Raw genomic sequence first — 121,896 nt, 5'->3', positions numbered from 1 at the left:
GGGCTTTCAGGATGTAATTTTTTTCCTCCTTCACTTCTGGCCCAAACTTTCCTAGGATACATTATTGCAATAAATTTTACTGCCCGTTTCCATTCGGATGCACTTCAATACTAGCGATACCGCAGATAACATGGAGAATACACCTCAGCTTCCAGATTTTAAAAGTTACTCTCGTACTTTACCACTTGGTAGGTTAACCCCCAAGGTTTCGCTAAGAGAACTGCTAACACTGCCCGCCAGAGCTTCCCTCACGTGACCTCCTTAGACCTCCGCGCGGAGGCACGCTGACGTCAAGACGTCATGCGACGTCCGGACGTCAGCGAGTCGCCAAGCGTCTTGGGCGTCCTGCCGGGGCCTTTAGTTGGGCCGTGGTTCGCAGCTTAAGTCTTCCTCCCTGCTTCCGAAAGTGTGTTTGAATCCTGTCTTTCAGCTCCTAGCGGGGGCGTCTTGGAGGAAACGGAGCCGGGGGTGATGGCGCCGTCGCGTCTCGGGACCCTCTCCTGACGATTCTGTTGCGCGGGGGGATGTGGACGCTTGCGGGTCAGGGCTGCTGGCGCAGACGCGCGCTGGCGGCTTGGGCCACCCGGGCGGCGCGTCGCGCGCTGCCCGGGCCTCGCCCCGCGCCGACCCGGGGAGCTGCAGCCGAGTCCAAGACTCCGGACAGGAGCTACAGCTCTGCGGACCGCAAGGTGACCGCCTCTGAGTTTCTCGTCAGCCAAGTTTTAAAACTTGGGAGGGGGCTTATTTTGCTACTGTTGTACTTGTTGGGTTTGGATACTTTTTCAGTTTAAACACTTCTAATCCTAATGCCTTCGCCCATTTTATGAAGATAAAAATTATACACCAACATCCATATTAAATTACTTATAAGTAATTTGGGAATTTGGGAATGTGTCGGCCTTCCTAGGACTACCTGTGAACGCAGGCTGCGCTTCTGAGAAGGGCGCGGGCTCCGCTCGGGTTTCTGACTCCATTGCTCACCAGTGTGACCTTGGGCAAGTCATGCCTTAACTTTCCTCATTGGTGATATCAGAACTCTTTTATTGTTTATGCGAGGTGCTGGTCTCAGCATGTATTTAATTTAAAAAACCTGCTGGGGAAGCTGCTCGTTCCATTTTCGTGCAACTTTTTAGCCATGGGACTTGGGCAAGTTACCTGACCTTCCTGTGACTGTTTCTAACGTTGTTGAATGAGATGCTCATAAAACTCCGAATGGCTGTTTGTGAGGCTTGCGCGGTGTAAGGCACAGACCTTTTAGCCCAGTACCTAGACTGTAAGGAGTGCTGGGTATGCCTTAGCTTCTGTTTGTTTTATTATTTCGTTTAGCCTCAGCCGGAGCAGGCTTGTGCAGTTCTGACTATTCCTGTGGTTGGAGGAGGTGGGGCTCCAGCGACTCTTAAAAACTGTACTGTCTGATAACTGTGAAGAGATAACAGTTTAGGCAGTAAAGTAACTGAATGCAAGTTGTGAGTAACTGCGGATAAAAAAGACTATAATTATTCGGTTTTACCCTTTCCTAAAATGCCTGTGGAATGTAAAATGGATTTATGTTGCAATTCCCAGATCTTAAAAATGGTGCAGGACTGTATATCTTTTGAATTGAATGGTGGGGGCGGGGGGAATCCACGGGGCAAACAAATCAGGTTTAGTTTTTTTTGCAGAATTCCTTTCAGGTGTAGTTGCAGTCTTATTGTGCGCCTTGTATTGGAGCACTTACAAAAAAAAGGAAACTTAAGCTCACGAGAGTTGTGTATTTCATTGTAATTTCACTTTTTTTTGCTGGTTAGGAGATAAAAATTTGATTGGAAAAATGAAATGTTTTGAGTACAAAAAACTGACATATCTGCTTAAATACCAGTTTTTAGCAATTTGCAGTGAGTCTTAGTAAAACAGTAAAGGTGTATGCAACTAAAAATCAGAAGTTAACTTTTCAAAATATTTTAAGAATTAAAGTGATAAAAAAAGAGGCTTTTTTCCCTGATGTGGTCATATTTTTTCCTTCTCTCTCTCCAAAGAAGTTGTCAAATAACAAAATCATCTAAATTAAACTTCTGAAGGCTCTACTAGGAGCACAGATTTTTAAGTAGACTGTTGATTAAATGTGTGATCGGGGCGAAAACTTTTCCTTTTATTCTTTCAGCTTCTCTGTAGCTTTTTTGTTTCAAGAGATTTTGTTAGACCAGGTGCTCCAAGGCAGTGGTAGCATTGGTCTGAGGCCTGTTAGGAACCGGGCCGCACAGCAGGAGGTGAGGTCCAGCAGGGGGGAAGCTTCATCTGCCGCCGCGCATCGCTCCCCATCACTCGCATGGCTGCCTGAACCTCCCCCTGCCCCCCATCCATGGAACAATTGTCTTCCATGAAACCGGTCCCTGGTGCGAAAAAGGTTGGGGACCGCTGCTCTAAGGCTGTAGAGGAGTTCTACGTATCTTGTGTTCTCCATTCATGAAAGTACATTCAGTTCCTCATTGGCCCTCGAGTGATGGAAATATTATGAGACTTTTATTTAGCTATATGGTCACCTTTGACAGTGAAACCAATGTTTTTGATGGTCCTGTTGTAATCCATTGCTTGTAATACGACTTTAGCCATATGTCTCTTTACTGTTAGAGGAATAATATAAACAATATAAATGCTATAAATGAAATTGTTCTAAGAAGACTAAAAGAACATTCTTTAATTTAGTATACTTGTTTCATATTGTGCACAATTTATACTCATAAATGTAATATGTCTCTCCCCTTTCTAGGAAAAAATTGATATGTCTAGATTCTCTGTTGAAAACACTAGAAATTTCAGTATCATTGCACATGTGGATCATGGCAAAAGTACTTTAGCAGACAGGCTCCTGGAACTAACAGGTATTTTCATTTTATATTCTATACCTAATTAATGGCAATGAATAATTGATAATTTTACCATGCTTTTTAAAAGTTTGGTTTTAATTGTATATGCAGTATTGTCTCTTTTTAAAAGCTCAGAAATATCAATAAACATTTGTATTTATAGGGGCAATTGATAAAACAAAAAATAATAAACAAGTTCTTGATAAATTGCAAGTGGAACGAGAAAGAGGAATCACTGTTAAAGCACAGACAGCGTCTCTCTTCTATGATTATGAAGGAAAGCAGTACCTTTTAAATCTCATCGATACACCGGTAAATTTAATATCAATTTTTTCTCTATTGTTAAAGTCAGCCTTGTATTAATACTGCAAACAAATCCTTTTTTCAGGTTTTGAACTGAACATTAAACACCTCACTTTGCTTTTTGTTTTCTCAGTGTTCTTATGTTAGTGTCAGTTGTTTCACAAGCACAGGCTAAAAAAGAAACCTATTAACTTTTTATCCAGTGGAGTCAATATATTTACCATAGTGCCCCTCCCTAAGAAACATTTAAACTCCAACACTTAGAGGCATTAATATTTTTTGTTTCTCAGGGCCATGTTGATTTTAGTTATGAAGTATCCAGGTCACTCTCAGCTTGCCAGGGTGTTTTACTTGTGGTGGATGCAAATGAGGTAGGTACTTTAATTTTATATGATGTGATATGCTACTTGGTTGTTCCAGGGTTTTCCTTAAAATGCTTTGGGAAATAGAATTTTTGTGTTTGAAGAAAATAAGATTTATTTTATTACTTAAAGTTATGTTTTGGTCCTGTTAATTTGAAGTTTTATTACACTAAAGTTGTCTGTGAAGTTGACTAGTTCATTCTTTTAAAAATGTTAAGAGAAATTGTTCAAGAGATTTTTGAAGTATGTCATGTTATATATACATCCTACCAAAAAAATCTCAATTTTAAGCAGTTCTTAATCTGAGGTTTCAATTTTTTAGCAGAACTTGAAAATAAATCTTTATTTTTGAGGTCATTTGGGGTGTTTTTAAGGTAATAATTTGGGAAGTGTTAGGTTTAAAGAAACATGTCAATAACATTACCAAGTTCTCTGGTATAAATATAACCATAATAACATATTGAGATGAGAATATAATAGCTATGATATACTATTTAAAGTAAGCTTTTGATATGTTTCAGTTTCTCACAGACTCTTCATTCAAAACCCAAAGATTTTTTTGTTGTTGTGTTAAATCTTCCCTGAGCCTGTCAGGGAGAGTCAGTCTCTACCTTACATACATATACTGGGCTTTACAAAATGTGTCACAAGAGTCCTTTGGGAGGCTTAGAGGTCTTTAAGGATCTGTGTTTTACTACTTTGTCTCCAAAGCCTAATACAGTGCCCTCTAAAAAACATTTCATGAACTGAAAGAAATTTTCACAGGGAATGATCCAGATGCATGGAAGTATAGATACCATAGTTTGCCTTGTACCTTTGCTTTTGATGAGGATGTGTGGAATGGTCTTGAATTACAACTTTTGCCATAAATGGTGGAATGATCATCTTAGTGTCTTGTGTCTTGTTATTTCCAGGGTGTTCAAGCCCAAACTGTAGCAAACTTCTTTCTTGCTTTTGAAGGGCAGCTATCGGTAATTCCAGTCATAAACAAGGTAATTTGTTAGCACAACAGTGCTATTTATTATTTTACTTTGTAAACTATATAAAGGAAAAGTCAAAAATCTGCGTGTAAGTTTTGACTCCCCACAAACTTAACTACTAATGGCCTACTGTTGACCAAAGCCTTACCAGTAGCTTAAACAGTCTCTTAATGCATACTTTGTATGTTATATGTAGTTATATGTATTGTATACTATATTCTTACAATAAAGTAAGCTAAAGAAAATAAAATGCTAAGAAAATCATAAGGAGGAGAAAATATATTTACAGTACTCTATTTATCAATACCCTAAGTTTATGTCATCTGTTTATAAGGTGAATCATCTCTCAGTACTTACATCAATATTGTCTTAGGTGATACAAAACACCGTAGATGTTATATGTATTACTGACACCAGACATCAAAAAATTAAAACATAATGTGAAAAAGAACTTCATATTCATTTGCAGGTATAATGATTCACACATTGATAATGAAGCAGAAATATGATTGCTTTATGGTATGATACTGTATGTGATTGCTTCATGGAAACCTAGCATATACACTAATGAATGAATCCTTATAAAGTTTTTATGGCATACAGTATTACAGTCACATTTATAACAGTATTGGAAACATTGCTACATTTTAAAAAAATATGCTTATATATAATTATAGGCTGATATGCAGTTTCTCCAGTTATGAGAGGCATACTGTATGGTAATGTAATTCTTTGAAAGCAAAGTTATAAAACAGTAAGAAAAGCAACACATTATTAATTTTATGTTAAATATCACTCATCTTATGCCTTTGCTAGGGATAGGCTATCCACTCAATACAAGTCTTGCACATGATGTTCTACAAGTGTATTTTTACATATTTATTGAAAAAAAATCTGCACACAAGTGGACCTGTGCTGTTGAAACTCTTGTTATTCAAGGGTCAGTTGTATATTGGTGGGATTTATTTCTTTGAATTGCATATGATAAAATTGCAGCTCAAGCTCCTATACCCTGGCATGTAGTTGAGAAGATGGTCTCCCTGACTTACATGGAGTGATGGGGGGCTGTTTCTGTAGTAAAGGGCAGGGCAGGCACAATAGTGTTGGACTAAACCATATAAAGGAAAAGAAAAGGACCTTATGAACTAGGATGAAATAGTGTAACACAGGACACTTAACAGTTAAGTGCTAAATTGAGCAGTGTTGATAAAGCTTACTTTTATATTTTAAAATTAATAAATTAAGAGTCTTAATTAAAAATCTGCATGGCATTCAGTTTTATTTTTTGATATTGAAGTTAGGTTTAAAAGAAGCAAGGTTGCTTATAGGTAAGACAGTTTGTTTTTATAAGTTATATCTAACTTATAAAATCGGTTTACATGGTGTTACTGAACTCTTCTGCCTTGAATAGCTAACTGCCTCAGTTTCATGCTTGCTCTGCTGTCTGCCTATTTTCAGTGGCCATGCTTGTTAAAATTATATTGCCTTTTTCTAGATTATTCTTATTTTAATACTTTTGAAAATAAAATCATAAAGGGGTCAGTTAGCTTAAAAGCAGGTATGCTTTTATCTATCTCCAAATACCACTAATAAATAATACATTTTAATTTAATTATATTAAGACATAATGAATTTTTCTTTTTAAGATAGATCTGAAGAATGCTGATCCTGAAAGCGTTGAAAAACAAATTGAAAAGGTGTTTGATATTCCAAGTGATGAATGTATTAAGGTAAAATACTCTTTTTTTTTAGAAGACTTGGTTTTACTTTCAAAAATCTCAGGTAATTGGCCTAAGTATATTATTATCTTACAGTTCTACAAAGTTCTTTTTACTGATATTTCATTTGATCTTTGCCAAAAATCCCTATTATATGGTTAGGACAGATAGAAATTACTCTTATGATACAGTTGAAAAGACTAAGAGTCAAAGATTTTATCACTTTCTTAAGGTTATAGACCTAGTTAGCTAATGTGCCAGGACTAAAATGTAGGCCTCCTGCAACTCTTTATAGTATTATTTCTTGTATGCCATTTTGCCTCTATGGAAATATTCTCTTTGAAGAGCAGGGTCAGACTAATTTTAAGGCATATGTACATATCATTCTTGGAAATAGATTTTATTTATATCAAAGTTGATACTATTTTAAATTTGAATTTTTAAATTTACCTTTTAAATGGTGCTTTGGGTGTTAAATAGCCATCACTGAACTGTGCTGTGCTACATGCTTGTGTAGTAAGTCTGTCAGTGCAGTAATAGAATGTTTAGCTTCCACTTTCAATCTTGTTTGAGTTTTGAAAAAGCAAGTTTCAGCTGATGAAGTGGGTTTTTTTGTTTTTTTTTTAATTTTAACACATTGGATGATTATATAAACTTGGTAATAACGAGAAAAAGCAATAATTTTTTTTCTTGGATATATACGTAGAATTTAATGGTTTTTATTATGAAGAGGGACCTCATTGTAAGGCAGTTCTGAAATTATGGTATCATGACTTGGATTATGTTATATTGAAGTATAATTAACTGTTCAGATTTTAATAAATATTTACAAAATTCATTCATATACTTAATTTGGTGTGTGCCAGCTAGGGATAATAGCAGTGAACAGTACAGGCAAGACCTCTGTCTCGTGTTTATATTCTGCTTGGGGAGGCACTCACTGAATAAGTAAAAAGAGAAGTAAGTATAGTAATTATTGAATGAGACATATGTTATCAAGGAAATACATTAACGGAGTGTATTGTTCCAGGTGGAATTACCATACTTAACAATGAAAAAAGTCTTTTTCTCAGAGAGGAGCTGTGATGCAGAGTAACTTAGGGAATTCTTCTCTGATGAACTGAGACTTGAAGAAATGAAGAGTTGGGAGAAATGCATTTCTGGAAGAGGAAGGAGCAAGTGTAAAGGCTTGGCATGTTTGGCAAGGTTTGGCATGTTTAAGGAACAGAAAGAAGGCAAGTTAGATGAAACGGCTTTGTAGGTTAGGTGGGAATCAAGTCATTCTGGGACTCTTGCTGTGCTAAAGGGTTTAAAATTTTTAAGATAATGAAAGAATTTTAAAGCAAGAGAGGAAAATAAGCTGATCATTCAGGTTGCCTTATAGAGAATGGATTAAAAAAGGGTAAGAGGAGATATGGGGAAACCAGCTTGTAGTAGTAGCCCAGGTGCAAAATGGTGGTGGCTAAGTATGTGCTGCTGATGTTGAAGAAGTGGGCAAATTTGATGTGTATTTTGTGGATACTGTAGATTTTGCTGGTGTGTTACGTGTAAGGAAGTGAAATAAAGAATCGAGGGTTTGGATTTGAGCAACTGGTTGAGTACTGGTATTTGTTAATATGGAGAGGACTCGGGGAGGAACAGACATAGTGGGAAAATGAAAAGCTCTGTTTTGGACATAGTGGGTTTGAAATGTCTGTTAGACATCCAAGTAGAGATATTGCATAAATCTACAATTCTGGCATTTGTGGAGAGGGCTGAGTCGAAGATATTTAAAAGTCTCTAGCATGTATGTAGTATTGAGGCCACAGAAATGGATGCCGTTTCCTAGGGAGGAAGTGTAGGTAGAAAAAGAGGTCCTAGAAGCCAGACTACACTACATTATTATCAATTTGTAGGGGGTTTTGAGTAAGAATTTGAGAAGTATTAGAGAGTAGGATTCAGAAGAGGAGGATGCAAGGATTGAGTTTTCAGAGAGGTGAGAATATAGATTGTAACAAGAGAGAAGGCAAAGAGGTTGTGTACACAGGTGCAGATGGATTTGTATGTTTGGGTAAAGGAGTTTTTGATGTTTTCTGTTTCCTTAAATGAAGTAAGAGGCAACCGTATCTGAGAGTGAATTGGCCATAGGGAAAATGTGTAGATTGAAAAGGAAGGTGGTGTGAATTATCTTAATGAGCGACAATGTGAATTTAGTAAGGGATGTGTCCTGGGACTACCAGGAAATGTTAACTGCACATTGAGATCTGTGGTCATGAACTTACAGAAACCAACCAGACCAGTTACTTGACTTTTCTCCAGCAATGTTAAGCTGTTCTGATTATAGGCATAGAAAAGGCACATAGTTGGATGCAGTCACAGTTGAGGTTTTACCAACTGCTTAGGATAGAGAATAAAAAGTAGTTAAACAGAGTGATCACAAACAGTTGACCCTTGGAGTCTCAGCTGTGAAAAGAGGCAGGGGGGTGAATGGATAATGAAAAAAAAAAGTAGCCTATTCAGTGGATTAGAGGTTGTGATCTTAAAGGATTGTTGCAAAGAATGTACTAGAGTCTAAAGCAGTGGTTCTCATTAGGGGGTAGTTTTGCCCCTAGGAAACATTTGGCAATGTCTGAAGTCCTTTTTTGTTGTCACACTGGGGGATGGATGCTACTGGCATCTTGTGGGTAGATGAGAATCCATGGATACTGTTAAGCATCTTACAGTTCATAGAACAGCCCCCCAAACAAAGAATTATCCAGCCCAAAATGTCCTTAGTGTCGAGTTGAGAAACTCTGATCTAGAGGGACTTTAAAGGGTAAGAGGAAGTATTCATGGAATTGGGTTTGAAATAAAGATTTCAGAGATAAGTTCAATTACTGGTAATGACAAAGGTGAGTCAAATGCACATGTGTTTTGAGTCTTTTGACCTGTATTTTCAGTGTGAGAACAATAGTAATAATATGCCCTACAGTATGCCCTACCTGTATGATATCCACAAATACTGCTTATTCACACAGCAACCTTGAGGTTTAGGTAAAATATGAAAAATCAGTTCATTTATCAGATGAAGAATTTGAAGCTTAAAGAAATGTGTATTGTTTGAAGTCATTTATTACATGTGGAGTGATGATTATAACCCAGATTTTTTTGAACTCTTAGTCCACTGTTCTTTCAATACCATAATCAGAATGCTTTTGTAATTTAATACCAGAGAATCACCTAACTGTAATGGAAGGGCAGTTGTTGATATGTTATATGCTTTGTGCTTCCTTTTACCAAGTTCTTCAAGCAAATTGATAAATTTTAGAGTTCTTTTTCCCTTCTAATTATAAAGCTCAGTCACAAGGATAGAAAAGTGAAGTCTTAACTTTTTCAGTGTTTGTTTCACATACATATTTTTAGATTTCTGCTAAACTTGGAACGAATGTTGAAAGTGTTCTTCAGGCAGTCATCAAAAGAATACCCCCGTATGTATTTTGCTCTTTTTATACTATTTGTTTAACAGTACAAGGTCCATCAGTTTGATCTGCTATTTTAGCTTAGTAGCTATGGCAAATGTACTCTTTGCAGTCAGTGAGAATAAATTTTTAATTTATTTTTAGTAACATATAGAAGGCAAATACAGTATAGAAAAATAAAAGAAAAAAGGATGATAGAGATCTCTTAACAATTATTGCAATAGACTTGAATACATTGGTAATTATTGTTTTTTCTTAATCCTGAACAAATATATTTAATCAGTTTCATAAGTAATTTAAAAACAGTCATTTAAAATGTATTTAAAACTTGAGGTCGAATTAAAACTAATATAGGCATTATACCTTATAGAAACGTCCTTTTATTTTAGCTGTCAGTTAATCAACTGTACTAGAATAAATTAAGCATAATATTTGAGTTAAAAAGGTGTTATATTAAGATTTTAATTTATTTATTATTTAAATTTAATTTATTAGTGTTCTTTACTTATTTTTAATAGTCCTAAAGTGCATCGCAAAAATCCCTTGAGAGCTTTGGTATTTGACTCCACCTTTGACCAGTATAGGGGTGTGATTGCCAATGTAGCATTATTTGATGGAGTGATTTCCAAAGGAGATAAAATTGTATCTGCGCATACTCAAAAGACATATGAAGTTAACGAAGTAGGAGTTCTGAATCCTAATGAGCAGCCAACTCACAAACTGTAAGTAATCTGCATTAGTAATTAAAAGACACTTGTATGTGTTTCTGTCACAGCCTTTCTTAACTTGGTGCGCTTAGAATGATCCCAATTTGATAACTTAGAAAAAAAACAAAACCTGATTATTGAATGCAACTACATAGTGAATCCTCTTTGAAAAAGAATCTCATGTGTGAGGGACAGTAGGGATTTGATGTATTTTTTTATTCCTTTTGACTAGCCACAACTAATTTTATATTCTGGTTGCAGACTGGGTCCAACATTGATGTACTTGATGAGACAGTGGAAGAGATAATTCTCTCATCCATATCCATGTCCATACTGGGTATCAATTTTTGACTTTTAATTTTTTTGTAATTAGATTTTTCAACATAAAATAGTGAAGAAAATTCGATAATTGTTTTCTTTAGTGTGGAATTCATGGTAAAACTTTGATTAACAAGAATTTATGGTGTTTGAGGTTAGCAAGGTAGTGTACATTATAAAACTGAGTTCTGAGTTCACTTATAAAACAAATATTTATTGAGTGCCTATTCCATTAGTACCCCAGATACTAAGATAGATTACCTTGGGCACATAGTTTTCTAAGGTCTTTGTTTCATCATTTGTCAAATTCAGGATATGAACCAGGTGACTATATAGGCCACAATTGATAGTTTAATGTTGTATGTCTAAAACTGCACTATTTTGTCATTTTTTTAGGTAATTGAAAGTCATAAAGTCTATTGTAATTTTCTCAAATATTTCTAAAATCTGTCTATATTCTTATTTAAGTATAGTTGATTTACAGTATTATATTAGTTTCAGGCATACAGCATTATGGTTCAGTATTTTTATAGATTATACATTAAGAGTTATTGCAAGATAATGGCTATAATTCCCTGTGCTATGCAAAGTCTGTCTATATTGTGTCGCATATATATTGACAATTACTGCATCTTTAGTAAAGATTTTTGTACCTCATCCTAAATGGAAATTATCATTTAGGAAGTTTGCTTTAAAAAAAAAAAAAAGCTACAACTCTGAAATCTTGGATTTGCTCTTCCTGCAAGAGGCACATGAAACAGATAATCAGATTTGTTGAGAGTTCACATTTTTTTGCTTGGTTAAAATTTTTCTTTTCTTTTTTAAAGGACATTTGTAATATAATTCACTAATAAAACAGATATTACAAGGAGCGTTTTATGTTTCTGCATTTATCAGTTTCACTGTTGTTTAATATGCAGGGGTGGGCAGAGTCATTAAGAAGGTCCCTAGGCTTATTGTATTGCAGAGGTCCTTGGTAATGGATTGTAAGGCATGGGATGTTCTTTTGCTGACGATTCTTAGAGTTGAGAATTGATATGTAGCACTTAGTTTCAGTTTGATGAGGTTTTGTTTGGAAAGTGTGATCATTTCCTAGAAGAGTAGAGCTGATTGTGAGTGTGCACATGAAACATGAAAACAGTAAATATTTCCATATAATAATTTTATTTAGATATGCAGGACAGGTGGGCTATCTGATTGCTGGGATGAAAGATGTCACTGAAGCACAAATAGGAGATACATTATATTTACATAAACAACCAGTGGAACCCTTGCCTGGGTTTAAATCAGCGAAGCCAATGGTATTTGCAGGTGAGGAGCGCACATATTCAAAGGATAAGGGCCAGTTTACTCTAAATTGAAATAAAATTTATTAGAAATACTCATTTTAAAGAGCAGCTAATTCCTGTTAAAATAACAGTTACTCTGTTTTTCTTAATTTTTTTTTTTGTGGGCGTGCTATTTACATAGCAGTTAATTGCATATGTATGGTGAAACTTTATGTGGGAGATAATTTCCTAAATTTTTTTAGGACTTCTTAAAAATTAACCTTTTAAACAAGCCCTCTGATATATTGGAAGAGCACAGTAATATGAACTTCCTTCTTGTTTCACTAGAGAGTAGGTCATTGTGTTTGAAATACTTTCCTAATTAGGATGTTTTTATTCCTGATTATCAGTGGACATTTACTGACTGCCTTCCCCTTAGCTGGCCTTTCTTTAATACTGTATTATACTAGTGTAGGCATGGCAGAGAAGAGTGTCACCTCATGTGTGCATAACTTCAGAACCTCTTATTTCTGCATTATATTACATACATTTGAAAAAGGAAGACCTGATTGAAGGTCATCTGGTTACTCTGTACCGGGTATCCATTCCTTGTTTTCTCGCTTTTGTATTTCTCATTGGGAATTATAAATGTTGTTTAACTCTCCCTGCCCCTGTTAAGACAAAGTCAGTCATCTGGATTTTGAAGAACTTAAGAGGTGAGGACTTGGGTTTGAGGTGAAAGAGAATCTGACGAATCAGTAGTTCTTGTTTTCATTTCTACCTCTGCTTTTTATCTGCTCATGGAATTTCATTTGTGGTTGTGGATGTCTTGCACTTTTGTTTCTTAAAATAAACACAATGTATTTTCCTGATAGGCTTAATTCCCATGGTTCTTTTTTGTTTTCTCTGTATTTTTTGCAAAAGCAAAAACATCACTTTGAGTGTGAATCTAGTGGTAAATTCAACGTTTATGAAACTTGCAAAATACTTTGAAGCCGATTTAACTTAATATTTATAGTTTTCTTAGCAAACCAGTATTTTGGTCAGTGAAATACAGAAAGTAATTTAAAAGCTAAGCGATTAATTTTGAACTTGGCAGCAGTGCATATTAGCTTTTCTAGGCAGCGTTTCACACGTGATAATTAGAAATCATTGTGTCCCCAGGAATGTACCCTATAGACCAATCTGAATATAATAACCTGAAGAGTGCTATAGAAAAACTGACTCTAAATGATTCCAGTGTGACAGTTCATCGGGATAGTAGCCTTGCCCTAGGTGCTGGCTGGAGGTAAGATTCAGTTATGTTGTAGTGTTCCATTTTTATTGAAAAGTAAAGTTTAAATGGTGTATTGCTCTTTAACATTTCTGAAGATAAGTTCATATTAGTGTAAAATGAACTAAACAATGTCTGCCTATTTCTCACTGTGGATTCATATTCTGTGGGTAAGTTTTAAAGCTATTTTACCAATGGAAGATTTTATCTTATTTAATGAATTTATGCTAGCATTTAATTATGATGTGATAGATTGAATGACTCTTTTGATTCCACTCCTCCCCCACAAAGTAGCAGTATATTCATCAAAGAAAATACAGCCCGTGGGACATAAACATTTTGGAGTTTGGCTTTTTCTCCCCCAGGTTAGGATTTCTTGGACTTTTGCATATGGAAGTTTTCAACCAGCGACTTGAGCAAGAATATAATGCTTCTGTTATTTTGACAACACCTACTGTTCCATATAAAGCTGTTCTTTCATCAGCAAAATTGATAAAGGTACTGTTGTGAGTCAGCATACAAAGGAAAACTCAATAAATGTATGTGGGTGTGTATGTGTGTGCAGAATACAAGAGAAATATTTTAGTACACCAGTAGCTGAATAGCTATTAAAACTAAATATTTCTTGATTAATAGTAATAAAAGTTGAATTACCTTATGATGGAGAAGTTACTTGAGAACTAATTTATGCAGTATTTTTCTTAACCTGATAAAACGTCCACATTATCAATACTAGTCTGTTACTAAGGGTAAAAAGTAGAGTTAGTTCTGAAAATACTGTTCAAAATTCAGCACAAAGATTAAGAGTATAATTTCGGTCATAAGTAATTCATCTTATGAAAAGTAAAGCATTCTGTCCTACGTGGTGGTAGGAAATTTAGATTTCAAGTTAACAGTAGAGACAATATTGTATTCAGTCTAAGTGGCAATCTATTCATTTTAAACAAATATTAACTGGCATCTGTAAATATTTTCCAACAAAATTAACTTGGGAAACTACTTACACTGCCTTATAAGGAGCAGATTAAAATGTATCCTTCCATCATATTTTTCTAAGTGGTGTACACAATGTGTTTTAGTAAACGTCAATAACCAGAATATATTAATGATGGTTATTAATGTTAAAGATTACAGTTGGAGAGTTTTTAATCTAAAGTGTGTTAAGATAATATTCTAACCTTTAAGAATTCTTTTGTGTTTATTCCAACACATTCAGTAACAGTAAATTCTAATATATATTATAAATAACAAATTTTAAAACATTGTAATTATTAAGATTTCTTTTTAACTATTGGTGATTTTTCTTATTTTTAGGAATACAGAGAAAAGGAAATTACAATCATCAATCCTGCACAATTCCCTGATAAGTCAAAAGTAACAGAATATTTGGAGCCTATTGTTTTGGGCACCATTATCACACCAGATGAATATACTGGAAAAATAATGATGCTTTGCCAGGTATAAATGTAATACTGTTTGATACAAAAGTAAACTTTAGTCTTCTCAAACAGTGGTACCCAGCTTAGGTTTTGAATTGTTTCTCTCGGCAGTGCACGTTGAATTTAACAAAAGAAATTTTCATAAAGATCTATATCTTTATATATTTTACCTATTTATACATGTAGATATACATATATATAATTACAGTATTTTGATTTTTAAATAAGAAAATAGAGCCAGAAGTTTTGATCATCTGTGTTAGTTTATTGAATTGATATTTTAGCCTAAAGGAAAGGAATTTGATGGCCTTTTAACTTGAGTAAAGTATAATTTCCTTTCGCCTTTTTGAGTATTTGAAATTGAGTATCATTTGAAAGATAATTATAATACTTTAGAGACCTTTGTTTGGAAGGTATTCCTCAGTTTGCTTTAGTTCTTGCCACATTGTAATAAATGATTTAATCCACAAATTTGATATAATCATAGTCCTTAAAAAGTACGTATTTGAAATATTCTGACATATATTGAAAAGAACTCTCAAATGACTAGTGGACTTGAATTTTAATTGTCTTGTCACAAAAAAATTTAACTTTAGTCGCTTAATTTCTCTGGGCCTAAATTTCTTTTATTTGTAAAATAAGAAATTAGAACTTTGACTTTATCTGTAGCTAATTTGATTTATTGTTAAATGAAATACTGTATAATGAAAAAAGACAAAGTAGTTTGATAAAGACAAAGGATTAAAAGCTTTGGTAGCAAATATATTGTAATTGAGATACAAAATGGTTCTTCCTGTATTATAAATATTGGTCAGATGTTTTTACTAGATCATTAAAAAAATATTCCTTCGTTTTGCCCATTCTTTAAAGTTGATAATTGACATCTTCCTATATCCATTAAATAAACCATTATTTGATTAGGTTATCATTCAATACATTTTTTATTCCCTTTTCAGGCTCGAAGAGCAGTTCAGAAGAATATGATGTATATTGATCAAAATAGAATAATGCTTAAATATCTCTTCCCTTTGAATGAAATTGTGGTGGATTTTTATGATTCTTTGAAATCTCTGTCTTCTGGATATGCTAGGTAAAAATTTAATGGGAAACTCTGATACTTAGACAATTTTTTATGAAATATTGACCAGCAAGTGTTTACTAATACTCCACTTATTTAATCTCAGTGATCTTGAAGATGGTTGAGAATCACACTGTAAGGTTAGAAAAGCTTGGAGCAAGCTTATAGGTGTTACAGAGTACTTGTAATTTGCTTAATGGAAGAATGAATTTCTTTGATTCATCAAACTATTACTCCTTTCTTTTTTTTTTTTTTTGCGGTACGCGGGCCTCTCACTGTTGTGGCCTCTCCCGGTGCGGAGCACAAGCTCCGGACGCGCAGGCTCAGTGGCCATGGCTCACGGGCCCAGCCACTCCGCGGCATGTGGAATCCTCCCGGACCGGGGCACAAACCCGTGTCCCCTGCATCAGCAGGCGGACTCTCAACCACTGCGTCACCAGGGAAGCCCCTATTACTCCTCTCTTAATGGCAAAAATTTTAGTGCCCTGTTCATGAGAGGAGTTGTACTCCTGTATTTCGATTAAAAATTATAATAATTTGAAAAAGCTACTATGACCTCAGTGACACTTTTAAAATGTATTTGTATGTTATGTAATCCTAGGAGCATCTGTGTACATTTGGAAAATAGAAGCACATATTTAGTCTGTAAAAAATGCTAGGTGTGCCCCTGTATTTGTGAACACTTCAATAACTTGGTCTTCTCAGGAATAAGTGGTCTGCATCATGAAAACCATTATCTTATCCCATAAAAGTACATGGAGGAACAGCCTGGTAAAACTGAAGAAAGAGTATAAGCATTGTGGGAGTATTTTTTGTTAAGGCAAATAACTCTAGGTGCCCTTAGTGTCCTAAAATCCTACATTACTAGATAGCATATACTAGGATATAAAGGAAATGTAAAATATAATGGGGAAGTTGATGGAAAAGTGAATGTTCACATCTGTAAAACATGCATGAATGTACATTCATACTTAAAATTAACATTCAAAGAAAGATCCCAACATTTTGAAGAACATGCTACAGTGACCTGGAAGTTTACTTTGTGAAATGAGCTTTTCAGTGAAGAGAGTCAGCATAACTCTTGATACAAAGGAATCTTCTTTATTTGTATTGAGAATTTATTTTTTCTAATACGTCACCGAATTTTTTTCCTATGTCTTCTTTCAGACAAGAGCTTGAGCAAATAAGTAGCAATGTAATTTAAAATAAACTGAATTGAGGCAGTAAGTTGTTAAACAATTACTATAATTTAAAGAATGATTACTAAGTGTTTATAACACTTTTAACAAAAGTCTGTGAATTCTAGTTTGCATTTGGGTACGACTTTCTGAGTTAAGTGGTCTTAAAAATCTTTTAGCATGGAAAATTAAATATATTTCACATTAAGTGAGAGAACATGGTTTATTTTGAACTATGTAAAAATAATTCCAGCTTCCAAAATTAAGGTAATTCTTATGTTCAAAAATACATGTGGATAATTTTTCATGTTCTAAAAAATTGAAATTCTAAGATTTTGGAGCATAGAAAATTATAAAGCTGTAAACAAGGTGGAAAGTCTAGGGACTAAGTCTATGTCTTATCTCCTCTTATTCTGCATAGTACTTAACATGGTACCTTTATATAGTATATGATTAATGATGTTTGTTGAAAAAAGAAAGGATTTTAGCAACACTTTAGACAGTAATCGGGTTTTAGAGAGTATTAGTGTCACTTAGTGACCTTCCTGCTGAAAACCTTTCGAAGCCAAACATTTGCAACTCTAGGCACCGGTTTGTTTTAAAATTAAGGCAGGGGCTTCCCTGGTGGCGCAGTGGTTGAGAGTCCACTTGCCGATGCGGGGGACACGGGTTCATGCCCCGGTCGGGGAAGATCCCACATGCTGCGGAGAAGCTAGGCCCGTGAGCCATGGCCACTGAGCCTGCGCGTCCGGAGCCTGTGCTCTGCACCGGGAGAGGCCACAACAGTGAGAGGCCTGTGTACCGCAAAATTAAATAAAATAAAATTAAGGCAGGAGGAATACACATGTTCTCGTCCATAATTGCAAAGACATGAAAGCATAATTGAAATTTTCTTTCTCATAAGACATCAGTTTTGTAAGTTAAACCTGTTTTGATTAGCACTTTAAGCTTTTGACCATATCGTTAATAGAAATAGTTGACACTAAATGCATATTGTGCTCAGCTAGGCTCTGTTCTTAACACTTTTTATGTACTAGGCTGTTCAAGTGCTTTACGTGTATTAACTCATTTCATTTTCAAAAAAGCCCTGTGAAGGTTCACACTGAAGAGCCATATATGAAGTCCAGAAGTCTCATTTATTAACGGCTGCTTAGCACTGTCATAGCATTTATTTAACTGGTAATAGAAAACTAGAAAGAAACCCAACTCATGAGTCTGAGAATGACTCACTAGAATGTACTGTTGTCTACAGCCAGCCAGCTGCTAGGAGGGAACATTGGGTAGGTGACATTTTCTTTCAGTGATCCATTTTCTTAGCCTGGCTTCACAGTTTTTTCCCCTTCCTTTAGTAGAGCATGTTCCCCTTGATTTTTGTACCTGATTTCATACATGTAAAAAGATGAGGACGTTTGTTCCTTACCGTGGTCATGTAGATCAGTTCATCTGAAATTTATATGTAACATTTTGTTTGAAAGTTAGATCTGTTGGGAAGGATATGGCAGGAGGTAGAAAAAAGATATTTTGAAAAGAAAAAAAATGTAGTCTCTTGGGAAATATAATGTTTATCTATCACTTTTCCTTGTTAGTTTTGACTACGAAGATGCAGGCTACCAGACTGCAGAACTTGTAAAAATGGATATTCTACTGAATGGAAATATTGTAGAAGAGCTAGTAACTGTTGTACACAAGTAAGTTGAATAGAAACTAAGCACAGAATGTGAAAGTACCCACTTTTTGACGTTTTCATTTAATTATTGGTTGCTCATTTTTATTTGACAGCTACATTTTGAAAACTTAATTAAAGGTAATTAAATTTCCATGTACTAGTTTTTCCTTCCATTCTTTTTCCATGCTTCTCTTTCCAAACTGTTAAAAGGAGAACAGAATTACAATAGCCAAAAATAGTAGTGTCATGGAAAGAAATGTTTCCCTTACCACATGAGACAAAGTAAAAGAAAATGTTTTTTAAACTATGATAAATTTAGAATTGAGAACAAAAAGTTTCTTATTTTCATTAAAACTTTTATAATAATGAAAAATGAAATCCCCTGTATGTTCAAGGAATAGTGGATTGGTTAAGATAAATTATGGGGCACCCATATAATAAATCTATTAAGCCATTAAAATTATATTGTAGAGTAATATTTGGTGATGTATAAAATGTCTATTAAGTAAAAAAGTAGAATATATCATAAACACTATGAACCAAACTGTAAAAAACAATTAAATATAAATATGTATGCAGAAAAATAACTACAAGGATGGATATATGTTTAACAAACATTCTAGAATGTTTTACAGTGGTATTCTATGGGTGAGGGAAGCCCGTCAAGGATGGTTTTTATTCTCTAATGTATGTTTTGCTAGATTTTCTGTAATTGTTAGTTTTGCAATCAGAAAGGTCATATACGATTCAGAGATTAAGTGATGCTTATGTTAAACAAGTTCCATTTGTATCTCCTTAATAGCCTTTACATTGACTATGCATATTAACTAGAAAGCTACTTTAAATATTCTTATTTAGGATATGTGAATAACTGCATTTTTTCTATCTCAGAGACAAAGCATACTCTGCTGGTAAAGCCATATGTGAACGTCTGAAGGATTCTCTTCCTAGGCAGCTGTTTGAGATAGCAATTCAAGCTGCTGTTGGAAGCAAAATCATTGCAAGAGAAACGTGAGTTGAAATTCATTTTTCAACCAACACTGGTTGGTTTTAGCAGTGATATACATAGAAAATGAAAGAATATTAAAAAACTTAACATTGTCCTAAACTTTATTCCTACTTATAGATACATTAATCTCTTAATTCTACTAAAGTGATGACTATTACTTTGAATTACTTATACGACACTTTTGGGTGATAATTATTTAGTTATTAATATATATGCTGTGAGGAGTTTTATTTCCATTTATTTTATTCAGTGACCCCACTGAATTTCATAGTTAATGAATTTCTATAAAGTTTTTATGGTTTTATCTCTTTAAGTAGATTATAAACTAATAGGAACTGGAATTAAAAAGGTGTTGGAGGTAATTCTTGCAAGAGACAAAACTAAATTATGATTTTTACTTGAAGCATTTAATATCACTTCCCCAGAGCCAGTCAGGTTGTAAATTGTAAAGGTGAGAGAGGAATGCTGGTATGATGTTAGGCTTCAGGGGTTTGCAGTAGTCTTGGGATAAATTGTAAGCCTCTGTTTGCAGTGAATTTCATTTCCTAACACCATTTTGCTTTAGTTATTTTGTGTTTCATAAATGCCCAGAGATTAGGCAGAGTGAAGTTTATTTATAATAGGGGAACATCCAGGAAAATGCAATTTAAAACAGTTAGCAAATAATCATTCAAACATAAATGTGCTGAGGTAGAGAATACCTTAAAGAAGACTTTTATACCTTCTTATGGAATACAAAAAAGTGGAGCTATTTTCAAATTTTGATCCTCCAAATTTCTCAGATACATTATAGAAATAGATTAGTTTATTGCTCCTTAAATGACTGTATTAAAATTATTTTGTTTTCCCTGAAATGGGTTTTGTAAAATATATCGTTCTTTATATTCCTAGTCACTCTTGACCCACATTCGGTAGAGTTAGTAATGAGATAATAACCCTTTTAGATTTTTTGGTAGTGGTAGTAGTAGTAGTATTTTTAGGTTGAGCTGGAAATGACCTTTTATAATTGTTGTAATCAAGCTCATACCATGCTTAAATTTGACCTCTTCAAGACTGCCCACAAGCCTTGACCTTTTTTTATTCTTAACAAAGTTTGTGTTGATATTCATGTTGAATTAATTTTCTATTTTATTCCAAATACATGAAAATAAATACAAGAGCATTTAAGCTATCTAATTATTTGCTTACGGCAATTTTATATAGGCGTGACCTGATCTCAATATGTTTACTGAAGGGGAGATTGATTTTGAAAATAAGTACTTTTAAATAGTATAAGTTATGTACTTATACAGAACTTTCTCGTTTACAGTGTGAAAGCCTATAGGAAAAATGTTTTGGCAAAATGCGTACGTATCTACATGTGTTCTATTTTGTAATATACCTATTTTATAAGTTTAGAATCAGAGGGGGTATAAATACATTGGTTTCCACTGTTGGTTTTTATAATACCTTTTATCTCATCTCCATGTTTTCTTTTTAAATAGGTAAATTTCAGCTTGACTTTAATAATAGCATACTCATTTTGATCACATTTTCCCATCTTATTTTTAAAATTTTCCTTATGTGCAACTATCTAAGAACATTTTTATAATAGTTATGATCAGGATAATGTTTTATTGTTTTAATTTATAAGGACAGATTTTGAAGACAATAACTATGTCTTACAATGGGAGTTGAAACTGAAATTGAAATCCATCTCTCCTGCATTACTTTGCCAAGTTTGCTGTTTCGTCTATTAAAAAAAAAAAGATTAAGTTATTATGAGAATTAAATGATAAATGCTTTTTCTAAATCCTTAGCATAGGGACTGACACATTTAAGCCTATGTGAGTCTCTGTATTAGACTACAGCTAAATCTAAAATTTCAAGCCCTTGAATCAGTAAGGAGATGGATAACTTTTCCTTGACATGCATAATGTTGTACTGGGTTTCCTTGAGGATCTTCATCTTCTTCCAAAAACAAATAAATAAATAAAGCCTTTATTCTTTTGAGAAGACAGTAAAATTAGGATCTGCTTGGGCGTAACTTTGGAAGTTACCCTTAGGAAGACACTTTGCAGGTGTCTACTTCATGGATAATAATTGTAAAGTTTTTGTAATTGTATTGATGTCTCTTGGTAATTGTAGGATTATTTTTCTGTGGAGTGATTTGGACTTGTAGTTTTTAAAAATGTTTTTCAGTATGGTGGTGATATTACCCGAAAAATGAAACTTTTGAAGAGACAAGCAGAAGGAAAGAAAAAACTAAGGAAAGTTGGCAATGTTGAAGTTCCAAAAGATGCTTTTATAAAAGTTCTGAAAACACAATCTGATAAATAATTGGTGGGAAAATATAAGGAATTTTCATAAATTAAAAATTGTGTATCTTTTATTTTTTCTTTGTAATTTATAATATGTTGAACACAACAGAATGAAAATTATAAAATTTGCTTGTTACTTTCCAGGTTTTCAGTTTTAAATAACCTCTTGGCTTTTCTTCGAAAGAGAGTCATGGGTGGATAAGAGCATAGATTCTGAAGCCATATTGCCTGGTTTCAAATTTCTGTTCCACCACTCACTAGGCAAAGTGACGTTGGCCAAATTACCCTCTCTTTGTGTGTTTACTCTTTAGTAAAATCAGGATTATACTATTACTTACCTCCATAGGCTGTGAAGATTAAATATGTTTACAGTATTCAGAAGACTGCATGACACCTAGTCAGTGCTCAGTGAATCTTAATTTTTCAAGCATATTCTTTACTCACACTAAAAGGCCCCGTACTTAAGATTCTATCTATTTTCAAGCCCAAGATACAATATTTTCATAATCACCTCAAGTATCAACTTGTTAGATGGATATATTTAGATATATATGAATCTGTTATTCAATATTCAAATAACAGCATCTAGACATGTGCTGTAGTTTTTCATAAAATTTTTACAAATGTTACTTTGAAACTAGACAGTTTACATATGCATATAAATTAAAATGATAGGGGCTGTCTTATTCTGAGAATTAAAATGCATTTGTGCAAAGTGATAGATGTTTGATATTAGCAGCAGCTGTTATTAATGACAGTTTAATAATGATTGCCTAGATTTCATAATTGAGGAGACTGAGTAAATAACTTAAGGTCACATAGCCAGTAAACAGTTGTGTTACTTTCAAAGCGTGTCTACTCAAGTCAATAAACAAACCAGAGGGCAGACTGTATTACAGTAAGATAAAATAATTTAGCCATTGATTTTTGTCCTTTACTTTGAATGAATTGAATGAGGTTAATGTCTTCTAGGGATAAGACTATCAGTGATAAATTTTATACAAGGTTGTTATATTATGAGATAATTATAAATTCAGATAGTGGGGATTTACCTAAAATTGTGTATGGGGGTTACATAACCTGTGGCTTATGAGATCTCATGACCAAAGTATCAATATTTTAGAAAATGGCAGTATTTTTGAAACTAGAAAAGCATTTTAATGTCATTTCTAAGACAAGATGTTCTACCATTATTGCCAGGGGAAAGTTACAAGTTGGTACCTGGCACATAGTATGTATGGTGTGTCTACTATTTAGTATTTGTGTCTTATTAGTATGCTTACAGTTTGGATACTTTTTTTTCCCCTTTAACCTCTGACTTTTTAGGAAAGTTTACTTGTAATAGTAGTACAAAAAGTATTTTCCAGATTTTTTAGCATACTCTTAAGTTCTCTCCCCTGGCCACTTTCCTAAACATGATTGAGAGTTGTGTATCCCCCAGAGGGCCTTATATTACTAAGATTTTTGTGTACGTTAAAATAATGTAAACTATTAGTATTAGAATAGCCACCGTTTATTGAGTTTAATATGTGACAGCCACTGTGCTAAGCTCTATAGACAATTCCCTCATTCAAACTACATGGCAATGGAGGTACAGGCACCATTACCATCCCATTTCACAGGGGAAGAAGCTCACACTTATGTATCAGTATTGTCCAACATCATCACAGCTCTTGACAGCTGGGATTCAAACAGTGGTTTCTTTCTCCAAACCCCAATTCTTAGCTACCATGCTTTATTGCCTCTTGTGGAAATATCTTCAATAGACTTAGTTTTTTGCTTAACTGCAGCTTAGCTCCTGAGTTAGGGAGTTAAAGTAGCAGGAACGCAGTTTGCTGTGGACCTTGAGTATATGGACTTCGAACTTACAGGGCAGTGATGGAAAGGAGATTTTGGACTGTTTCAGCAAGCACATTTAAAGCACAGAAATAACAGCTGAACCGTGCACCAATCTTTAGCTTTTTCACTAAACTATATGACCTTCTAAGGTAGTTTGCACTAACCAATACTTTATTACCAGGTGTGGGACTGGGAGATAATACTGATTTCACTTCCTGTTCAAAAACCATGTATAATACTTAAGGCTATTAGAAGTTCATTATCTAGAATTAAGGCAGCATATTTTATCTTAACAGTCCTATTTATTTCTAAATTTGCTATTTAAATGTTTTAAGGAACTTAGCTGTAAATACATTTCAATCACATAGGCAATGAGCAGGTATGTAAGTGATGCTTCTACTAGGTGGACTTACAGAAAGCAATATATGCAGAGAAAAGGAAGCATATTTTACTCCCCAAGGAGCAGAACTAAGAATTATAGGCAGAGACATTGTCTTTTAATTTAAATCTAATTGCATAATGACAACAAATAAAAAGTAAACGCAAGCTCATAGCTACTGTTAATTGTTAGAATCTTTCAGATGTATGTGTTCAATTTCACTGTTGGAAATAAAATTTAGATAACTTACATTTGTTTATTATAAGCTTTATTTGAGTTAAAGATAGAAAACAATATACTTTTATTTGCAATTTAATAATGCAAGTTGTTATGGCAATCTAAAATAGTTTACAGTAACTTTATATTATACTTCATCATATGATCCTTTTAGACATTATATATATGTAAGGAATAAAGCTAACCATTTATGAAGTTTAATGATAATCAGAAAATTTTCTTCAAAAAAAATAATTTCCTTAAGTGTGTTGCTAGGTATAAAGCTCCTAATTGCTAAAATACTTAAATTAAGTGCGTGAACCCAAGTCGTTAACTAAAAATAAGAGCACATCTGTTTAAAAAAGTGCTACAGAAGGTGGTGCACAAAAAACATGCACTTATACATACTTTCCAAAAGGACGTAAACTGTACTTTTAGGCACTGCAGTCTCTTCAAATTTTCTGTACCAACAATATATAGCAGGACTTTTGATGTCCAGATGCTACTGCAGGAAGATGACTAAGGCAACCACGTGCAGAAAGCTTGTGCAGAGAGAATATTATAAAGATAGCATTCCGGAAGTAAAGGCTTGCAATGATAGTGGTTTGATACCTGAAAGGCTTGGAGTGTCTTCCTGTGATTAAAAAGTTAAAATCTAACAATGCCACTGGAGTCATATACATGGTACTTTATGTACAGAATTGTCACCTTTAAAATGACTTAAATTTGTAAACAGGCAGACATTGCATTTCTGTGCTATGTTATAGAGTGACTGTGGCTTCTGTAACAACTAGCTGATCAATTGTGAGAGCCAATTACGTCTAAACCCTAGTATAAAATGGACACGTTGTAAATATGGAATGTTTAACATATAGATATTAGACTTCAAAAATGACAATATTCAAAGATTCCCCAAGTTTTATCATATTGCATAGCTGAAAATTCATCTATGTATAAAAGTGTTCTGTTCATTCAAGCAGAATTTTGATCCAGTCTCCTTCAATTTGCTTCTTTCATACTGTATAGTGGATCCACAAGTTTATTGTGCACATGCATTAAACCTTAAAGAAAAAAAGCACAGTTCTAGTTGTATTTCTTACTTTGAACTATATCTTATTTAGAAAGCAAAAGATTTAATATTAAAATACAAGTATACTGGCTCCCATCTAGTACAAAATAGTTAAATTTATTGGAAAAATGCAAATAGAAATGTTTCAGAATGTTTAGTTTTAACTACCTAGCATATATCAATTTAGTTATTTATGAAACCATGGATCTGGAATGGGTACAGGTTCTTTGTGAGTAACCAGAAGTAGGGGCAGTTCTTGTCTTTAGAACTTCCTTCAGTATGACAAAATAACAAATTTGAATACTAATTACATCTAAAAGTCTGTTGAGTTTGACCCTCTGCCAGTTAATCTAACAGACTCCAACAAAGGGCTCAGAACTGTTGTTACATCAGTTCTCTAATATATTACCCTATCCATTCATCTGGCAAATTATTTTCTACTATTTTGACATGTGTATTTACAATAGGGGTTGATTACAAGCCACACAGGTTTACTAAAACAATAAGATAACCTAAATATCAATTTCCAAGTAAATTTAAATTTCATCTTATAATTGGTATGCTTGTAAACTGTCCTTAATTTTATTAAAGCTTCTTGGGAGATATATTCCAGTTATTCATGTCTTAATGCACATGTATCGTATTTAGGGAAATAAACTGTCCCAATTAATGAACTAAAGATTTTATATTGTGCAGGTTAAAGAAATCAGTTAAATTTACCAGGTTGTTAAGAACATGGAGGCTGGGGAAAGGGACTCATAATGTGGTTTTCTTAGGAAATGGGATTACTGGATCGAGGAGACAGGGTACTTGTTAGTAAGAAGGTGTACTTTGTCAGAAAGGCTGCAAAAGCACTCTAAAATCCAAACTGTGAAGACCCACTTTTAAGAGATAAGCAAAGGGACATGCAGAGAACACTTAAGTATACGTGTAGTAGAAGAAAAACCAGGAGTGGAACAGTCTTAAAAGGAGAGAGAAATATTCACTCTTGAAATTGAAAGAGAGAATGCTAATTAACTCAACAGCTCACTTCAGTGTCTAATCAGCATCTCAAACTTGTTAACAACATCCAGACCCATTTTCCCCTTCTAAACTATTTCTTTAAAAATACTGTATATGGTGTTACCCTCTGATGAGCTGCTAAAGCCAGACAACTGAAATTCACTGTTGATTTTTTTCTCTTTCCTTTTTAAATTCAGCAGCAAGACTGGTGGGCACTACTTTCAAAATATTGATATATCCCAAATTAGCTACATTTCTTCATCTCCACAGCACTGCCCTTAGTCGAAGACACTTTCATCTCTAATCTGATTACCAACTCAGCACCCTACTTTCATCACTTCCCATTGTACAATTTTTCTAAAAACAGAAGCTAGATTATACCATTTCCCAACTTAAAATTCTCCAATTGCTCTTGTCACTTAGAATATAATTTAGATTGTATTATATTATATATATTATATTATATTATATATATGTATATTATTTAGATTCATTTATCCTTCTGATCTCATGTCCTCCCCACTCTCCCCCTTTTGTGTTACACTCAACCCTGGCTTTGTTGCCATTACCTCAGAAAGGCTAAGCTTGGTTATAGTACAGGGTCCTTATATTTGCTGTCTCATTCAGCCTGGAGTGCTCTTCTCCCTGAGCAAAGCATGATTATCTCCTTTTGGCTTTTTGGGTCTCAGCCCAAATGTCACCTTATAATGAATTACTGTTTCACTTTCTTTAGAGCAATTTTCACTCTTAGAAAATGTTTTTCCTACCATGTCTCCAACTAGAATCTGAGGTCCTGGACCTTAAATTTACTGCTCTAAGTCCTGGGTCTATAAAGGTCATGATACATGTTGGGAGCTCAAGAAACATTTACTTTAAAAAATCTGTGAAGATTCAGTGAGATGGTCTCTGGAAGCTTTTTTTAAATTTAAAATGAATCTAGAATATAGTTAAAAAGGAGGCAGGAAAAAAGGAGGGAGCAGAGACCAAGATTCTGTAGTTCAAGGTCCTGAAGACAGAAAAGTATCAAGGGCACTGGCAGAACGGCTAGACATGAAAGGAAAGGATGCTTAACGATTAGGATAAATTTAAAATCTTGGAGGTAGGACTGTGGAGGAACTGAAGTTAAGCCTTCCATGCAGCTGGAGGGACAGAAGGGTCAAAAGGTTAAAATAAGTAATGGGAAGAGTTTGAAGAAAGCAAAACAAGGAGCACAGCTAACCCAGGAAATGAAAGAATTATGTATAAAAAGTACCAAACTAAGCATAAAGGCACTTGATCGGTTCTGCCTCCACCTCAGGTATATGGCAGCCATTTATCCATCTGGCCTTACTTATAAAATGGAGTAACCTCAGCTCAAAAATTTAAAAAAGAAAGCAATGTACTCAACATAGTGCATGAAAGTCTTATAATGATGTTTGGTATATATGTCTGAGATAATGTAATCTCTGATACTTGAATGTTTCTATAGTGACAGTTCCATAAAGTTATATAACCCTCCCTTCCGTGCTTACGAGTGCAGACAAAAAGCCTGTGATAAAAATCCATGAGTATGTGGACAAACCAACAAATACTTCATTCATTAGACTGTTTTATGCAAACTATCTCCGAGGCTGGATTTGAAGCACACTGGTTTATTGGCATTTGTTCTTTGCTCAAAAAATGTTAATACATACGAATATTTTTCTCAGGGCTAATAACCCCTCCCCCCCAATACCCTTTTGAAAGGCCACTGATATGCAAGCCCTCATTTGCCTTTTCACTCTTAATTTTGTTTTTAAAGTATAAGCTAGCCCCATTTTATCGGTATACTTTGTTCTCTATTAAGAGGAACTTTTTCTGCAACTGTGTTAGCTCATCCTTACACCTGTGCTATTATGGCATTCTCTTCAAATCTAAGTGTTACCATCTTCTACAGCTCTCAGTCCCATCAGCTCCATTCAAGTTTTCATCAACTACTATGTAACTATAAAAATCTCTCCCTTAACATCCCTTGGACTTCACAGTGATTTACATAATTTAGCACTTAAACTGAAATGGTATCAACTTCATGTGTCATCCATCTACCTGCCCAACTACCTAGAATTTACCAAGTGTCTCCAGTGTACTAGGTAGGTACCCTTTGAGATGCTCATCTGTTGCAATGAACCAAAACTGAAGTCCCTACCGTCATGGAGCTACATTTTATTTTCTCGAATCACTTAGTGAGCCAGTTTTATGAAGAATGCCAACTACTTTCAGGCAGGGATACTTGTACTTCTTTCGGGTATAACAACACATGAGACAATGTACTTGAAGGCACTGTAACCCATGTTTCTTGGCTGATGACATTAACTGGAAAATATAGTTTACAGTTACCAAAAATAAACATTAAAGGGTAATTTTTTAATACTGTAAAAGGTATCTGCTAATGAAAAATATTTACCAAATAATTAGCTCTAAATAGAACCAATCTTATTTAAAATAATATTTAACTGAAAAGTTTAACAACCAGTATGTAAAAAGCAGCAAAATGGAGATTGGAGAGACCCAAGAGAGGGGACAAACAAAGACAATGGTAATCTCAGCCATGTGGTTTAGAAGATATACCTCTTCCAGAGTATCAGCTCTTTGAGGATCATTCTACTTGATATAATTCATCTATCATTCACTTAAAGCTTTGATCATGGAAAGAATACATTAGAGCTTAAAAACACACAACTTAAAACATCAGGATAAACATTAAAAATACAACTCCTGTAAAGTTTTTTAAAAACTAAACACTGGCTGTAACTTGTACATAACATAAAGCTAGTTCCAAACTAAAAATAATTTTGGAAATTTTAGTACTTGCTTTCTGAATAATAAATCAAGAGTTTGCTATGACTAAAGGTAAAAACTGACAACGTTCTACACAAGAATGTGATAAAAATAAATAACTGCTTACTTAACTCATAAACAGAAGTAAATTCTAATGAGTATTGATAAAAATGCATAGACTTTCTGATGTTGCTTGAAGAAGAAAAGTTAAATATAATAGATTTTATAGTTTGGTTCAATCTGAATTCATTCAGCCTCTATCAAGCTATTGGAGCTATTGGAGTAAGGCCTAAAAAGGATAAAACAAAAAGAATGTTCACCATGATGATGACGTCTTGAAAATATATTATCTCAGGACATAAAACATAGGTTTTATTTTTTTAAAAACAAAAAACTAGAATAAAACAAATTAAAATGTTTTCCTGTGATTTACTTATATCTTTCAAAAGATATATACTGAAGTAAACTTCCATATGCTAATGATTTTTATTGTTTTAGATGTAGTTAACCTAGACTTCAAGAGCTAAATAATTAGAACCCTTTAAGATTCCTCTTGACACTTTTAAAGGGATGGCAGAAGAAATAGTGATGTGAATGGTATTCGAAGAATTACAGATTATAACTAAGGGATTCATTTCCTTCAGTATATCTTGCAGTGATATAATAATAAGGATATGACAGATACATAAAACTACATTTATAACGTATAAATTTATGAAGTCATTTTACCTAATATCAAAATATCTTACTGTAAGATGAGGTCTATATATATAGCCCAGAACAATACTGCAAATCCATTTTTCTCCATATTGAAGGAGGCATCCTGACAGAGGCTGATGTCCTGAATCTCTTCAGAAATATATAAAGCTCCAATGGAAAATAATTTCTAAGTGACTTTAACATCCGTACTAAGCCTGTTAATTCACCTATAAATGGGATTATAAGAGTACCCATGTCATATAATTGTGACATTTAAGTAAATCAGCAAGTATAATATGCTTAGAATAGCACCTGGTCATATAACTATTGGCTATTATTAAATGTTTACTTCACTAAAATGTAAAAATTTTCTGATAAAAACTAAACTGACAAAAATCAGACAAGTATAGGGGTTTATCTGGGGATTACTGGTGCTAGAAAATGGCAATGTTAAATGAATCTCCTCAAAACTGTTATTAAAATATGTGGATAGGGTTTCCCTGGTGGCACAGTGGTTGAGAGTCTGCCTGCCAATGCAGGGAACACGGGTTCGTGCCCCGGTCCGGGAAGATCCCACATGCCGCAGAGCAGCTAGGCCCGTGAGCCATGGCCACTGGGCCTGCGTGTCCGGAGCCTGTGCTCCGCAACAGGAGAGGCCACAACAGTGAGAGGCTCGCATACCACACACACACAAAAAAATATGTGGATAATGAAGATTCCTTCTATTAACTTTTTCAAGGAATCTAATATTTGTGATGAAACCTGGACTACATGGAAATAGATGGGTAAAACTCCATCTAAGAGCTCTTATTCACAACCCATAACTGAGCTATTCCCTGCTTTTATCTGTCAAATTACTAACAAGCTAACAATTTTCAGTTTAATTTGGTATATTTGTGACTTGGTAAAAAACTGGTAATTTAACTGATAAAAATATAAATGACTGGAAGTAATCTAAGTGCTTAACACTAAGGAAACCTTTAACACCTTTTATTAAAGAGATTTAAAACGTATTTTCATTCATATAGTATCAGTAGTACACTTATTACATACTTTGTGAATTACTGAACTATACATATGACTAATTACATAATATTTTCATATCAGCTATATAAATACAGGTGCTTTGTAAAAAGTACCTATTTATACAGCTTGTTTATGTGTGTGTATTTATATGTGGAGTTGACTCAAGCAGGGAATGGCTTCTAAACTGAGTGTATTCAAAATTGTCCTTGAAAATCTCTTAAACACCTATCACAGCAAGTTTATATGGTTATATATATATATATATATATATGTGTATATATATACATATATATATATGGTATGGTAAAGTTTAAAAATTACTGAACTAGACTGTAGGAAGAAGCAAAAGGAAGCTAAATATGCAGAAGTCTGGGCAAACTCTGCTTACTTGCAGAGTTTATTCCATACTGTTTGACATTTAGCAAAATTTATTGTGAAGATTAAATGAGATAGTGGGCAACCCATCTTATCCCCTGATTTCATTCTAAACATAGCTGAGAGGTTAGGGTGGGACAGGTAAACAACGAAAAAATTAGAAAGGACATATATACATTTCCTTTGGGGCTATTTAATCTTGTATATTCAATATGAAAGTAAAATATTTAATTTTGGATTTCAAGAAACATCTTGTTTACTGGAAATATAGATTGAAGAGGTTTTCTTCAAGAAAAAATATTAGGAAATTACTTTGAAAGCTAGTATTATCTGAAGTGAGACATTTCTAATCCTTAGCACAGTGCCAGTTTTCAATAGGCCACAATGCAGAATGTAACTCCCCAGTCATACTAAGTTTTAATTGTCATCTACAATGGAATATTCTCCCAGTCTGCTTTTGAAATTTCAGTGCTCACCTTTAAAGTATTTCACAGTTTTAACTCTTAATTCTAAAGTAGCATCTTCATCACATACAAAAATAGTTCGGGGATGTTGCTGGAAGGCTGAAACAGTCCACATGTGATTGACTCCTTCTTCTATTGCTTTGTAGAGAGCAAATGCCTTGTGTGCACCTGTTATGAGGATCATTACCTGAAAAATCGTGGACATTACCTGTCAATTCTTAAAACATGTTCCAAATGACTAAGAAGCTCTATTTTTTTAAACAAAGAATTTAGCACCAATATTTTTCTGAGGGTTAAAATAAAAATAAACAGCTCCATATTTCTTCATAGTTCAAGGTATTTATTTCTGCTCTTTAAGGTAACAGGCAAGCACAAAGTGTATCTCTACTTCTGGCTGAACAAAGTAAAATAGTGTCTTGTAATGGAGTATTATTGAATATACCATAATGCCTATGATAATTAACACATTAAATACTGATGTACAAGAAGAGACCTGGGAGAATGAAGAAAAAGAAACAAAAGGGATGTTTTGCAAAAGCAGAGTTACAGATCAACAAAGAATTTATATAACCAGAAATGATATATCAAATTGCTCTAGCCCAGATAAGCAATAGATATTACTTTGGAAAAGCAAAAGACTCTGCAATAAGATATTTTAAAAGTAATCTAGAGAAATGAGCCTAAAGATTGTTTCACTGAACGGGTGCTATCTAAAGCTGTTTTGGAACAAAACTAGATTTAAAGAAGGGTTCAGAATCTACTTAATGCAGGAACTGTCCTTTAAACACACATAACTGAGACCATCCTTAGGTACAGAAAATCCAAGGTCTTTGTCCCAGATCCCTGATAGCCTATGAGATAAGTCAAAGAATGTATGCAAATGTGAGTGAGTGTATACAGGTGTCTGAATGAATCTTTTCTTTAACATTTTTAGCAGTAAATCAATCCTGTTTTTACAAGTTAAACAGTTTATGTAATGTAATAAATCTTTAAACATGTTTTTTTCTGATTATTTTTAAAAAAATGAATGTTAAAGTGGTTATAATTCTAAAATATCTGTAACAATGTAAAAATTCTGTATTTCACATTTTATAACCAGACCTTCTAAAACAGGGAGGAAATTAAAGATTAATGAACCAGATATTACTGTATTTATTTTATCAAGATTCATTACTTTTCATTTTGAAGCTATATTTGATTAATATCAAAGCCCATGAATGAAATAAGATATGTATGAATTCTTACTGTTTTTATTGATACTTCTTGTTCTTAAGTATAGAGATCTAGGCTCAGTGAAGAATTAATATGCCTTCACCTATAATTAAAAGCATTTTTTAAAAATTAGCAATGCTTAAGGTAAGCACAGCACTGATTAATGGGTCTATTAGTTTTCCTCACTGGAAATTAATATTTTTTTCTTAAGACTGATACGTGTTACAGAGGAGTTTGAAAAAAAAAAACAAAATATTCAAGTTCTTTGCTCCATCCTGTCTTCTAATTCAGAATCTTTGGGATTAGGACCCAAGAATCAGGGTCCCTTAAGTGATTAGTATGCAATCTGGCAGAAGTCCTTATACTAGCACTTGAAAAGGCTTTTTAAAACTATTTTAACACACACTACATTAAATGAGAATATGTAGTGATTGCTGCATGATGGATATTTTCTGAAGTTTAATTTATTTCAGGAGTTTTAAAATGTGATTTGGTGGTTTCAGAGTTAAACACCGAACTTAAGCACTTTTTGTGAATTATTATCTCATTTAACTACCCACATCAACAGCGTGAGATAAATACTATTCTTACTCATATTTCACAGATAAGGAATGAGGCACAGATATTCTGTAACTTGCCCAAGGTCTTGGTAAGGCTACTATATAAACAAGAGGTCTGATTCCAGCATCCATATCCTTAACAACTACAATAAGACATATATAACCTTTGAGAATTAAGAAGAAATATCTGGAAAATCAGAAATTGAAGAAAATCCCTCTTGGAATATAATTTGACGTTGATAATACGTGATTATTTCTACTCTATCTGCTCCACTATTCTCAAGGAGAGTATTTCTTGTATTGTGAAAAAGCTTAAGAGTAGCCCTATCTGAAACCAAATTTTAAGGATAAGCAGAAAAGAAAAGGGGGCACTTCAGACAGTTATGGGGTGGTCAATAAAAAGCTAGAAATTTGGTAAGGCTGAGCATAGGGAAATGAGATGGCTGAAAACTGAATTTTGATAATACAGAGCATTTTATGCCAAAGAGGCTAGATATCATCTTGTGATGAAGCAGCAAGGAATCAGAGACTCTTCATTACATGCATGAGTAATAACTATGTTTTTGGGGAAAAAAAAAATTCAGGCTATAATAGAGAACAGGAAAGGGAAAGAATGGAGATAGCCATGATTTAGGATACGTTTGCAATAATCCTTAAAAAACTGATATAGACCAGAAGTAAGGCAGCTCCGATGGATTTATCTGATGGATTTATCTCTGTTCGATGGAGGGCTGGATCCTTATTTATCTCTAAGTTAAATGGTGGAATGTGGTGACTGATTAGATGTGAAGAAGCTGAGAATGACACACGTTTCAAGTTCAGATAATTTTCATGGAGGATGTTGCTGTTCACCAAGGGAGGGAGACAATTTTGGTAGAAAGATGAATTTAAATTTTGAACAGTTTAAGTATAAGGAGTCAATTGGAAATATGAAATCTGCAGCTTCAGAAAACGAACTGGCTAAAGATATGTACTGGTAGTTATCACTGTATTGAGCGTAGTTGACCTTTTTAGAATAGTACTAAATCTACCAAGAACAGGGTTCCAAAGTGTGACTGCTATTGATGTGTTAATTAAAAAAAAAAAAAAACACCACACAAAAAAGGTCACTGCCCAGAAGTATGCATAGTGAATACGCAGTGCTAGGAGATGACCCCCTAGGTAACAACAACATTCAAAAGGCAGATGGAGGAAGAAGAGCCAGGGAAGCATACTGAGAAAGAATGGTCAGAAAGAAAGAAGAGTAATGGTAGAGGTTTATGACGGAAGAAATAGTCCATAGGAATAAATGATGAAAAGAAGCCCAGTAGGATAAGACCTGTAGCAAAGATGATGGTCTTAACAACTAAGAACTTGTCACTGGTGACTTCTCTGACATTCAGTAAGTCAACAAAATCAAAAGAAGATTTTTAAGTTTTACTGGTTTTTCCTTATGTCATCGCAAGAATAAACATTCAAATTATTATAATTATATATAATAAGCAATTCTAAAGATGCTACAGTAATTAAAAACAATTTGTGTCTTTTCTTTTGGAATTACCTTTAAAATATAAAGCATTATCTTTAAATATATCTCAGTAAAAACAAATTTTAATCCTTTGAGGGTAAATGTGGCTTTCATCAAACAGCCGGAAGTCAATAAAAATCAGATCTGGTGGTTCAGGTAGACAGCCAAGCTGTGGATAGAACCAACTTTGTCCAAAATGAATTATAGGCAAAACTATCATTCAAACTATTCTCAACAGTTACTGAATACCTATTATGTGACAGGCAGTGTACTGTGCTAGATATACATGACTCATAAACACTTGGAGATTATAAACTAATGAGGAAGGGTATTAAACAACGAAACATACAGAAACAATTATAAACTGCAAAAAGTGCTATAAACAAAAACTGTGGTAAAAGAATAAAAGAAAGTAATTTTGATTATAAGAATTATGGTCAGAAAATGGAACTCTGAAAGCTGAAAACGGGTGCCATTTTAGCTAAGCAAGGGCTAGAGAAGTAGAACATTTCACAATTAATTAACATCAATGTAAGGCCTCAAAGCAAGGAAGGAGTGAAAACTGAGGGCAGTGACTTGTGTGGTTCATTACCTAGTGGACAATTCCCAAGTCTTAAGAAACCTGTAATAACTTCTGGGTTGTCACTTCCAGGGTCTGTACAGAAGGGCCTCATTATCTGAGTTGCCAAAGTGTGAAGATACTTATTGATGCACTGACCACTTAAAGATTTGTCTCCCATTCAAACCTACTTTCCACTCAACAGTGACATCTGTCCCACACATGGATTTAACTTTTAAATATATTTGCAGTTATTGAAAATGACACTGAAGAACAGCTCACATCACAGTTAAAACCACTGGCAGATGAAAATGTGTACACATGAAGCCCATTAAAATTGAAGATAAAGTCATTAAGTATAATCATGTGATACTTGTTTCAAAAGAATGCTATGAAAAATCTAGCAAGACAATAGCCAAGACAATGGAAACAACCCAAGTGTCCATCAACAGAGTACTGGTTTAGGAAGATGTGGTGTACACACACACACAATGGAATATTACTCAGCCATAAAAAAGATTGACATACTGCCATTTGCAGCAACATGGACGGACCTAAAGAATATCACACTAAGTGAAGTAAGTGATACAGAAAAAAACAATACTATATGCTATCACTTATATGTGGAGTCTAAAAAACAATACAAGTTAATCTATATAAAACAAAAAAACTCACAGACATAGAAAACAAACTAATGGCTACCAACGGGAAAGGGGGTAAGTTAGGAGTACAGGACTAAAAGATACAAATTACTATATGTAAAACAGATAAGTAACAAGGATTTACTATATAGCACAGGGAACTATTCAATATCTTGTAATAACCTATAATGAAAAATAATCTGAAAAAATATATATATAACTGAATCACTCTGCTGCACACTGGAAACTAACACAGTATTGTAAATCAACTATAATAAAGCACTAAAGTCCTTGGGAAAACTACTAAATAATAAAAGTTTTGCCATAATTTTCTTTACAGTCATGCTGGGAATGAATACTGTGAGGTGAATAGCATCATATAATTTTGTTGGAAAAGTCAAACAAGAAACAAAATCAATGTTTGAATACTGTTAATTCTAAGAATTAGCATAAGAGTTGCACTGTAACTTTAATTTTGTTATATGTAAGAAATCGTTTTGCATAACTTTCATATTTTAGAACTAAGATTGCTCTATTTTTTTTCAATTTATTTACTATGAAATTTCAGTCTTTAAAAGGTCTTTTTTCATAAACCAATTATCGTTAGATGTAAAACTCCATTTTGAATGACAGTTCTATTTGTGCATTCAAGTCTAGATATATTTACATTAAGATCAGTTACTCATTCACCATACCTTGTCTGTACTCTTTCCTCTGAACCTGTCCAATCCTGCTGCCAGAAGGGAATGGAGTTTTGGGTTTCCATATAATTTAACCACTTATAATCATGATCTGACTATAATTTGGTCTGTTATTCTCAGGGCAGGAAATGACAGCCCAATTAAAAACTAAAAAATTTGAGTCTACTGTTCAGAACTCTTGCCTTCTTAAACATACCAAATTTAGAACAGATCCAGCCCTAAAGGGGTTCTTTTTCCACTGGAAACCAACTGAGCTATCCTCCTACAGTCAAGAATCACATTACACTAAATTATCCTAAGCCTCCAAAAGCAGTTTAATGTTAATTATGACTGCATCTTTGTTGCAACAGTCCTTTCACAAGACTATATGATCAGTGTGATTTTAGGACCTCAAACTGTGAAACAAGAAGAGGCAAGTAAAGCAGTACCCCAAAAGAGATGGTGCCTAATTTTTAGTTTCCAGCTCCAAAGACTTAATTTACTTGAATTCTAAACATGGCAATGAGCCTAAAAGAAATTACTGAAAGCCAGACAACAATTTATACTGCAAATAGGATTAACCCAAAATAGCACTTATTTGACACCACAATTTCTCCAAAGTCTATAGACATCAAAGGAAAAACATCAAAGAACATTTAATTCTTACTTCTCTAGCATCCATCACTGTCCCCACACCAACTGTTAGAGCCATAGTTGGCACTTTTGATAAATCTCCATCAAAATATTTAGCATTTGCCAAAATGGTGTCCATTGCTAGAGTCTTTACTCTTGTCCTTGATACTAAACTGGATCCTGGCTCATTGAAAGCAATATGACCATCTGGACCAATTCCTTTCAAAAGAAATACATATACACACACATATATACATAAGTAAATAAGGTTTCTCAAAGTTCAACATGATTTAAAGACCAAAGAAATAGTCATAAACACGCTTACCTTGTTTTATTTGATAGCTGAATTTCTAATGCTGCAGTAAAAGATTTGTTCCTGTATTTGATTCAACAAGTATTTCAATGTTTTCCATATGCTTAGCATTGAGCTAGCATGATTCTAACAGCAAAATTAAGTATCACTTTATAATAATACTTTATAAAGCAATTTCACATGCATCCTCTCAACAACACATATATTTAACAATCTTGTGACATAGTCAGATTAACCATATCTATTTACCTCAGCTCCCCCTTTTTTTAAGCTCAAAAGGAAACTTTGATGCTAAAGGATAATATATGATTTGTTCAAGGTAAATAATTTAGTAAATACTAAGACAAAACTCAAATCTAAATCTTCTGATTCCTAACCCAGTGGTCTTTATATTCACACTTTAACTTGCTTGGTTCTAGTCTAGATGGGGCAGTTAACTACTGGACCTCCCTGTAGTATAGTTTCCTCACTTATAAAAATGTTTAGATTGGACAAGATATTATCTAAGGCAGTAGTTTTCTTCAAACTTTGACTGCAACCTACTGCAAGAAATACATTTGACACTGCAATCTAGTACACATATAAACAATTAAAACAAGAATTGCATGAAATAATACCCTTACGAGGAGCCATTCAAGCTATTTTTGATTATATTTTGTTTCATTAACAAAACGTACAAAGGGAAATGGTGGATGTGACTGACCATATTGATTTCATGCCCTAATAATATGTGACAACCACAATTTGAAAACTCTGCTTTAAGGAGATCTACTGCCAGCTGAAATATTCTAGGACTGCCTCTAAAATATAGATAAGAATATGACATTTCTTATTTGAAGGAAATTGGAGGTAAATCTTTTCATAAAATCAAGAATCTTTCTATGGCTTAAGTAAATCAAGTTTTATATACATGGACCCTACTTGCTAGTCAGATTTCTGGCAACTTCAATCAAAAAAAAAAACCCCACAAGTTCTCTGGGTCAAAATACTGGTTATACTTATATTCTGCATATTTAATGATATATAGGTGTATCTTATTGGCTCTTAACACACAATTCTAACAACTTTTTCCCAGGCTACAACAAAGTAAAATATGACAAAGAGTAACCTGGTTTTGAATGAAGAAGGAAGAACTGAAAACCTTAGGAAGCAAATATGAACTACCAAAGCACAATAATCTAGGAATTTTTAACAATATAGGATTAATTTTTAATCTAGTACGTAAAGCCAGACCTATATGTGGTTAATATGTATGGTTTGTTTCCACTATTAAGTATATATATGCTTGTCTATTTTAAATCACAGATACGCATATCTCTCTAGATTTGTAAAACTGTTCTGCTTTTCCTCTTAAGTATACATCTACCTAAATATTTTTATTTATATGTCTCTATGGAGGAAAGGATGGAACCAGGAAAATAAAAGAGTTCCAGAAAAAAATAGAAGGTCCTCAAAGATCAGTATTAGTGGTCTCACCGTTGATTTGGGTCACACAAGTGTACAGCAAAGCTGAAATTATCAGGAATGGTTCATGATGGAGAAGCGTCAATACATTCCCTTACTATCAGTAACTATCAAAAATTGAGCTTTTCCTGATATAAAATTATATTTTTAAAATGTTCAGAATGTTTTACAAAGCCTTATAAAATTTTCTTAAAAATAATCATGAACTCTAAACACCATGGTTAATTCTTATTCAGTCTTTAAGTGTAGACTAAGATATCAACACCTTTTTTTTTTTTTAATTTATTTTATTTTTGGCTGTGTTGGGTCTTCATTGCTGTGCACGGGCTTTCTCTAGTTGCGGCGAGCGGGGGCTCTCTTCATTGCGGTGCGCAGGCTTCTCACTGCGGTGGCTTCTCTTGTTGCTGAGCACAGGCTCTAGGTGTGAGGGCTTCAGTAGTTGTGGTGCGCGGGCTCAGTAGTTGTGGCATGCAGGTTCCAGAGCACAGGCTCAGTAGTTGTGGCACACGGGCTTACTTGCTCTGTGGCATCTTCCTGGACCAGGGCTCGAACCCATGTCCCCTGCATTGGCAGGTGGATTCTTAACCACTGCGCCCCAGGGAAGCCCGAGATAATCAACACCTTTATGAAACATCTCTAAAACCTCTGAGTCTGGATTGTGTGTCTTTCCTGTGTCTATAGTTCTATGGGCTAGAAAGTAAACTTCATGAGAGTAGACTTTCTCTTCTTCATAACTGTATCCTTACTATTTAGAACACATGACACACAGGAGGCCCTCAATAAATAATGGTTGAATAAATGAATGGATGGTTGGTATTGTTCAGAATGTTCAGTACAGTTTTTGCCCCCTTCTACCCTGCTCTGCTCCCCTCACAACAGGGGCTAGACCAATCATAACACCCTATATCTCATATTGTTTAGGCAGAACTGTTGTGATCTAAGGACAAGTACTTAGGCCAAGCTGAAACAATCAGAATTTCTCTCTATAAATCTGAAACTTGACCAGGAACACAGAAAGAAAGAAGGCATCTAGAGCTGAGGCATTTGATGACAGCACTGCAGGAGAGGATCAGGTGAGTCCCTGCTTCAGTTCATCTGAGGCTCCTGGTTCTTGTTCTTTTAAAGACTTGTTTTTTCCAACTCTGATGTCAGTTCTGTGAGTTACCCCAGAATTATTCCAATAAATTCACTTTTAGTCTCATTAGTAGACTACATTTACTTGCAAATCAAAGAATCTAATCGTGTAACCAAAGTAAAGGGTTAAAAATTTCCCCAGTGTCTTATTTTTACCTTTTAAACACAAATTATCTTAAGATAATTTTAAAGTTAATAATGCTTTTAGAGTCTATTTATAGATTTCCATGTTTGTGTACTTTATTGCTGGGTATGGATCAGGAATTGCATGATACACCTTATTCTTTCTCCCAACAATTCTGTCATCAGATGAAGAACTTCTGAGTATGTATTTCCTCCTTTCTCCTTTCTATAGAGGGAAGGGAACTCTTGCTCCATTTCCCAGGAGTGAGCAATGGTGGATTAATACTCTGGAGCTCTTCTCTGGTCTTACTATTTCCAAATTCAGAGGGGAGGAGTAGGAAACCCCATTCTGGCCTCAAGCCCAACCTGCAATCTCTAATCCAACTTTACCTTTAATAAAGCTGATATTTTGATCCCATTTGGCTCAGTTCTTAGTGTTTTTATTAACCAAACCCTGGAACAAAAGAAGGGTAAGTGGTAAGACCCAGATACCAAGCCTCATCTTGAATATCCAATGATAACAACCTAGATCAACAAAGGTGAAGAATCAAATGAGATTCTTTCATGAGACAGATCCAATAATAGGGTATCCCAAACAGGGGAAAGTTCAAAGAAAATGTAATAAGCCAACCCTCCGTTCCCTATACACAATTATATGTCCCTTCGATAATAAATATAAACTGTCAGACCCTGGATTAGCCCACGACTACAATGAAGGTGTTAATGGAAGAGGAAAGGAAATCCTGTTAAATTTTTTTGCAAGGGGAGAACTACAGGAAGTTTAAGACAAAAATTGGTTAAAAAACAAAATAAAGTTCTTTTTAGTAGTAAGAGTCAGTGATAAACATAAATAATTATGATTATGCTCCATTAGTTTCAAAGGTAGAACTAAGGTGAGTTATTGTGAGGAAATGCACTGAAAAACTTTAGCTATAAAGAAACAAGAAGTGGCTTAAAGCTATGGGGAAAGAAGAAAGTTTACTATAAATCTCTGAAAAGGGAGATTAAACCTTAAACATTACATTAAGCTAAAATATTTTCCGGAAAGTAGGCAAAAGGACAAAATGGAGTTAAAGAGCTCTTATCAGTTTTTTTTCCCCCAAGTAAATTCTACTTCCTGGCATTGAGACCCCAAGGGATTTGTCACAAGAATCCTTATGTAAGGTCAATAAATTAACAGGAAAAAATAAGTCCTCAAATAAAGAAGTAAAAAAATACTATTTATGTTATCCATTCAGCCATTTTTAATACTGAAGTTTTAATAGTTGCATATCTTTTTGTATAATGGTAAATGAGTGAAAATATTTCTTGATATAACTAAGATAAACAGTTTAGGTATATTATTTTACAGTAATTCTACTTGATTTTGGTAGAGTTTAGAAAATCTAAAGAATGCGTGGGTAGCGCACTCCTTAAACATTTTCAAATATCTACTGCCTTGGCCTTGATATTGGTAGGCGCAAACGGTAATTATCTCAGAATTGAGCAATACGGACAAAACTGGAATGCAAATGTTTTCCAGGAATAGTGAAGTAATATTAGCAAGTTTTATTTAAAAAATAGATACTGTCTATTTTGAAAAGCAAACTAGTCTAACTTGGATTCTTGCTCAGATAAAAAAACCATCCTAGACTGTCTATTTAAGAAAGTAATTGATATTAGTTCTGCTAGGTAGAGATAACAATTTCCTCAAAGAGAAAAACTTCAGTCTTGCTGGATACCCTTAGAGGTAAATCAGTAAAAGAGCAGGACATTCAATGAACTAAGGAAAAATTACTTCAGAAACTACATCTCAGAGACAGAGTGGAGTAACACTTAATGGATTACCAACTACATACCAAGCAATGCACAAGGCATTTTATACATGTTATAATGTGGTTAATTCTCATCAATTCTGAAATGGTTAATATAATCTTGTTTTACAAATAACTTAAATATATTGAATTAGTATACTGAACTAGTTTACTGAAATCAATAAATTTCCTAAGATCTTACAGATAGTAAGTGGCCAAAACAGGATGCTAATTTTTGTCTGACGATAAAACCCAATTTTCTCCAAAGGCAACCAAACACCTCTACAATACCTGGCCACCTCAACCATAAATTAACCTTAGTACAGGTCTATTGAAGATCTAATTCATATAGTTTTGAGCAGTCTTCTAATAAATTAATTGTAAGATATACCTGGATCTAATGGATATATCTATCTCTATATATCTAATGTTAATTTAGAGCTTTAGTATGTTTAGTTGAATACTAAAGAATCTGGCAAAAAACAATTTTGGTTTCAGTTTAGATGATGTACTATTCATATGCTCCATACTGATAGCAGAAAACCGTATTGTCATTACAAAGGAAGAGATTCTTTCACCTCTTCAATGGTAGATCATGAACACACAATATACATACACATATGTATGTTTGTGTGTGCACGTATATATATAAATTTCAAGTGGAATTTAGTTAATTAAACATTTACTTTAGAGTTTATTAAGACAATTATACAGCTTAATTCATATTAACTAAAGGCTGATGATAAAAATTTTACATTCTTAACTGATTTCTTAGTGAAATGAAGCAATTTGAATGATCAGTAGAGAAATGTTAAAATCCACCTGTTCCACATGCAGACTTTCAGAGATGTAACGCCGTAATTTGATAAGAAAGCTGGGTTGGGGTTTTAAAGAAACAGTAGAAGAATAAGAGTATCACTGAGGAAAAGAAACATCACTCGTTTTCTAAGATGTGGTAAACTATCAGTTCTAAAGAGGTAATTAGGCAGGGATTAGGACCTATTTCTCAAGCCATAATTTAAACAATCCCCACTTGCAACATTAAGATTATTTTTTGATGAAAATAAAGTAAAATAGAAATCAATAGCTGAATAAATGGGTATTACAGACAGTCACAGATGTTCTTTACATTACACGAAGGTAAGTTTTTTTTTTAAAGCACCTAGTTCAAATATTAATAAATGATTAATGACAAAATGTTTTACATACCTCCAACAAAAAGATCAATTCCTCCAGCTTCTTTTATTTTCTTTTCAAATGCATCACATTCTGCTTGTAAGTCTGTAGCATTCCCATCAAGGATATGAGCATTATTAGGATCTATATCAATATGCTTAAAAAAGTTATTCCACATATAAGAATGGTAGCTTTCGGGATGATTTCTGGGAAGTCCTAAATACAAAGTTAATAAATAAAAATGTAACTATTTCCAGAAATAAATCTAAAGTTTACTTTTCTGATTAAGCCATAAATGCTATTTAAAATATGTAACATTTCTATACCATATTCAATTTAAAAGCATTTTTATACGGAATATATGCTTATTATGTGCCAGGCATTATTTTAATCACTGTACATGTATGTATTAATTAATGTGTACAATGTCTATGGAAATAACTATTATCAATCTCACTTTATAGGTGAACAGAAACACAGAAAAGTAACTTTCCCAGGGTCACAGAGCTCACAAAGGGGCTGGAGCACAGAAGTCTAGTTCATGTGCATGTAATCACTATATTCCCCTTCTCAAATACAAAATTTTAACCAATAAAACTGATTTATGTGTTAAATTCAACATAAATTAAATGGCCACACAACTGAAATCTTGATCTACGTTCTTCCTCTGTTATTCCTATTTACATGCAAGGTATACTAAATTACGACAGTTCTTTGACAATGACTCAGGCTACTGTTAAAAATGTGTACCTATAAAATTTAAATTTTAACACAGAGTTTATATATATCACTGATCTTTCTAGTTAAGCAAGGTCACAATCAATAAATTATAAAAGCTTCAAGGCTACAAATAGCCTTATATTTAAAAAATATTTTACTAATTACTTTTACATACATATTAATTCATTTATCCCCACAACAACACTGGTTTTAACTTTGCCTTAAGAAAAAAAGAAAAAGAGAAAAAGAGAGAATGAGAAATGTGAATGAATTGGCTCAAAGTCGATGGAGCCAGGACTGGTAAGTGGCATAGCTGAAGACGAATGCAAATCTTCTCATTTCTAGTCTCACGGTCCTTCTACTACGTCATGCTGTCATTACAAAAATAGTTTTTTTTATATAAACTCCCAACCCCACTACAAGGTAATACATTATACTCTAGAAATATATTCATATTACATTCAAAACAAATTTAAATAATGTTAATATTCTCAATATATTAATTTTTAAAAAATATAACATGTCCAAATAATATATTCAAATAATATAGCTTACCTACATATTCATCCATGTTAAAGGTCTTCACATATTTAAAAGAAAGGTCTCCATTCTTATGATATTCTATTAGTTTTTTATAACATCCTAAAGGTGTACTCCCTAAAACAGATAAACATTCCATTTTCTAACATAACTTGAAAATCTAATTTAAAAAAAAGTTTATATTAACCTTATTCTCTTCTTACTTAATAGTATTTTATATTTCTAATTTATTAGGCAAACAATTATTAATTTAAATACACATTCAGTTAACAAATATATGTTGAATTAGTCTCTCTACAAGGTAACCTAAAATTTTAGTAAACTGGAATTTGCTGAATAAAGCTGGGAATCTGTCAACAGAAATTATAGCTTGGAAAATTATTCTTGTGTCGCTGGATATTTGGAATTAATGGTGTATATTCCAGGATTAGAAACTTCTAGAGAGCACATGTGAATTAGAAGAAAAACAAACGTCCCACCTTTAGAGAAAAAAATATTTAGAGAGGGATTTGCAGCATAAATGATACATAAATAGGTCAAGTATTGACCATTCAATGAAATCAAAAGTGAAACCAGAGCTGAATTTAAACACTGCCTCTACTTTCAAAATAGAAAGTGGCAAGGATCGAGTGAGGAGGCTTATCCTTTAAGTTTTTAACTGGAGCTCCTGTTTCTCATTTTGTGTTATTTTCAGCATATATCAGCTAAAATGTATAAAGTAAAATGATTTCTAGGAAATGGGATCTTGGCTTTGGATACTTCATCTGAGTTCTTAATGTTATTGTTTTATAAATGTGATTCTTTTATGTTTTATGAAATTAAGATCTGCTTGATAGTGCTCCATGAAACGACACAATAAAGATAAATGAATTTAGCCACTTGAGGATGGCCTCCCTTTGTTTTTTAAATCTGCTGTATTTTTTCATTTTAACTACAAATTCGAAGACTAGATTGACTACATTCTTACAACAAGCAACCTGGCCCACACAATCCTGGTCAGAGTATTGGTTTCTAGTCCGCCCACCATCACAAAACAAAATAAAACACCCAAACACAAAATTTCTACTCAAGAGGCAGGGAGAAGTATGGCAGAACTAAGCAGTCTCTGGCAAAAAAAAAAAACCACCAGAAAAACAAAAAAACAACTAATACAAAAAAAATCCAGAGTAGTAAAAAAACTGACTCTCATTTAAGATGACAGAATAATAGAAGTGGCTAAATACCACACAGACAGGTTCACAGAACAGAAGACTAATAGGTTTTCTTAAAGTTAAGCACACATATTGTTTTAAATTGTCATTAATAATTTAAAATTTATGTGGTCAAACTTTACAATTCTCAAAGAACTACAGCCCACTAACATGAAACCTGGATAAAAGATGGATAAGTATGCTCTTCTTTCTCCTTTTCTAGAAGCATAACAAATTTTCTGTGTGTATCTTTCAGTGTCAAGAGAATAGTTATAGGACTCCCTCCGTAATTTAAGGACATATGAATATAAAAAGAAGTTGTCACAATAGTGATAAAAATCACATTCATTTTTCTACTTTTTAATCAAAGTGGCTGAATAGAAAAAAATCAATGGAAGATATGGTACACGGTGAACTGGTAAAAGAAACTTCATTTTAATATATTTGCTTTGCAATACTCATTTACTAACATAACTAATTTAGCAAGTGCTTACTATGATTCAGATAAAACAAAGATTATGACTGTTTCTACCCTAAAAGAACTCACAGAATACGGATAGACAAGTACAAAGTAACTATAACACAAGGAAAAATATAAATAACCTATAAGAAGTCTGGGGCAGTATAGTGAATCAAAGAAGAAAACACTATAGTCTTGCTTGTGGGAGAAAGGATGAAAGATGGCATTTCAACTGAGTCTTTGAAGAAGTGAAACTCCCACAATCAAAGAATGGGTTAAGTTGTAATTGAAAATAGAAAAAAGATGGGGGAGGAGGTTCAGAGATGACACTTGTATGCCTACCATGTGCTAGATGCTATGCTGGTGTTTCATACATTAGCTAATGTAAATCTCACAAGTTTGGGAAATTGGCATTATCTTTCCCATTGTGAAGGTGGAAGAATTGGGGTAAAAAAATTAAGGAATGTGCCAAATATCACACACACGGCAGTGAAGCCAGATATTCAAGAGATTCTCATAAAGTTCTTATTATACAGTATGCTAGCAACATGAATGAAAGTAAAGCCAGCAAATTCAGGTCTTTTCTTTGAACTACAAGCCGTGTAACCTGCCTACCCTGATTCAGTGTAGAGGAATAGTGGGAATAAGTCTGGGAGGCAGGTTGGGCCCACAGCATGCAGGCCCTTAAATATCAAGTTTGTCAACATCACTTCAATAAATATATTACTGAACAGGGCTTCCCTGGTGGTGCAGTGGTTAAGAATCTGCCTGCCGATGCAGGGGACACGGGTTCAAGCCCTGGTCCAGGAAGATCCCACATGCCGCGGAGCAACTAAGCCTGTGCGCCACAACTACTGAGCCTGCGCTCTAGAGCCTGTGAGCCACAACTACTGAAGCCTGCGCGCCTAGAACCCATGCTCTGCAACAACAGAAGCCACCGCAGTGATAAGCCTGCACACCACAACCAAGAGTAGCCCCCGCTCGCCACGACTAGAGAAAGCCCACACACAGCAGCGAAGACCCAACACAGCCAAAAATAAATAAAATTTAAAAAAAAAGATATATACTGAACAGATATTCCCCAGAATTGTGCTTGGTGGGGCGTAATTACAACATAGCATGTTGTTTACAGAAATGTATGTTCAAATTTCAAAAGCATGGGGTGGGGGGAGGTAAGGATGGGGCATGATTAACACTGTCATTGGTCAATGAAGGAGAAAAGTAGAATATGTTAACAAAGGTTTTCCAGAGATATACCCTTGGCAGATGTATTATTCGGCAGTAATACTATCCAAAATAAAGCAGAAGAATTGTATATCAAAATACACAAAAACATGTTTAGCACTGCTGGCGTTTATGGCTCTGAAGCCTTTCTGCTCCCATACTCAAATTACTGCTTATTTCTTCATAATTAAGACAAAGTGATTAAGGCAGCTAGTCTGAGCATGGCCCAGGTTTACAGAAGGCAAACTGATACAGAGGGCATGTTCAACCACTGGGGCTCACATATCAGAACTGTGGGTGCTGAGGGGGCCCATTTCTGGTGTGCACAATTAAAAAAAATTCCTCTTTGCCGTTCTTACCAACACCTACTGCCATGGACCGAAAAACAAAAAGCAAAACAACAAACAAAAAATCAACTTGGTGAGCTAACAGTATCTTTCATGGAAATTATGCAAGTGAAAAACAATTATGATTGTAGCTTTTCTATAGTTGACATGTATGGGGGGAGAAGCAAGAGGAAAAAATACTGTTTAAATAAAACACACTTAAGAGAACCTTAAATTTACATAGTGTTTACAGTATACAAGGGACTTGCTCTTATTTGAGCTTCAAAACAGCACTGTAAGCTATTAATTTCCTTATCTTCCTTAAAAGTAAGGAAAACAAGATTATGGTGTAGAATAAGTGCCCTTCAGTCACCAAGAAAGTAGCAGCTCTGATTCCAGGTCCAATACTCTTTCCTATGTAAGTCAACAATATCAAATAAAGTACCATGTATCAGTGACACTACTTGGTTATTTTTTAAGAAAAACCTTAACCGAGAACTAAATCCAATAAAGTGTATAATTAATGCTTATGTTCATTCTGTCATGAAGACATACCTGTCTTCAATTTTTCACCTGTAATACTTCTAAAATAGAAAATAATCACAGAAATAGCAAAGGGCTAATAAGATAATATGAGGCATATGAGGTAAAATTAAGAGGCAGTAGTACATATTGTAGGTACCTCTTAATGATCAATGAGAAGGCTAATCTCCCAAGAAATTGCATGAATAGTGAAAGCAACATCCCTAAATACAAACAAAAGACTACTAGAAAAAGGTACAAAAAATATCATGACCATGACCTGAGCTATATTTCCTTTTCAATTCTTGAGTGGTAGGTGAGACAGAATTTTAACAAATAGTAATGAAACTTAGATACCAGATATGTCTGTATCTATACATTTGACTTGATATCCTAATATGTTAAATCAGTGATATGACAAGAAATAAACAGGAAATATATTTTACTAAGAAAAAGCCTTCAATCCCACAACCTTGAGTACCTAATATGGAAAAAAATGGTGCATTACCTGTTGGCAAACCCAGTGTAAAATATCTGTCCTGTCCAGGTCTGAATTGAATGATGCGATTACAGATGTATTTGGCTGCCCATTCACTAGCCAAGTCATAGTTATCAAGAATTACAAGCCTCATTATGGTGATGCACAGCTTCCAGGACAAGAAGTTCAAACCTGAGAAAATTCCATTGTAGAGCACTTTAAGTAATTTACAGTCAAACAGAAGTAAAATACATTGATGACTTTTAAAAGGACAGTACTTAAGAAAGACATGCATGTATACAAATACAATCTGTACTTTTAAAATAGTAATAATGGCTGTTCTCTTTTGGACGAACTTTGAGTTCTGGGCAGTGGGCTAGGTCATTTAAGTACAAATATTAATTCTTACAACAACCTTCTGAAGTACATACAACATCCAGTTATAGATGAGTAGAGGGACTGACACAATTTGACTGAGTTCACACAGTTACTAAGTGACAAAGCTGAAATTTATATCAAGGCAAATTTACCATAAAGACATCACACTGCACTATCTCTACAGGTATACTATATAAAGCAACATAAAACAAATCTAAAGGCAAACAAAGCAGCACTCATTTATTGATTGCAAATTCATGGTAGTAATGATTACTCAGCACCTTTTGGGTTACTTACTAAAATCCAGAACTCTCCCTATGAATGATGTAATAACCAAACCTCCCTTCTGTATAAAAGTGATACCTGCACTTAAAAAAATTTCAATCAATACAGAAAGATAAAAAGAAGTTAAAAAAAAAAATCGACCCAAATCCTGCCACTCCGAAATAATGCTCATTACTATTTGGTATACATCATTCCAGGTATCTATCTAATGCACACATATAAACAGGATGTATAGAAATAATTTCTAACAATGGGATCATACTAGACATGCTATTTTTAACAAAAAGCATAACGAATTGAATTCTTTCTGCATTAAACAGAAGCAAAAGAAAATAAAGTGAACTAAAGAAACTGCTGATCTCTGGGGGAAAAAATTATTCACAAAAAGCAATTTCAGTTCCTAAAAGTATTCTAAGGTTAAGAAAAAATATTATACAAATATTAAGAGATCAGCATCATTTAAAAACTATATGATTCCATTTTAGACAACGTGGATTGACCTACTACCATGAAAGGTGTGAAAATTACATTCTTACACTTTCTCCCACCCCGATTTCTGTAAGATGTATTATTTTATACTGCCAAGATTTATAACATTTACAATCAATGTGTTCTACAACTATAATTCCCAGATTTTAATTCTTAGTTTTATTATACTTAAATGGATCTGTTACCCACACCAATCTTTTCACAAATGGCTTCAGCAGTCCTGAATTCTGTACCCACAAACCATACATACAGAAGTCAAAATCTTTACATTAGTGGGAGCAGGAGGTCTTATTACAATGAAAACACTGAATCTAAATATGTCCTTAAGAACATGATGATTTAGATTCTGGCATAACAAAAACTTACGATCACCATGATCTAGAGTTATGGCACAATAACAAGAGATAAATATCATTTACAGACAATAATTTACAGTTAAGTCATGAATTCAGTCCAACAGATGGACTTGGCCTCCATTTAAATTCATTAATAATCTAATGGCAGAAACAATTTCAAAGTTACACCAAAGAATCAGAAACATTTCCTGGCTGTTTTAACCATCAAGAGATATACTTATCTCTAATAAGGATATTCAGCAAAATGACTACTGATAAAAAGAGAAAAAAAAAAAAAAACCCTGTAAGGTGAGGAGGAGGAATGGCATTCGAGCTTTCCAAGTGTCTTCTGTGTTTTGGGGCATGCTATTTCTTTTCTCAGTTCAACACACTTGTGAGGGAGGGCCTATTAAATGCCAAGCACTAAGCTCTGTAGACACAAAAATGACAAAGATAAGGATCCTACTATCAAAGGGCTTAGACTCAATAGTCTCTGGGGAAGAACTTATCCTCATTTTTCAGATAAAGAAAAGTGCAACTCACAAGTTTATTACTTAAGTTATAAAGCTATTAAGTGGTGGAGGGCCTATCTGACTGAAAGATACATGCTTCCCAAAAGTGCCTTATAAGGAAGAATCACTTAGGATGCCTGTTAAAAAGATTCCCCGGACCTTTCCCTGGACATGGTGTTTCAAAAGGTATGAAATGGGGTCCACGGAATCTGCACAAATATCACAGGTGATTCTTACAATCAGGATACATTTGGAAAATAACATCATACAAGACGACTGCGTTGCACAGAGGTTCAAGTAAGCCTCTCAGACCAAACACAGGCACGGTTTGCTTTCTTAAACTCTTCCGCGAGTCTACAGTTCAGTTCTAAAAGTCCCAAATGAATCACCTCACCCAGAGAAAAGTAGAATGCCACATGTGTTCAGATTTTTAAATGTGTCTTTTTCCAGTTTTTGCCAATCCTCACACATCTGAACTGCTGCTGCGGTCGACCATTCTCTGACATCTTGACCCGACAGCACTCAAAAAATGACACAGCACCACCTCTGCCCTCATCTTCCTCTGGTGCTGATTCATTTTGGGTGTGCGTCCCTTGGACAAAGAGCTGCCAAACACAAACCTGAACTTTAAAGCTGGATGGGAACTTCTAGACGACTTGGGTTACACAGCTATTTTAGAATCTGTACTAGAATCTGGAATCTAGGCTTACAGAATCCCTGCTCTGCGCTTTTTCCCTGAAACACACTACACCTGACCTCAAAAGATTCCTGAAGCCCGACCAGGAAGGGGGCTCTCAGAGCAGGGTCCAGGTCAGGGTCCCGACGAGAGGCGAGAAGCAGCAGAGAAGGCTGTGGTCCCTGCCCGGAAGGCGAGGGCTGCAAACTCACCTCACCTGCCAGGCCGCTGGGCCCGTCTCTCCTTAAACCCTAACGAATGCAAATGAGGATGACTATTACGAATTCGTAACAAGTGTCAGGAGAAGACTGCCAAAGAGCAGGGGCCAGGAAAGCCCCGTCCCGAAGAGGACGACCAGTCAAGTTGGAGGCTCCCGGGACCCCCAACCGCCCCGCGTCCCCGTCTCCGCATAGAGCCCACCGGTGGGTGCAACAAACAGCCGGACCCCCGCCCGACTCCCCTTCCAGGCCCTTCCCGTGTACTCACCTGCCGACCCACCGGCTCTTCCGACGCTGGAACAGCGAAAACAACCAGCAGAGTCAGCCCGGAGAAACAGCAGCCGGCGCGAGGAGCGTAAAGCCTAAGGACCCGGATGTAAATCTAGGCGCCGAGGGGAAGGCGGAGCGGCCTGCGGGTGCTGCGCATGCGCGCTGCTGCTGCGCATGCGCGCGCCTCCGGCTCGCCCAGGGCGAGCGGCAAAGAGGTCTTTGTGAGTTGCGCGAGACCGGAAGTCTTTACTTAACGTGAGTCTCAAGTTGTTGGGTCATCACCTCGACGTTGTTCGTTTTTCATCTCTCATAGGTTGAATGGCGGTAGATTCTTTGGGTTTATGAGATTTAGCATGTAGGACTACAGTGCTCATACATAAGCATTACTTTACTTGCTGCTTATAATAGCAATATGAATTCATGTCTCTCTACCCCAAGCTATTGAATGTCTACTTTGCAAGCACAATGACAACTAAGCGCTTTTTATCAATAAGCTCATCAAAGTTAAATTTAACATGCTGCAGAAAGGCAAATCTTGGAGTGGCTCAATAAGCGTAAACTCTAGAAGGAAATTCTGATGAGATACGAATTTGTGCTGAGATTCTAGGAAAGGGGTAGAGGAAGCAGAATCTGCTTTGTACTGAGTATCACAGATCTTTGTTCATGAGGTGGATGGAAAGAAGCAGGGCTGGGGAAGTTATTGTTAAGAAAGCAGCAGTCACTCAAAGGAAGGGTCTTGTGGCCTCACCAGGCCCCATTAGAAACACTGTTTAGAGTTCTGGGGTGACAGGCAGACTCAAGTTTCCTTGGACACTGCAAAGTTAAGATAAATGTGTAATGCTACAATCCCAAATTCCTTATCTGAAGTTCTGCACCTGGGTTGTAAATCCACCCTGCTTCTCTGGATCAAATGAACCCCCCTGGCTCACATTTTTAAGGCAAGAGTAGAATGTTCCATTCTCAGATAAAACTTCAAACAGCAAAATTTCTCACAAACTGGTACTAGGGGACAGAGTTTTTTGGCACTATAGCTTTGAGTTAGTTTACAAAGACAGTTTCAAATACCACCCCAGTACTATAATTTATCATCTAACAAAAATCTAGTGTGCATCTACTGTAGTCAAAAAGACCTACAAATAATAAAAAGAGCCTTGCAGGGAATATTATTGGAGCATAGAGTGATATTTGTGAAATGTATTCTTTCTCAATGGTTTTACTTCTTCATGTGTTTCTCACACTAGAAAAATAAGTTCTGTCCCTGCTGTAAGTGCTGACAATGGTTAATTCTGCTTTGATTGCACTGTTTCATGTCCTGTCTTCCTTTTCTCCCAAGTTGGTGTTTCTCACCTCTTGCAGCCCATATGCCATGCTTTGTATAAGATTAAAGCAAGAAATTACTGCCATCAAAAGCAAAATATTTAATACTAAACAGAAAAAACTTGTTTTTGACAAGGACAGGGACAAGTATGCTGAGTCACTCATTTTTCCATTCAATAAATATTTAGTGATTATGTGACAGACACCAACATGAGGAAAACAGACACACAGTCTTTGCTGTCAGTGAACTAAGAGTCTTGTGGGGATACAGACATTACCCAGCAAATCCTAATAAAGGAAAGTAGTCTCAGTCATGAGACTCTAATTGAGACATTCCTTTATGTTTGGGGATGACCTGAGCATAGAAAGAACCTGTGTCTTGTCCTCCAGATAAAGCCCCAAGGAATGATAAGATTAACAGAAAGATCCTCTGAACCAAGGTTTTAGATGAAGAGTTTGGTAGGAAAATTTTAACAGGCTATCACCCAGGGAAGGTGATAGATTTACAGCGGCATAAGAGCAGTACAGTAGAGGCAGTTAGATAGGTGACAGGAAAATATGCCTGATGACAGCCCTGGTCTACTACAGGTCACAAAGAGAAGCATCAAACAGCAGTCATACCCTGTCATCCTGATAGCTGGCACGGAGCTGAAGTTAGCTGATACAGAGCCTGAAATAGTGCTTCAGTTAACATGTATCATGCAAATGGAGGCCAATGGACAAAAGATGTTTCAGCAGACACCAATGGGGATATATACTGAAGACCAAAATGCAGAGGAAGAGATACCTATGCATTAAGTGGATGTCAGAGAAGAGAAAATGGCCTCAGAACAGATGCCTCCACCGAGGTAGATGCCAGTAGCCTCCCTACCTTAGATGCCATCCTAAGTCAGAGGTGGGGAAGAGGGATAGAAATGACAGAATTTACATTTGAAATGACTAAGGAAACACTAAAACAATTAAGTGAACCTGAAAGATAACTTTTGTTTCCTGCTCTCATGAGAATGGGGCTTGAGGGAGAGATTTAAGTAAAAGTTACATTAAAGCTGTATATTATATAGAGATATTACAGAAAAATAAGAAATGGCACATTGGAATTTATGGCCTATGCAATTTCTATATGCTACAAAAGGTTTTAGCAGGGTATACCATGATCAGATTTGTATGTAAAACAAAAATTACCCTGTATGCCTGTAAAGAATAGACTGAAGTTGGGTCAGGAGTAGATCAGGGAAAGCTGGATTTTGCCAGAATGAATACAGAGGGGGAAACTGTAAGCCCAGGAAATAGTTTGCACAAAGGTATGCAGGCAGGAAAGTAAAAGGCATATATATGGAATTCTGAATGACTACCAAGTGGCTAAGATAGGATGTATTTCAAAAACTAGAGAAAATGAATCTGGAAGGCTATGCATACAAGTTGGACTTTATATTGTAAGCAGTGGGGAACCACTTAAGCTTTATGAGTGTAGTAAAGACTAGCAGATTGTGTTTTAGGAAGAAGGAAGTAGAATGGGTGGGGATTGTATGATAGCAGCAAAAATCCAGACACAAAAAGACTCTAGGCTCATTTTGTATTTTCCCTGCCCCAGCCATAGTACTAGGCATTTCACTAATCGCTGAGAGTTTTTGGTTTTGCTTTGTTTTGTTTTGTTTTTTATCAAGAATGTTAGGTTTTACCAAACACTTCCTGCATCTATTGAAATGATGGTGTGGTTTTCCATTTTAATCTGTTGGTGAATTATGGTGATTGATTTTTGAATATTAAATATACCTTGCATTGCTGAGATAAAGCTGACTTGGGCATGGTTTTTCTTGTCATGGTCATGGACTTTCAGTCAGAAGCAACTAGACATTTGCCTGGATAGTTTTTGACAAATGACTCTTTCCCCAAGAGTGGCTTGAGTACTAGGCAAGAGTTCTGAATTAGACAAAATAAAAAAAGCCTTTCAGTGGCTTCTTCCAAGTTTCTTGTGTCTTAAAGAGAGAGGTAGGGCTTCCCTGGTGGCACAGTGGTTGAGAGTCCGCCTGCCGATGCAGGGGACACGGGTTCGTGCCCCGGTCCAGGAGGATCCCACATGCCGCTGAGAGGCTGGGCCTGTGAGCCATGGCCACTGAGCCTGCGCATCTGGAGCCTATGCTCCGCAACGGGAGAGGCCAAGACAGTGAGAGGCCCGCGTACCGCAAAAAACAAACAAACCAAAAAAAAAAAAAAAAGAGAGAGAGAGAGGTAAAATAATAATGGCTGTTTTGGGGAATGAGGGTTTGAAAGTGCTCCAGCCCAGTTTTTCTCCCTCTAGTACTTGGAATGTAAACTTGTTGTTTTTGTTTTTGTTTTTCCCAAGGCTACCATAGTTCTGGGAGCAGGGGATGGGATACGGGTAAGTTAAAACAAACAAAACTGACCGTTCTTATTGATAGTCCTTCAACTTTCATGAAAAAGCCTCCCAGGTTGCTGAAAGACTTTCAGTAGTCTTCACAGTTTTCAGAAATGTAGATTTTTATAGTTTGTCAGTTTTCTTTTTGTTTTTATGGGGGGATAAATTTTTGGATATCCTTACCCTGCCATTTTTGCTGAAGTCCTCAATTGATTACTTTTTGAGTGAGCGTTGACAGTTTGTCTTTCAAGGATTTTTAAAATTTATGTTGCCAAAATTATCGGCATAACACTGTAACATTCGTTGTTATCTGTGCAATCCTTAGTGATTTCACTGCTCTCATTTCTGATATTGGTAAATTGTATCTTCATTTTTTTTCTCCCTAATCACCATGGTAAGATGTTTATTAATTTAATTGATCTCTTCAAAGAACCAAATTTTGGATTGATTGAGTTTTGCATTGCTTTCTGTTTTCCATTTCATTGATCTCTACTCTGATCTTTACTATTTCCCAAGGTCTGCTTACTTTGGGTTGAATTTTCACTTCTTTTTCTAGTTTCTTAAGTGGAAGCTAGGATTATTGTTTTGCAACCTTTGTTATTTTCTCATATATACTTGTAGTGCTGTATATTTCCCCTCTTAGAACTGCTTTAGTGGCATCCCACAAATTTTTATATCTTGTCTTTTCATTTTCATTCAGCAGAAAATTCTTTCTAATTTCGTTTTTGATTTCTTTTTGACCCACAGATTATTTAGAAGTGTATTCTTAGTTTCCAAATATTTGGATATTTTCCAGATAGCTTTCTGTTTTTTATTTTACTTCATTTTTCTTCAAAGAACATCCTTTGTATGACTTAATTTTTTAAAAATATATTAAGATTTTTTGTGGCCCAGAATATGGTATATTTTCAAGTTCATTAGAAAAAAAAATGTGAATTCTATTTTGGGGTGGATTACCCTGTTCGGTAAATTAGGTGAAGTTGGTTGATAGTGTTCAAATTTCCTATATCTTTACTGATTTTATGTTACTAATTTTATGAATTAATGAGAGAGTAGTTTTGAAATTACAGACATTTGTGTATTTTTTGTTGCCATTTTATCAGTGTTTGGTTCATGTCTTCTGATGCTCTGTTATTAGGTACATAAACATTTAGGTTTATTATGTACTCTTGATGAATTAAATACTTTATCATTATGAAAGGATCTTCTTTATCTTGAGTAATATTCTTTGTTCTGTAATCTTCTTTGTCTGATATTAGTATCATCATTCCAACATTTTTTTGATTAGTGTTTGAATGGAATATATTTTCCATTCTTTTAACTTATTCACATCTTTATGTTTAAAGTTTAAAAAAAACAGATTTATTGAGGTATGATTGATATACAAAAACTGCACATATTTAAAGTGTACGAGTTGATGCATTTGGGCATATGCATACACCTGTGAAATCATCATCATAATCTAGGAAATAAACATACCCATCACCTCCAAAAATGTGCATATGTCTCCCTCTTGCCTTTAGTTAACATGAGATCTACCCTCTTAACTAAAATTTTAAGAGTGCAGTACAGTATTGTTAATGTAATAGGCACTATGTTACACAGCAAATCTCTAGAACTTGTTCATCTTACATAACCGAAACTTTGTATACATTGAACAACAAATTCTATTTTCTCCTGCCCCTAGCTTCTGGCAACCAATGATCTATTCTCTGCGTCTATGAGTCTGGCTATTTTAGATACCTCATATACGTAGAATCATGCATTATTTGTCCTTCTATGACTGGCTTAATCAAAGCATAATGTACTTCTAGTTCATCCATGTTGTCTCATATGGCAGAATTTCCTTCATTTTAAGGCTCAGTGATATTTCATTGTATGTGTATATCACATTTTATTTTTTATCCATTCATCTATTGATGAATATTCAGATTGTTTCCATAGTTTGAATATTGAGAATAATGCTTTAGTGAACATGGGAATTAAGGTATCTCTTGGAGATCCTCATTTCAGTTCTTTTGGATATATACCCAGAAGTGAAATTGCTGTATCATATGGTAGTTCTGTTTAGTTTTTTGAGGACTCTGTTTTCCGTAGTGGCTACCAGCAATGTCCAAGGGTTCCAATTTCTCTATATCCTCACCAATATTTGTTATCTTCTTTGTGAGGGTCAAGGGGATAATAGCCATCCTAACTGGTGTGGCAGGATAGCCACTGTGGTTTTGATATGCATGTCCCTCATAATTAGTGATATTGAGCACTTTTTCATTTTGCTCATTTTTATGTCTTCTTTGGAGAAATATCTATTCAACTCCTTTGCCAATTATTTGAGTCATTTGTCATTTTGCTATTGAGTTGTAGGAGTTCCTTATATATTTTGGATATTAGCCCCTTACCAGATATGTGGTCTGAAAATATTTTCCCCCATTCCATAGGTTGTCTTTTCATTCTGTTGATTGTCTCCTTTGCTATGCAGAAGGTTTTTGGTTTGATGTAGTGTTGCTTGTTTATTTTTGCTTTGCTGCCTGTGCTTTTGGTGTTATCTTCAAGAAATCATGGCCAAACCAATGTCAAGAGTCTTTTCCCCCATGTTCCTTCTAGGAGTTTTACAATTCAGGTCTTATGTTTAAGTCTTCAATCTTTTTTGAATTGATTTTTGTATCCATTTCATAATTTTGCTTGTGGATATCCAGCTTTCTAAGCACCATTTGTTGAAGAGACAGTTCTTTCTCCATTGTGTACTCTTGGCTCCCTTGTCAAAGATCAGTTAATCACTTATACTTGGGTTTACTTTTGGGTTCTCTATTCTGTTCCATTTGCCTATATGTCTATCTTTATGCCAGTTCCATACTGTTTTAATTACTATAGGTTCACATTATATTTTGAAATTGGGAGGTGTGATGCCTCCAGCTTTGTTGTTCTTCCTCAAGATTGCTTTTATTCTTTGGGGTCTTTCTGGCTTAATATCACTTATAGGATTTTTTTTTCTAATTCTGTATAAAATACCATTGGGATTTTGATGGGGATAACATTGAATCTGTAGATTGCTTTGGGTAGTATGGACATTTTAACAATATTAAGCCTTCCAATCCATTAATGTGGGATGTCTTTCCATTTATTTATGTGTTCTTTAATTTCTTTCTTCTGTTTTTTGTAGTTTTCTGTGTTTTGTAGTTTTCAGTCTTTCATCTGCTTGATTAAGTTTATTCCTAATTATTTTATTCTTTTTGGTACTATTGTGAATGGGATTGTTTTCTTAATTTCCCTATATGGATAGTTCTTTGTTAGTGTAGAGAAACAAAACTGATTTTTACCTGTTCATTGTATACCCTGAAACTTTACTGAATTCATTTATTAGTCCTAACAGTTTTTTTGTGGAGTCTTTAGAGTTTTCTGCATATAGGATTAGGTCATCTACAAACAGAGATAATTTACTTCTTTCTTTACATTCTGGATGCCCTTTATTTCTTTTTCTTGCCTAATTGCTCTCAGTAGGACTTCTAGTATTACATTTAAAAGTGGCAAGAGTAGGCATCCTTGCCTTGTTTCTGATCTTAGAAGAAAAGCTTTCAGGTTTTCACCATTTACTATGATGTTAGCTTTGGGCTTACTATATATGGTCTTTGTCATATTGAGGTAAGTAACTTCTATACCTTGTTTGTTGAGAATTTTTATCACAGAGGTGTGTTGAATTTTGTTAAATGCTTTTTCTGTATCTATGATGATAATCATGTGATTTTTGTCCTGTATTCTGTTAATGTGGTATATTATGTTAACTGATTGGAATATGTTGCACCATTCTTTTTTTTTAAACATCTTTATTGGAGTATTATTGCTTTACAATGGTGTGTTAGTTTCTGCTTTATAACGAAGTGAATCAGCTGTACATATACATATATCCCCATATCTCCTCCGTCTTGCATCTCCCTCCCACCCTCCCTATCCCACCCCTCTAGGTGGTCACAAAGCACTGAGCTGTGTTGCACCATTCTTGAATCTCAGGGGTATATCCCACTTTGTCATAATGTACGATTTCTTAATATGCTGTTGGATTCAGCTTGCTAGTATTTTGTTGAGGATTTTTGCATTTAGTTCATCAGGGGTATTGGCCTGTAGTTTTCTATTTTTCTCTTTTGATTATATGTCTCTAATATTTATTATTTCCCTTCTTCTAATAACTTTGGGTTTGGTTTATTTTTCTTTTTCTAGCTCTTTGAGGTGTAAAGTTAGGTTGAGCTCTTTTCTTATTTTCTAATGTGGGCATTTATCACTATAAACTTCCTTCTTAGAACTGCTTTTGTTCCATCCTTGTTTGATTTATTTGTTATTCAAGAGAGTGTTGTTTAATTTCAACATATTTGTGAATTTTCCTTCTTCTGTGATTTCTAGTTTCATTCCATTGTGGTCAGAAAAGATATTTGATGTGATTTCAGTCTTCTTAAATTTGTTAAGACATGTTTTGTGACCTAATAAAATACAGGGTATTTTCCATCTAAAACACTGTAGTTTTCATCTCTAAAAATTTGATGGAAGTTTTTTTTATTGTCCATGTTTCTACTTAATATATTCAATCTTTTCTTTAGCTTCTTGAACATATAGAATATAGTTAAGATAATTTTTTAAGGTCCTTGTCTACTAAGTTTATTATTTGTGTTATTTCTAGTTCTCTTTCAATTGATTGATTTATATGTTTTATTCTAATTGTGGGAACAGGAACTATGTCTGTCTCTATGAGTGGCTCTGACACTGTTTCCTCTAATCTTTTCAGGTGGTTCTCTCAGCCTCAGATAGTTTCCTTAGCTGTGTTTGCTGATCAGTACTCAACTGAATACTCCAGGGGAACACTCTTCAGAACTTTAGAGTTCTCTCTGTGTGCATCTTGCTTCTCTGTGGTACTCTGCCTTGCAAACTCTAGCTACCATGGCTTCCCTGGATTCTCATCTCTCAACACAGAGACACCATGGGTCTCTGCCTGCATCTCCTTTCCCTATGCTACAGTGTGGAAACTTTCTCTAGACATTAACCTGGGACAATTGTAGGGCTCACTTTTTTTGTTTCTCATCACTCAGGGATACCGGTCCTTCATTGCCTGATGTTTTGTGTCTTGAGAGATGTTGTTTCATTCATTTTTTTTTTTTTTTTTTTTTTTTTTTGCGGTACGTGGGCCTCTCACTGTTGCGGCCTCTCCCGTTGCGGAGCACAGGCTCCGGACGCGCAGGCTCAGCGGCCATGGCTCACGGGCCCAGCCGCTCCGCGACATGTGGTATCTTCCCGGACCGGGACACGAACCTGTGTCCCCTGCCTCGGCAGGCGGACTCTCAACCACTGCGCCACCAGGGAAGCCCTTTCATTCATATTTTGTCCAGCTTTTTAGTTGTTTAAGTCAGAAGGGTGAATCAGATCCCTCTGACTCTATCTCAGCTGGATTTAAAGAATGGCTGGATCCTCGAAACACAATTTAATGAATTCTTATTACCCAAATTCTGTTTAATTCTGAAAAGTAAATTGCTGTGGCCAGTGAAAAAGCAATAAATTTTCTTCTGCTGGTTGTTACAACCTATTTGCTTCCTATAAAAGTGACTATTAAACTTTCAGAGACTTCGTGAAAAATCATTATCAAGAATTACATATTGCATGTCAAGCATAAAACCTGATAGAAAAAAAATGTTATGTTCATGGAATCAAGTTCAAATTTCTCAGAAAATAAAAAGATTTTATTTAGAAGTTTTATACCAATTAAAATTTAATATCTTTCTTAATACTTTATATTTCATTTTTTTGTCTGACTTTTGTAATATGAAGAAATTAATAAAATTTTCCACTAGCCTGATATAGATGCCGTCAAAACTCCTTTAGTTTACTTCAGTGTGCTGTACATATTTGATCTTTCTCTGTGTGTCCCATTACATGAAAACGTTTGTAACCCCTCACATGAAAAGTGAGTCTAAATCTTGAAAGACCCTTTGCTATAAGTAGCAACTGTAGAGGTGGGGATGGGTGTGAGTGAGCTCATGACTGTTGGTAGGGGGCACCCAGAATGTTTGTGTGTGTGCATAAATGTGTGTTTTAGTTTTCCTTGTTCAGAAGGTATAGTAAAAGCAAAAGGAAGGTCAGATTTGATTTAGAAAGGAGATCATTTTATAGTCATCATTGCATTACTAGACATCTTGTAGTATACTGATTGCAAAAATGGCTTCAATCCTCTATCTCTCCCTAGATCCACACTCTATCTATTGTGACTGTGCTTGGTGGTGGCTTATTTTACATGATTGTTATAGCAATTGCTTACTGATACACATCTGTTGTAATGCATTGGAGAAAGAATTCAATAATATGCGGATCCTTCCACACTCAAACGTGTTGGCAAAGCTCTCACAGATGTTGGATATATCTGCTGAGCTGGGCTTCTTGACTCCCAAGCAAAGATGTTGCTTACCTTTTGCATCATGCAGGAGTGAATGTTTGTCAGATCAGGTACATTGGCTCATGACTCTGGTCTCCATGGGCAAGGCAGGCAGTGAAACCTGCCTTAAAATTTCATAAGCTTTCATTCATAATTTTAGCCAGATATTTGAATATACGATAAAATGAGGCAAAGCATTCCCAGGGCAAAGTGCTAAATGCTCCTATCATCCATTTTTAAAAGGAAATATGATACATAGTCTGAGAAGGCAAATGGGGGATTTAGATTTTTAATGTAAGTGGGGTTTTGAGTCAGTCATTTGGTTGTAAAGAGAGACTGGGAAACTTGACTTGAAGCCTTTGCAGAGCAGGCTCTTTGTTTTAAATTAGATTTTAGGTTTATTTAGGATTGTTTGGGGTTTGATATACTTGGGGGGAGGGGTTAAAGTCACCATGCATAAGACTAACCTTCACTAGGGGTCCCCCAACCTCCAAACACTGAGGTAGAATAAGAGAATACTCTTATAGTTAGAATAAAAGGGGTTGGGCAATTGAGTAAATGAGAAATACACAGTGGTCCTCACACTTAGGAATGAGGGGACAACCTCCTGATAATTGTTAAGGGTGAAACAATAGTCTATGTGTAAAAGGTAGAATGCTAGAATGGATGATTACTGACTTAAATGTTTCATTGAAATCAAATTCTCTTAAGATCTGCCTACTATGGTTTATATCTTATCATATCTGCTTTTATTATAGAAAGTTTCATTATGGGCCATATTGTCATCTATCTGCAAGCCATCACAATTAAGTTTCTGCTCCTTTAAATTAAAACAAGAACTTTTGTTTTCAAAACCCACAAAAAGTAAGTAAAATTTAAGAAATTTATGTCAGCTCTGAGATTTTCAGAGGATTTCTTTAGATAAGAATCATAAAAATGCAGATGGTAAGAATATATAATTGGATTTAGGGAATTTCAATTTTAATAACATAGACTAAAGCACTGTCTCTTGTCTATAATTTAATAAGGAAAATTTTCCTGGGATTATAAACTATGAAATTATAGCCTCAGAGGCTTCTCAATGACAACTAACACTAAGATTAAATAAGAGCTTTAGAATTAAATATCACAGCAGCATTTTATTGAAGATTATATCTTTGTAAATAGTAGCTATAAAACTAAATCAATGGATTACGAAATTTTTACCACTAGAAGTTAAGGAGAAGAGTTTATGGCAAGCTAAATCAATAATTTAAGATTGTAGACTAAAGAAATTAGTGGCAATATTTTTTAGCTGATAAAAGTATTTGTACCATATAATGAAATGCTAAATCTTCATACAGAAGTTTTCAAATGGAATGTAAACTTATGTAATAATTAAAGTAAGTCCTAAATATCTCCATGAGGATAGGGACCTTGTAGGTCTTGTCCACAGCTGTGGACTCAGCATCCAGCCTAGCACCTGGCCCATAGCGAGTGTGTGACGTTCACCGTGTTGTACTGAATATTTCAATTTAAAGTTGGAGCTGCTATGCTACACTTAGACACAAGAGGGCATGATGGAACCTGGTATAGGACAGGCTGTGCTGATTTTCTTATAAACTGTGGTTTTTGTTTTTTCCAGTTGTTCTTTGTGAATAGCAGGTCACTCTGGCTGACCTTCTATAGCATAGCAGTAACATATAGTAAGGACTATTAAAAAGCTGAAATTTACTGAAATTTATATTTACTCCTATATAAAACTTAATAACTACTTTCATTTATAATATTTAAGAGATTTACCAGAGAACTGAAAAAGAAAAACACAAAATAGAGTGATGTAAAATTTTAGGATTTTTAAGAATAGCAACTCTTCCATGCAAACTGGAACTCTATCTCAGATCACTGCCATAGAAATCAGGCTTTTATTTGCATAGCATACTCTTTACATTGCATTTTTGCCCATTTTTGTGAGTAGTGAACTGAAGCAAATTAGTAAAAGAAAATTAACCTTGTTAAAGAAAATTTTCAGCATATAAAATATTTTCAGCATATATTTAGTGTTTTCAGCATATTTTCGGCATATAAAATAGTGATGATAAGCAAGGGGTGGAATTGGAACAGTAGCCCCCAATATTTTATATGTTGGGGAGATGGAGGGAGGTTTGTTGAGCATCCTGGACGCTTGGCAGGTGGCTGTGCTGGTTCTATAAAGATCCAAGGCACAGACACTTCCTGACAGTTGTATATTACAATTGTATAGCCATTATAGATCACTCTTACCCTCCTGTTTTCCAGCTCTCTCCCATGGGCTTGTACTGCCCTCATAAAAAAATAAAGAGCCTAATAGATAGCCAAAAAAAAAAAAAAATCACTTGTCTCTAATGAATTCCCTATATATTTATCTTACTTGGCAATGGTCACCATGCCAATGTGGCTAAAATTGATAGGCATTCTTCATCTTCTTATTTGATCTCTGGGAAGCATTTAGTACCATTGGCCTCTCTTCCATCTTAAAATATTGCTCTCTCCTCTTTTCTTTTTACTTTCATGGACTTTCCTTTTCAGTCTGTCAAATGGGCTTCTCTTTCCAAGATTCCCTCTTTGACCCTCTCTGTAATCACACTGTGTCTGGACACTTTTGCTCTGTGACTTCAGTTATATTGTCCCAAACTTATATAACTCTAGCTTAGCTCTCAATCTTGAGCTCTAGATCCCTATGAATCTGAGCTCTGGGCTTTCCAGCTAGAAATTCAAATGTGTTCAAAGATGTCGCCTCACTCCCTACCCCAAACCTGTTTCTCTCGCATTGCTTCGTCCATGAATGACAATACCATCCAGACAATCGTCTAAGCCAGGTGTCTAAGCAATCCTTTAGAGTTCTCCTTCTTTCTCAGCTTCCACAGCTAATTAGATCCTCTGGGAGACACTATTGGTTGTCTCTCCAACAGCCAATTCCAACCTTCTCTTCACTGTTGTTAGAACCTACCTCCCACTATAGAGGCTGAAAGAGCCAGATTTTGTTCTCTCAACTTTCCTTGCATTGAAGACATGGGCATTTGGCCCACTCTGATTCATGGGATTCTAGGAAAGATTTTCCTCTCTGATTAAAAAACAAAGAGATGCCTGTACAATGGAGGTCTCCCCTTCTTTCCTGTTGTGGGCATTGCTGTTTGAGGATCCAATGCTCAAGGCTGCTGCTTGAGACCATGAAAAAGAGAAAAACTACGTGGAGAAGTCAACCTGGAGTTCTGACAGGCATGTGGCAACTGTGCCTGACTCCATTCTTATGTAAGAAAGTGACTCCCAATTACTTTCGTACTTACACTTGAAATTTTCTGACTTAATGTTGTAAAGATACAGCTTGAAGGCCAATTGATTTTAGCTCCTAAATATCTCTTGAATCTGCTTCCTTCTTTCAGTCCCTTGGTTAACCCCTCTGTTGGGCCTTTTTCATTCGTGCGGGGATTGCTGCAACAACAGCCTGACTGATGTAACTTCTTCCACTCTTGTTTCTTCTTCTCCAGGACCACTTTCCCTCTGATATCAGAGGGATTTTAATTTCAAACTTCAAGTCAAATCACACCTCTTCCCTTGTTACAAAATTTTCAGTGGTTCCTCTTCAATAGTAGTTAAGTAATCAGACAGTTGCTAAGCTTCAGCTACTACTTCAGCTGCTAGATCGACTTCCCACATTTCCATAAATGTGGTTGGTAAGGAAACAGTGAGCTTAAGTGGATTGAGATGTTTATCACTCTTGAGACATCAGGCAGCAGGAGCTTCCCCTTTGCTCTCCCCTCATGTCACGGGGGCGATGCAGAGTGCATCCTGGTGGACCTTGCACACATACTGGATGTAGGTCACAGCTGAGCTTAGGAAACTAGTTTTTTTTTTTTTTAGGATTTATTTATTTATTTAATTTATTTATTTTTGGCCTCATCATTGCAGCGCATGGGTCTTAGTTGCAGCGTGTGGGCTCTTCATTGTGGTGCGTGGGCTTCTCTCTCTAGCTGTGGCATGCGGGCTCCAGGGTGCGTGGGCTCTGTAGTTGTGGCACGTGGGCTCCAGGGCGCGTGGGCTCTGTAGTTGTGGCACGCGGGTTCCAGAGTGCGTAGGCTCTGTAGTTTGCAGCACACAGGCTCCCTAGTTGAGGCGTGCAAGCTCAGTCGTTGTGGCGCGCCGGCTTAGTTGCCCCGCGGTATGTGAGACCTTGATTCCCTGACCAGGAATCGAACCCACGTCCCCTGCATTATAAGGCAGATTCTTTACCACTAGACCACCAGGGAAGTCCCAGGAAACCAGTTTTATAAGGGGGTTGCAAGCTGCAAGCCAATCTGTCTATTCTTTGCTTCCAAAGGAGACATTACCTTAAGTATCTTGATCAGGAAACAAATCTGTCCTTAAACCTGGAGAGAGACACTCTTTTAGTCTCCGAGGATGTTTATTGTATAAGCATCCCTGAAAAGATAACCTGAGACATGCAGAAATGCGATGGAGAATTGCTCCCAACAAATAGGAACTAGGTTTGAGAATCAAACAGATCTGGAATTAAGTTCATATGTTTATATGTATTAAATTAGATGGCTTCCAGATTCATTTCTCCAGCCCCAGAGTCTTTTCCCTAGACTCTAGTCCTATATATCCAACTTCCTACTTGACAATGTCTAGTTGATTTGAACGTCTGATAAGGATATCAATCATACAATATCCAAGTCTAAGCTCCTGGTATTTACCACCAAACCTCTTCCTCCCAAATATTAATGGCAATTTACCTTTCTCCAGCTTCAAATCTTGCTGCCATTCTTGTCTCCTCTCTTTCCCTTACACCCCCATATTCAATCCATCTGCAAATCCTGTTGGCTCTACTTTCAAATATATTGAGAATCTGACAACTTGCCACTCTTCTACTGTTATCACACTTGTACAAAGCACTACCTCCTGCTGTCTGAATTATTGAAAACATCTTCTAACCAGTCTCCCTGCTCCTCTTTTCAGATTGTTCTCAACATAGTAGCCAAAGCGATCCTGTTAAAACATATCCTTCTACGATCAAAACCCCATTTTCCTATCTGGAACAAACACCAAAGACCTGACTATGAACTACAAGGTCCTGTGTGATCTGCCCCCTCCACCATTACATCCAGATCTCATCTTCTGCTCTTCCCTTCTCTCCCTCAGCTCCAGCCACATCAACCCCCATCTCAGGACCTTTCTACTTGCTATTTGTTCTTCCTTACATGCCTTCCCCTTAGATATCTGCTCACCCAACTCCATCACTATTTTTAAGCAATTACTCAAACGTTGCCTTCTCTCGTGTATTCTCAGCCTACTTGACAAATACATCTGGATGCCTAACAAGCATGTCAAACTTACCATGTTCAACAAGAGGGCCTTCCTGAACATCTTACTTAAAATTTCAATCTCCACCACCTTCTTTTTCACTTCCGTGTTTCATTTATCTCTATCTGCTAAACTGTGTGTGTGTGTGTGTGTGTGTGTGTGTGTGTGTGTGTGTGTATAAAATATACTTAATTTTTATTTTCTTTGTTTTCTGTTTCCCTCCCTAGAGTATAATTTTCTTGACGGTAGGTATTTTTATCTGCTGTCTTCACTACTATAATCTCAGCATCTGGAACACGCCTCTCACACAGTAGGTGCTCAATAATTATTTGTTAACTGAATGAGTTTTGGCTTTATCCCTTATTTTCCGCAGGCTTTGGAAAAGTTAGTTAAACTAAGCCTTATCTTTCTCATCAGTAAAAAGGGAAAAACAATAGCACTACCTTGTTGGATTATTGTGAGGGTTAAATGGTATAATGTGCATAAAAAATTTAACATGCATAGTGCCTGGCACACAGTAGGCAGTCTGATTCCCTAGGGCTGGAGGTACCTCACCATCCCCCTTGCAGTTTGTATTAGCCATGAATCCTCATAGCATTCTGTGTCTTACATTGTACATTAATTGTTGAAGTTATTGTCTAATTCTTGTTTGTCTGCCTAGCTTGGTGTTTGACTTATAGTAGGAACTGAGGGGAAAAAAAGTAATTTGGTAGGTTACAATTTGCTTTAAATACATTATCTAATTTGATCCTTAGAACTAACCTGCGTGGGGAATAGACTGGTAAAATCATAAGAAAAAACTGAGGTTTAGCGGGATTCACAGCATTGCCAGATCTTATCTGGTGATGATTTTTTTGTTGTTGTTTAGATAAAATGAGTCTCACATTTTCTAAATGGTACTGAAATGAAAGCATTTTTGAAACAGAAGTAATCCATATACCCATGAACATTATGTGAGTTCTTCAGTTCCCAATTGTGTTGGACCTTCCCAGGCTTAATTTAAACATATTTTTACCATTTTGATGAAATTGTGTTAGAAGTGAGATATCACCTTTATTCTCCTCATTCTCTTGTGCTTCACTTATATACCTATTATTGGTAGATCAAACAAAAAATGCCTAATTTTGTTAAGTAGTTTGTTCTTAAAGAAGAGATCAACTCACAACACAAACAACTCTTGTCTTCTCAAAAATAAAATATAGCTCATTATTATGTGCTATTTGAGGATTTAAAAATATATTTTGCTTCTAAATTATGTCTGAATGACATTAATTAAAATAGCTGTATAATCAGTATTTAAATATTCATTAAGTCTTTGCTAATATCTTTTCTAGTAATTGTTTTGACAAAGTAATTTATAGAAAACATCACTATCTTATCAATTGAAAATTATCATTTTACAAATAAAGATAGTTTGGGAGTACCGATAGATGATTGCAATTGGAAAGATATTTGACAAGGAGGGAGCAGTTTCTTGGCATCTGGGGAAAGCTGGAATGATTTTTCTTGGTGTATTAGTTTCCTGTTGCTGCTGTAAAAATTACCACGAACTTAATAGCTTCAGGGAGCACACATTTATTATCTTATCATTCTGGGAGTCAGAAGTTTGCAGTGGGCTTCATTGGGCTAAAATTAACGTGTCAGCAGGGCTGCCTTATTTCCTGGCTGTTCCAAGGGAGAATCCACTTCCTTAACTTTTCCAGCTTCTAGAGGTTTCCTGGATTCCTTGGCTCGTGGCCCCCTTAATCTCCAAAGCCAGCAAAGTCTTTCTCATGATGCCATCTTTCTGGCTCTGACTCTTCTGCTTCCCTCTTCCACATTTAAGGGACTGTCATGATTAATTACATTGAGCCCAGCTGGATAATCCAGGATAATTTCCTTACTTTAACTTCAGCTGATTAACAACCTTAATTCCATCTGCAACTTTAACTCTCTCTTGCCATGTAATGTAATGTTCACAGGTCCTGGACATTAGGATATGGACATCTTTAGGGGCACATTATTTTGTCTACCATAGTGGGTAACTCAAAGATAGAGGCCTAAAATGGTATAAGATTGTACCATATAATTATGTTTGTTTGTTTAGGTAAGGAGTTAAGGGGTGAATACACACTACAATTTAATACTTGCTCACATCTCCGTTTGCTATTTATTTTAAGAAGTTATCATTTTAGAAAGTTCTGATCATGCTTTGTGATCCAGATTGAACCCATCACTGGCAATTACCTTCTTTAACAGTACTTATTTTTCTGCTGGCTTGCCACTTTTATGTTTTTTAGCAGATGATTTTGCGGTTATCAATAATATATGCCAATTGAATATGAACTGTCCCATACTTGATGTCCCTTTCTTGTTACCTTCTGGCAGGTAGTGAACAATGTTATTCGTTTTACTAATTTTAGCTCATATAGATTTCTACCCACCACCAGGGGAAAGGGTTTGCATTAGAAATAGCAAGAGATGCAAAAACAAATAAACAGTAGTTTTCAAACACTTAAAGCATTTACAGAACTTTTTCTTCAAATTATATATTCTGTGGAAGTCTGTAGACCATTATTTGAAGCACATAAAAACCGAACTGTGTTGTTGACAGAGAGAAACCTCTAACCTCACTCCTCACTTTCTTGGCAATTCCATCTTGAAAAAGAGTAAATTCATGTGTCCTCAGGAAAGGTACTAGGAAGTTAAGGATGAAACAAATAAAAACTTCTATTTTTTATTAAAAATGTTTTCCCCAGCTTTATGGAGATGTAATTGACATATAGCATTGTGTAGGCTTAGAGTGTACAATGTAATGATTAGATACGTGTATATATTGCAAAATGATGCCACAATAAGGTTTGTTAACACATCTGTCCCCACACACAGATAAAATTTGGGTGTGTGTGGGGAGAACTTTTAAAATCTACTCTCAGTAATTTTCAAATATACAATAGAGGATTGTTAACTATAGTCACCATGCTGTACATTGCATCCCCAGAACTTATTCATGTTATAACTGGAAGTTTGTACCCTTTGACCACCTTCACCTTTTCCCCCCATCTCCCACCCCCTGTCCCTGGCAACAAATAAAAATTTTAGTAGAAGGCAGAGTGTCCAGGGTAGACAAAGAGTGAGGTACAATGTGGACTGGAAGTCCAGGAAACAGAAAAATCATAATAAGCTGCTGGAATCTGTGGTACTGAAGTCATGACTTAAAGTTCAAATAAGATTTTGGACGAGCCGAGACTCAAAGGCAGCAGCACAGCAGAGAGTAAAGAGGTGAGTGAGGGTAAAGAAACCAAAGAAGACAGGCCATGTTTGTGGATAGCACATAGTTCATCTGGACACCAGCACTGGCTGAATTTAAGAGAAGACTGAGAATCGGAGTCAAGACATGACATGGGGCAGGCTGGAGAAAAGCCTTAAATAGCAGAGTGAAAAAACTGAGTTTATTTGCTCACGGGAAACTTGCACTAAACACTGGAGTCAGGAATTAGAAGCAGGTTGGATTAAAAAAGTGAAGCTCATTTATAAAAAGCCATTGATAGTATGACAGTCTCCTTTGAACTAAGCAAAGAATGCATGTTGGTGAGCCATGACGACTACTTTGACTTTCTATCATGCTGTGTAGTGTGTCCTAGCTTGTGACAATGAATGTGCTCAGTCATATCTACTGATCCCAAAGATTTTCTTTCTTACAACCCAGTCTGCTATTTTCTGTAATAGCACACTTGAAATTTTCCTATCCCTAGAAGGGCATTTAACTTAATTGAAACATAGAGTTCAGTGAATATAAAGCCTATTTTTTGATATGTTGCATCCTTTCATTGTGGTGAATTCCCACAGGAAGATCGATTTGGCAGATGTGAGCAGGACTTTATAGGACTTTAGACCTCAAAGGAAATCACAGCTTATTTTCATACATTCTGTCAGTGTTGTTTATAAAAGTTCAGTAGATTCCAGTGTCATATCGTACAATGTATAGTTTTTCAGTAACAACTTTTTCTTTTAATTGAGTCTTAAGCTGAGTATTTCTACCACATTCTTTCAGTTGCTATTGCTATGTTATTTGTGTAGATTTCTGGTTCACACCACTGGGAAAAACATGCATGGAAACTTTTATTCACTTTCTGGGGAAAACCCACCAGTGAGGGGCCCTTTTGGCCCTATCTCTGTAAATGGCACGATCATCCCCTCAGTTTCTTAGGCAAGAAACCAGGGAGTCATCACTGATGTTTTCTTTTGCTCTCTCCCGTTAATTAGATTTTTTTTAGATGGTGACAATTATCTACCCTCTAGGCTCCCCACCATTTACAATGTGACTTTAGCTTCTCCCATCAAGAGATAGATCTCCTTCTCTCTTTGAATTTGGGTAGGCCTTGTAAATCTTTGGAGAAATGCTTTGTAACTTAATTGATTAATATATGTGCTATTTCCAAGCCTAGGTGTCAAGCAACCTTGCACATTTCTGCTGTTCTCACCTATACAGCCTATACCTCTGTTCTGCCACTATGAGAGCAGACCTGGCCTAGCCTGCTGAGGGACAAAAGACCATGCACCATGAATCAATTGATGCATCCCAGCTGAGGCCCCAGACATGTAGGAGAACCCAGCCAAGATCAGTAGAGGTATCTTACAGCTGATCTGCCATGTGCTATGTGCTGTGAGCTCTCTTGCAGCTCAGTTCACTGAGACACATGAGCAAGGTCCTTCCAAACTTTCCTGGCCCTAGCTAATCCATCAGTTTATGATTTAAGTAAATGCTTGTTATTTTAAGCCACTAAATTTTGTGTGGTTAATTATGCAACAAAAGCTAACTGATATATCCTCCTTCACTTAATTGTTCTCTGAGTATTATAGCTTTTACTGCCTTAATATAATTTCTCTGCATTTCATTTTCTCCTCCTTTACTGTCTTCTATCTCAATTTTAATCCCACCTCACTTCTACTACTAGAATAGTCATGTTATTCTTCTACTTAAACCCCTTTAATGGTCATCATTTTCAATGGAATAAAGCACACAGTGCTGAAGGGAGTCACCCTGATGGCTATGAGCCCAATTTATTATGTCAGACTCCCTGGCTCCCTCACTTTCTGGCTGTGTGACCTTGGGTAAGTTACTAAAGCACTCTGTGCTTCAGTTTCCTCATGCTTAAAATGGAATAAAAATGAGCCATTGCAAGTAGAGTCTAGAATAGAACCTGGCACATCATAATTATGCAAATTATATGTACTACAATTTTTACTCCTTAATATGAAATATAAGACCTTCTGTGAACTGGTTCTCTTATTCTCTCTCTAAAGTTGTATGTCACTATGACTTCTTCACAACCCAAGTCAAAGCCCTCGGTTCTTCCAGTATGTACCATGTTGTTTAAAGCCTCCATATTTTTATTCATGTTGCTTCAATGTTTTGAGTGCCTGGTTCCTGCCTCTCTTTTCTCTGGCCTCTAGTCCCCTTCTCTGACTATATGAACTTCTTCTCTTTCAGTGCTTACCTCAAGCAGTGCCATCTTAATGAAGTCTTTTCTAGACTCCACTGGTATAATTAGTTATGCCCTGATTCATGCCCCCATACTCCTTGCATGGTATGTATTGGCTTATACAGTCTGTTCCTTTTAGGAAAAAACAGTGTGCTGTTTGTTCTTGTTTCTCGATCATCTAGAACAATGCCTGAAACATAGTCTGAACTTCAGAAATGATGATTACAAATTTAGGACACTATAAAGACACAGAGGAAGTAATTGAGAAGAAACGAATCAGGCTCTAATTTTCTGTTTCCAAAATGCTAAAGCCACAGGTGCTCTTGGAGTGATTGCAGATAACTATAGGCAAGGAGGCCATTGGGGTGGGGCTGAATGTAGGCAAGAGTGTGTGGGTAGGGCACTTGTGGGTAATGCTGTATATCCTTGTGGATCTTGAAGAACTTGGAAGATGATAATATAACTAAAACACTGGGGAAAAGCTGAAGTCCAGGAGCATGGCATTACTAAAGACACGTAGAAACTGCTTACTTTGGTTAGAATAGACAGGTTCCTACCATTTTAGCTACTATGAATGAACGCAAGGACAATTTAAAAGTTGGGATCTTTGACAATAAGATAATCTTCAAGTTATGTATGCTGTGTTCTAACTTCATGCTTGTTATATATATATACATATATATATATTTTTTAATTTATTTATTTTTTTGCGTTACGCAGCCCTCTCACTGCTGTGGCCTCTCCCGTTGTGGAGCACAGGCTCCAGACGTGCAGGCTCAGTGGCCATGGCCCACGGGCCCAGCCGCTCCGCGGCATGTGGGATCCTCCTGGACCGGGGCACGAACCTGCGTCCCCTGCATCAGCAGGCGGACTCTCAACCACTGTGCCACCAGGGAAGCCCCTATATTTTTTATTAATATTGTCTCTTCTTATAAACTTAATGTTCTTAAAAAGGAACGATGGAATGCTTTTGATCATATATGCTGTAGGACATAGGAAAGTTGGGATGGGAAATATTTCATGAAGTTGATTTTTCATGCATTTAGTGAGCCAAGTTTGTGATTTCCAATGATTAAAAAAGCACTCCAGTAGAATCACTGTTTGAAAACCAAACATCATGTACTACCTCAATGGAGAAAGTTGGAACTCTTTATCAGTTATACAATAACTCCCCGTAGCTTCTCCCCCAACAACTGGAAACCATCATTCTACTTTCCGTCTCTACTATAGGAACTTCATATAAGTGGAATCATATAGTATTTGTCTTTTTGTGATTTGCTTATTTGACTTGGCTTAATGTCCTCAGGATTCATCCCTGTTGTAGCATATGTCAGAATTTCCTTCCTTTATAAGGCTGAATCATAAATCATTGTATGTATATAATACATTTTGCTTATCCATTCATCCATCAATAGACACTTGGGTTACTTCTAAGATTCAGCTATTGTAACTAATGTTGCTATGAACATGGGTTCATAAACATCTCTTTGAGACTCTGTTTTTAACTCTTTTGGTTAGATATCTAGAAGTGGAATTACTGGATCATATGGTAATTCTATTTCTAACTTTTTGGGAAACTGCCATACTGTTTTCCACAACAGCTGTACCATTTTACATTCCCACCAACAGTGCAAAAGTATTCCAATTTCTCTACATCCTCACCAATACTGTTGGTTATTTATTTATTTGTTTATTTATTTATTTATTTGTCATCCTAATGGATGTGAAGTGATGTCTCATTGTGATATGTATGGGGTGAAATTTCACTGTAATTTTGATTTGCATTTACCTAATGTCTAGTAATGTGGAACATATTTACATGTGCTTATTAGTCATTTATATATCTTTAGAGAAATATATACAGAAGTCCCTTGCCCATTTTTGAATCATGTTTTTTTTTTTTTAATTGAGTTTTAGGAGTTCTCTATCTATTCTGGATTTTAATCCCTTATCAGATATATGACTTTCAAATATTTTCTCTCACTCTGTGGGTTGCCTTTTTACTCTGTTCATAGTGTCTTTTGATCCACAAAATTTTAAATTTTTCATCAAGTTCAGTTTGCCTCTTTTTTCTTTGGTTGCCTGTGCCTTTGGTGTCATATCCAAGAAATCATTGCCAAACCCAGTGCTATGAATCTTTTGCCCTATGTTTTCCTCTAAGAGTTTTATAGTTTGAGGTCTTATGTATGGGTACATTTTGAATTATTTTTTTATATGGTGTTAGATAAAGGTCTCACTTCATTCTTTTGCATATAGATATCTAGTTACCTCAGAACCATTTGTTGAAGAGACAGACTGTCCTTTCCCCATTGAATGGTCTTGGCTCTCCAGTTGAAAATCATTTGACTGTATAGGCAAGGGTTTATTTCTGGGATTTCTATCTTTTCCATTGGTTTACATGTCTGTCCTTATGCCGGTACCACACTGTTTTGATTATGGTAGCTTTTTCATAAGTTTTGAAATCAGGAAGTGTAAGTCCTCCAGCTTTATGTTTTACACATTTTTGTGACACCCTGATCCATGGGTGCACTTAATGGATCCTTCAAACACTTGTGGATTTAATGATGGAACTGCAACTATCATCTAATGTGGGACATGCTGGGAAACTTGCTCTTATCTTGCCAAACCTAGAGTAATTTCCACAGAACTATTTTCAACAAGAAAATATCAAACATATTTTTCATAATATAAGTTATTCCAAATACTGCTTACTGGTGAAGAATGAATTGATTTATTCTCACAGTGTGTTGCCCTCTTTTATATTCATTAAAATTCAGATGATTGGTATTACAGAAAGAAAATCTTTTTCAGTTTAGTCATGGATTCTGAGCATAAAGTTTTTCCAGTGCTAGAAAATTGATCTGGCACCATTTCTTATCCATAGCAAAATAGCATGATCTCTTTATTACAGTTTTGACTTAACATTATGATATGTATTAAAAGTCTAAGGGAATATGATAGAGGATGTTAATGTTGTATTTAGCAATGCCATGATATAAATATATGAAGACAAAGTGATTAGAATCTAGGGAAGTAAATATCAGAAGTGATATACATTATAAATCACTTTAGTAAAAGAAACCTAGTGCTAGGCATTCTAGTTTTATTGAACCATAATTTCTGTTTGTTTTTAAATTTATGAGCATAATATTTATCATCTTTTCATTTTTTTTCTGATTAAAACTTAAGAGTTTCAGAACTTTAAGGCATCTGAAAATTCATTGTATTAGTTAAAGTAAGACTTGTGTGCTGTAATAAATAGAACTAACAATAGTTTAGTGGCTCAGAGAAAATAAGTTTCCTTTTTCCCTCATGCTGTAGTCTGAGATGAGCATTCTAGGTTAGCCTACAGCTGTGCTCTGGGCAATCTTTGAGTACCAGCTTCCTTCTACTTTGTTTTTCATGATTCCCTCGGGCATTGTCTTTACCTGCTTGAGTGAAACTGGTTTCAGGCACTTCCTTATTCTAGTTTGTGGAAGAGAACTTGAATACAGGAGCTCAGTACAAGGTTTTTTTTTTTTTTTTTTTTTTTTTTCCATTACATAACATTTTCTCTTTTTTTTTTTTTTTCCTTAATGTTAAAACTTTATTAAGCATTTTTTTTAACATCTTTATTGGGGTATAATTGCTTTACAATGGTGCGTTAGTCTCTGCTTTATAACAAAGTGAATCAGTCATACATAAACATATGTTCCCATATGTCTTCCCTGTTGCATCTCCCTCCCTCCCACCCTCCCCATCCCACCCCTCCAGGCTGTCACAAAGCACCGAGCCAATATCCCTGTGCCATGCGGCTGCTTTTAGGCCAGGCTGGGAAGGGGTAAATGTCACTTCTGCTGACGTTCCATTGGTGAGAGCTCAGTCACTAAGCCACACCTGGCTACAGGAGGAACTGGGAAATAAGGTCCTGGGTAGGCACTCACGTCAGCTATAGCTCTCTTATTATGTAGAAAAGGAAAAATGAATTTTGGATAACAAGCAGTGTCCTTCTCAATCACCCAGACTGAAGCCCTCAGTTTCCTAGTGAGGGTAGGGAGACTGGAGAGCAATTAATCACTTACCACCTATGTGACCTTGGACATACAGCCTTTATCACTTAATCAGTCATCTGACCTGGACTACCTAACCTTTACTACTTACCATGGATGTGACCTTGAACACGTAATTTCTACCCTTACCACCCATCTGACCTTGAATAATTAACCTCTGTCATTTATTTCTTATAGACATTGGACACATAATCTCTACCATTTATGTGACTTGGTGTCATGACCTTTACCACATAACATCTTTATGACCATCTTGTAATTTCTACCACTTAACACCTATGTGACCATGGCCTATAACCTCGATAAGCATATTTTTCTCATCTTTACCTCATAGGATTGTGTTAGACAAGGTAATTAATATAAAGACATTAGAAAAATGATGAGCACATAGTGCTCAATAAATATACTCTGCTGTTGCTGCCATTACCACCATTACCACTCATGTTACTACTATTTGTATTACCTAGCTAACAGAAAACTAATAAACATGATAATTAATGAATGTTTCAGGGCCTCCAGGTTATTAATATAGAGTTTAGTTATTGCTAAGCATAGAAATGCTCCTGAATTAAAAAGTTATAGTCAATATAATGTCACCTTTACAAGCATTTAATATACACACTTTAATAGTATGTAGTAGTTATAGTCTCAGATTAAGTGGGAGAGTAACACATTTGTATATTCTGGTTCTATTTGCCAGTTTTAAGATTCAGTGACTCGTTTATTGGATATTGGTCCTATAGGAGAAATTAGAACATAAAAAGATAATTTATTCTGAATATAATATTAGAGTTAAATAAACGATCAATATATTTTATTCATCCTTTTGTTATGCTGACATCCCAGGGAAGCTAAGTGACCCTGATGATTATTAGCTCAAAGCATAAACCATTTAGTTGGAAACAGAAGTCAAAGAACTAACAACTCCAAGTAGCTGTTTGCCAGATTTTCCAAAATGAAATTCAGTTAATTTGTAAATAGGTCCTTAAATGCAAATGATTTATTCCTTCCTGCATGGAGCAAAATAACTTGGACAGTTGAAAAGTCCTTATGAACTAAAGAGAGTAAACATCACTATAAAAGTCAGAATGCATTTTCCTATGTTTTACAGACATCACAGCAAAAATTTTAAACATTCAACTTCAATTGATGCCATAGCTTGCTTTGTCTTTTCTCTAGATCAGTTTATGTATATATTACCTAGAGTTCCCTTACAAAGTGTGTTGATACCTCATTTACCCTAAATGAGAGTTCATACTTGTTGATTGCATGTACGGTGTGATCTTCGGAGAGACTATCTATCTGTAAAGGTGCAGTTTTTGATGTATATTTTAAAGCCTAGCAATTATTCAAAGAAATTTTCATAGAATGCAGAAGATCTTTAATATTTGTAAATTATGCGTGCACCCACAGGCATACATACACACACACATACAAATTTAATGAATTTATATTCTGTTGAAAATGAACCTGAGAATGAAATGAAGTGTTATTGCTGGTGATGGAAATAATGAGAAGATACAAAGTGACTTATTAGAAAATAGAAGTTTGGACTAAATTAAGAGCAAGCAGTCAAATCTGTGGTGGCTTGGCTGATGTCATGAACAAGTCCACCATGTGTTTTATGGAGAAATGTGAAAATAAGAACCCTGAAATTATTTCAGTGAGTGCTCCAGAAAGAATTAGGTTTTATAGGTTTATTAGTGGATACATTGAGAGCTGTTTTGTAAAATCGATGAGGGTATGAAAAGACACCAAATTTTTACATTTAGTTATGATATATTATGAAGTAAATTATGTGCATTATAATATTTGAGGATTTGGGGAGTCTTTATAGCCTCAGCTTATGTTCTCTGCAGTGGCAATATTTATTTAGCAAAGAATAATCATTTCACTCACCACTGATCTCTTACTCACTAAACACATACTGTCAATCTGTAAGCCTAGACATTGGATTGTGTTCTGTCTAGATTTTGCTGAAGTAGCACTAACATGAAAATGTAGTTTAAGGCCAACTATTTTTTTAAAAAAACCCCTCTAGTTTATGTTTATAGTTACAGCTTTTAAATCAATTTTCAAATTAATTGATTTTCAGAATATACTGGAAGTGAAAAATGTGTCACTACAATTAGAATTAAACAACAGTGTGTTTTTAATTACGCACAGTTAGACAATAACTTCCTAATTTTCATGAGAGATTTCATGGAAATGCAGGTGAGAATCATCCAGTTTCTTTCATTTTATTTTAGTAAAGGTACGTTTACTTGAAACTAATATTCTACTATCAGTCAAAACATTTTCCTGAGGATTCTCACTTTATTTCAATTCTTCAGTTTGCAGATACTAACAAGTTTTACCCCTGGGGGTCGCTATTTACCTATATTTTGAAAAACCAGTTTCTTGATGAAGTGATGTAACTGGATAACTGTAGTGTGTGGTTTACAGTTTAAAGAAACATTGATTCTGGAAAAGTCTAAATTTAGATGAAAGTTCCTAGGGACTAAACTACTATCCTTTGTAAATTAAGTGATTCCACAGAGCCAATGATTTTTCTAGAGATTTCATTCAGAGATAACTAAATAGTAATTATGTTCAAAATAGCCATGTATGTATTTCAGGAGACTTAAAAATGCTTTACCAATCTGAGGCAGTTATGGGCTGGATGCTTTCCCAGTCCCCAGGGAATGGTGGAGGAGACACGGGGGCTTAGAAAAGGACAAAGGACTCAGGCAGGAGAGTTAGGTTCTACTCTGGCTTATTTTTCACTGACCAGGGATCTGATCCAGTCTCTTATGCCCAGATTTTCCCTTTGTAAAATTAAGGTAGAAGGCTCTGCATTATTTCAATACTCCCTTCTGGTCCTATCTTTCTAAGAGCCCTTGTCACTATCAGTCAGATTTTAAAGTTTTCAGATGAAAGGGAATGAAACTATTTTTACTATTTCATCTCCATGGTAGACAAATTTCAAGATAGCAAAACAAAAGTATGATTTTTTGTGTGTGATACAGCAGAATGAAGTGACTATCACTAGAAGATTTTCTTTTTCAGTGATGTGAAGGGGAAACTGATACCCTGGAAAGTTTATAGCTTTTTAGGTCAGCTTAAGTGCTTTTTATCAGTTTTGCTTAAAGAATTATTATTTTATCAATGCCTATTTTTTTTCAATTATTCACTTGGTGCTGATTGATCCAAAAGAGTAAAAAGTCCTGGCCCAAGAGCTGCTGGATTCTTTTTCTTTCCCAACTTGCAGCCAAGAAAGCTTCACTCTCAATGAACCACATACCCTTCATTTTCAGACTTGGTGCTGTTTCAGTCTCCAGGACTAGTTCTGTGCCAGGTGTCCCCTGATCCTGTGCCTCTGATCAATGATAACAAAAATACCTAGTGTTTGTAGCACACTCTAAAAAGAATTTTACACGTTAAATGTTTTTCATAACAACCCTGCGAAATAAAGCAAGTAGTATTACCTACCTAATTTTGGACTTCTGGAAATCAAGATCCAGAACGAGTAAGTGATTTATCCAAGTGATTTGTGCAGTTTATAAGCTAACTATGAACTGAATCCAGATTTTCAGTCTCCAAATGTTTACTTTCTGAAGATCCAGATTCTCCTTTATACTAAGTTCAGTTCACAGAATTCTGTTCTGAAATTTTTCTCATGTTTGAGGCTCTGGACTAGTAGATTGTCTTACAATGCCATCTATTATGGGCTGAATTGTGTCCCCACAAGATTCTTATGTTGAAACCTTAACCCCCAGTAACTCAGAATGTAACTGTACTTAGATAGGGCCTTTAAAGTGATGATTAATTTAAATGAGGCCATTAGTGTAGGCTCTAACCCAACTTGACTGGTGTCTTTCTAGGAAGAGAAGTTTGGACACACGTAGAGACACCAGGGATGTTCATGCACAGAGGACAGACCATGTGAGGACAAAGTAAGAAAGCTGACCATTTGCAAACCAAGGAGAGAGGCCTGGGAAGAAAACAAACCTACTGACACCTTGATCTTGGATGTCCAGCCTCCAGAACCGTGAGAAAATTAAGTTCTGTTCTTTAAGCCACTCAGTCTTCTGTGGTGTTTTGTTATGGGAGCCTTAGCTGACTAAGGCACCATCCATCTGAAAATAATGACGTAGTATCTAACATGCCAAGCACTGTGTTGCTCTTTGGGATTGAGAGATAAATGATATAGGCCATGTCCTCAAGGCCCTCATAATCTAGTGTAATGTGTGCTTATAGTGGTGATCTGTGGGGAGAGGGAAACAAACAGCTAATACTGTAAGGTGTGCTGAGTTACGACAGGGAATCCATAGAGAATCATGGAAGTACAGAAAAGGAGGCTTTGTCTCAGCCTGAGTTAAAGTGAGGTAGAAGTAGAGGTGGGGAGCCCAGAGAAGGTAACTTGAAGAGCAGTGAAAGTTAAACATCCCCTCACCCCACAAACTATTTCATAGGATCTAGTCATGGTCCTAAACTCCATCTGGGTGAAGGCCAGTTATCTGCTTAGATATTGTTGATTTCAAATATGCACGTAGATTTTCAGGATTGTTAGCCTCTGGATTTTCTTTTCCCTTACTCTGTCAACAAACCTAACACAGCTCTGATACCTACTGTTTGCCTGAAGTACCTACACCTTCCTATCTGTCAAAATCCCTTTGGAAGCCATGTCTTAGCACATCCAACTGGTTCTTGCCATAGCTTGTGAAAACTTGCAATTCTGCGTTCTACACATGTGATAATTTCTTCTGTCTAGCAGAAGTTAACCAGGCCATTGTAGACTTTGTTCTAAGATCTAACAGTATCTGTGTAGAATAATCAAGCCAGACTATAGGCTTCCTACCAAATAGCCCTTATCTATGGGAGCATCATGAGTTTTTGCAGCTCATCTTTATCTAACTGTCCGTAGAAAATTAGAGATAAACATGATGTCATTAGTTTGGCTACACTGCTGAATACAGAGAAAATATTGTCTACTGTGAAATAGGTTTACAATGTCCATAAGTAATGTAGGACTCAAGAGAAGATGGCATCATGGAACTTGTGGTTATCCATATGGAAAATTTTTGTATATCCATATGGAAAAAATTGAATTTAACTCCTTCTTTACACCACATGCAAAAATTAATTCTAGGCATCTTTTAGAGTTAAGTTTGAATGGCAAAATAGCAAAACTTTTAGTATAAATAAAGCTCACCTGGAAGAGTTCTGAGTATCTTTGAGACTAAACTTCACAACATCGTCCAATTTGTCTGCTTGTGTGACCGTGCATTGAGTAATGGTAACAAGGCATCCTGCACAGATATCGGAGCACATTAAGAAGAGCGAAGGTTCTCTTCAGAAAGAGAGGGAGGAAGCTGGAGCTTCAGACTTTATCATGAGCTGCTGCTGAGTTGAAGCTCCATCTGCAAAGGCTTGTTCCATCTTGTTCTTGGTCTGCAGCCATAGACTTGGCTTAATTAGAATGATTAGGGGACAATATTTTGAATGTGGCCACTCAAAAAGTGGTGCTTGTAGCCTTTCTTTTGAAAAATTATTTCTTATTTTGAAGAAAAACTAGAGATTCTTTACACTATTGTAGAATACACCAAACAGTGACTTATGTTTCACAGTCTTTTATAGGAGAGTTGTGAACTTCTACTGTTAACACTGATGACTCTCACCTAGCACATTTTCTTTGCATGGAGCTTAGCATCACTGTGGTGGAAATGGGGTAGGGGAGGGCTCTCTTATGTATCCAGAACTAAGGCTTATGCCTTAACTTGTGCCTGGTAAAATGTATCCACTATGAATATTTAAATCAGAAATCTAGGGTACCATCTATTTCTGGAGAGGCCCTCCAGTTAGGAGTTCATAGTTATACTCTAAGGGAGGCTTTGAAAAAAATCCTTCAATACTGCCACTGTCATGATGAGGTTGGGTGAAGGTAGCAGGACTCTTGAAAATACTTCTGGCCACCTGATGTGCCTCTCCTGTTGCTTTCTGTTGTTCTACTTCCCCCATGTTGCTAATTTGTCTTCCATTTGCATGGTCTTTCCTGCTCATTCAAATAATCTTTCAAACTCAGTTTTGCTGGAAAATATTAAATGGTATGTTATAAACCTAAATAAATGACAGCAGTCTGGATTCAAATATCTAATCCTTCAGTAAAATCTGTTAGCACCACTAATGGCCAGATTTAAGGATACCATATGTTGCTTTCTCTGGATATCAATGAAATAATTTTTATCCACTCTCCATTCCTACTTCCTTCTTTCTGTCCTTCTTCCAAAAACAAATATTTTTTGAGAGTCAGTTATTTCTAAGTAACGAGAATACATAAGTGAACAAACTTAAGTCTCTCATTCAAATGGAATGACATGAATAATAAACATTAAAACATTAAAATATAATATATCAAATAATTATATGTATTGTTAACGAGGTCATCGAGAGGATGTGACTGATGGTTAACGTGTGAGCTGGATCCAGGCAATTGGAGGCTTAACCCCTCCCCTGTCCTTGGAATGTATGCTCAGCTCACCCATACTAGGAGCCGCTTTAGGGACGCAACCCTGAGAGAGTAATGTGTTGTTGAGACCATCTGGACTGAATACATGACTGAACCCCATTAAGGCCTCTATATAAACGCTTAAGATGCTTGTGGGCATGTGCTGAGCTCTACTCATCTTGAGGTTGCCCAGGACAAGCCTTGTATGTAAATTCTCTTGCTTATCAAAACTGCCACCTGCCAATCTGGAGTGAATCTGCCTCTTTCTTGGGTCTTTCTTTACCTTCCCTGCACAGGGGCCAGTTTCAAACTTCACCATGGGAACTCCTGAGGTTGCAAACCAACAATTGGTGAGCCAGCCAGGGAACTGAAGGAATGAGTCTTGGGAAAGAGGCATCCATAGTAGAAATCTGGGGATGGCCATTGACCTCTAAGTGGGGGAGGGCTGACCTGTACGCTGGATGCCTGTGGACTGCAGAGTGAGTACTAGGATGCCCCGAAAACCCAGGCTGGTTTGATGCACCTCTTTGAGGAAGGGAGACAAATGACTGTGCAGTGGGCTGGCCTCTACTGTGGGCAGGTCAGCTGGACACTGATGCTCAATTAGAGGCTGAAGCGTGAGTTAGAAAGTCAAAAACAAAGAGCTGAGGTTAGAGAAGGTTGTATGGTTGTCCACTGCTCCGCTAGCTTCAGGGCTGGCAGACAAGGTGGGAAAGCAGGTTAATAAATTGGAGACCTTAGTGAGATGTTTTGCAAAGCTAAGGAGGGCACAAGGTGCCACAGATTAAGGTCCAAGCACTTGTAACAAAGCCTGGTTGAGACACTAAGAGTTGGAATCCCTGGGAAAGTGATGAGAGTGAAAAGGAGGATGTTATGGAGATTGACAGTGCAATGGAAGAAGCACCCCATGTTGTCTGACCCCTAATATAGAGGAAAGCAAAAACACTGTATTAGCAACTTAGCCAGCAGGGCAGCCCCCAGTTCAGGAAATGTTCACGATGAAAGAGTATGCATCCACTGAGCTTATTGATATGGCGGCTAAGTTCCAACAAAAGGCCAGGGATAGTATCTAGGCATAGCTAGTATGGCTATGGGAATTGGGGGCCATGGCATTTCTCTAACCAGGCACGAGGCAGAGAAAATGAGCAACGTCATCACACACGATGCCCACCAGCAGCACCTGCATGGTAGTCAGGAGGTTCAAGGGACTCACTTCCTTATATATTGGATTATTTTATTCTGTAGGGAGGCGTGGCCCAATGAGGGCCTGGAAATCTATGGAGGAGGAACAGATTTTTAGGGAGGTAGGAATGAGACAGGCCATCTACACTCCTGTCTTTGAAGACCCTGATTGGGCCACATTCACTGCAGGAATGAAAGCCAAGATACTCCAGTTCTCCTTAGCACCTGGTATGGGACCTGATATTCATGCTGGCCTAGCCATAGGACAAGACGTTTATGATGTTGGACAGTCCATTGCTGATCTGGGGGAAACTGACAAATCCTGGGAACAGGTATGGACTGTGGGAAAGACCCAAAACAGAGAGGGAGCTTGAGAAGCCAAAAGCCTATCCCAGTTGGCTGTAAAGTGTCTGGTAAAGGTAACTGGGAGCAAATGTGGTTTTACCTCATTGCTGCAGGGCCCCCACCTGAAAGACAGACCAGCAACCCAACACTGTGTTTTTGGCCTGTAGAATGCCTTAAAACCTGAACAACAGTTCAGACCTGCCCCAACTACCCCGAGTGCTCCACAGGCTCCAGCAGAGGCATCATGGGATGAGTGCTTCCCATGCCCTGGGTATAGGATGCAGGCCAAGGTCGCCTCCAGGTGAGGGCCATTGGGAATGACTGGGGCCCCATGTTGAGCTCACTATTCACTGTCCCCCAGCAATAAACAAAAGGCTCTGGTTGATACTGGAGCCAAATGTACTCTAATCCGTGTAACCCTCAGAATTTTCCTGGCCCCCTCAGTGCCATCGATGGTTATGGAGGACAAACGGTTATGGTCAGTAAGGTTCCTTTGATGTTGCAAATTGGGTGTTTTCCCCCATGGGAATACAAGGTTTTTATCTCTCCAATGCCAGAGAGCATAGTGGGCATTGACATCCTACAAGGTCAAACTCTGCCAACCTCTACTGGATAATTCCACCTCCAGTTTAAAGTAATCAAACCAGTGCTGAGGGGAAACGCCAACTGGGAACTGGTAAGTCTACCACTCCAAGGAAGAGTGGTAACTGTCAAACAATATAAATCGCCTGGGGTTAGGGGGAATAAGGTAATAGGAGAAATTATCCAAAAACTGCCCTGAACAGGTATTGTACACCCTGCCCATAGTGCTTCCAGCAGCCGGGTATGGCTGTTGAACAGCAGTTTTAAAGATGAATAAACAACTGTAGTAGATGAATAAAGAAAGGTAAAGATAGGGTGACTGGTGGAGATGGGGGGTTAGGTGGTGCTGTTTTATAGGTGGTTGTCAAGAAGGTGACATTTGATCAATACCAGAAGGTAACTAAGGAATGAGCCATGTAGATAGCAGGAAAAAGAGGATTCTGAGCAGAAATTAGCAAGTGCAGGTGTCCTGAGGTGAAGTTTGCTTGGTGTGTTAAAGCAACAACGGAGTCCCGTAAAACTAGAGGAAGAGTGAGTGAGCCAGTAGTGGTGGACATAAGGCCCAAGAGATGTCATGGATCATAGGTAATGGATTTGGGAATTTACTCCAAATAAAATGTGAAGCCAAAGGAAGGTTTCATTATATGCAGAAAAATTTTTAAGATAGATTTTTGCTAAACTTTCCAAAATTCCTAAAATTGATTAATGCTTCTAGTTCCAATTCTTCTGGGTTTGATAGTCATAAGTGGAAAGAATTAAACTTTCATGTAGTAAACAAATATAGGTAAACAATATTCTGGGGAGATATGTGATTTCGCAGAAGTAAATGATAATAACATTCTAAATTGATCAATAATAGCACTATAACTCTTTTCCGGCTGTTCTGAACTATGTGTGGAAGCATTTGGGCACCGTCAATTACTGCCAGGAGTTAGGGTGAAACCTGAAAATTATTTAATATTTCCTCTCATACTAAGCATTACGTATTTAGGCATTACCAAACACTGTCAAAATAAATGTGGTATTTTCCATAGTGAACTTGTAAGACCAATCTTTGCTCTGCCACATACTTACTCTTTTACCTTGAGCAAATTCCCACAGCATCTTTGAGGCTCAGTTTCTTTATTCCTAGCATGGGCATCATAGGATCTAATTTACAGATAATGTCTGCTAAGCACTTACCCCAGTTTTTACCACATAGCAAACATTTAAAAATAGTTGTAGCTACAACAACTATATTGTTTTTGCTCTCTCCCAATATTGTTGCATATTGTAACTAAAATAGGTTACCATGTTTGCATTCTGTTCACTAAAGCATACTTATTAATGTTTATTGATATACTCTTATTTTTTTATAAATTCTGAGGATCCAAAAATAATATGTACAAGAATAAAACAAAGAAACCCCATAAATGCAAATAATTTAGACAGATAAGCAATACATTCTTTTATACAAATCAATTAACATGAAATTTTAATTTCAGAATAGCCAGCCTTTGCTTAGTATTATTAGGACTTATTTTTTTGTTGTTGTTCAAAGAATGTTTGACAATGCCTAGTTTTTCTAGACTCACCTGGCATTTTGCTGATAATATATGTTCAAAAAATGCTTGGCAAAGAAAGTGTGTGTGTGTGTGTGTGTGTGTGTGTGAGAGAGAGAGAGAGAGAGAGAGAGAGAGAGAGAGAGAAAGAGAGATTTAAAAAGTAAACCACAATTGGGACTCTTGTACATTGCTGATAAGAATGTAAAGTGGTACAGCCACTATGGAAAACAAAATGGCTGTTCCTCAGAAAGAATTATTATGTGATCCAGCAACTCCACTTCTATGTACATACCCAAAAGAATTGCAAGCAGGAACCAAAACCAAAACAGATATATGTCCACCAGTGTTCACAGCAAACATTATTCACAGTAACCAAAACGTGAAAACAACCCAAATATCCATCATCAAATGATTAGATAAACAAAATGTGATATATACCTACAATGGAATACGATTCAGCCTAGAAAGGAATGGAATTCTGATAAAGGAATGGAATGGACAAACCTGGAAAACATCATACAATTTGAAATAAGCTAGATTTTAAAAAATATTGTGTTATTCCACTTATATGAGTCACATAGAACAGGCAAATTCATAGAGGCAGAAAGTCTAACAGAGGTTACCAGAGGCTGGCGGAAGGGGAAAATGGGGAGTTTCTGTGAAATGGGTACAAAGTACAAAGTTCTGTAAATGAATAGTGTGATGGTTATACAGCATTGTGAATGTACTTAATCCCATGGAATTTTATGCCTGAAATGGTTAAAATAGTAAATTTTATGTTTGTGTATTTTACCTCAATTAAAAAAGAAAAAATAGTCTGTTTAGAATTTTCAAAACCAAAATATCTTCAAAAATAAATTGGCTAAATATTGCCCAGATAAATACAATTATTTATTTAGTGATACATGTTGTTTTATACATTCAATTATTGAAAATTTATTACATATTATGGTTGTTTTCCCAGCTCATTTCCTAGAACATTATGTACCAGCCATGCAGTTTGGGGAGAGGGGTATGGGGTATTCATATTCTTACACCCTCCAGAATTGTTTTAACCTATCATGGTAATTTGGTGCTTCTTGTCACAGAGATTGCTTCAGAGATGGGTAGTTGCCCAGGCATGAGGCAACATATTAAGGGCTACAATATTAATGTCTATGAAAGGAGCATAGCTGTAGACTAACCACCTCAACTACTGAATGCTTCCATTCTCCAAGAAATGGAGATTTGACTGTGTCATGGACATTTTTTAAGAAATTGAAGTATAGTTGTCTTACAATATTTCAGGTATACAGCAAAGCGATTCAGTTATACATACATACATATGTGTATATGTATATGTATGTATATGTGTATTCTTTTTCAGATTCTTTTATAGATTATTGCAAGATATAGATTATCCGTTTTTTTAGCATCTTTATTGGGATATAACTGCTTTACAATGTTGTATTAGTTTCTTCTGTATAACAAAGTGAATCAGCTATACGTATACATATATCCCCATATCCCCTCCCTCTTGCATCTCCCTCCCACCCTCCCTGTCCCACCCCTCTAGGTGTTCACAAAGCACTGAGCTGATCTCCTTGTGCTATGCAGCTGCTTCCCACTAGCTATCTATTTTATGTCAATGCTAATCTCTCACCTCATCCCAGCTTACCCTTAGGTTATTGCAAGATATCATAGCTGTTGAATATAGTTCTGTACTGTACAATAGGTCCCTGTTGTTTATCTATTTTGTATATCCATTAATCCCAAATTCCTAATTTATCCCTCCCTCTCTCCCCCCTTTGGTAACTATAAATTTGTTTTCTATGTCTGTGAGCCTATGTTTGTTTTGTAAATAAGTTCACTTGTATCATTCTTTCAGTTTCCACATGTAAGTAATATCATATGAAATTTGTCTTTCTCTGTGTAACTTACTTCACTTAGTATGATAATCTCTAGGCCCATCCATGTTGCTGTAAATGGCATTATTTCATTCTTTTTATGGTTGAGTAATATTCCATTTTATATATATATATATATAATCTTTTTTTCCCAAAATATATCACAACTTTATAATAACTGCAATTCCATAACTTTCTCTGGCTATTAAATGTTACCATGTCTTAAAAATTCTTACAGGAGTACTGTTTCAAAATCAAGTTATAATTTTCCAGATATAAATAAACAAGTTACATAAAAACTGCCATTTAATTTTATTGGTACACTTACTAAGTTGTCCAAGTTTGTCCAATAAAGGTCTTTTTATTAATGATTCATAAATTCATTTGAGCTTTAAATTTTCTCTTTTAATAGATATGTACGCATCTGTTAGCATTTATTTTGGTTTCAATTTTATGTACTGTATTTATAGTTACTTTTGTAGGTTTTTCTTTTTTGTGTATTTGGTTTTTTATTGAAGTGCAGTTGATTTACAATGTTGTGTTAGTTTCATGTGTACAGCAAAGTGATTCAGAGATATATATATATTCTTTTTCAGATTCTTTACCCTTATAGGTTATTACAAAATACTGAGTATAGTTCCCTGTGCTATACAGCCTTGTTGATTATCTATTTTATATATAGTAGTGTGTATATGTTAATCCCAAATTCTGAATTTATCCCTAACCCCCCTTTCCTATTTGGTAACCATAAGTTTGCTTTCTATATCTGTGGGTCTATTTCCATTTTGTATATAAGTTCATTTGTATCATTTTTTTTAAGATTCCACGTAGAAGCAATATATATATTTGTCTTTCTCTGGCTTACTTCACTTAGTACGATAATCTTCATAGTATGATGGACTTCATAGTCCATCCATGTTGCTGCAAATGGGATTATTTCATTATTTTTTATGGCTGAGTAATATTCCAGTGTGTGTGTGTGTGTGTGTGTGTGTGTGTATACCACATCTTCTTTATCTGCTCATCTGTCAATGGACATTTAGGTTGCTTCCATGTCTTGGCTGTTTTAAATTGTGCTGCAATGAACACTGGGGTGCATGTATCTTTTCAAATTATGGTTTTCTCAGATATATGCCCAGGAGTGGGATTGCAGGATTATATAGTAGCTCTATGGTTAGTTTTTTAAGGAACCTCCATACTGTTCTCCATAGTGGCTGTACCAATTTACATTCCCACCAACAGTGCAGGAGGGTTTCTTTTTCTCACACCCTCTCCAACATTTATTTTTATAGACTTCTTAATGATGGCCATTCTGACCAGTGTGAGGTGATACCTTATTATAGTCTTGATTTGCACTTCTGTACCACATCTTCTTTATCCATTCGTTTGATAGACATTTAGGTTGCTTCCATGTCTTGGCTATTGTAAATAGTGCTGCAGTGAACATTGGGGTGAATGTATGTTTTCAAATCAGTTTTTATACGGATACTTTCATGGCCTAGCATCACAAAACACAACCAGTCTATACTAAAAACTATGTTCCAGGGAATTCCCTGGTGGTCCAGTGGTTATGATTCTGTGCTTCCTCTGCAGGGCATGCGGGTTCGATCCCTGGTCGGGGAACTAAGATCCCGCAAGCTCCATGGCCAAAAAAAACAAAACCAACCAAACAAACAAAAAACCAAATAAAACCCCAAAAACAAAACAAACAAAAATCTATGTTCCAAGTAAATTCACTGGCATGTTATGAAACATTAGAGCCTCACCTGTCCTCAGGAAAGGTGTCAGTATTTTGGTATTTTTTTAGAGTTTAAAAATAACTTGAGAGCTACTAGAAAAACCACTGGCAAACAGAGGGAGAAGCATGTGAGGCTATAATAAAATTACCTGTGTTTCCTTTCTCTTTGTTTAATATGCTAAATGCAGAACAGTGCTGGGTGTATCCCTAGGTTTATTTAACCGAAACTCTGTAATTTTGCCCAAGAACATTCAGAACAGACAGTGTCCACCTTCCCCCGCAGCCCCTCTTACTTAAAGCAAGAGAATCTTCTAAAGCAAACAGAGACAAATTGTTCTCAGTCTGAAACTAAATCACCTTTGGTGGAGGTGGAAAAGGCCTTTGACTGCAAAGAATACAATAGCCAGTTATTTTGGTACTGTTTCTCTGTTAAGTAAGTGCAGGCTTGTGTCCTTTCTCCTCCCTTCCTCCCTTTTTCCATTATCTGTCAAAAGAGGAACAGCAAAAATCAAGCGAGCTAAAATAAAATAAAGTAAAATAAAATCATGGGGACAAATGATTGAATCAGATATAATCTTAAGGAGACAGAGTTTAAATTCTGTTTTTGATGTTTTAGTTATACAATTGTACACAAGGTTCATTTTGGTTTAGCTTTTGTAAAGGTATATGCTTTTGTATTCAAGGAGAAGTATTAAACTGGAGTTTAGGAGGTGAAATTACTTTCTATAAATGCATGGAAAGGAGGTTTTCATGGAAGCATTACCAAACAGGAATCTTAATTCAAGGCATTTGACCACTATCATTCTGTGTATAATTGGGGGGAATAAATTACTGAAAATTGTTATACATTTTTCCAAATAGTGCTTTGGTAAGTCACAAAAAGGTATTCAAAGGGACACAAATTGTTGAAGGTTTTAAAAGAATAAATAGAAGTAACTGGAAACTAAACCCAGCAAAACTGTTGAGCAGATGTGGGGACCACCATTCGATAGGGATTTTGGAGAAATGTGGTTTCTCACTACTCCTCACTTGAACTTTGAGCAATTATTTTGTGCTTTTTAGCCTACATAATGTACATGACTTGAAATTTCCTGTAGACAAGGGAGCATTTCTAAATGTTTAGAAACCTAACAGCATGTCTAGAGGAATTATTTCTCTAAGATTAGAAAGAAAAGGGCGAATGTGCTGGCAGTGATTAGAAGAGTTTCTGTTCCTTCAGAAGATGATCAAAGTTTGTAATGAAAACCTCCCTTGCAGCTGTCCAGCAAACGTGCTGGGTGTGTGGTAGGAGGGGCCAGTGTCAGAGACCTGAGGCTCCACTGAAGATCTCCCAATCTAAGCGACCCAAGGTGGCTCAAGGCTCTGGGTAAATGACTTACTCTGCCTTGTTTGTAACTCCTTTTCCACCATTTTTTTCATTTAACTGTATTTATTATGCAAAGAAAATGATGATAAGAGCAACAATTCTGAAAGAAATGTATTCACTCAAAAATCCATCTCTTAAACCATTTTTCTTTTTTTTTGTTTTTTTCCTTGTTCCTTTACAATATTTATTGTTCATGTGAACCTATGTCATTTATAAGTAGTTGTAATCAGTTCAAAGATACGGTTTTGAATTCACCCCAGTATTTCACCCCAGCATCTGTTTATGAGAATTATTCCATGTTCCCGTTAGTTTTAAAATAATCTCATTAATGGCCATGACTGCCTGTTTCTGTAGTATTTGACAATTAAGTTTTATCAGTCTTTTGTAGCCACAAATAATATTAAGAAAGGTACTATAAATCCCTTTTTAGAGAGTAAATGTTTTTGTAAAAATATATGTCAGGAGCCTGAGGTACAGGGTGAGACATTAAAGCTTCAGCTGAGACCAAGACTTCTGAGAAAGGACAGAAGTACGTGAAAGAGACATACAGGAGAAATTATTTAGGCTCCTTGTGAGACAATGGAAAGTTAGTGGGGAAAAGAGCCAATAATACTGATATGTTCACCATTGTTTAGCTTTTTTCCCCATTTATTATTATTTTATTTCTTATTTTAAAATTTTTCTATTTTTTCTCATTTTAATTTTCTTATTCTTTTATCTTTCTTATTTTTTTCTTTATAAAGATTTAAAGAGGAAACATATATGATAACAATTGTTCTTGATAAATATTGCCAAATTATTTCTAAAATAGTTTCTCATTGACTTTGCCATTAACATAAAACAAGAGCAATCAATTCCTCTAAATATTATTAGCAGCCTCCATATATTACACAGCATTTAAATGAACTCAAGAGAGTTTATCATGGTGAGTATAGGGTGAGGAAAAGGATTGCCTGAATTGCTTTGGAGATAAAGACAACCGAGTGGGTATTATCTGACTATAATTATATTTGCTAGTTGTATTGTGTCCTTCATTACCTAGCTATTGTGTTATTGGTTAAAAAGCTCTCCTCTAGGAACCTCTTCCCATCCATTCAAATGGTTGCAGTGAGAGTTGCCATATTATTGTTACACAATTTTATTTTCCATTGTCACCATTGGCTGGACCAGACATGAGACTTTGACCCATTTGGGCTATTGAGTTCCTTCGCTGGGAATATAGGTGAACACTGGAACCAATTTATCCTTGTTTCCAAGATTGTAATATGGGAGACCCATGGGTTATTGGTTGTTTGTTTTATCACATGGATTGTGAAGGAGGTGAAGCTTGTCTGTAGGAATATCATACAAGAGGAATATCTAGAGAGAGAAGCAGACACCAAGTGGTGAAAGAAGCTGATGGCATTGGAGCTCATGTTCCAATTCTTTCATGATGTTTAAATCTTGAATTCTCTCTTCTTTTCTTATTTACTCTTGAGGCCTCTTGGATAGATGCACAGTACCGCTGTGCACTTTTCTGCCTGTATGGTGATCTGCTGGGGAATCTTACCTTGGAATCTCATGCTTCTCTGAAATGAACTTTGCTCTTGGTTAAGCCTCCATTAACTATTAGTTAATTCTATTAGCCTCTTGTTATTGGAAAAATAATTATCCTCTAAACTAATTCACAATAATTTGTAAATACAGGTTAATAGTTTGATGTACATTCCCAAACCTGGTAAATCAGAATTTTCCAGAAAGATACTACAATTTTCTATTTCTTTGTTATGCCAGTTATTACAGAGAACTTAAGGAGAATCACTCAGCAAAATGTGAGGTATTGAAATAGTCTGGAGTGGCCTCTCTCTATTTTCTGCCTTTCCTTTCTGCCTGCCTCTCTCTCTCTCTGGACCGACTACCTCTCTTTTCTGTGCTGCATATTTCTTCTTTTCTTCAGCTGCCTGTATGTGGCCCAGGCAGGTGTGTGTGTGTGGGGACCTATATACAAAGCTGACAAGTAACTTCCATATTTGGTCAGAACTGAACAATACAACTCCACTTGGACTTCATGATCACTCGGTAAAAAGTAAAGTCCCAGGAACCCCTGCTAACACCAGTCTTCACTCTTCATCTATTTACAGCTTGCTACATCCTGACACAGTCACATGATAAGTATGTTTCACTTTTAGATCCACTGCTAACCAGCGTAAGTCTCTCAATATTCCCTGTTTCACTGGCTGAGGGAGACAAGTCTGATTAGCAAAATTTATCATTTCCCCTGACCATGATTCATGTACGAACTGATGGATTGGCTACCTTGGTGTCAGGTGCTCAGTCCTGGTCCTATTCCAATGACAGGAAGTGTGGATTTACAGAGAGTGAACTCTGGTCACCTAGGCATAACAGAAATCCTTTTAGCAGAGGGATTGGGCAAACATGATATTAAATGATTCAGTTTTTTAAGTGAAATCTCGATTGATCTTAACCACAAAATGAGGTAAGAAGAGATATAAGTTTCTTAAATTTAAAAGATGACTTAATAAATTTCTTTTTCCCTTCCTTCCTTCCTTCCTTCTTTTGTACAAATGCTCACACACACACACACACATACACATACACGCGCAGTCTAGATAGTTGCAGTTAATGATCCTAATTTTTCAGAATTAACCATGTAATAACCCACAATTGTTTACTCAGCTCTTTGGAGGCATGCTTAGTCTTAATTTTCTGTCTTTTTTTTTTTTTGTCTTCCCCTTCTCCATCAGGAAATAATATAGGATAACACAGTAGAAAGAGCACTTAGAGACCAGCAACTTAGATCCCCTGACAATCACCAACTAGCTAATTGTCTTTGAGAAGTCATCTAGGTTTATCTAACACTCTCTCTCTCTCTCTCTCTCTCTCTCTCTCTCTCTATATATATACACTATATAGTATATATATATATATATATAACAGATATATATACACATATATAATATATATGTATGCATATATTTATATTTATAAATATGTCATAATAATGTTTATAAATATTTTTATATTTACCATAGACAAAAGGAAAATGTGATGACTCTAATACTCAACACATGTATTTATAAAATTGTCAATTTCTCAAATATAAATTACTATGGGTTCAAACTTTTAAGCAGCAATACAAAAATGAATAAATTATCATTTATAAAATGTACAATGTCTACAAAATTAGGAAGACTGTATGGCCCCAAAGGAGAATAACATTTCTATTTACTGAGATGAAGGAGCTGTTCCTTCCATGGGTCCTCATAGGGAGGGCACCATATAAATGTAATAAAAAATATTTCTAACTATCTCCTGAAAGTCATTACAGAAGTAAGTAATTCCTGTCATGATTAAGGGAATGGGCTCTGAAAATTGCACTCAAGTTTTCATATCACCATTTTCATGCTGAGTGACCTTGAGCAAATTACTCAATCTCTTTGTGGCTCTGCTTCCTCATTGTTAAAATAGGGAAAACAATCGTTGTTCACTCAAATGTGTTGTGAGGATTAAATTAAATCTCGTGCTCATGATTCTTAGAATATTGACTGGCACATAATCAACACTTAATAAGCTATCATTATTTCTGAAATACAGTTTATTATTTTTTTAAAAATTATTTTAAAATAAAATAATAGCCTAACACCAAATTACATTTCTGTCACAATAAGGTTTTGAGCAAGCCAAATGTTTCAGAGTTCTGTGACAATCAGACCCAATCCAGGGAGATACTTTAAAGTAGACAAATAAACGGACCACCTATTCTTCAGACAATCATCCGTAAATAGTTTTGTTCAACTCAGTTTGTGATAGCTATTGATCAGCAGTGATTTTGTGGTTATACTCTTTGACAAATACTGGGAGTGCAGTTTTTCTGAGTTAAGTGCTAAACTCATGTTTTGAAAGGGCTAAAACACAAAGTTGAGAAGCTCGATAAAAGCACTTGTCTTAATAGAAACCCTCTATCTCTGCATGGAGATGGCCAGAGGCTACCTGTGGGAAATAACAACATTCTAGTTAAAATATAATCTGGGGTTTGACCCAGCATCTAGATGGATGTGCGACTGAGGCTCACTCATTTTAATCAGAAAACAGAGGTACAATGATTTCACCTTGGAATGTTTTGAAAGCAGGTATAAACAAATGCTCACCTCAGCTGTAAATAAAGACTCTATGAGTGAAATCCTCACAGAATATTTAACCTTGAGCAATATCCCTTTCTTGTATGTGCACCAAATATATGCCAAAGTAACTGAATGGATTTAACATACTGTATAGGTTTATTGATTAAGAGCCATTTAAGAGTTATAGAACATGTACTCAAAATAATCATATTGTTTATAGAATGTTTCATGGTACAGTTTATGTTTAAAATTGCATAAACTGTATAGTCTACTGGCTGTAGAGTAGATTGCTGGAAGGCAATGGTGAAATCAGGAAGATAAATTAGGATGCTATAGCAGGAAAATAGGTGAGACGTTTATGGCTCACAGTGAATCAGTTCAAGGATTTGTAAAAGCCCCTGGCAGGGAACCCACAAATTTCATTCCCAATCCTGATGTTCATATCCCCAGTTTCAGCTGACTCCTTCAAGGAATATGAGAAACTGTAGTTAAAAATATCACCGAATGGGGCTTCCCTGGTGGCGCAGTGGTTGAGAGTCCGCCTGCCGATGCAGGGGACACGGGTTCGTGCCCCGGTCCGGAAAGATCCCATATTCCGCTGAGCGGCTGGGTCCGTGAGCCATGGCCACTGAGCCTGCGCGTCTGGAGCCTGTGCTCCGCAACGGGAGAGGCCACAGCAGTGAGAGGCCCGCGTACCGCAAAAAAAAAAAAATAAATAATAATAATATCACCAAATGATCTTTTAAACCTTAGCAGTGCATGTGTGCCTTGACTGGGGCAATGTACTTTTTTTTTTTTTTTCTCAGAATAAAAGGGAGAAAAAGTAGAGATAATTAGTAGAAGTATGAAGAAAGGAAGAAAGAAAGAAAGGAGGGAAGGAAGGAAGAAAGAAAGAAAGAAGCAAAGAAGGAAAGAAGGCAAGAAGGAAAGAAAGGAGGGAGGGAGGAAGGAAGGAAGGAGGGAAGGAAGGAAAAGAGACAGAAAGAAGATACAGTAAAATAAAGTATAATAAAGTTATTGAATTAAAAAAATTTAGAAAAAAAAGGATGGATAGAACCTTAGGACAAATTTTGGAAGCAAAGCTATACAGACAAAATCTTACACAGAAGCATACACATACACCCTCACAAAAAGAGGTAAAGGGGAAAAAATCATAAATCTTGCTCTCAGAGACCACCTCCTCAATTTGGGATGATTCGTTGTCTAAAGGAGGGAAGGAAGGAAGGAAGGAAAGAAAGAAAGAAAGAAAAGTACAATAAAGTTATTAAAATTAATTATTAAGAAAAAAATTTTTTAAAAAACCATGGACGGATAGAACCCTAGGACAAATGGTGGAAGCAAAGCTATACTGACAAGATCACACACAGAAGCATACACATACACATTCAGAAAAAGAGGAAAAGGGGAAAAAATCATAGATCTTGCTCTCCTTCTCGATGATTCGTTGTCTATTCAGGTATTCCACAGATGCAGGGTATATCAAGTTGATTGTGGAGCTTTAATCCGCTGTTTCTGAGGCTGCTGGGAGAGATTTCCCTTTCTCTTCTTTTTTTTTTTTTTTTAATATCTTTATTGGAGTATAATTGCTTTACAATGGTATGTTAGTTTCAGCTTCACAACAAAATGAATCAGTTATATATATACATATATTCCCATATCTCTTCCCGCTTGCGTCTCCCTCCCTCCCACCCTCCCTATCCCACCCCTCCAGGCGGTCACAAAGCACCGAGCTGATCTCCCTGTGCTATGCGGCTGCTTCCCACTAGCTATCTACCTTACATTTGGTAGTGTATATATGTCCATGCCTCTTTATCGCTTTGTCACCGTTTACACTTCCCCCTCCCCATAGCCTCAAGTCCATTCTCTAGTAAGTCTGTGTCTTTATTCCTGTTTCACCCCTAGGTTTTTCATGACATTTTTTTTTTTTAAATTCCATATATATGTGTTAGCATACGGTATTTGTCTCTCTCTTTCTGACTTACTTCACTCTGTATGACAGACTCTAGGTCTATCCACCTCATTACAAATAGCTCAATTTCGTCTCTTTTTATGGCTGAGTAATATTCCATTGTATATATGTGCCACATCTTCTTTATCCATTCATCCGATGATGGACACTTAGGTTGTTTCCATCTCTGGGCTATTGTAAATAGAGCTGCAATGAACATTTTGGTACATGACTCTTTTTGAATTATGGTTTTCTCAGGGTATATGCCCAGTAGTGGGATTGCTGGGTCATATGGTAGTTCTATTTGTAGCTTTTTAAGGAACCTCCATACTGTTCTCCACAGTGGCTGTATCAATTTACATTCCCACCAACAGTGTAAGAGGGTTCCCTTTTCTCCACACCCTCTCCAGCATTTATTGTTTCTAGATTTTTTGATGATAGCCATTCTGACTGGTGTGAGATGATATCTCATTGTAGTTTTGATTTGCATTTCTCTCATGATTAGTGATGTTGAGCATTCTTTCATGTGTTTGTTGGCACTCTGTATATCTTCTTTGGAGAAATGTCTATTTAGGTCTTCTGCCCATTTTTGGATTGGGTTGTTTGTTTTTTTGTTATTAAGCTGCATGAGCTGCTTATAAGTTTTGGAGATCAATCCTTTGTCAGTTGCTTCATTTGCAAATATTTTCTCCCATTCTGAGGGTTGTCTTTTGGTCTTCTTTATGGTTTCCTTTGCTGCGCAAAAGCTTTTAAGTTTCATTAGGTCCCATTTGTTTACTCTTATTTTTATTTCCATTACTCTAGGAGGTGGGTCAGCAAGAATCTTGCTGTGATTTATGTCATAGAGTGTTCTGCCTATGTTTTCCTCTAAGAGTTTGATAGTTTCTGGCCTTACATTTAGGTCTTTAATCCATTTTGAGCTTATTTTTGTGTATGGTGTTAGGGAGTGATCTAACTTCATACTTTTACATGTAGCTGTCCAGTTTTCCCAGCACCACTTATTGAATAGGCTGTCCTTTCTCCACGGTACATTTCTGCCTCCTTTGTCAAAGATAAGGTGACCATATGTGCGTGGGTTTATCTCTGGGCTTTCTATCCTGTTCCATTGATCTATCTTTCTGTTTTTGTGCCAGTACCATACCGTTTTGATAACTGTAGCTTTGTAGTATAGTCTGAAGTCTGGGAGCCTGATTCCTCCAGTTCCTTCTTTCGTTCTCAAGATTGCTTTGGCTATTCGGGGTCTTTTGTGTTTCCATACAAATTGCAAAATTTTTTGTTCTAGTTCTGTAAAAAATGCCAGTGGTAGTTTGATAGGGATTGCATTGAATCTATAGATTGCTTTCGGTAGTAGAGTCATTTTCACAATGTTGATTCTTCCAATCCAAGAACATGGTATATCTCTCCATCTATTTGTATCGTCTTTAATTTCTTTCATCAGTGTCTTATAATTTTCTGCATACAGATCTTTTGTCTCCTTAGGTAGGTTTATTCCTAGATATTTTATTCTTTTTGTTGCAATGGTAAATGGGAGTGTTTTCTTGATTTCACTTTCAGATTTTTCATCATTAGTATATAGGAATGCCAGAGATTTCTGTGCATTAATTTTGTATCCTGCCACTTTACCAAATTCATTGATTAGCTCTAGTAGTTTTCTGGTAGCATCTTTAGGGTTCTCTATGTATAGGATCATGTCATCTGCAAACAGTGACAGCTTTACTTCTTCTTTTCCGATTTGGATTCCTTTTATTTCCTTTTCTTCTCTGATTGCTGTGGCTAAAACTTCCAAAACTATGTTGAATAAGAGTGGTGAGAGTGGGCAACCTTGTCTTGTTCCTGATCTTAGTGGAAATGCTTTCAGTTTTTCACCATTGAGGATGATGTTTGCTGTGGGCTTGTCATATATGGCCTTTATTATGTTGAGGAAAGTTCCCTCTATGCCTACTTTCTGCAGGGTTTTTATCATAAATGGGTGTTGAATTTTGTCAAAAGCTTTCTCTGCATCTATTGAGATGATCATATGGTTTTTCTCCTTCAGGTTGTTAATATGGTTTATCACATTGATAGATTTGCGTATATTGAAGAATCCTTGCATTCCTGGAATAAACCCCACTTGATCATGGTGTATGATCCTTTTAATGTGCTGTTGGATTCTGTTTGCTAGTATTTTGTTGAGGATTTTTGCATCTATGTTCATCAGTGATATTGGCCTGTAGTTTTCTTTCTTTGTGACATCCTTGTCTGGTTTTGGTATCAAGGTGATGGTGGCCTCGTAGAAGGAGTTTGGGAGTGTTCCTCCCTCTGCTATATTTTGGAAGAGTTTGAGAAGGATAGGTGTTAGCTCTTCCCTAAATGTTTGATAGAATTCACCTGTGAAGCCATCTGGTCCTGGGCTTTTCTTTGTTGGAAGATTTTTAATCACAGTTTCAATTTCAGTGCTTGTGATTGGTCTGTTCATATTTTCTATTTCTTCCTGATTCAGTCTTGGCAGGTTGTGCATTTCTAAGAATTTGTCCATTTCTTCCAGATTGTCCATTTTATTGGCATAGAGTTGCTTGTAGTAATCTCTCATGATCTCTTTTATTTCTGCAGTGTCAGTTGTTACCTCTCCTTTTTCATTTCTAATTCTATTGATTTGAGTCTTCTCCCTTTTTTTCTTAATGAGTCTGGCTAGTGGTTTATCTATTTTGTTTATCTTCTCAAAGAACCAGCTTTTAGTTTTATTGATCTTTGCTATTGTTTCCTTCATTTCTTTTTCATTTATTTCTGATCTGATTTTTATGATTTCTTTCCTTCTGCTAGCTTTGGGGTTTTTTTGTTCTTCTTTCTCTAATTGCTTGAGGTGCAAGGTTAGGTTGTTTATTCGAGATGTTTCCTGCTTCTTAAGGTGGGCTTGTATTGCTATAAACTTCCCCCTTAGAACTGCTTTTGCTGCATCCCACAGGTTTTGGGTCGTTGTGTCTCCATTGTCATTTGTTTCTAGGTATTTTTTGATTTCCTCTTTGATTTCTTCAGTGATCACTTCATTATTAAGTAGTGTATTGTTTAGCCTCCATGTGTTTGTAGTTTTTACAGATCTTTTCCTGTAATTGATATCTAGTCTCATGGCATTGTGGTCAGAAAAGATACTTGATACAATTTCAATTTTCTTAAATTTACCAAGGCTTGATTTGTGACCCAAGATATGATCTATCCTGGAGAATGTTCCATGAGCACTTGAGAAAAATGTGTATTCTGTTGTTTTTGGATGGAATGTCCTATAAATATCAATTAACTCCATCTCGTTTAATGTATCATTTAAAGCTTGTGTTTCCTTATTTATTTTCATTTTGGATGATCTGTCCATTGGTGAAAGTGGGGTGTTAAAGTCCCCTACTATGAATGTGTTACTGTCGATTTCCCCTTTTATGGTTGTCAGTATTTGCCTTATGTATTGAGGTGCACCTATGTTGGGTGCATAAATATTTACAATTGTTATATCTTCCTCTTGGATCGATCCCTTGATCATTATGTAGTGTCCTTCTTTGTCTCTTCTAATAGTCTTTGTTTTAAAGTCTATTTTGTCTGATATGAGAATTGCTACTCCAGCTTTCTTTTGGTTTCCATTTGCATGAAATACCTTTTTCCATCCCCTTACTTTCAGTCTGTATGTGTCTCTAGGTCTGAAGTGGGTCTCTTGTAGACAGCAAATATATGGGTCTTGTTTTTGTATCCATTCAGCCAATCTGTGTCTTTTGGTGGGAGCATTTAGTCCATTTACATTTAAGGTAATTATCAATATGTGTGTTCCTATTCCCATTTTCTTAATTGTTTTGGGTTCGTTATTGTAGGTCCTTTCCTTCTTTTGTGTTTCTTGCCTAGAGAAGTTCCTTTAGCAGTTGTTGTAGAGCTGGTTTGGTGGTGCTGAACTCTCTCAGCTTTTGCTTGTCTGTAAAGGTTTTAATTTCTCCATCAAATCTGAATGACATCCTTGCTGGGTAGAGTAATCTTGGTTGCAGGTTTTTCTCCTTCAACACTTTCAATATGTCCTGCCACTCCCTTCTGGCTTGCAGAGTTTCTGCTGAAAGATCAGCTGTTAACCTTATGGGGATTCCCTTGTGTGTTATTTGTTGTTTTTCCCTTGCTGCTTTTAATATGTTTTCTTTGTATTTAATTTTTGACAATTTGATTAATATGTGTCTTGGCGTATTTCTCCTTGGATTTATCCTGTATGGGACTCTCTGTGCTTCCTGGACTTGATTAACGATTTCTTTTCCCATATTAGGGAAGTTTTCAACTATAATCTCTTCAAATATTTTCTCAGTCCCTTTCTTTTTCTCTTCTTCTTCTGGAACCCCTATAATTCGAATGTTGGTGCGTTTAATGTTGTCCCAGAGGTCTCTGAGACTGTCCTCAGTTCTTTTCATTCTTTTTTCTTTATTCTGCTCTGCAGTAGTTATTTCCACTATTTTATCTTCCAGGTCACTTATCCGTTCTTCTGCCTCAGTTATTCTGCTATTGATCCCATCTAGAGTACTTTTAATTTCATTTATTGTGTTGTTCATCGTTGCTTGCTTCATCTTTAGTTCTTCTAGGTCCTTGTTAACCGATTCTTGCAATTTGTCCATTCTATTGTCCATTCTATCTCCAAGATTTCAGATCAACCTTACTATCATTATTCTGAATTCTTTTTCAGGTAGACTGCCTATTTCCTCTTCATTTGTTAGGTCTGGTGGGTTTTTATCTTGCTCCTTCATCTGCTGTGTGTTTTTCTGTCTTTTCATTTTGCTTATCTTACTGTGTTTGGGGTCTCCTTTTTTGCAGGCTGAAGGTTCGTAGTTCCTGTTGTTTTTAGTGTGTGTCCCCAGTGGCTAAGGTTGGTTCAGTGGGTTGTGTAGGCTTCCTGGTGGAGGGTACTAGTGCCTGTGTTCTGGTGGATGAGGCTGGATCTTGTCTTTCTGGTGGGCAGGTCCACGTCTGGTGGTGTGTTTTGGGGTGTCTGTAGACTTACTATGATTTTGGGTAGCCTCTCTGCTAATGGGTGGGGTTGTGTTCCTGTCTTGCTAGTTGTTTGGCATAGGATGTCCAGCACTGTAGCTTGCTGGTCGTTGAGTGAAGCTGGGTGCTGGCGTTGAGATGGAGATCTCTCGGAGATTTTTGCTGTTTGATATTATGTGCAGCTGGGAGGCCTCTTGTGGACCAGTGTCCTGAAGTGGGCTCTCCCACCTCAGAGGCACAGCACTGACTCCTGGCTGCAGCACCAAGAGCCTTTCATCCACAGGGCTCCTTAATTTGGGATGATTCGTTGTCTATTCAGGTATTCCACAGATGCAGGGTATATCAAGTTGATTGTGGAGCTTTAATCCGCTGCTTCTGAGGCTGCTGGGGAGATTTCCCTTTCTCTTCTTTGTTCTGACAGTTCCCAGGGGCTCAGCTTTGGATTTGGCCCCGCCTGTGCGTGTAGGTCGCCCGAGGGCGTCTGTTCTTTGCTCAGAGAGGACGAGGTTAAAGGAGCCGCTGATTCGGAGGCTCTGGCTCACCCAGGCCGGGGGGTAGGGAGGGTCACGGAGTGCGGGGCGGGCCTGCAGCGGCAGAGGCCGGCGTGACGCTGCAGCCTGAGGCGCGCCGAGCGCTCTCCCGGGGAGCCGTCCCTGGATCCCGGGACCCTGGCAGTGGTGGGCTGCACAGGCTCCCCGGAAGGGCGTGTGGCTAGTGACCTGTGTTCGCACACAGGCCTCCTGGCGGCGGCAGCAGCGGCCTTAGCGTCCCATGTCCGTCTCTGGGCTCCGCACTCTTAGCCGCGGCTCGCGCCCGTCCCTGGAGCTCTCTCAAGCAGCGTTCTTAATCCCCTCTCCTCGTGCACCAGGAAACAAAGAGGGACGTAAAAGTCTCTTGCCTCTTCGGCAGGTCCAGACCCCTCCCCGGACTCTCTCCCGGCCAGCCGCGGCGCACCAACGCCCTGCAGGCTGTGTTCACGCCGCCAACCTCCGGGCAATGTACTTTTTAAAACAAACCCTACACAGCTTGCCAGGGATCTGAACTGGGATCAGAAACAAGAGCTGTCAGTTGGAGGAGTAAGGTGACAGCCCCTTTGCTGTCGACACTGATACCGATGGCCAAACGACCCTTCTTTTTGCTAATTTTTTTCTGTGAATTCTGGAGATTTAAAAGTTCACAAAACTGTCAAAGTGAACATATAATTACTCGGAACTCCAAGTCTCTTACTGGAAAGTGATAGAGAAAAATTCCATCAGGATTCTTATTTTTGGCTGTCCAACTAGCCGTGTTTCAGAAAAGAAACCATAATCTTTGAAGCTTACTTTCCAGGGAAACTACTACACTAAAATTAGAAAACTTGTGAATCAATATATTTACATTGCCCATCTGGCAATATTAGGAAATATTACCAATACAGAGCACTCTTTAAAGGCAGATGAAGTTATATTGCCAAAATATTAATTTTAAATTCAGAGCTTTATTAAGAACTTGGTAGGGTCTGAAATTTTATCCTATTTGCACACTAACATGTTAGCCTGCTACAGTTTCATGGATACTGGTAGGAGACATGAAACTCTTGGGTCAGAGACAAAGGATTTTATTACTCTAGGTGTGGCAAACAGCATGAGTCTTAATTTGCATTGACCCTTTGCCCGACCTCCCACCAAGCCCCACAGGAGCCATGCAGAGGTGGGCCCAGGTGGATGCTGTGCAGGTAGTGCATTTGCATCACAGCTGAGGGACCTCAAGCCTAGTAAACCTCAATCTTTTGTAAAATAGATGCAAGCAAACCTGTCCAGTCTTTACTCTAAAGGGAGATATTATCTTTATTATACTGGACAGTAAGCAAATCTGTCCTCTGCTTCAGAGGCAGTATATCTATCTTCCATGGCTCTTTGCTATCCAAACATCCTTCCAAAGAGAGCCCAGTAAAAGATCTATCAGTAACTCTTCTCATAAGACATACAGAAGTGTGAGAGACATATGGAGAATTTTGTCCGAACAATGTTTATGAAAAAAGCCACACAAATAGCACCAAAACACAATTTTAACTATGATACATTTATCTTCATTGTAAAAATTTTTGTTATAAAAATTTTATAGCCATCAGTGTCTGGTGTTACACTTATATCTCATTTGAGCACCTGGGTTGAGAAGCTATTTGGTATATGATGTAGTCACCTTAAATTGGGCTCTTCCACCTTGATCAATCAAGAACAGACAAGTGTTCTTTTTGGGGTCTTCAAAGCAGTAGAAGAAGTTCAACCAACCTTCTTTGTGACAATTCCATTCTATCCCTTCCATCTGCTTCTGTCCTCCTCTTCTTGGCTTTTCACTACATTGATATACAGCTAGATTAAAGGTCCGGTAGCCTGTGGTGAACAGTAAGGGGGCTACAAATAGATGGCACATGGTGTTTTTTTAATTCCCACTATGTATGCTATTGAGAAAATTTATGACCATATTGGAAATTATATGCAGAAAACCAAAACAGCATGTTCTAAAAAGTAGCAATTTTCCTGAATTATATCCCATATTCTTTTCTCTGAACTTGGAAGAGATACTTCAACTGTTTATAAGTTAATGATAAATACTGTTAGCAAAGGATATCTGTATCTGTAGGTTTCTTACTGTGAATCTCGGTATTGTAGCTAATAATCCGTATATTTCAGAGTTAATCATGTGTTAAGCTTCAGCTCCACAGTGGCTTTTGGTGTTTACTTGGCTATTTGGAGATATGTTTAGTCTTGCTTTTCTTTCTCCCAACTATTTAGCACTGTATTAAATGAATTGTAATTATTCCTTCCTCTTATTTCACCTTCCTATCCATCGACCTGACCACTAAGCTCACGCCACACATTTTAGATTTTTTGGTATACAGTGACTCAGATTAAAATTAAATTTCTGTAAAGTAAATGGAACATAAATAGATAAAAAGTGAGTTACTGTATTTTTTTTAGAGATAAATCTAATTTTTTTTTTACATTTTTTTGATGTGGACCATTTTTAAAGTCTTTATTGAATTTGTTACAATATTGCTTCTGTTTTATGTTTTTTTGGCCACGAGGCATGTGGGATCTTAGTTCCCCAACCAGTGATCGAACCTGCACCCCCTGCATTGGAAGGCGAAGCCTTAACCACTGGACACCAAGGAAGTCTCATTACTGTATTTTTTTTTTTTTTTTTTTTGCAGTACACGGGCCTCTCACTGTTGTGGCCTCTCCCGTTGCGGAGCACAGGCTCCGGACGCGCAGGCTCAGCGGCCGTGGTTCATGGGCCCAGTTGCTCCGCGGCATGTGGGATCCTCCCGGATAGGGGCACGAACCTGTGTCCCCTGCATCGGCAGGCGGACTCTCAACCACTGCGCCACCAGGGAAGCCCATCATTACTGTACTTTTTAAGGCTTAAAATATATGATATATGATAATGGAAGTCACTAAAATGAAATTGCTGTCAAATTAGGATTGGGTGAGTCAAATGTAAATTATTAGAAAACAAAAGGATGAGAAACACTTAAAAAGATGTACTTATACAACTTACAACCGACTCTAAGTTGTATTCTAGTTTTAAAGAAACCTATAACTGGAAACCACAGAGCTTTTATTTAGTATGTTGTTCATTCATAAAGAAGGCACCGAATTACCATTAGCAGGCCTCTATATAAGGACTAGGTTTTGGTAATATATCAAAAGGTTGGTGAAAGAGTATCTGTCTGTCTGTCTGTCAGTCTGTCCATCTATCCATCTATTTTTGAATCCTCCATTTTAACCAACATATTCAACTAAATGACACATCTTTCTGATAGAAGGTAGGGGGGCTTCCTTCTTCCCGGGTAGCAGTTGGTGGCATGGACGCACTTCTGACCCTTCAGAGGCTTTTGCATATGTATATTCTGATCCAGTTTGTGCTAATTTAAAAATATAATCTTTAAACAAATTTTTTTTTTGGCCGTGCCACGTGGCATGCGGGATCCTAGTTCCCCAACCGTGGATCGAACCCACGCCCCTGCATTGGAAGCACAGAGTCTTAATTACTGGACCACCAGGGAAGTCCTAAAATATAATCTTTTAAGGACAATTTATTTCTACCCAAATTACTTGGGAAAGGGAGAGAATTCTTATGCAAAGCTGGTCAAACTATGAATGTAGCTTTGTTTTTGTTTTGTTCTTTGCTTTTTTCACTTAAAATTGAAGTGTGAGCATTTACTCATATCATTTAGTCTTGGAAAATGTGATTTTTGGATAGCATGGTATTTCATCAAATACAGTCCCCTTTAAATTTACTTTAGTACCCAAATTTTGGACATTTAAGTTACCACAAATTTTAAATTTTAACAATTTAAATTATCAGATATCTGCTATGATTATCCCTTGTGCTTATGGTCCAATTATTCCTTTGGATAAATTGCTAGAGGTTGAATTGCTGTATCAAAGGGTATGAAAAATTTTAAGGCTCTTGATAATATATGTAGCCAAAGTACTCTATAAAGCTTATTCCAATTTAAATTCCTTCCAGCCAGTTTATTGCATCCTATTGAACAATAAATATTAACAACTTTATAATCTTTGTCAAATTGTTAGGCCAAATTGGTGTTATTCTACTTTACTGTACATTTGGTTCCTCACATGTTTACATTTGTCATTCTTCTCTTGTATGAACGCTACATTCTTCAGGAAGATATGATTGTTGTTTATCATGTTTACTGCAAATATCTTCCCAACTTATGCTTTGTAATTTTATGGTGTTTGAAAACGCAAAACACTCCAACAAAGCTAGAAGTACAGACATTTCAATGTTACTATTTAAATGCCAGATTTTTTTTAAAATCAGGAAACATTTAAATTATTAAAGGGCTTGCTTGTAATTAACAGTAAGTAAATCAAGCAATCCCCAAATTACTTGATTAGAGTTTATGAGTTTTAAAGACCATCATAAAAAGGTGAAGAAAATGATGACTGATTATGGCTTTGCTGTAGCAAGATACTGCTTTTGTAGTGTGAAATATGATTACCCCCTTGAAAATCAGAGTAGTAAATTTATTTTTCTTTGTCATTTAGCCATCCAAGAAAACCTCAAACACCCACAATGCAGTTATATTATTGACATTGGGTTGTTATGTCTTTTAGTTGTCTGTGTGATTTTCTGAAAGATAAGGTCTCTCTAGGGCAGGGCATACTACAAACATTTTTCAAAAAAAAAAGTAAAAGAAAAAAAAAGCCTGCTGCATTTCATAAAACAAGCGTGATATATATTTGCCAATTAGATTTAAAAGTAAATCTCAGCAGAAATGTAATCACTTTCATTATATGAAAAAGAAGTGAGACATAAATAGATATATAGCATGTGTTACACAGAGTAATTCATACATATTACATTAGGCAGTCAAGTCCGTAGAGTAAAATGACTGTCAGATAAGCTTATATAACCCTGCATTTGACTGGTGTTTCCCTTAGTGGTATCATTATGGTAGCTAATATGTATTGAGTGTATTCTATGTCAAGCGCTTTACAGGCCTTATTTTATTAATGACACATTCACAAACTCTCTGAGGTAGATTCAGTTAGTGTCTCCATTTTATCTATGAGGGAATAGAGACTTAAATTTACTTAGGTATTCTTTTATTTCTTTCAACAATGTTTTGTATGTATCAATGTACAAGTTTTGCACTTCTTTAGTGAAATTTACTTCTAAGTGTTTAATTCTTTTTGGTGCTATTGTAAATAGCATTATTTTCTTAATTTCATTTCAGGTTGTTTATTGCTAGTAAATATGAATATTGTACAGTTGATTTTAGTGTATTGGTCTTGTGTCCTGCAACCTTGCTGAACTTTATTAGTTTTTTGGTTGATTCCTTAGGATTTTCTATGTATAAGAGAGTGTTATCTATGAAACAAGATGATTTTTTCCTTCTTTTCAAATCTGGATGAATTTTATTTCTTTTTCTTGCCTAATTTACCTGGAATGAACCTTGGGTACACAATGTTCAATAGAGTGTTGAGAGCGGACATACTTGTCTTGTTCCCGATCTTATGTGGACTGTTGTCAGACTTTTGCCACTAAATGTGATGTTAGTGGTGCATTTCTCATAGATACCCTTTATTAAGTTGAAGAAAGTCCCGTCTCTTCCTAGTTTTTTTAAAACTTATTTTTATTGAAGTATAGTTGATTTACAATGTTGTGTTAGTTTCAGATGTACAGCAGCACAGGGATTCAGTATATATATATTCTTTTCCCTTACAGATTATTACAAAATATTAACTATAGTTCCCCGTGCTCCTTAATTCATTATTGTGCTCTTAACATTAGGGACTCATTTACTCGCACATCTGAATTTTAATCTATTATTGTAGACAAGGAGGTCTATGCCACCCTAATCCCAGTTCAAGGCAGGACTTGTTGCCCAGTTGTGGGCAGTGCAGTCAGCCAAGCACTTTCATATAGGGTTGGGTTCAGTTGCAGGCAGGAAACTTACTAAGGTCATGCACTACCTAGGTATCTGCATTTGATGGCTGAGAAAGGCAGGTATACACAGGTCCTTTCTGGCCCAATGTGAGAAACCACAGCAGACAAACTTTGCCCCAGAGCTCTTCATTGTGTTCACTCTTCAGTGTGTTCATTGTGTTCGCCATGATATATCTTTATCAGATATATCATATTTTACTCTGTTTTCTGTCTGGTCCCTTTTTTCCCCCATTCTCTTCACAAGTGTTGATCCCTAATTACTATCTTGAACCTCCAAACTACATTCCAAAGTCTACTTGGAAGGAATTAATCTACTAACAGTTGGGATCAGGAGTGTCTAAGAAAGCAGGTGATAAGATGGGGTTTTGGGGCTTGATCACTCACAGCCTGATTGGCAATGAGGTCCTCATCACTGGTTATACATGAAAGTATAATTGTTTAACTGGTAATGAATTGAGAAGGTGTGCCAATGGAAGGTAATGTATGAGAAGTCTGAAATGTATAGAGAAAATAGTAGATATAAAGATAATGGGATTGGATGGGTATTGCTGAATTCCACTGGTGTTCCTCAGAAAGACAATAAAGATCTGAGAGAAAATAAAAGGCAATAGAAAGCTAGATGTGAATCCAAAGGGCCTCTTCTTTTGCATACAAAGAAGTCCTCAACTCTTCTTGTCAGAGAGTGAAGAAAGTAGAGGACCAAGGACTAACCTTCAAAGATGATTAAAACCCAAGTAAGTCAAGTCTGTTATGGCAAGATTAGGACCCTGATTAGGAAAACCTGGGGCCCTGACAAAAAAGGATGGAAAGATCTGGGTGAATTCTCTGCAAGGTTTTGTTTCTCCAGACTCATCCAAGATGGTGTAAACATCTTCCTTTAGGACTCTGCCTGCTATAAGACAGAGCACAAGGCAACATCTACCACCTCCCCCCACCCTCCCCACCATGATCTTTTATTATCTCTCCTCCTGGCCATTCTTTTCAGGACTGTAACTAGGGTTAAGTGATAGCATACCTCTAGCACATATACTCTGGGTCTGATAAGGGAAGAAGGGACTATACCAAAAAGGAGCAGTTAAATTTAGGGGCATATATTGGCAGGAGTGGGGAGAGCCTGCATGGGAGAAGATTCTGAGGTTGTTTGATCAACATGGTCCTTAACATAAAATTGGATAAAGAAGAATTTATGGATCTGAGTGGGGATGGTGAGAACTTGCTATTAGCATGGCTCCTAGAAGTATGAAAAAATTGACAGCCTGTGCTGAGTAAAGTTGAAATGCCAAAAATGCCATGCAGATGTTGGGGAAGAGATTAAGGCTCTGAAGAGTAGGAATAGTGGAATGGATATATCAATACTACATGTGGCCAAAAACTCCTTCAGGTGATTATATTCCACAGGAAGGCTCAAAAGACACACCATTTACTAAGGCCATAAGGAATGTGCTGGTGAGTGCATTAGCCTCCCTTAAAAAGTTCACTGGTGACTCTCCCCTGTAGCCAGGACTTAACGTAGGGTAAGACATTAACAACTAGGCTCTTTCATGACCATGGTGATGAGAGGATTCTGAAACAATGGAAGGTAGATGGTGGTGCTTAACCATTAGAAGTCAGAGTCTCAATTATTGTAGTCACTGGAGTGGCAGCTTGGAGAGCTTGACACAAAGAGTTGGGATGACAGTTACTTGAACACAGCATCACAAAGGGAAAAACATGGGCATCCAGTAAGAGTACTGTTAAAATATATAACAAAAAGAAAATGAGAATGGACAAGCAGGAGGCTGAGACAGTCACCGAACAAAAATTCTCATTTTCAGACCAGGAATCCACTGACTGAAGAAGTTATCAGACCTCCAGGGGGAAGTATGCTGCAACACAATTCAAATACCTGCTATACTTATTCCTCCAGTTCTTCAGTATTACCTATGGCCATGGACTCACATACAAGGTATGTGAGTGACATACAAGGTAAAGGGGCATACCCAGGCATTTCAAAACTCCTTGATATAGGGTCTGAGTTGACCTTGATACTCTGTCACCACGGCCCCCTGTTAGAGTGGGGAAATATGGGACCAAGTAAAAAATGGAATGCTAATCGAGGTCTGGCTTATGAGGGGTCCAAACTCACCTCATGGTCACTCATCCATTCCCTGACTATATAATTGGAATTGACATACTTGGCAGTTGACACTATCATATATTGGGTCTATGGCATATGGGTTAATGGCCAAATGAAATGCCCCCTCCCCAGCCAAGATAGTAAATCAAAAAAAAATAGTACATCACAGGAGATGGAGCATGGATGGAGGAGGTTAGAGATTTAGGATCTAAAAGATGAAGGGGTGGTGGTACTCCTATTAATTCATCAGTTTAGCCACTGCAGAAACTACATGGATACTGTAGGGTGACTGTGCATTAGTGCAAGCTCAAGTAAATAGCTCTTATCACAGCCACCCTGCCAACAGTAGTGATTTTCTAGAGCAGATTACTCTAACCTTTATCTGCATAGTTATGCTCCACGTATATGTTAACTCTCTTGTTCTCTGTCATAATGTAGTTGTTCCCCTCTAGGTCACACACTTTGCAGGGAAGATCACAACTAGTGACTGAATAAGTGAGCTATCTAAGGCCTGGGCATTTTGGCCTGACATAGAACCCTGTGGGAGCCAATACTCCCTCTCGAGCTCCCCACCAAGTTGGACAAGACTTTCTCAGGCCTGCGTTGTAGTTAAAATTCTTCTTGTATCCAGTCCTGCTTCCTGTCTTTCAGAGATCCATGGATTTTTGTAATGTATTTTTAATCAAATTGTTTATATTGAAAGGGGGTGCTGAAAAACCTGGTTTTTTTTGGTTTGTTTGTTTGTTTGCTTGGGGCCCTGCACACTGTAGAGTCAGCCACTGGGTAACACCAGGTGACCCAAGATGACCCAATCCAGTCAATTTCTTGGCTAGTCTTCTTAGTCTACATTTACAATTCTGCCAGAGAATTCTGGCATCTTTTTTCTTCTCCCATATTTATGACCCACTACTACCCACTTGGTGTTGCAGCAACATTCATTCTTAATTTCTAGAAATGAGAAGTCTTATTTAATAAAAAAAAGTTTAACAAATAAAGGGGTGGTCCTGATTGTAACTAGTTTTGAAGGTTGATATATTCCTTTTGTGTGTTCAGAAAGGTGCTATTCACCTCTTTTCTGCTTCCTAAAGCACCTTAATGCTACTTTCTTGGCAGGCATTTAGAACACATGCGCATAAACCATAGGTGAAAAACGGAATAGAGCCCTCTGTATTAATTTCTAGGCAGCAATTTGTTGAGGTTGTATTTGTTCTCATAAAACTATTGAACTACTGCTCAGGGTTGGCTCCGTTTTGTGGAAGTGATTGATTCCTTGGCAAGGTTTTCCCTTCTTCTACCCCATGCTGATAGCAGCTGGGTCAGAAACACTCAGCATTGCTTTCGTGCTTGACAGTTATAGTTTTGACCATGTTAATTACCATCCTGTCGAATTGCACAATGGGGACACTCTATAGCACTGAGAGTGATTATAGCCTTGTCTTCTTCAGGAAGACCTTATTGGAAACCGTGTGCAATTTGTAATGAAAGTTCTAGTCATCCTTGGTAAATGTATCTTTTTTCTAGTATAAAATTCTGTTTTACTTTCATCTTAACTAAATATTTTACAAGTTAGGTATATCTAGGGGTGGGATCCTAAGGGTCTCATGTTCTGTGGTCTGTGACAGTTAGGAATGAAAAAATAACAACATTGTAAGGATGACTTATTCTTTTTTGGTTTTTTTTTTTGGCTTCTCTTGTTGTGGAGCACAAGCTCTAGGCACTCAGCTTCAGTAGTTGTAGCACACAGGCTCAGTCGTTGTGGCTTGCGGGCTCCAGAGCGCAAACTCAGTAGTTGTGGTGCACGGGCTTATTTGCTCCACGGCATGTGGGATCTTCCCGGACCAGGGCTCGACGCCATGTCCCCTGCATTGGCAGGCAGATTCTTAACCCCTGCACTACCAGGGAAGTCCCAAGGATGACTTATTCTTATAAAACTTTTAAATACATGAAATAAAATATATTTAAATGAAAAAATAATTTGCATCTTTATATTTAAAATATATTTTGTTCAAGACTACAAAAATATACAGCTCAGTGAATTATTCTAAAATGCAAAATGAACAATCAGGAAATCATGTCCACCACCAATTACCAAACTCTGGATCACCAGAGTTTATATATGATGTGAGGTAGAGGTACATTTTGTTTTTTTCCCATGTTTTATCCAATTGTTTCAGGGTCATTTATTGCGAAGTCTACATTTCCCACATTGTTCTACAATGCTACCATTATTTTGAATTAAATGTCCATATGTTCATGGACCCCTTACTGGGCTATTTTTAAATCACTCCAGTTGTCTGTTGGTATATCCTGGCATTAATATCACACTGTTTTAATTAAATGTTGCTTTAAAAATAAATCTTAACATCATGTGTTAAAGCAAATCTTTCCCCTTCTATCTTGAATAGTATCTTGACTATTCTAAGACCATTGCATTAAATTTAAATTTTAGAGTAATTTATAAAGTTACACTCACAAATGCCCACTCCATTGTAATTGTGTTGATTCTCTGGCAATTTGAGGAGAATTGAAATCCTCATCATAATATCAAGTCTTCCCATGAGTAAACATGTTAATCTCTACATTTATCTAGGTCTTCTTTAATTTCTCTCAATAATGTTTTATTGTTTTGTATGTTTAGGTCTTACACATCTGCTATTAGATTTGCTATCAATATATTTCATAATTTTGATGTTCTGTAAATAGTATGTTCATTAGCATTTTTATTTTCTAATAATTTATTGTGGGAATTTATGGAAATACAATAGATTATTCCATGTTGAATTTATAATAATTAACTTTTCTAAAATAATATATCAATTCTAAAAACGTATGTATAGATTGTTTTATATTTTCTTTATATACTGTCATATTATAGAATAGTATGGAATAGCGGTTAAGATGATAAGTTCTAGAAGTTGGCTGTCTGATTTCCAATTCCAGCTCTGCCACTGGGCAGGTCTTTCGTAAGCTATTTAAACTTTTCCGGTTTTGTTATTTTATCTGTAAAAATGCTATAATAATAAAATCTATCTCGTAAGCATTTTGTGAGGTTTAATTAGGTGCTGAGCCAGAGCTTTCTGAGGAAGCTAGCTAGCAATAACTAGGAAACCAGGAATGGAAACCAAGAATATATCTATATATAGTTAAATAAAAAAATTTTAGAGTAGTTTTAGATTTACAAAAAAATTGCAAAGATAATACATAAATTTCCCATATACCTCGCATCTGGTTTCCTTTGTTATTTATATCTTACATTAATATTTATTTCTGTGCCAGGATTCTGTCCAATACCACATGATAGCATTTAGTTGTCATGTCTCTTTAGGCTTCACTAGACTGTGACAGTTTCTTAGACTCATCTTGCTTTCAATGACCTTGACAGTTTTGAAAGTACTGGTCAGGTATTTTGTAGGATATCCCTCAATTTGAGTTAGGCTTATCTTTTTCTCATGCTTAGACTGAGATTATGCATTTTGGGGAGGAAGACCACAGAGGTAAAATGCCATTCTCATCACATCATATCTAAGGTACATGCTATCAGAATGTTTGCTGTGGTTAATGTTAACTTTGGCTAGATACTGTTTGTCAGGTTTCTCTGCTGGTAAGTTACTTTTTTCCCTCTTTCCGTACTGTCTTCGTTGAAAGGAAGTCACTATTGCAGCCTACACTTCGGGAATGGGGAGTTATACTCCACCTCCTTGAGGACACAGTATCTACCTAAATTATTTGAAATTCTTCTGCATGGGAGATTTGTCTCTTCTTCCCCATTTATATCAGTATGAACTCAGAAGTGTTTATTTTATATGTTGGGTTATAATCCAATATTACTTTATTTCATTCAAATTGTTCCATCTTTGGCCTTTGGGAGCTCCTTTAATCAACTCTTGTGTCTCTTTGATAGATATATCACTATCAGTGTAGGTTTCCTTTTTCTTTTTAAATAAATTTATTTATTTATTTAAATATTTTTGGCTGCGTTGGGTCTTTGTTGCTGCATGTGGGCTTTCTCTAGTTGCGGCGGGCAGGGGCTACTCTTCATTGCAGTTTGCGGTCTTCTCATTGCGGTGGCTTCTCTTGTTGCCGAGCACGGGCTCTAGGTGTGAGGGCTTCAGTAGTTGTGGTGCATGGGCTTAACTGCTCCTCGGCATGTGGGATCTTCCTAGACCAGGGCTCGAACCGTGTCCCCTGCATTGGCAGGCAGATTCTTAACCACTGTGCCACCAGGGAAGTCCCCTCTTTTTTCCTTTTGAACCCTCATATAAAATGTGAAAACTTTAAAGTGCTTCTAGTGGAGAATACAAAAAACAATAAGCTCTGAAGAAATTCTAAAGGGGCGAGGCTTTATTTTCTTCAGAAAGGTAAAGTGAGGGAACAGCTAATTGCCTTAAAGTATATGATGTGCTATATCTTACTTGTTAGAATTAGTACCACTAATCACAGTTCAAAGGGAAATGGACAAGAACTTAGGAATTTTTTTTTTTAATATGTAGTTGTGAGACTTTAGAATTGCCAAGGCAATCTTTCTCTGATTGTTACACTAGAAAAGAAAAAAGGGAATTCCCTGGCAGTCCATTGTTTAGGGCTCCGCTCTTTCACTGCTGAGTGCCTGGGTTCAATCTTTGGTCCCTGGTTGGTGAACTAAGATCCCATAAGCCACACAGCAGCAAAAAGAAAAGAAAAGAAAAGAAATTATAAAGAAGAAGAGGTTTTAGGGTAACTGTAAGAGGAACTAATTTTTAGCATGTACTTATACTATATTCCCAGCACTTTTCATCTATTATATCATTTGCATTATAGCCATCTTCCTCAGATTTTCTCTGCTTAAATTCTGGGGAATAAATTCAAAAGTCTGTTGTTCTCATGCTACACTGAGATTCTGTGAATCATCAAAAGCCAACTGAAGAATTTCAGGAAGCAAGAAACATTAGTTATTTTTATAAAAAGAAGTCAAGTTATATCCAAATTCCATAGGAATGACTTTCTTGCTACTTTGCTACTCCTCTTTGTAAATTTCTAATAATAAGCAGTGAGGTACAAAGAATAAGATATAGGACACAGCTTGTTCCAAGTATATCAATTGTGAAGTGTCCTTTTCTCTTTAGTTAACAAAAGCACACTTCTAACTTCTGTAGTCTAACCTGCCGTTGCTGATAAACACGATTCACCCGTGAAAAGAGTGGTTCTGTGGACCTTTGACTCATGTGATGCATGATGCTTGGAGACTCCAGCTGGGGCCAATCTATTCTCTCTGCTGTGTTTCTGACCTTAGATTATCACCTGTATTTGGTTCAAGTAATGAGATTCTCAGGTGGAATCATACAGTTATTTTCCCCCAGAATTTAAGAAATCTCAGGGACTACTTATGTTATTACCAGTCAAGGCAGGGATCCTTGGTTTCCAGGTCTCCTCGCTCTCCTGACAACTTAATAATTCCAATCTCTTGCTTCTGACTTGGAGCCCATAATAAACTGAGGTTCTGCAGCTCCTGAAATATTTTCAAAGCCCCCAGACACACAAGTTTTCCCTAGGAAGGGTTTTTTAACCCACATTGAGAGATGTAAGTACCTGCCTACATTTTAATGAGCCTTTTTAACACAATTTCTATGATGTTGGTATATTCGTTTCCTAGGACAGCATTAATAAATTAGCACTTAATTTGGTGACTTAAAATAACAGAAATTTATCCTCTCAGTCTGGAGACTAGAAGTCTGAAATCATGGTGTTGGTGGTGCCATGCTCCCCGTGAAGGTTCCAGTGAAAAATCCTTTCCTGTTTCTTCCTAGTGTCTGGTGGCTCCCAGCAATCTCTGGCATTCCTTGGTTTATAGCTGCACTGCTCCAATCTTTGCCTCTGTCTTTACGTGTTCTTCCGTGTGCCTCTATATGTATCTCCGGTTTTCTCCTCTTCTTATAAGGTCACCAGTCATTGGATTTAGGGACTGCCCTAATCCAGTGTGACCTCATTTTACCTTAACTGCAAAGATCTTATTACCAAATAAGGTTACATTCTGAGGTTCCGGGAAGACAGGAATTTCTGAGTACACTCTTCAACCTGTTATGCCTGGTTATTTCTTTTCTCAATGGAAAGCAAATTATGAGAACAATCAGGGGCAGGTTAAGGAGACTTCTGAGACTGTACAGGGAAAACAATGAGAAATGCTGCTAACAACCTGACAGCGAGGGAAAGGTTGAAACTCCAAAACACACTTAGGATGCTTCGTGCACACTACGTCCGAGTCCCCAAATGTATGTACATTATTATCCCGTCAAGAACATGTTTATGTGGAGCATTGTCCCATTACTAGTTTTTGGAGATCAATTTATAAATATTAACTTAATTCTTTTTTTATTTGAATTTTTTAAATAAAAAGTTTAATTAATCTTCTTTTTTAAAAATAGATCTTTATTGGAGTATAATTGCTTCACAATACTGTGCTAGCCTCTGTCGCACAGCAAAGTGAATCAGCCATATACATACATACATCCCCATATCCCCTCCCTCTTGAGCCTCCCTCCCACCCTCCCTATCCCACCCCTCTAGGTCGTCACAAAGCACTGAGCTGATCTCCCTCTGTTATGCTGCTGCTTCCCACTAGCTAACTATTTTACATTTGGTAGTGTATATATGTCAATGCTACTCTCATTCTCCTTAATGAAACATTACTTTTCCGTTAAGCAAAATACTCCTAACAAATTTTTGATTTTCTGTTAATCTCATTTTCTCATCTAAGATGTAAACTTCTTAAAAAAAAAGATGATGGATGTATTATTTCCAATATCAACTAGCATGATTTATCAATATTATCAAGCATTTATTGAGCATATCCTAATTAATTAGAGGATTCAATATCATAATAGTTAAGAGGACAAACTCTGCTAATAAACTGTCTGGATTTGAAGCATGGCTTTACACTTTACTAGCTGTGCTTTAGTTTCCTCATCTGTAAAATGGCAAATATAATAGTACCTATTTCATAAGGTTGTTATCAGGATTAAATGAGTATATAGATGTATGTCAAGGCCTGTATAGATATATGTGTATATATATGTGTGTGTGTATTTTTATGATATATACATATTATATATTACATATTACACAAGTATTATATGCTTGCTACCCAAAGTTCTAAGTGTTTTATTGAATCATGTCATATAATCTTCACATGTAACCTTTGAGTTAAGTATCATTTTTCTCAGCCCTATTCTGTAAATGAGAGAAAATGCTATTATCTCCCAGAGGTAAGTAATTTGCTGAAACTCCCACAGTAGAGTAATTAGAATACTAATCTAGGCAGTCTCGTTTCAAAGCCCATACCATTAATTATTACAAAATATTGCCTCACCTTTTATAGGTAATTATTTTTTATTTTATAGGTAATTAATAACGACTTGTGATTAAGTAAGTCTGTGCTCTGTTTCCTGCTGGTTTAACTTATTCATAAACCTCTCAAACTTATGTTGTTCCTTAGTGGCTATAGGTCACTCTGTTAGTTGTCTATTGCTGCCTAACAAATTATCCCAATCCTAGTGGCTTAAAAGAACAATAATTGTTTATTATCTCTCACCATTTCTGTGGGTCAGGAATTTGGAACTGTTTGGCTGGGCAGGCTCTGGTTCAGACCCTTTTATAAGGTTGTAGTCAGATGTTGGCTGGGGTAGAGGTCATCTGAAGCCTGGACAGGACCTGGAGGATCCATTTCCACAGTGGTTCCTTCCCATGGCTCCCGAGACTGTTAAAGGGAGGAGGGTTCAATCCCTCTTCACATGGGGCTCTCCACAGGGCCACTTGAGTGTCCTCATGGCATGGAGCTGGATTTGTCTAGAGTAAAAAAATCTAGGAGACTAGTGAAGAAGTTCCAATGACTTCAGTGGCCTTGGCTTGAAAGTCAAAAATCTTCTTTACTTTCATTGCAAAGATTTCTGGTCTCAGAGATCAGCCCTGATCAAAATGCAATAAACTGTATAAGGTATGAGGTTTATTAGGGGACATTTTGGAGGCTGGATACCACAGTCACATGGGCACAGCTTGTTTCCTTCTCCAGCCTGTTTTGGTAAGTCTCCTCCCTTTTTCTGGGGAGATGGCTCTTCTGGATTCCACAGTAACCTACCCCTTGAACTCACCTCTGCTTAGGTTTACAAAAGTGGGAAGGTGACATACCCAAGGACAACCAGGTATCAGTTCCAACAATTTTATTCCTGCATGGAAATACACAGATTCTAAAGATTGTCTGTCTAAATCATCCAGTGAATACATGGGAAGATTGTCTAGAAATTTCTGTTGCTTCCCTGGTTCCTGCTCTTTTCACATCCTGGGTGTTCAGTTCTTTCAGAATTTTCTTCTTAGGTAAATCAGAGTTGGTGTTTTTCTTCACCATCAGAAAGTTCTAACTGACATAGCTACTTTCAATAAGTACTCCACCCCCAAGGATAAAGTACATAGAGTGTGTTATGCGGGTAAAACAATCAGGAAGCCTTTTTGTTGTTGTAGTTTCTTGGTTTCCCAGGCAAGGGGATCTTGTTGCTCTGAGAGATGTGTGGTCCCTGAGATGAACTTTGGCGACCTGCACTAGAAGCACCTTGTACCTCTTCTTTTGTCAGGTCCTGCCATCACAGACTCAGTACTGAAAGACTTCATTCCGTCCAAACCTGGGCTTACTGTTTATAGGAGCCCTGTTCATAGAGAATTTGTTAATTTAGTTAACATTTTAAACTCATGATTTAGTCTTGTGTGTATAAAAACCAAAATGTCTCAATTTTATATACTATTAATATTTCATTAAATATCCTGAAAAAGTCAAAGTCTTTGGTAAATATATGACTGCTTCATTTGCTGAAAGATTCCTACATACTAATGTGTACAAGAATTTTCCTTTGTTAAAAAGAATTTCTTTAAGGAAATCCATTTCAAGTGATCCAGTCTTCTTGATTTCATTATTATGAACAATGAACACCAACTTCTAAAATATACTTTCTCAGCTGGAAGTATATCTTATTAGCTTAGTCTTCAAAGGTAATAGAAATAGACATTATGTTCCAACCTTTTTACACCCTGAAAAACAAGCTTAGGGGAAGAAGGAATACAATTATGTGTGGGAAGGTAAAAACAAGGATAATAGTTTCTGGCACATTGTTAACTGAAAGTGTGTGTGTGGGTGTTCAAGACACCATCAGCTGAGAAGCAAGTGTAAGAATATTCACGTAAGGTGCTTCCTAAATATTTTCCCACCAAATTAATGTGTTGAGGTCTTTTCCTGAAATGATTAAACGGTATCTAAGTGTGATATTCCATGTAAATGAATCACATGTAACATGATGAATCAGGGACTAACAAGACAAAAGCTATTTCATTTGTATTTTATTTGAAGATGGGATTTCAGTACATTCTAAGTAGAAAAAACACCCCGGCTGCCTCCTGTCATTTGCACATGTTCTGAGTTTTGCTGTGGGTATTGATAGTCACCTGAAACACCCTTGCACACAGATACACGCAGGAACGTTTGTAGGGAATACCAGCTTACTTTTGCACCCAGCTAGGTGCCTGGCTGTTTCATGTGTGTAATGGCTGTATTCTGACTGCTGGTAGGGCTACTGTATGTGCAGGTTTGTGCAAATATCTGTGGCCATGCATACAGGTGCATACTTGTTGGCACGTTTTATTGTCTGTATGAGCCTTGTATGTGCCTTTGTGTATCTTCTTACACGTCTTTGTTTAACTTAGTTATCTATTTCATTCCATCTCACTAGTTATTACATCTTCACACTCCTAGTATTTTGTTTCTTTCTTTCACCTCATCACCCCATTGCAGAGATCATGGAACACTTTTCAATCACATAAACCCTTAGATTAAATGAGTATTTGAGAATTGAGTCCCTTTCTTCTCCCTTCCTTCTTTCTGAATCGTTCCTCTGTACTTTACAGAAATCTCTTCACTACTGTTGGCAATATCCAAGACACATCTTCCCTATTTGGGAGAGGAGAGGAGCAAAGAGAAATAACTGATAGTCTATAGAAGGGAAATATAAGTCAAAGAGATACATGGGTGGCATCTTTCCA

General features: G+C 36.3%; 2 protein-coding genes across 15 annotated transcripts; one reads left to right on the top strand and one right to left on the bottom strand.

The window, feature by feature from the left end:
• The first annotated feature begins 319 nt into the window (after positions 1 to 319).
• Positions 320 to 21,936, top strand: GUF1 (GTP binding elongation factor GUF1). 5 transcript variants are annotated; one of them, XM_004268309.3, is made up of 17 exons: positions 320 to 689; positions 2,747 to 2,858; positions 3,007 to 3,155; positions 3,437 to 3,517; positions 4,423 to 4,500; positions 6,135 to 6,218; positions 9,588 to 9,652; positions 10,162 to 10,365; positions 11,840 to 11,979; positions 13,101 to 13,224; positions 13,575 to 13,707; positions 14,524 to 14,667; positions 15,605 to 15,738; positions 18,491 to 18,592; positions 19,462 to 19,581; positions 20,889 to 20,925; positions 21,761 to 21,936. In XM_004268309.3, exons 1-17 carry the CDS (start codon positions 525 to 527, stop codon positions 21,896 to 21,898), a joined length of 2,010 nt encoding a protein of 669 aa, XP_004268357.2. In that variant the 5' UTR covers positions 320 to 524; the 3' UTR covers positions 21,899 to 21,936. The 5 variants fall into 5 exon arrangements, with proteins under 5 accessions (XP_004268357.2, XP_033281388.2, XP_033281389.2 ...); XM_049709454.1 differs by lacking the exon at positions 320 to 689 and adding an exon at positions 1,268 to 1,287; XM_033425497.2 differs by lacking the exon at positions 20,889 to 20,925.
• Positions 21,937 to 24,348: 2,412 nt separating this feature from the next.
• GNPDA2 (glucosamine-6-phosphate deaminase 2) lies at positions 24,349 to 52,306 on the bottom strand. 10 transcript variants are annotated; one of them, XR_004482548.2, is made up of 9 exons: positions 52,161 to 52,304; positions 49,030 to 49,191; positions 44,815 to 44,916; positions 43,573 to 43,755; positions 37,571 to 37,755; positions 31,757 to 31,931; positions 29,910 to 30,106; positions 29,308 to 29,469; positions 24,349 to 25,374 (listed from the first exon to the last, which is right to left on the bottom strand). XR_004482548.2 is itself a non-coding variant. In XM_033425501.2 (9 exons), exons 3-8 carry the CDS (start codon positions 49,151 to 49,153, stop codon positions 29,943 to 29,945), a joined length of 933 nt encoding a protein of 310 aa, XP_033281392.1. In that variant the 5' UTR covers positions 49,154 to 49,191; positions 51,393 to 51,603; positions 52,161 to 52,255; the 3' UTR covers positions 24,349 to 25,374; positions 29,910 to 29,942. The 10 variants fall into 10 exon arrangements, 6 of the variants coding, with proteins under 6 accessions (XP_033281392.1, XP_033281390.1, XP_033281391.1 ...); XR_007477209.1 differs by having other exon boundaries at positions 29,313 to 29,469; XR_004482549.2 differs by having other exon boundaries at positions 29,930 to 30,106.
• Positions 52,307 to 121,896: the final 69,590 nt, after the last annotated feature.

The sequence above is a fragment of the Orcinus orca genome, chromosome 4, assembly GCF_937001465.1.
Source record: "Orcinus orca chromosome 4, mOrcOrc1.1, whole genome shotgun sequence".
NCBI classification, from domain to species: domain Eukaryota; kingdom Metazoa; phylum Chordata; class Mammalia; order Artiodactyla; family Delphinidae; genus Orcinus; species Orcinus orca.
Note: the sequence above shows the minus strand (reverse complement) of the source record. Positions and strands in the feature narration are given on the sequence as shown.

Bases quoted from the DNA above. Each gene is read 5' to 3' on its own strand.
- GUF1 (XM_004268309.3), top strand. From the start codon at position 525: ATGTGGACGCTTGCGGGTCAGGGCTGCTGGCGCAGACGCGCGCTGGCG. The intron at 690-2,746 runs GTGACCGCCTCT...TCCCCTTTCTAG, and splicing joins ACAGCTCTGCGGACCGCAAG to GAAAAAATTGATATGTCTAG. The intron at 13,708-14,523 runs GTACTGTTGTGA...TCTTATTTTTAG, and splicing joins CATCAGCAAAATTGATAAAG to GAATACAGAGAAAAGGAAAT.
- GNPDA2 (XM_033425499.2), bottom strand. From the start codon at position 49,153: ATGAGGCTTGTAATTCTTGATAACTATGACTTGGCTAGTGAATGGGCA. The intron at 37,756-43,572 runs GTATGTAAAACA...TTCTTTTGAAAG, and splicing joins AATTGATCTTTTTGTTGGAG to GAATTGGTCCAGATGGTCAT. The intron at 30,107-31,756 runs GTGAGCACTGAA...TCCCATTTATAG, and splicing joins AACTGTGAAATACTTTAAAG to GTGAATTAACAGGCTTAGTA.